General features: G+C 32.6%; 15 protein-coding genes, 1 long non-coding RNA gene and 1 other non-coding gene across 29 annotated transcripts; 5 read left to right on the top strand and 12 right to left on the bottom strand.

The window, feature by feature from the left end:
- Positions 1-3,889: 3,889 nt before the first annotated feature.
- LOC129872658 (ethylene-responsive transcription factor ERF095-like) lies at positions 3,890-4,462 on the bottom strand. Its single transcript, XM_055947587.1, has one exon. The coding sequence runs from the start codon at positions 4,460-4,462 to the stop codon at positions 3,890-3,892; it is 573 nt and encodes a 190-aa protein (XP_055803562.1).
- Positions 4,463-12,551: 8,089 nt separating this feature from the next.
- On the top strand, positions 12,552-22,936 carry LOC129873056 (MACPF domain-containing protein NSL1). The gene is made up of 7 exons (XM_055948053.1): positions 12,552-12,995; positions 14,223-14,461; positions 15,207-15,411; positions 19,686-19,769; positions 19,861-20,044; positions 21,341-21,507; positions 22,060-22,936. The coding sequence occupies exons 1-7, from the start codon at positions 12,723-12,725 to the stop codon at positions 22,747-22,749; spliced, it is 1,842 nt and encodes a 613-aa protein (XP_055804028.1). The 5' UTR covers positions 12,552-12,722; the 3' UTR covers positions 22,750-22,936.
- Positions 22,937-24,349: 1,413 nt separating this feature from the next.
- On the bottom strand, positions 24,350-25,143 carry LOC129873984 (uncharacterized). Its single transcript, XR_008762817.1, has 2 exons — positions 24,851-25,143; positions 24,350-24,605 (listed from the first exon to the last, which is right to left on the bottom strand). It is a non-coding gene; the product is annotated as an uncharacterized LOC129873984 (long non-coding RNA).
- Positions 25,144-26,951: 1,808 nt separating this feature from the next.
- LOC129874141 (protein DEHYDRATION-INDUCED 19-like) lies at positions 26,952-32,006 on the bottom strand. 2 transcript variants are annotated; one of them, XM_055949383.1, is made up of 5 exons: positions 31,840-32,006; positions 31,578-31,717; positions 28,084-28,161; positions 27,677-27,966; positions 26,952-27,410 (listed from the first exon to the last, which is right to left on the bottom strand). In XM_055949383.1, the coding sequence occupies exons 1-5, from the start codon at positions 31,934-31,936 to the stop codon at positions 27,302-27,304; spliced, it is 714 nt and encodes a 237-aa protein (XP_055805358.1). In that variant the 5' UTR covers positions 31,937-32,006; the 3' UTR covers positions 26,952-27,301. The 2 variants fall into 2 exon arrangements, with proteins under 2 accessions (XP_055805358.1, XP_055805357.1); XM_055949382.1 differs by having other exon boundaries at positions 31,578-31,720; positions 31,840-32,002.
- Positions 32,007-35,886: 3,880 nt separating this feature from the next.
- On the top strand, positions 35,887-38,802 carry LOC129874648 (uncharacterized protein At4g28440-like). Its single transcript, XM_055949969.1, has 2 exons — positions 35,887-36,411; positions 38,384-38,802. The coding sequence occupies exons 1-2, from the start codon at positions 36,120-36,122 to the stop codon at positions 38,569-38,571; spliced, it is 480 nt and encodes a 159-aa protein (XP_055805944.1). The 5' UTR covers positions 35,887-36,119; the 3' UTR covers positions 38,572-38,802.
- A 1,590-nt stretch (positions 38,803-40,392) lies between these two features.
- On the bottom strand, positions 40,393-43,245 carry LOC129874804 (protein NUCLEAR FUSION DEFECTIVE 6, mitochondrial-like). 5 transcript variants are annotated; one of them, XM_055950168.1, is made up of 4 exons: positions 42,979-43,244; positions 42,742-42,863; positions 41,446-41,465; positions 40,393-40,750 (listed from the first exon to the last, which is right to left on the bottom strand). In XM_055950168.1, the coding sequence occupies exons 1-3, from the start codon at positions 43,128-43,130 to the stop codon at positions 41,458-41,460; spliced, it is 282 nt and encodes a 93-aa protein (XP_055806143.1). In that variant the 5' UTR covers positions 43,131-43,244; the 3' UTR covers positions 40,393-40,750; positions 41,446-41,457. The 5 variants fall into 5 exon arrangements, with proteins under 5 accessions (XP_055806143.1, XP_055806139.1, XP_055806140.1 ...); XM_055950164.1 differs by lacking the exon at positions 41,446-41,465 and having other exon boundaries at positions 42,979-43,243; XM_055950165.1 differs by lacking the exons at positions 40,393-40,750; positions 41,446-41,465 and adding an exon at positions 40,846-41,292 and having other exon boundaries at positions 42,979-43,245.
- Positions 43,246-44,443: 1,198 nt separating this feature from the next.
- TRNAR-CCU (transfer RNA arginine (anticodon CCU)) lies at positions 44,444-44,516 on the top strand. The gene has a single exon. It is a non-coding gene; the product is annotated as a tRNA-Arg (tRNA).
- Positions 44,517-44,545: 29 nt separating this feature from the next.
- LOC129873784 (uncharacterized) lies at positions 44,546-46,148 on the bottom strand. Its single transcript, XM_055948959.1, has 3 exons — positions 46,041-46,148; positions 45,098-45,268; positions 44,546-44,977 (listed from the first exon to the last, which is right to left on the bottom strand). Exons 1-3 carry the CDS (start codon positions 46,053-46,055, stop codon positions 44,723-44,725), a joined length of 441 nt encoding a protein of 146 aa, XP_055804934.1. The 5' UTR covers positions 46,056-46,148; the 3' UTR covers positions 44,546-44,722.
- Positions 46,149-59,415: 13,267 nt separating this feature from the next.
- LOC129874303 (protein E6-like) lies at positions 59,416-60,750 on the bottom strand. Its single transcript, XM_055949562.1, has one exon. It carries the CDS (start codon positions 60,649-60,651, stop codon positions 59,572-59,574), a length of 1,080 nt encoding a protein of 359 aa, XP_055805537.1. The 5' UTR covers positions 60,652-60,750; the 3' UTR covers positions 59,416-59,571.
- Positions 60,751-69,624: 8,874 nt separating this feature from the next.
- On the bottom strand, positions 69,625-70,351 carry LOC129873424 (uncharacterized). Its single transcript, XM_055948519.1, has one exon. It carries the CDS (start codon positions 70,250-70,252, stop codon positions 69,788-69,790), a length of 465 nt encoding a protein of 154 aa, XP_055804494.1. The 5' UTR covers positions 70,253-70,351; the 3' UTR covers positions 69,625-69,787.
- A 573-nt stretch (positions 70,352-70,924) lies between these two features.
- On the bottom strand, positions 70,925-78,220 carry LOC129874711 (uncharacterized). The gene is made up of 9 exons (XM_055950040.1): positions 77,980-78,220; positions 74,483-74,610; positions 73,480-73,515; positions 73,290-73,403; positions 72,340-72,408; positions 72,194-72,250; positions 71,918-72,073; positions 71,367-71,447; positions 70,925-71,260 (listed from the first exon to the last, which is right to left on the bottom strand). Exons 1-9 carry the CDS (start codon positions 78,146-78,148, stop codon positions 71,195-71,197), a joined length of 876 nt encoding a protein of 291 aa, XP_055806015.1. The 5' UTR covers positions 78,149-78,220; the 3' UTR covers positions 70,925-71,194.
- A 225-nt stretch (positions 78,221-78,445) lies between these two features.
- On the bottom strand, positions 78,446-91,590 carry LOC129872315 (uncharacterized). 4 transcript variants are annotated; one of them, XM_055947256.1, is made up of 22 exons: positions 90,777-91,589; positions 90,581-90,695; positions 90,354-90,454; positions 89,813-89,904; positions 89,201-89,336; positions 88,959-89,027; positions 88,737-88,838; positions 88,252-88,350; positions 87,481-87,591; positions 86,361-86,567; positions 86,042-86,149; positions 85,285-85,380; positions 84,294-84,350; positions 83,807-83,953; positions 83,656-83,715; positions 83,461-83,565; positions 82,476-82,637; positions 81,825-81,898; positions 81,285-81,408; positions 80,791-80,882; positions 78,978-79,098; positions 78,446-78,901 (listed from the first exon to the last, which is right to left on the bottom strand). In XM_055947256.1, the coding sequence occupies exons 1-22, from the start codon at positions 91,473-91,475 to the stop codon at positions 78,749-78,751; spliced, it is 3,030 nt and encodes a 1,009-aa protein (XP_055803231.1). In that variant the 5' UTR covers positions 91,476-91,589; the 3' UTR covers positions 78,446-78,748. The 4 variants fall into 4 exon arrangements, with proteins under 4 accessions (XP_055803231.1, XP_055803232.1, XP_055803234.1 ...); XM_055947257.1 differs by lacking the exons at positions 78,446-78,901; positions 78,978-79,098 and adding an exon at positions 79,118-79,512 and having other exon boundaries at positions 90,777-91,590; XM_055947258.1 differs by lacking the exons at positions 78,446-78,901; positions 78,978-79,098; positions 80,791-80,882; positions 81,285-81,408 and adding an exon at positions 82,276-82,378 and having other exon boundaries at positions 90,777-91,590.
- Positions 91,591-93,423: 1,833 nt separating this feature from the next.
- LOC129874596 (uncharacterized) lies at positions 93,424-96,014 on the top strand. The gene is made up of 3 exons (XM_055949901.1): positions 93,424-93,828; positions 94,080-94,507; positions 95,397-96,014. Exons 1-3 carry the CDS (start codon positions 93,664-93,666, stop codon positions 95,833-95,835), a joined length of 1,032 nt encoding a protein of 343 aa, XP_055805876.1. The 5' UTR covers positions 93,424-93,663; the 3' UTR covers positions 95,836-96,014.
- Positions 96,015-96,459: 445 nt separating this feature from the next.
- LOC129874508 (homeobox-DDT domain protein RLT1) lies at positions 96,460-109,353 on the bottom strand. The gene is made up of 19 exons (XM_055949801.1): positions 108,865-109,353; positions 107,789-108,241; positions 106,935-107,038; positions 106,163-106,441; positions 105,963-106,052; positions 105,683-105,847; positions 105,354-105,576; positions 104,924-105,024; positions 103,889-103,975; positions 103,591-103,743; positions 103,346-103,498; positions 101,935-102,144; positions 101,418-101,829; positions 101,103-101,287; positions 100,502-101,023; positions 99,348-99,977; positions 99,031-99,135; positions 97,885-98,148; positions 96,460-97,601 (listed from the first exon to the last, which is right to left on the bottom strand). The coding sequence occupies exons 1-19, from the start codon at positions 108,989-108,991 to the stop codon at positions 96,834-96,836; spliced, it is 5,031 nt and encodes a 1,676-aa protein (XP_055805776.1). The 5' UTR covers positions 108,992-109,353; the 3' UTR covers positions 96,460-96,833.
- A 4,334-nt stretch (positions 109,354-113,687) lies between these two features.
- Positions 113,688-118,040, bottom strand: LOC129873061 (uncharacterized). 5 transcript variants are annotated; one of them, XR_008762642.1, is made up of 5 exons: positions 117,904-118,040; positions 116,965-117,777; positions 114,613-116,377; positions 114,262-114,543; positions 113,688-114,180 (listed from the first exon to the last, which is right to left on the bottom strand). XR_008762642.1 is itself a non-coding variant. In XM_055948059.1 (4 exons), the coding sequence occupies exons 1-2, from the start codon at positions 117,802-117,804 to the stop codon at positions 116,724-116,726; spliced, it is 735 nt and encodes a 244-aa protein (XP_055804034.1). In that variant the 5' UTR covers positions 117,805-118,040; the 3' UTR covers positions 113,688-114,180; positions 114,262-114,543; positions 114,613-116,723. The 5 variants fall into 5 exon arrangements, 2 of the variants coding, with proteins under 2 accessions (XP_055804034.1, XP_055804035.1); XR_008762644.1 differs by having other exon boundaries at positions 114,613-116,320; XR_008762643.1 differs by having other exon boundaries at positions 114,613-117,370; positions 117,717-117,777.
- A 1,842-nt stretch (positions 118,041-119,882) lies between these two features.
- On the top strand, positions 119,883-123,169 carry LOC129874827 (pentatricopeptide repeat-containing protein At5g46100). The gene is made up of 3 exons (XM_055950197.1): positions 119,883-120,136; positions 121,037-122,872; positions 123,080-123,169. The coding sequence occupies exon 2, from the start codon at positions 121,185-121,187 to the stop codon at positions 122,622-122,624; it is 1,440 nt and encodes a 479-aa protein (XP_055806172.1). The 5' UTR covers positions 119,883-120,136; positions 121,037-121,184; the 3' UTR covers positions 122,625-122,872; positions 123,080-123,169.
- A 21-nt stretch (positions 123,170-123,190) lies between these two features.
- On the bottom strand, positions 123,191-124,035 carry LOC129874828 (protein DMP6). Its single transcript, XM_055950198.1, has one exon. It carries the CDS (start codon positions 123,898-123,900, stop codon positions 123,271-123,273), a length of 630 nt encoding a protein of 209 aa, XP_055806173.1. The 5' UTR covers positions 123,901-124,035; the 3' UTR covers positions 123,191-123,270.
- Positions 124,036-141,834: the final 17,799 nt, after the last annotated feature.

Genomic DNA, 141,834 nt, shown 5'->3' with positions numbered 1-141,834 from the left:
AAAAAATTGCCCACCCCCCGTCCATCACCCTACCCCAACCCCACCCGGACTCCCCCTACCCTCACCCCACCCCCATTTTAAAAACAAATCAAAAAGAAAAACTTTTCTCGGCCCCCTCCCACCCACCCCTAACCTAGATCCCTTACCCCACCCCCCCGCCAAATATTTTTAAAATTTTTTCTTAAAATTTTCAAAAAAACAAACCACCCACCCTCCACCCTCCCACCCCAATTTTATTTTTTAAAAAAATATATATATAATTTTTTTTAGTGCAATTAGAAATTATTATTATAAGTGGGTGATCTAAGGGTTTACATGGATATTTATATTTTACCCACTTTATTCATATTAGTATGAGCTTTTGAAATAAGTCAATTCATATTTACCCATTTAAAAAATATAAGTGATCCATTTAAATAAATATGAGCTAAATGAATTTATTTTACTTAAACGGACTGAAATTGTCACCCTTACTTCTAACCCCTGGTAGTCCTTTTTAACCATCCACATGATTGAGTCTGGATCCTCAAATAAAACTTTCCATCATTTTAAATTCTCAATAATTCCAATTGAATCAGCCTCATTTAGCACTTCTAATTAAATAGGCCCGTATAAAGTTGGCTTGGTTCACAACACGAAATATTTATAATTAGTACAATTTTTAGGAATTTCATACTGTAAGGAGTAAATTTTCATTTGTTTCTATCGTTTTCAATTTTACAAAAATCCCTTAAAAAGTGTCCATTCGGGATATATAGGTAGGCACAACTTGATACATAAAAAAAGTTGTCAATTGAGTTTTAAAAAAAAATGGAAATCAATTATTCAATCCCAAAAATCACACAAATTAATTGTCATTCAAATTCTCTCCATGACAATGTAACGGATTCTTTTCAAAATCAGTTTCAAAATTTGAATTCGATTCCCATAAACATTCGTGAAGAAAAATTCAAAAAGTTTTCTTTGTATCAATTTAAACTATATACTTATATTCTCCAATTATCAAATTTGATTCTTTATATCAAAAAAAAATTTTGGAATAAAATTTAATTATATCAAGTTTCAAACATCTCAGATTTCCTTGTATCAAGTTCAACTATATACTTCTATTTTCCTGTGTATCAAGTTTGATTCTTTTTATGAAGTTTTTTTTTTTGAATCAAGTTTAATTGTATCAAGTTTCAAACTCTCAGTTTTCCTTGTATCAAGTTACATACATACTTCTATTCTCCTTGTATCAAATTTGATTCTTTATATCAATTTTTTTTTTAATCAAATTTAATTGTATCAACTTTCAAACATCTCAGACTTCCTTGTATTAAGTAAAACTTATACTTCAAATTTCCTTGTATCAAGTTCAACTACATACTTCTATTTTCCTTTGTATCAAGTTTGATTCTTTGTATGCAGTTTTTATTTTTTTGAATCAAGTTTAATTGTATCAAGTTTTCAACATCTCAGATTTCAAATTTCCTAGTATCAAATTTGATTATTTGTATCAGGTTTCTTCGATTTCTGTTGTTGATGGATCATGAATTTTTTTAGCGCTATGATTTTTTTTAGATCTTTTTCACGAAACCCTACCTCAACGAAGAAAAACCACGCCTCTGAGGGAGAACTTGATGAACTTCTTCAACTTGAGAAAGTTCTTTATTTTGGGAAACTTCCTCTGTTTGTACAAGATTTTTCGACTAAAAAAGAACACCAATTTCATGAACAACTTCGCATTTATCAGAGACTTGAGAAGGATCACCTATTTGTGTAAGACCGACACTAAATAATGGATTAGAGTCCATATTAGCACCGAAATGAACGAAGAAGATAAAGAACTTCAACAACAACCAAAGAAATTGAAAAGGAGGAATGAAGATGAAAATGACAATTTTCTTCAATTTTCTTATGTTTCGATCATAATGAATAAAATTTGAAAAGGAAGTTGTAAAACAGACGTGGGAATATAGCCTCTAGTTTAGGAGTAAATTTAGCATGTCAGATATTTTAGAGGAACATGAAGGGTCGTGTATCAAGAGGTTGGTGAGAGAAATATAAAATAAGAGATTATTGAAATATTATGAAATGGTATGAATTTTTAGAAAATATGATTTTATATGTCGTGTATTTCTGTAAAAAATTCCTTATAACTATGGTATTAAAAAAAACGAGCTTAGGGAATATTGACATCAAAGACGATAAGGGAAATAGATGAAACAAATTTGTATTAAATGTGTATGCATCGAGTAATATTCAGTTCTTTCTTTTATGAATATAATAACTAGTAATTAGGTATGTTTATCGGGCAGATCGGATGAATAATTTCACTTAACGGTTTAGCTAATCGGATATCGATTTTTTAAATTTACTAATCCGCTAGACAACCTATAAGATATCGATTGGTTCAGTAACATATTACCAATTATCAAACGGTTATCGGGCGATGTATCGGATAATCCATAAGAAGTTCGTAGACTATTTGACAACGAGAAAGAAATTCAGTTGACATTGAAAATGTGGAGCTGAAGTAAATGTCAAGGATACATTAGCTTCAACTTGGTGACTCATATTTTTACAGAATTGCACACAACCAGAGCAAAAGACTCATGTCAATTGGCTACAGATTGAAAAAGAAGTGTAAGTATATGGTAATTCTTAACAGGTTAACGGTTTATCTGATAAGAAAATTTAATAATTTGCCACCACACCAATAAATCGTTAATTATAAAATTTTAATCCGTTCACCAATCGTTTATTCGATAATCCAATACCAATAAGCCAATTTTGCGACTTGCTTATCAATTACGATTCGGTTTTGAACACCACGATAATCCAATACCAATAAGCCAATTTTGCGACTTACTTATCAATTACGATTCGGTTTTGAACACCCCTACTAGTAATTGACCTATAACTAACACTTAAATTTCGGAGAACTAAGAAGTACGATCTGATCAATTTTTGCATAGAAACATGCTTCCAGTTAATACCAATGGTAGTGTAACTGTACTAATGTTTGTAATCAAGCTAAGTCATAAGATTAAAAAAGAAAAATTGAAATTCGTTTCAATTCACTTACGTTTATAACAATATAAAAAGACTTGTGACATTAATTCATCAAATAAATAGTTGTGTTAAAGTCCAATTACTAATCTCATCTGTGCACACCATAAAAACTACTCCCTTTTTCATTTTATGTGAGTTAGGTGTTATTATTTAGGGCCAACTAAATTGTTTTTCTTTTTTCTGTATACAATTTTCTCGACCATTTTGAAAAATATTACGAATCATTTACGATGATTATTTATAGTATTTTTCATGTAGTTTTTAAAAATATATAAATTTTATTTTAAAAACTATTGAAGAATCTATATCCCAACTTAATCAAAATTAAGTATATTTTGACCTCATACTCCTGATACCTTCACATAAATTAAAACGCAGAGTTGTTTGCTTAGGTTTTGTCACATTATTCATTCATATAAACAAATTCTTCATGAGAAGTCAAAAAAATACTAGAGCATGACAAATTAAAGCCCCTGTTCTATACGTGTTAATTTGCTACTTTAGCTGAAACTGAAGGACAAAACAACCTCCCTCAGTCCACAGGGTTCCAATTCAGTTTTTCCTCATGTCTTTTCCGTTTCCGATCGAACAAACAAATACAAATTCATCCAACAGAAACTGAACACCCCCCCCCCCCCCTCCAAAAAAAAAAAGGGTAATACAATGAAGAAAGTAAAGAAATTTCTAAATTAATATTTCAGGAGATACATATATAAGAAATGATTACAACATGCCACATTCCTGTTTACAAAAACATAAAAATAACCACAAAAAAAAAAGAGCTCTAGCTTTTTCATTGATATTCAGATCGAGCAACAAAAAGTAGATTGTTTTACATGCTCCCTGGCGGTGCAAGGGTGAGTTCAAGATTGAGAGGCTGAGTATTGTTGCCATCGTTAGCGCCGCCGACCCCCATGATCTCCGGGTCCGGAAGTATCACTCCTTCTTTCATCAAAGCCTCTAATAAGTTGTTATCTCGCACCATCGACATCACAACAGAAGCTCCGGTGATAGTTGTGAAACGACGAAAATCATGATTTGGCATCGGAAACCTCACTGCACCTCCGCCTGATCTAGAAGACGATCCGATAGCGTTGTTAGAATAATTCATAATGACATCCTTACGATTAAGCTTGTGGAGATAATTTCTGGTTCTTTCGAGGCCATCCTTATCAGTTAACGGAGGAAAATTAATTATGGTTCTGGGGTCGAGATACCGCCTGGCTGCCGTATCATAAGCCCTAGCAGCTTCTTCAGCGGTATCAAAGGTTCCCAGCCAGACAAATCTTCTCTGGCTGGAATCTTTCATCTCAGCTGCATAGCCCCCACATGGAAGCTTCCTCACACCCTTATATCGCATCTCCATTGAGGGAATTGCTGTGTTGCTAATTTTCCTTGGTGTCATCTGAAAAATGAAAGGAAACTTTTTTCTTTTGGGTGAAGAGAAGAATGAGCAAACAAAAAAAAAATAGAAAAAGTGGTTTATACAGATATCTTTCAAGAAATTGATTTTGTAAAAAGAAGAATGAGCAAACAAAGAAGGAAGAGGGAGAGTGATTTATATAGAGGTTTGTCAAGAAACTTCTTTTTTTTTTGTTGGTAAAAAAAAGAATGAGCGAATAAAGAAGGAAGAAGGAGAGTGATTTGTATAGAAGTCTATCAAGATTTTTTTTTTTGTATTTGAAGAGAAGAATGAGTGAGCAAAGAACGAAGAGGAAAAATAATTTATATAAACGCTTCCCAAGAAGTTTTTTTGTGTGTGTGAAAAGAAGAATGAGCGAATAGAGAAGGAAGACTGAGAGTGATTTATATAAATAACTCTCAAGAATTATTTTATTTTGTGCAAAAAGTAGAATGAGTGAGCAAAGAAGAAAAAAGAAATAAGGTTTATATAAATGCCTCAAAGATTATTTTTTTGTGAAAAGAAGAATGTGTAAACAGAAAAGGAAGAAGGAGAGTGGTTTATACAGATGACTCTTAGGAATTATTTTATTTTGCGTGAAAAGAAGAATGGGTAAATAGATAGAAGGAAAATGGAAAGTGATTTTAAATGACTCTCATTAATTAGTTTATTTTGTGTGAAAAGAAGAAAGAGTGAGCAAAGAAGAAAGAGTGAGCAAAGAAGAAAGAGGAAAATGGTTTATATAAACACAACAACAACAACCCAGTAAAATCTCACACGTGGGATTTGGGGAGGATAAAGTGTACGCAGACCTGACTCCTACCACAGGAATTATTTTTTTTGTGAAAAGAAGAATGAGTGAATGGAGAAGGAAAAGGGAGAGTGGTTTATATGTAGATGTCTCCCGAGGAATTTATGAGTTGTTTTGAAAAACATCTAAATTGTTTTAAAACAGGCGGCATTTTCATCTTACGTGGAGAGTGGTACATACACATTCGTATGTTTCTACTCTTGTGAAACTGCGTGCCCAATTGTCTTCATCTATTTTACAACGAGCCACATCCCACCCCCTCACAAAAAACGAAGCTAAAATCCTTTTCCTTTGGCTATTTAATTTGATCTTTTTATTCTTCAAAAAATAATTTAAAATGTCCTTAATAAATAATGGAATAACAATGTTTTTCTTTAATATTTTGATCCAAAAATATTTTGCATTTTTATAGTTGATAGGTTAAAAGCAAAGATTTGTCGACTTAATATTTTTCAATAATAGAAAATTTGCCTATTTATAAGTAGATTGTGTATTATATGTACGACAAATATAACCCATAATTAAGTTGACGCCGTAAATTACATATTATATCTACTATAAATATAATCATTATATCAGTTTAATAAAAAGTAATTCTATTTTTTTGCGCCGTCGAACAACGTCTTCCTTTGATCCAAAAATATTTTATATTTTTATAGTTGATAGGTTAAAAGCAAAGATTTATCGACTTAATATTTCTCAATAATAGAATATTTTGTCTATTTATAAGTAGATTGTGTATTATATGTAAGACAAATATAACCAATAATTAAGTTGACGCCGTAAATTACAAATTATATCTACGATAATTATAATCATTATATCTATTTAAGTAATTCTATAGTTTTGCGCCTTCGTTATATAATCAATAAATCATATATTTCTTTTTAAGTGGACTGTGTATTATATGTAATTAAGACAAATAGATAACTACCGAAAAAAATAGTAAGACAAAATATAACGATTAATTAAGTTGACACCGTAAATTACATATTATATCTACGATAAATATAATCATTATATCAGTTTAATAAAAAGTAAACCTATCATTTTGCGTCGTCTTTGTATAATCAATAGATCATATATTTCTTTTGAAGTTATGCATGCACGTATCAGAAAATAGCTAACTAAACGATTAAAAAAATGAATATATATTATAATAAGCTAACATAAATTATTAATTGTGATTGCTATAGTTTAAATTTTTTTTAGGATTGATGCAATATCCAATAAATAGTTGATTTTTAAAAATAAAAATTCAAGGGTTAAATAAAATAAAATGCATTTAAAAAACTACAACATGCTAATAGGAAGGAAATCCATTACTTATATCAATTATAAACATGAAAATATAATCTTAATTTAGTCAAAATTCCTAAGATCGACAAAAAATAAAATTAAAGACTGCATAATTTTATAAATAGAAAGTTATACTTTACATTTAGCTACATTTTGGCATATTAATTACAATAATACATAGAAACCAAATATAATGATGCAAGAATGACGTGCTAATCTTTCAATAGTCATTTTAAATAGTTATCCGAAAAATTATTTTGCAAAAATAATTATTCAATAATGACTAATGGGTAGTTATTACTCTGACTAGTTACCTAAAAGCTAATATTATGTGAATTTTGGCTTGGGAATTCTCTTCAAGTCCGCTACGTTAACCAAAAAATATTTTAATTAATCATATAACCAAACAGCAATACTCAAAGATAAGTGAATCACTAAAAAAATGAAATTTATTAGTATAAGGAAGGTGACACCTAAAAATTCCTAAGCTAAAGTCGACAATAACTTATTTGAAACAGAATTTTTTTAGCGATCAAATGATAAAAAATTATATTTATAACTGATGTTGTATGACTGAATATCTTTTTGTCTTTTTTTATTTTTTCAACATGACAAGTGCCCTTATTACAAATTAAAGCAACCATTCTTTATATATATATATATATCACCTTAGAAGAAAATTGGATTTAACTTTAATAACATTAAACAAATATAACTATTGAACTATAAAGAGTTATATGGTGTACTATATATTAAATTAATGATCTAGAAATGGAGCATTTTTTAATTGATCGAACATTCCTCACATGTTTATTAGAAACACTTTGAAAGCAGACATGAAAGAAACTTCTTTTGTAAGACATAAGTCGTTATGTTATTTAGGTTGTACACATATTATTAAGCCGAAACAATCTTATGCTAGCAGCAATATAGCTACTTTTGTGTACTATGATGCATAATATTAAATAAATAAACATCTCCTTTTAATAAAAAAAAAATTTAAAAAAGAGCAAATCCAACTTCTTCTTTTTCTCTTGGAATACCCAGAAACAACATTTGCTATCTGCTTGTCCTCTACCTGAGGTTTGAGCTCACAAGGTAATCAATATTTCTCATAAATGAGAGGCATATAGTGACCCTTAATCTTAGACAACTAAGTATTAGTTTTCATTCAAGAATTTTCAAGATTCATTAAGAATTCAAGTTGGAATTTGATTTCAAATAGGTAATTTTTTTACCCCACACTCGAGTATAATTATGTAATACATATTTGAACATAGTGTGAAGTGGAAATAGCCATTTCATTTGAATTTTGTACTAGCTCTTGAAATGGGTTTTGATGAATTAGGGTTCTTGAAAAGAGAAAAAGATGAATAGTGAATTATTTTTGATAGAAGTGGAATTGTATAAAGTAGAAGGAAGCGTATAGTGAGTTTAATTTGTTTGAATATAGTTCTTTTTTAAGGTACAAATTGGAGGAAATAAATCTGAAGAAGTCTATTCCAATAGTTTCTTCTTTAATAAAACTATGTATACATTTCATGGACTGTTTTACTAATCATCAAATATAAAGAACTACTTTTGTCATTATTTCTCTGAAATATCTGAAAGAAACATATCAAATTCAAGAGATGCAAATGGACTTAATTCTAATTTCTAATATGTTGTGCGGTGAAAGCACAATAAAACTAATCAAAGATGGAGAAAGTTAATCAAAAGAATTAAAGAAAAATAAAATGGAAAACAAATCGTATTTAATAGCATCACTATTCTATCCAAAGTAGTAGTCACATCTCAGGAACGTCTGAAAGTTTGAATTTGTCCTTAATCAAATCGATCAAAGCATATAATACATTCCAGCATACCTGAGCCAGCCAAATACACAAACTGTTCAGAGAAATTTGAGATCCCCAGATAACAGTTAGACTAAAAAAATAAATTCAAAATTTAAAGTTAATGATTTTCATTCTTTATAATTATTTTATATTTATCTAACATATACACACATATAAGGTTTGAATTATTGGGAATTGAAGGTTCAGACCAATTCTCATAGTTGTTTAGTCATATAATATAGTTACATGTAATTTTGTATTTGTACTAGTTGATTGTCATCTATAAGCACTTCAAAGCACGATGTTGGTTCATATCGTGTCTCTGTGAATTATCTATTAACTGATTTTGTAATACATCAAGTCCATGATAGACCAATTTTATAGTATCTAAAGCATCATTGGAATGATTAAGGCCCATTCTTCTTAGTAGGCTGCTTATATAGGAACTTGGGTCAATGTTTACCCACTTGTGCCACTTAAATATTTGAGAGGGTATTTGGATGGACTTTTAAAAGAATTCATAAGGTAAAAGCTAAGAGTCCGATTAGATGGTATTCAATTTTAAAGCGGGAAAAATAATTAGAAAAAAAACAGTGTCATTTTCTAAAAATAATATATTAAGTTTTTAACTACTAATAATTATAAGATTGAAATTTTCCACGTATCTTTAATTTAAAATGTTAAGAATTATTCTTATAAAAAACAATAAAATGTAGCAATTTTGAAAAAAAGGAAATAAATTTAGTAAATAGTAAATAAATAAAAAACACTATTCTAACCTTCGAGTATACCAATAAAGAAAAACATACACAATTTTGTATATAACAAAAGAATTTAAACTAAGTACAATAACGACCAGTACAATTTAAAAACTATAAATATGTAAATGATATAGACTATTTGTATAATATCAATGTATTATATAACTATTTAGTATATAATATCGATACAATATATATAGCTGCGGTCATTTTTGTTTGAAAACTTTTTATCATTTATTGTAATTTCGTAAAAAGCCTGTAATATTTTATTTCGAGTTGCATATTTTTGAAAATTAACCAAATTCTATTGAAAATATTCTTAATATATATTTTGTAAGGTCTCTTGATTAATTTTAGTTTTCTTTACTCCAGTATTTAGTTATATAACCATATGTTACAGCGATATTTGACAACTCACTCATTAATTTTTTACGATCTTACAAGCTCAAATAAGTCTTTTAATACTGGATCGCTCAGAAAATAAAGAAAGACATAAAATAATTTTTCCAGAAACTTTTCTATTACTCAAAAACTTAGAAGATTTGCTTGATTCTTGCTTGGTGAATTATAAATGGATAATTCTCTAGTTATACTATTCATCTAGGGATTGAAGTGTAAATAATAATTTCTATGTAAGTTCTTAGATATTTATATTTAGGTTCCTTCTTCTCTAGAAATCTCTACATGTCTGTTTTAGAGATCTTTTATACAATTTTACAATTTTTATGAAAAATCACCATATTTTTCTAAAATCATTCATAATAATTAAAAAAAAAATCCTATGTGAATCCTTTATATGGATAATTTTATGTCATATGATACTTACATAGCGCTTATTCGTCACGCGTAGTTTTCATTTGTACAATTTAAGTGGACCAGTGTTTCTCCATTTCTCCAAACTTTTCTAAAGCTTCTTTCCTAGTGGTATCTCCTCTGTCCTTTTGTTTGGAAGTGCAAGAAGTCATTATTATTTTCAATTTGCTTATTTTCTATATTTTCAATACAAAATAAACAAATACTTGGTCAAAAGGTTCTTTTACCATAATGTTAACAAAAGCAAACGTTTCCCTTCGCATTTATTTTACATTTTTTTCGTCTTCAATATAAATATATATGAATCTTTCTACATTTAAGAACTTTTTATTTCTAACATTGCACTATACTATCACTTTCTTATGTCGTTTTTTTCTTTCTTCAATTTTCTCTTAAACCCAACGATTAATTGAATACCATCATAATTAGTTAAACTGAAAAAGCAAATAAAAGTACTACTTTCGTTTGGACAAACTAAATTTGTTTCAAAATATTTGGAATTTTAAAAAAATAAAATAATAAAATTGTTTATTTATTTTCATTTCAATGTTCACTATTGTAATCAGTAAACTATTAATTGAACAGGTATTCAGGGAAAGATGAAGTAATAATCAAATAAACTTATATTTAAAAGTTAATATTATTTTTAAAAGAGTTGTCTCAAGGGTTTTAAAATGTTCATTTCAGTATGAATAAAAGGGAATGTAGGTATATTCTTTTCGTCCCATTTTATAATATTAGATTGCTAAAATAGATGTGCTCCAACTTTACTTTTAACATCAAACTCCCCCCTCAATTTTGAATAATAACCAAATTCTCCTATTTGTCCTAATTAAAATTTTAAAATGCATATTATACCCTTTCATTATCAATTTTTTTTAACTTCTTTTAAAAATCATGATTTATTTATTTTTTATTTAATGTAATAAAATTTTCATAAAAGCATAAACATTATTTTTTGAACAAAAAAATGAAAAATACTAATTAAGTATATAAGTTAATGATGTTCTATAATGAAGTAAATTAGTATAATGAGAAAATTAATTTTATTAATAATAATCAAGTGAAAATAGCAAAGAATAATAACCATACAAATATATTTCAATGTAGAAAATACAAATAATTAATTTAATTAAGGACAAAATCTTAAAGATTGTATTATTTAGATTTTAAATTATTTTAGATTATAATTTATGTAATACTCCATCAAATGTCAATCAAAACTTATTTATTTATATATAAGAGAATACCCACCGCCAGATATATTACTTGACTCTCATTCCAAAAATAATTGTTTTAATTCACTTGTCTAATTTATGAATATATTTTTATTTCTACCATTAGTATTAAATAACAACATAAAGTAGTAGTAATCAAATTTAAGCTTTCAAAATATTATTAATAATGTTAGTTTAGTAAAATACACCTCTCATTAGCAGTGGCGGATCCACCTTATGCCGAGGGGGTTCGTTCGGCGAAAAATTGTACTATTTATACATGGTTAAAATAATTTTTTATGTATATAAAGTAGATGTCGAACCCCCTTCGACTAGCTCGTGTGTCTAGTTATTTAGATTTTGAACCCCCTTATTTAAAATCCTGGGTCCGCCACTGCTCATTAGATTTTTTAACCAGTGTCATATATATCAAGAAGAGTCAAGTATTATGAAACACATGGAGCAAAAGAGTGGAAAAAAGAAAAAATATGCGTATGCATACATATACACACACACTTAATACATATTATATTGAAATAACGGTCATAAGAATAATATTAAATTTTGTGATAAATTCTTAACAATATTATTCTACTTATAATGTTAAAGAACTTAAAGAAAAAGTTAAAATATCTATGTTAAAAAACAAATTATATATAATATAAAGAGATATTAAATAGATGTGATATAATAAGGATAAAATGGACAATGCATAAAATAAATGAGAGAGTTTGATTATTGTTGAAAATTGAGGGGAGGGGGTTTGATTTTAAAAATAAAGTTTGTGGGATGAAAATAATTTTTACCCCGCTTAATATTATATATATATATATTTTTTATTTTTTTTTTCAATCGAGATCATAAAGTAGCGTGACATCCTCTCCGTACAATATAAATCCGCCCCTGGTTAATGAATAAGCAATTATAAAGTAAAAAAATTGAACCATCACCATTATAATAGGCGTTTAAATAGTGAATCAACTATGCTACTGAAATTCTCTTTTACTTAATAATTTTTTTTTTAGGAGATGTTATGCAAAAGAGAAATACAATAAATAATTTTTTAACGAAATATTGTGCAAATAACCTAGTTATGCGTGTAAGTAGGGCCAGCCGCCGCTGATGAGATTAGTTCCGTTCACACTTGCCCACAAAAATCCAACTTTACCATCTTATGTCAGTCAAAGTCAAACACGCCATACAATTTTACCCAACACCACCAGAAAAAAATCTGGCTTTTTCGTAACTGACTCTCCTTTAATATTTAAAGTAATTGAAAGGACAAAAATATCCCCTCATTCAACAACCCACCCACTTCAACTTGGTCATTTTTTTTGTCATTTCAACAACAACAAAGGAATACAGACAAAAAAAAAGGAAGACTTGCTTTCTTCTTTATCCAGCTCAAATTCTGGAAATAGCAAAAAGGGCAAAGACTCATACGAAGAAGAGAATTACAGTGAAAAAAATTTCTAGATTCTGACACCCTTTTGGAAAATTCGAATCGGGTTTGGTTTTTCTTGGTAGATGGCGTTTAATCCTAGTAGTAGAATGGACCCACAAATGGCTGCAGAAAGAGCCGTCTCTGTGATCGGCTTAGGTTATGATTTGACCAGTGATATCCGGTTGACGGCGTGTAAACCCGGTCCGAACGGGTCGGGTTTGATAGAGGTTGATCAGAAGTCGACCAAGGACCTGGTGGTGCCTGGTGGGGTGGTGGTTTCTAATGTTTCCACCTCTATCAAGTGCGATAAAGGTGAGCGAACTAGGTTTCGCTCCGACGCTCTTTCTTTTAGTCAGGTAAAATTTCTTGTTTCAGTTTTTTCATTTCAAATTCTTTTACTAGTATTTATTTTTCCTCAAGTGTTTAATATGGGTATGCTTGGAAAATGGGAATTGGGCAATTGTGGGGTTTTTTTCTAAGGATTTTGTAGCTGCTGCTGTTCATTTGCTGAAAAAAAAAATGATAGAGAAGAGCTTGTAATAAGTTTTATTTGATGGTTTGACTGAAATTTCATTTCTAGAAAATGTAATTTGCTTCAAAATGGGACTGGAATTTTTTTTAAAGAAAAAGAATGAAACTTTTTTGTGTTTTTCTTCCTACTTGTTGAGCTTGAACAGTTAGATTAATTTTTATTTGTGATTAACTGATGTTCTTGACCCGAGGGTCTATTGGAAATAGCCTCTACCTTCACAAGGTAAGATAAAACTGCATACACACCACCCCCCTCATAACCTACAAGTGGGATTACACTAGGTATGTTGTTGTTGATTAACTGATGTGCACAAAGAGAGAAAAAGTTATTAGTGTTGCTAAATCAAGTCTCATACTTGAAGAAAAAGTAATGTAGCTAAACTCTGGTGAATTCAGGACAATTCGCATAGAGGCATTAAGCTATCTAGACTCGGATAAAGTTTTGCCCGGTTCGCGTAGTTGCATGTGAAAGTTTCTGGCACTGTTTGTCCATGAAATAGGTCTTCTTGAAGTATGGATTATTGGATAGAGTTGTCTGGTTTGCGTAGTCACGTAGTTGCATGTGAAAGTTTCTGGTATCGTTTGGCCATTAAATAGGTCCTCCAGAAGTATTGCATATTGTATGACAACTAAGTACATCAATCTCTTTGGCTTCTGGAACTTTTTCACAGTTTGAATTCAACATTGATAAATGAATATGGAGATTGGAGCTGTTAAATGAGATATGTTTTTACCTATTCTGGGGGTGAAGTGAATCTCCCTTTTGTTTCTTTTTAAAGAAAAATAATAATTTAAGAGGTCATTTCCCTTTTCCTCTGGGGATTGTTAGTTCTTTTGTGCATTTATGAGCTATCATGATGCTTTCCATTTGATAATTGCTTGGGAAAGATGACTTTTTGGTGCCTGTTAGATTAAGTGTTGAAACTTGTTTTGCGAAACTCCAATAATTATGGGTGTTTTGATAATTCATTTCAGCCTAATGTTTCCTACTGCGATATGCATATCTGACTAATCTTACCTTCTCTTCCTTATCATCTGCTCATTGCATTCAGATGTCTGAGCAATTGAATCAGGAGTTGTCTCTGTCTGGTAAGATACCTTCTGGTTTGTTTAATGCGATGTTCGGTCATAAGGGATGCTGGCAAAAAGATGCAGCTTCGACAAAGCTTCTCGCTTTTGATGGTTGGTTCATTACCTTGTACAATATTGAGTTAGTGAGATCCCATCTAACACTATCTGAGCAAGTGAAACAAGACGTGCCTTCTTCTTGGGATCCTCTTGCACTTGCAGAGTAAGAATTTCTCATCCATAATTATTTGAAAAACTGTTTTTTTCATGGGCCATGATATTATAGATAAAGGTCGTGTATGTTCAAAATCTCAAAGGATATATCTGGTACATGCTCCTTTATGAAATAGAACATAAGATGAATTTGATTCGCAGAAGGTCTGAATTAGGGGGCTGCAAATTTTAGTACAGAAGCATCTTTTCCCCATACTATGCTTTGTGTTTGGAACCTAAGGAAAGGAAAGGGAAGGAAAGAAGACAAACTGACAAGGATGGATATCATGGAGAAAGATAGAGATCTGAGATTGTTTCTTTGGCTGGGTAAATTACATTAGGATATTCTTTAAAGATCTGTTTCTTCCTTTGATTTTCTTGTCCCTCCTCCTAAGTCGAACGACAAGGTATTCTCTCCTAAGCTGCCTCTATCCAAAAACATTGTCAATGCTTTCGGCTTTTTCTATCATGAAGTAGTAAAAAAATTAATAGTGGAAAAAGAAATGACTGTTGAAGTCTAGAGAGTTGCTATGGCCCTGAAATTTGGACATGGGAAAAGAAGGTTCCTTATCTTAAGACAGTTTGCTGAAATCTTTGAATGTTACCGCTTCTGATTTTGATTTTATGTCCTTCATGATTTTCTGTGCCTTCTTTTGACTTACGAAGGTTGACATAACTTTCTATCGATTATATCTTATATAATGTGGAAAATGGTAACAAAAATTAACTATGAAGGCAATTGTACGATTTTACAGGTTTATTGAAAAATATGGCACCCATATTGTTGTTGGGGTAAAGATGGGAGGTAAAGATGTAATTCACATAAAGCAGCTGCAAAATTCCATTCTACAGCCAATGGAGGTGCAGAAATTACTTAAGCAATTAGCTGATGGAAAATTTTCAGAAGATTTAAATGGATGCCAGATAGCAAACCCTGTTAGATCCTCTGAGAAATCAAAGGTATCTCACATCTTATTTCATTCTGTAGTGCAACTGCCTTTTCTTTTAATGTATAGATTGTTATATTAGTGCACCTTCTAGATGGTTAAAGGGCGGGGGGGGGGGGGAGTGAATAGTGGCTTGACTAATGTTCGTCCTGTAATATTTTGCCCAACTTCATAGTAAATAGTTGAACTTGAGTACAAGGAACATGATCGTTGTGTGGTTTCAGCCAACTTCAATATCAACAATTGTGGAAACAAATAAGTTAGAATATTTTACGTGGAAAACGTTCCTGTTGAAGAGAAGTAAAAAACCAGGCCCACATAGGTAAGAGTTCTTTCAAAACTTCACTTAAACAAATGAGCAGTTTTTGGTTATAATTCTATAACCTAAGAGAACAACTCTAGCCATTAACAACCTACAATTACTTTAACCGTAGTTACACCTTCAAGCTAACTCTAGCTTGAAAGTACAATGTTTGCTCTCTGAAAATCACCTAAGAACAATGCTTCTATAATAAGCAAATTAGGTTAAAAATCAAAACACTTGCTACAAGAACTAGAAAAACTGTTGAAGTTGATGGAACTTCAACATTAGTTTTGGTTCTTCAGCTTTATCTCTTCTTGCTCAAATGAACTTGCTTTTTTGCTTTTGCTCTCAATGTAAGTGCATAAATCTGCAAGAAAGCAATTTCTACAATATATAGCACACACGTTAGCAACAAGGGTTAAGTGGTAGACATGAATCGAATAAAATCTGCTAAGCCTAGAGTGTAAAGGGAGTATTAAAGAAAACACATAAATTTCCTTAAAATAACTCCTACTTTGACTCTACTTCCTTGTAAACGTATACTTCACATTACCATGCAAGATCTTCCAAGATCCTCAATTATTTTGGCGACTAGGTGAAATCTGTCTGATAATAGAACATATTACGCGTGAAAGTGACTCCTTCCTAACTCCACTGGGTTCTTCAGCTTGTGACACCCAATCCAAAATAGCTTTGTTGTCGTTCATCATCAAAATGAAATTTCAAACATAGATTCTTAATGTTTCTTTTTGTTTTACCATCTAAATGCGGGGGAAAAAAATTAAGGCATGACAATGAATACACACTCAACCTTTAGATTTTCGGAAATGCTTGTTGACTTGAGGATTTATTTAGTTTCTGAGAAGGTAACAAGTTGTATGTATTAAAACCAAAGCAGTACACGGGTTGTACTGAGACTATATTTACAAGGGAGCGAAAAGAAAAAAGAAAATAGCAAAATCAATCTACTATCCAAACAAGAATCTAGAATGTCTAGGATAGATATAGTATCTTCTGGGAAAATCTGATTGCACCAAAAGCGAAAAAATTGAATAAGTTTGATCTTCTGCACTGTATTGCTACTATCCTCAAAAGTCAACATCTGGAGTTCCTTTCTCTCCCTATTGTCCACCAAATATTAGCGTAGGCAATCCTCCATCTAGCTGTGTCTCATGCTCCAGCTATTTCCCAACTAAAAAGAGCTGCAGTAATCTTTCTAGCCTGCTTGGAATTGTCCAAGCTATTGGCTCTGAGATTAATAAAGATCTTCCATAACTGGTCAGTTATCCTGCAGTATAAAAATAGATAGCTAACTGTCTCTATCTCCTTCTCACATAAGTAGCATCTTGTTTCAGCATCTTGAGCAAAATAACATCTTTCTCTTAATTAGGTTAATCTGAGGTTCAAGTTGATTAATCATTTTGTAAGTTGCATAAAGTCTGAACACTCCACTGCTATGTCCCTGCCATCTTAAAGTGCCATCTCCATTTTGTAGTCGTGAATGTTTCCGTATGCTTGTAGAACTCAGTCATTCTACTCATTTTTCAATCATTCAAACCTCTTCTAAGTATCAGCTCCCAGATTTCAGCTATATACTTCTGTTCATGTTGGGATAAAGTATAGATATCAGAAAATGATTCCTTCGGAGCTCCATTCCCCAACTAGTTATCATTCCAGAAGAAGGTCCGAATGCGACTTTGCACCCTGATGGAAACTTTTTTTCTCTAGAGCAGGCCATACTCCATTGTACCCTGATAGAACTCCAAAGGGTAACACCATAGGTTGTGTCAACTTGTTTTGTCATCCAATTGTCTTCCTCCTCATTTAGCTCTGATCACATTGCTCCATAAATTTTGAGGGTCTAAAGAGTGCTTCCATAACCATTTCAACTTGAGAGCTTTGCCTTGATTCCTCAGGTTTCTAATTCCCAATCCACCTTCAGCCTTGCTGAGAATAAAAGATTTCCACTTGACCAGGTGAAACCCTTTTTTTCCTTGTTACCTTGCCACAAAAAAGTTCCTTCTTATGCCGTCCAGCCTTTAGGTAACTCTCACAGGGATAGAAAAAAGAGTCATCATATAAGTTATCAAAGTGAGCCTTCCTCTCAGTTATAGGTATTGACATTTCCACCTTGAGAGCACATTTTTTCAGGACATTGTTCCAAATCTCCTTTGATTTTGATTTTGAATTGTCCCCCAATGGCGTGCCAAGATAAAGTAGGAAGAGCTCTCACTTCACGTGAGGCCTCTTTGAGAGCAAAGAATACCCATTCCATAGTCTTTTTGCTCATCGTCGAGTGTCTCATTATGTTACGATTCCTTTCAACCCAATTGAATCATGTTTCATTGTTGGAAGTCCACCTTGTGATATCAATGGATTTGAAAGCGGCATTGAAGTAAATTCGGCCTTTCTCCCATGTGAGAATTCTGGAAGTTTGGGCTGAAGTTCTATAATGGTAGTTCACAGTGGGTGAACTCCGGGTTTAGAAAAAAGAAAAGGGGGTTTCCTGCACTGATGCACCGAAAAATGTTGATCTACTGTCCTAGGAAGTAGGAGATGAGGGATCTCGGTAGCCATGCTCAGGGAGAGTGCTTGCAGGCGCTGATAGAGTAAGTATTAGAGGGAAAGTCGGAGGTTACAAGAAAAATGTCGGAGAAAGTTTCTGAGAAGAGAGAGAGTCGGAGGGAGGTGCTGGGTCGCGTCAGAAAATGGGGTTGTGCCGATCAGAGATGAGGTTTGAAGAGAGAGAATGTCGGGAAAGGGTTTTGTGACTTACCTCGGGATCTGGGTATGGGAGCAGTTTTTCTCCTTTCAACTATCACCCTCACACTTGAGGATGTATTTTGCTTGCTAAACTAATTCTGTCACCTCCAAAATATTTCGGAGGATAGTTATCCCAGTTTACTGATGAGACTGGATGATTGTTGTGTGCTTTGTCCATTCAAGCATGTAGAAACCATGTACTGGGGTACTACATAAGCTGCAATTCAGAATAAACTTCTATAGATTCGTATATATTGAGAATGATGCTGGCTCTGAAGCAATAAAATTTTGCATAATATTAGTTATGGTGTTTGTTAGTTCTCTTCGATAAAGGACATTCAGAGTGTTCCACTGCCTTCCATCCAATTATTTAAGTTAGTCTGCTCTCTTCTAAGATTGAGACTGATTTAACTAGGCTATTACAATCAAAAAGATTTCAATATGATTTTAGAATTTCTTGAAATGGTAAAAAGAGCTACTGTAAAATTTAATTGTAAAATCATACTCCCTCCATTCCGATTTACACGCATAGTTTGGATGTACACAAAGTTTAAGAAAGAAAGGAAGACATTTGAAACTTGTGGTTTTAAATATACCATTACATTTGTGTGGACACAAGATTTTTAAAATTTGCTAATTACTTGTGTGGCTATGAATGAGTTGTTATTGAGGATAAAATGGGAAGTTCAGTTAAACTTTTTCCAACTTCAGCCCGATCAAGACAGCAGTCTGCCCTCTAATAGAAGGTTCTGTGGAAGAAATTAGGCACTGAACTAAGACGAATTTAGAAAAGTGCCACTCTTTTTGGATCGGGCTAATAAGGAAATAGTGTCGTGGTAGAAGTCATGTCAACTAATACAATGTAATGCTTCATCAGATTCTTGTAGAAACATTTATTTGCTAGTGATCAATCTTTTCAAGAGAACGTAATACTAAAATCCGGACAACCAAAATGGGGTTGGGGCATCAAAATGTATTGTTTGTTTATATAACTGAGCCACTAAATCTTCAAGCCCCAAGTCATAGTTGTGATGGAACAAAGTTATGTATGGGTTAGTCGAGCAGACTTAGGGTAAATAATGGCATGCTCCTGTATTTCCAGGAAATGTAAGCAAAATGGATAACACAATGTTCATTGTAAAACTTCATTTCAAGTATTTTTACACAGATCAAACAAAACAAATAGTCTGACAGGAGTTCCAATTTCTTTCACATGACAGGATGAAAAATCAATATTCTCAGATCCTCATCTACCATTTGCAAACTCAATGAGACCATCTATTATGTCTCACTCGAAAGCTGATGTAAGTTTGTTTGGTTCCCTCTGAAATGAATTGCTATGTGTCTGATGATAAGCTTTTTTGTAAAGTGTTTGGATTTGAATTCTTCATGCAGGATCTACTAAGTATTCATATCCGTCGAGGAGGTCTTGATTTTGGTCAAAGTCATAGCCAGTGGCTTCCTACTGTATCACAGTCTCCCAATGTCATATCTATGTCGTTTGTGCCAATCGCTTCACTTTTGAGTGGTGTAAGGGGCAGTGGATTTTTAAGCCATGCAATTAATCTTTACCTTCGATGTGAGTATATCTATTTCGTTGTGCTTTATTCTTCTAGTGGAAATAGTGCTCTTCACTGTGTATACCTGGGTTTTTGGCTATTCCTGTGAATATAACGAGTATCAAAATATCAACAACTAGCTTATTCTCTTCTCTCTACAAACTCCAGCACGATAGACGGAAGGAATGGAAAATGAGAAGGGAATAATATGCAGAGCATTACTATTGAAATATTATCTTTAGAGATCAGCTCTGAGCCTTAGTTTACCTGATGAAGGCAGATAGATAAATCACTCGCCAGTAATCTTTCTCTTTGAATTCTTCCCGCTTATCTATTTGGATTTTTGAGCAGCATTACAGCCTGATACAATGAACAGATTGTTGTAATCGATGCCCGCGTAAAACCATTCATTCTTTTTTCTATATGATGTAGATAGTCTTTGAAGATATATTAATGAGCCATTAGAGAACCCTAATTTGCCTAAACAAACTATTGAATATTGGAATGTGACGGTTCCAAATGAACCAAATGGCTATCGAGAATTCATATAACTTACACTAACTAGTTTGGGATTTTACCACAAAGGGATATGGTGGGATGGATGGATATGGATCCCTCCACCCTCAACCAGATTTCTCAAGTTCAAGCACCGGGAATGGAATAAATTCTAGTAGAGAGTGTTTCCCTCTTAAATACATGAATCAGGATTAGTCCGGTCAGATTTCTGGATACCAGATGGTTAAACAAAAAGTTTGGGATTGAGTTGTAGTTATTGCTGTTTTTCATGTGTTTTGTAAATATAAGAATGTATCGGAATACAATTAGGCTGTCTGCATTAGTTTATTGAACAGAGGAATCATCACTGAATTGATAATAGTAGAAAATCAGTTGAAGAGTCCTATATAGTGGACAATGAACAAAAATACATGCGCTCTCTTATAAAAAATTGGGTCAAGCATTTTTGGCAATGTATTAGATAGAAGGGTTGGAGAAGTTATCCTGCTTCGATGTGTGCTTTTCAGTTTCCATCACCGGCTTCTGTAGAATTGTTTGGGTTTCAAATTCTACCATTTTTTGCTTGATCTTTGCAAATGTCTTCAGTTTTATGAGAGCAGAGCATGTGACTATTACACTCCTATTCTGTGAAGCCCTCCCACAGTTTAAGCATATAGGACTTAATGAAAGAATATCTTCCTTGTATGTTTTAGGAAGATCAAATTTGTTTTCGTGTCAGCAGTTTTGAAGTTCTTTTTCATTTAGAGCTACATGACTATAAGCTGCTTCTTATCTCTGATATCAAAGATTCTTTTATGCAGATAAACCGCCAATCGAGGAAGTTGAACAATTTTTAGAATTTCAGTTACCTCGGCAGTGGGCTCCAGCATACAGTGATCTTCCTCTTGGTCATCGCCAAAGAAAACAAGCTTCTCCATCCTTGCAGTTCACTTTGATGGGTCCAAGGCTATATGTTAACACTGTAAAGGTATATCTTCATTTGTTAAGACTTAAGAGTGGTATAACATCAAGAAAGCTTTTTTTCTTATCAGGATTTTCAAGAGCAATTCTTTCCTGTGCCTTTTGAATGTGCATCGACTAGTGTTGTTGTACTAGTTTCAAAATTCAGAAAGACGGTGCACTTCTATTATGAGTTTGATCTGATGGCAAACCTTTACGTTATTTCTCCTTGATCTATTTTGGAGTAGTAGAGATGATCATTTTCTCGACTTGGTGATCTTGACCTATCAAACAATTTCTGGAGAGCCTGTTAAATTTCTACTCTCGTGTTTGGGGAATATGTAATCTACCCTTTTTACCTCCCCAGAGGACAACCTGTGCTTTAGCTTTCTTTTTGCTTTAAATAAGCATAAACTTTTCGCAAAAGGAGTGACTATTGTTGATTGTGTTCTATGATCAGCATTTCAAAGATCTGAGAGGGCTGAAGATTAACATAACTATAATCGGATAGTTTGTTATTTTGGGAAAGTCTTAGTTGAGGTGGGAGCTCTGAATGATCATTCTTTTTTTCCTCTTGCAGGTTGACTCTGGAAACAGGCCAGTAACTGGAATTCGGTTATACTTGGAAGGTAAAAGGAGTGATCACCTGGCTATCCATCTTCAACATCTATCAGCACTTCCTCAAAGTATCCAACTAACAGATGATCTTAGCTATGAGCCTGTCGATGAACCAGTTGAAAAAGCGTATTTTGAACCTGTCAAATGGAGCATATTTTCACATGTTTGCACTGCTCCAGTTGAATACCGTGGAACACGAATAGATGACTCTGCTTCTATTGTGACCAAGGCCTGGTTTGAGGTGAAGGTTATTGGAATGAAAAAGGTCCTCTTCCTGAGGTTGGGATTCTCGATGGTCGCCTCAGCAAAGATCCGTCGATCAGAGTGGGAAGGACCATCAACCACATGTCGAAAATCAGGTTTGATCTCAATGTTGATCACCACCCCGTTCAGTACAAAGCTAAACCAACCACAGAAGCCAGCAAAGGTGGACTTGAATTCTGCAGTTTATCCTGGTGGTCCACCTTCACCGGCAAGAGCACCAAAGATGTCTCACTTTGTTGATACAACAGAAATGGTAAGAGGTCCCGAAGAGTCACCTGGCTACTGGGTAGTCACTGGTGCAAAGCTGTGCGTGGAAGATAGTAGGATAAGAGTGAAAGTGAAGTACTCCCTCTTAACCATACTTACAGAGGACTCATTGTTGATATAAAGGATTGGAAGATTGCATTTCATGCTTTTATCTTTCTCTATAGGACATTGTACATGTATATTTTTTCATCTGATATTTGCGCAGATATGCAAAATGTGTTATAGCAGGGTCAAATTGGCCTAGTTAAAAGTTGTGTAATGAAACTTTGAACTTTTGCTGAAAGAAACGAAGAGAGTTTTTGGATGTACATTTAACGTTCGTAAATGCACTTATCAGTTCTCTGGTCATTGCTCGCCGGAGTATCTTTTTTCTCGTATTATACATCTGTGCTTGAAAATGTTTCGAAGCTGATAGACGTCAAGAAAACATCTTACTGTGTGTTTGTGGTTCTACCTCAAGTGACAAGTCTCATTAGATATTTTGCAATTGTCTAAAGTACAGAGTGTTCTTTTCCAGTCTGTACATCCTTGCATAGTTGCATACGCATATCATATTACAATGAGTTTTACCTATACTCATTAACATAATAAATATTTTTTCAAACAACATTCGAAGGAAAGATATATTTTTTCCAATAGATATCGGTAGTTTGCTTATTTTTGGGATGATTTTGCTCGAGCCGAGGGTTTTTTGTGATAGTAAATCGAAGCAAAATCGACAGATTGTGTACCTTTTATTTGCAGCAGAAGTGTTGAATTTGCTAAGACTAGAATTACCCCAAGTCCACTTCGCCTCTCTTGGAAACGGAGTACTGTATTTACAGAACTAAATGTCTGTTTTTGGATTTGAATCAGAAAAATTATGATTTTTTTCTTTTTTGTTGTTTTCACGTTGTTTCTCAAATAAAATCAGTCCCTTACTTAAAGAGATTGTAACTGTTCGCCCTTAATCTAAATCAAGGTTACTCCATTACCTTATCTTTTTATCAGAGAAACAAAATTGATCGGATCTGAGTTAGGTCGGGTTACACATGGGCGATCCATAATCCAAAATTCTTACATTTTGTAAACAGTTTTTCTACCTTTATGAAGTTGGGGTAAAATTGCGTACACACCACTTTTCCTAAACCCAACACCACCTCGATGGGTGGTCTTGATATCTCTATCATATTTAGGAAAAAAAATCAAAATTGCTAATATAGGAATTGCCATTGTAAGTTAGCAATGTATGAGCCGCACCAGTAGTGGCGTACACAAAAAAATTGCAACTCTTTTAGATTAGATTTGTCTAATTTAGTATGATTAAAACAAATACTCTATTTTAAATAATATTTGTATCAGCATGAATGTGACTGAGTCTGATACAATTATGAAAATAAGATTGAGGGCGTGACAATTGCATTCATTTGCAGGTTGCACTTGTATTTATGTTAAAATTTATAAATAAATTCATCAGGTACATATTTTATAAACCTTATTGTCAATCTACTAGTCTTTATTATATATTTTTTTGTTTTGAAAAAGTTGAAAGGTACAATAACAATATATTCAGTGTAGTTTTACAAGTTTTGTTTTTAAAAATTAAAATATACGTAAATCTTATTTTTATCTTTATTTGAGAGACTGTTTCTATAATTTTTCAACTAGAAAAATAAATAATTGATACAAAATTATAAGACAAGTTAAATAGTACGACATAAAACAAATGAACCAAAAGATAATAATCGAAAGGTCGTTGTATCACTTAAACTAAGGTAAACGCCTTTCAATGATTATACAATTATAGAGGATCTATTTTCTCATCATAGGTATTCTACTGGGACTTTTACAACAATATAATACTAACATCTTTCTTAGAAGGTAAAAAAAAAAAAAAACTGAAATATATTTACAAAACAACATTGCTGTTGGTGCAAGCTTTTCCTTTAGCTCGTGATCATCATCTTCATTCTTCACCAACCAACAAATCCTAAGAAGCTGCACCCAAGAAAAATTAAAACCATATATTAAAATTAAATAGCCAACATGAAATATTCAGCTAATTAATACATAAAAATATATTCCTCGGAAACTTTATTTATCGGTAATTAAGCGCCTTCAAATTTGTAAAGATCAAAACTAAGCTAATTAAAATCATATTATATAAATTTTGATGACTATTCATATCGCTACATTTAAACTCGTCGATCTGATTAAAAAAAAAGAAGAAGGTGTAGGTGTACCTGAGAGAACGAATGGCCATATGTTGAGACAGAGCATGGAAGAAGAAATTGGCTCCATGAAGGAACATCACAACACCAGTACACCCTAGCACAAATAATTCAAACATCCTTAATTTTGCTTTCCCAAAATATCATAAAACTAAAGAACAACTTGGGATTGTTTGTTTGTATGTGTGTGTTAATGTTGCAGATAGATATTTGATGAAAGAGAACATACATGTTTATAGAGGGGGGCGGCTTTTAAATAGAAAAGGGCCAAACAGGGAACAAGGGAAAATGTATTGTTTTTTTAATTTTTTAATTTAATGGGATAAATGATTGTTGGAAATGAGGTGGACATACAAATATTGATTCACAATCAATGAAATTTTAGGCTGGCCTGAGTGGGCTTATTTCATCCACGTGGTGGTTTGGGCCCAACAATGCTAGATTGTGACAATTGAGCTCACCAACTTAATAATATTTTACTTTGATGTTTTGTTTTTTAAAAAAAATAAAATTTGACGTTGCTCATTTTTGTTCTTTTACATTGGAAATAAGATGGAGAGAATTGAATTAACACTTATTACATTTATGCTTCGATTTCGATATAATAAATAACAAATATGCAATATAAAGTTCATAGTGTTTTTGATTAATTTTTATGATTAAATAATAATAATTAAATTTAATGTAAATTTTTAAGTAAACTTTTGCAGCTTAAAAGAAATTTTCGAGGAGGACGACAACAATAATATATCGAGTGAAATTCTAAAAGTAATAGAGAAGGTGATGTGTACACAGTCTTCTTCTTATCTTTGCGAGGTTAGGAAGGTTCATAAACTCTCGATTTAAATTAAAAAAATCATAACTAGAAAAGGAAATAAAAATGAATGTCAAACCTTGGTTTAATTTTGATGCGACACCTTTTCAACAAATTGCCCTTTTTTATATCTCAAACCATTATTTAAGCTACTTCTCTCCTTTATTTTTTTTCTTTTCTTGTCTCATATTTTGAGGCCTGATTAATTTGAATTGAGGGCGGGTAAGATCCACTAAAGAAGAAAACACTCCAAAAAAATTTTGTCCTTAAACTTGTACTTGAGATTTTTGATTAAGAGTGAAGGAATTTTATCCATCCACTACAAAGTTTAATCATTCTCTCCCCTACACGTGTGACTCAATTGTATATATAAATTATTGTTTTTCTAAAAAGAAAAGAGAAAAAAAGGTTAGCATCTTCTAAATTAGCATCCACACATCTGAATATGATATAAAATGGAAAGAAAAAAAAAGAGTAAATGGAACCAAGTTGAGTAATTTCTTGTTTTATTTTTTTCATCCAACAACCACATAATGCTTTTTTGTTAGGGATAGTCAGCATTCTATCTATCTATCTATCTAGTACAGCACCGACCTCTGGCCGCCTCATTGCTGGCTGAGCTGTCTCAACTTGCTGTTTGCCTTCTTTTGTTACTTGTTAGGTCAAACTATATATATATATATGGTCATATGATTTATTAATTAGGTCTTAATGATAGTTCGATCCTCTAATTATTATTATCATCATCATTATTGTAAACTTTAATCATCGGGAATGTATCTAGTTGTACCAACTACCAAGAGACAGCTCAAAACGAGAAGGCTAAAAGCAACTTGTTATAGTTTCTTCTTTTTCTTTTTAATTTGGCCACTACACATTCTTAAAATACCTGGATACAAATGGAATAAGTCATTGACATATCAAGAATGACCTGACTCTGTAATCTGTATATAGGGGTCCTTCGAAATTGGAACCCATAGTAGCATTCTTAAATTTATCATTATTGTCCATGTCGCTCTATTTAAGCCTTTCTCCATTGGTTAACCACATTTATGTCAGGCCCTAACCAATTTGAGTGTTAGACTTTGCCTGTGAGAACCTGAATAAAGATCTAAAGTAGAGGAGGGCATTAACTTTGTCATCCTCTCACATTTAATTTTGGATATTAATGGTCACAGACAGCTAGATCTACCATGACAGATAATTAATGATGTCCATGAAAATAATTATGGATCAAGTTTAACAAATATTAGAGAAATAAACTCTCTTTTTCTCCTGTATCACAAGAGAATAAAACAGTGAGGAGGAGAAAAACTTTAATGGATAAATAAATAAAACAAATAGTGCAACACGCTGGTACACATCTAGTGCTGCTGTCCTGATTAAAATCATTCTTGCCATGACAAACTACTTTTCTGCATTGCCTAGATTACAAATTACAATATCACAATATCATTAAAGCGAAAAACAAACTAGGTAGTAATCATTCTTAGGGACCAGATTAAGCATCACTATGCTGCATCAAGAAAACATCAAATTAGGCATACTGGATTGTCAACAATATGAACCGGTATACGCCACCCAAGATGCCCCTTATCTGACTTTTCAACTCGAATTATTATCTTGCGGTGCAATACTTACTCTTCCTATTAGTCAGCTAACAGAGAAGAGGCAAACAGATCTTGCACGAAAACAGCTCTTCCAGTAGCCTGTCTTATCCTCTTTTCTCGCTCTTCCACACTTAGTGAAGGGTCAAAACTGCAAGAAAACGAAGACAGTAAGATAAAAGACCTTGTCAAATCGACATTTAAGATTTTGATGTAGCATCGACAACCACAAGGATCATCAAAGGCAGCTAGTGTTTTCGTCTTGCATACAAGTAAAAACAAAGTGTAATTTGACTGCTTGCCCTGTCAGGATCCTTCTTTCAACCTCAACTACAGCTAGTTGAAAATATAAGGGTTAAAGAGGATGGGAGAATTTAGTAGATTTACATTACAAAGACAAATAACTAGCATCACTACCTTAACTTCCATATATGTTGTGATGTCACATTCTTTGTAGTAGAGTCCTCAACAGTGGATAAAACAGATTTTGAAATTTCCTCCGCTTCAAATGTGGGGTAGTTCAAAACTAGAGATGAGAGGAAGGGGTCATTGACTGCCGCTGCAGTGGTTGATGTTGCACTGCTTGATCGATGTCCACTGCCACCTAAAAGTACCTGCAAATGAGCTTCACGAAGATCTCTACCTAGTAGAGAGAGCGCCTGACTGCTAGGAATTGCAACTCTGCGTAATCTACGGCGCCGCTGCACGTGTTTCAGAGTTAAAGAAACTTCACCAGGATAGGAAATTATTACAGAGAGAATTTGCAGCATACTATTTCAACAAGAAGTTATCTTTATAAAGTAATGATAAATCAAAAAGGATATCCTGAGCAAGTGTCCATGTTGCACTGTAATATGACTTAGCATGTCCCTCGAAACTTTATGAGAACAAATGGGACAGACCTGCAATGGAAGGCGGACAGAATAGGTAAATGTTTATCCAGCAGGTTAGACTCACTACAAGATAAGATATGAGGAACAATTAGATGGTAAAAGCAATAACATTGCAAGCATTATATGCTGTAAGCCATCACTTTCGTCTGGAGAGACTGATTTGTAAAGGTAAGACAGAAACAACAACGACTCATCCAGTATAGTCCCACAAATGGAGTGTAAAGGTAAGAAAAGAAAGTGAAAAAAACTGAAAGCGACATATTCCTCAGGTACTAGAGCAGATGAAAAAAGGATTAATCTAGCCTTTAAGCAGACTAAAGAACTAAGAAAATGATTTAGTGAACTAAAATCCAAGACTCGGTCTTGATTAAGAGAGAAATTATGCTAGGTTGGAAAGGCAGTAGTCAATAAGGCATTAAGCAACTTTAAAAGAACAAAATATTGAGAATTGAACGAAGCATGCACAAAATGAGTGGAACAGTTATAAAGGATCTATATAGCCAACCACAATTAGTTTGGAATTCAGGTGCAGTCATTTTGTCGGGAAAGGCACTAGAGATGACAAAGGAGGCTAGTGTAATCCTCAGCCACGTATCAAGAAATGCACTTCAACAGTAATCTAGAAGCCAAAACTCTTATAATCTGATGTCTTGGCTCCTACACATTCACATCCCCTGCAACAGAAGAAATTACCATAAACTAGGATCTTTTTTCTATTATAGTTTCTTTGTTTGTCTCTACTTTCTGTTTATACACTCTTCAAGAGGCTGAATTGGAACTCCTTATCACATTGATTCTAAAATGACATACTCGTTGGAATATCCCAATTTTGCCACTAGGTGAAAGAGATACAAACAGAAATGGTTCCACATCAAAGAAAAGGACATTTTGTATGCTCTCTGTTCCACTTCAAGAAAAGGTATTCAAGGAACCGAAATTGTGCAAATGAAAGACAACTTGTTCTACTCTTCTAAATGTGCTTCTTAAGCGCATTACACAGAAGGGAATGACATCCAACTAATAACTTTAACACTGTAACTCAAATATCCTCTGATAGGAGATGTGAAATCAAAGACCGAGAGGCTATTTGATAAATTGCTTAGCTACAATCACAGGGATAATTTTGGTCATCCCAATATTATTGCAAGACAGAAACCTTAAATCCACTTTTAGAATTACGTCAGCAGTGTAAGGGTCCTATGACAATTGTGAAGGTTACAAAAGCATGCTGGACATACCATATCGATATAAAGGATTGAACATATTTGATATTAAATCCTGACCTTGGCTCAATTCCGACACGGCTGGCATCACCTACATGTATTTCAAATTAGGCAAAGTGCCTTCAAGAGGTTGAAGTATTATGCCTTATCAAGCTTTTCTATGTGCTATTAACGAGTTGCAAGATGCCTAGCAAAGGGAGATAGATTGCATTTGTTCCAATTATAAGAATAAGAAGATATTCAAACTAATACGAACTGCTAAGGGCCCCTTTTTGTGCAATTCATCGATGCTCGTAACGCTGTGTGACCTGGATGGTCGCACAATGCAAATTTGAGAAAGGATGGCAATGCTTAGCCTGAGAAGACATTACAATGATTACGTAGAATCAATTCGGATTTATGTATAGTAGATGCAAAAAGAAAAGCTTTAAGCTTTATTTTTGCTAAGAACATATATGTGTATGGAGAAAAAGCAGGATCTCTACATGATACTATTTTTTTATGACCGAGAAATTTGTCTGGAGCCAACTCTTTGGCCTAACTAGAACCTTCAAAAGTTGGGGATGATGGAAGCGGCCCTCTATCCTTCTCCACTTAAATATTGGACTTAGTTCGCTTGGCATAGACCAAAACTTGTGAGCTAACACAAGTTCCCTAACTTTTGCTAATTGAGCTAACCCCCAGGGTCTCTAGATGATATTCATTAACCTACAGAAAGCATATGGCAGTGTCAAATAAAGTCTTTTGTGTGTACCGGAGAACAAATGAAGTTATAAACAACATCTCTATGTAATCCTATAAGTGGGGCCTAGGGATGATAAGATGTATGCAGACCTTAACCCTATTTTTGTGGGGTAGAGAAGTTGTTTCCAATAGATCATCGGCTCAAAAAGTGAAGTTATTCGGAAAAGGGTTGCAAGAAGAAAAAGAAACAACAACAAAATGTCACGCTACAAAACAAAATGGAACAACAAATAGCAAAAAACAAAGAAGAAAAAGAAACTACGGGATTATTACTGACAGTATACGAGGCTAGCCCTTGCCTCTCCCACCTAATGAGTGACCACACTCAGCTACCTACTAACCTTCTACCATAATTCTTGACCTCCATACCTTCCTATCTAGGATCTCCTTCGTAAGCTAAAGTTATGCCATGTCCATTCTAATCACCTCCCTAGTTCTTTTTCGGTCTACCTCTTAACTTCTGCTACAGTCAATCTCTCACTTTCTAACTGACGCATCCGCTCACCTCCTCTTCACATGCGTGAACCAACTCAACCTTGCTTCCTCATCTTGTCCTCTAGAGATGCCACTCCCACCTTGCCCCGTAAAACTTCATTCCTAATCATGCCTCTCCTAGTGTGTCAACATATCCATCTGAATATCCACATCTCCACTACATTCATCTTCTGAATGTGGGCGTTCTTGACTTGCCAAAACTCTGACCATACAAAGATGTTGGTCTAACCACCACTCCGTAGAACCTACTCTTAAGCCTTAGCAACAATGTTGGTCTAACCACTCTGAAGAAATGAAGTTATGCCAAAGATATTCATGCAAAGCTATTACAAGTGTGAGAACACTAACTACTAAGTAGTTTTCTGTAACCATTAGTTTACACCAACATGTTTACCCTACAAATGATCAAACTTGGTCGATGACGTTGGATAATTTAGGCCTAGTCATGTACACAACTTGTACAAATTCTGACAGACTTGGTGTTTACTAATGAAAATTTCGACCTATCAACAAGAAAAGTAAGACCTTGCAGTTCCTTTGTCGTGAGTGCGAAGGTCTAACTCAAGCTCTGTTAATGATGCGCCGAGTAAAAAATATACCACCAATTCCTGCCAGCATCTCCGCTTAGATTATCTTGATTGAAAGTTAATCTGGTATGTATTTTAAGCAAACTGAAAACTTTTCTTCTGTCCAACCAATGGTTCAAATATCCTCTTATAGCTTATTGTACCATTAATCAGTGACCAAACAACCAAGATTGTACCTTTAATAGATTTTTACCCTGTATATGTCTTCTCTACATACAAGAGACTTATTATAGGTAAATGGAAAGAAGCTTCATATTCAAATTTGTATTTGCCCAAAATCAAATACACAAATTCAAACATATAAACAAAATGATATAGCATAAGAAAAAAAAAAAGGTACATCTAGTTAGATATAATGATTTGGAAAGAAACTCACAGTAACTCTGGACTCGCAAGAATGTTCCTCTTCGAGATGCGAACAAAGAGAGGCAATATCAAAATCCTCATAACAATACGGGCATGGAAAATCGGGTCGGACTTCTTCTTCAACCTCGAAATCATCGATGCTCAACCTATCTACTTCAACCCAAATCATACAAAAATAATTGTTTTTAAATAAACAGATGAAAAAAAAATCTCTTTTTTTTAACAGATCAATGAAAAAGAAGGAAGATCCAAAGGGAGGAAAAAAAACAAACCCAGTTGAGAAGTTTGATGATTGTAAGAATGGTTTTGCTGTAAATTTAACTGACGTTTTGCAGCTGCAAGACGAGAGGTCCAGAAATCGGAATCCATGGAGAAGAGAAAAGAGGAGAAAAGAGGGAGAGAAATGGATTTGAGCTGAAAATGAAGGATAAAAGCAAAAAAGGGAAAAAAGAAATTTTATTTTTCCTTCATATTGATGTGATTTTTTAAAATATTATTGATGGAATTAAATTAATCCATAATCTATTTTTCTATGGATGTTGAAAAAAGAGAACACTCTTTTGACTTCCTTCTTTTTTCTATTGCTAGTGATGCATTGTTTATATCTCACATAAATTTTATTTTAATTATTATTATTATTATTACTCCGTATTTAAGGAGGAAGTGATTCTGGTTATGGTTGAAAAGAGTAAATATTTGTGTGTAAGAGAAGTGAAGGGGACATGACAAGTGGCAGGAGTCTTACGTACCGACGAATCCTGTTATTATTGCAGCTCCCTGTTTATCCGAACTAGATTGGTTTCTCCGCTTCAAAATAACTATTACGTTTAAAAAAAATCAAAAATAAAAATTATTTTATAATTTTAAAAGAAAACATATTTTTTTCCAATCCTATTGTGACACTTTTTTTTTTAGTCTGTCTCAAATAGGATGTCACCTTATTATAATTCAAAATAATTTAAATTTAAAATTCTTTTTTTTTACTGTTAATGAAATAATTTTCAGTTACACAATTATCTAAGGATTGTTTTAGATTATGAATTTTAAAAGTATTTTTTTCTTTAAATATTGTGTTAAGTCAAAAGATATCACATAAAATAAGATAGAAAAAATAATAATTATTTTTAGTTATATTCTTATATTAAAGAATTTATTTTTCTAACAGCTTTTAATCCTCAAGAAATATGTACAAGAAACAAATATGGATAACTTTTAAATTATACTTGAAATTAGTTAAATTCATTTTTCAGCTTATTCAATTTGAAATTATATTATAATTTAAAGAATTCAATAATTTTGAAATATTACATTTTCCTATCATAATTAATGTAAATATATTTTTGTGAATATGAAGTTTAAAAAGAATTAGAAAAGTAAGTTAATAATTTTAAACACATCATAATATATGTATATGATTATATAACTTTTAAAGCTTATTATTTTAATTATGTCATGATATTATATGGTTATAAAAAATTGTTAGTAAAGATAAAATAAATAATTAAATTTTAAAAAATATATATTCTTTTAAAATATATTTATAAATTGATCCAATAGAATAACTTTTAGTCAGATAGTGAAAAGTTTAAAATATATTTTATAAAAAAAAAGCAATACATAAATTAAAATTGGGCAACACATAAATTAAAATTGGTAGAGTAACATTTAGCCAGGTAAGTGAAAAGTTTAAAAGTTAATTTTTTAATAAATTATTAATAAATTTTTTGATTCGATTAATTATTTCCCTGAAGCGAAGTTGAGTAGAAAGTATTACCTACTTCAGTACTTAGATGGTTGTCTAGTCTTAGAGCCCGTTTGGATGGGCTTAAAAAGTAACTTTTATGTATGAAGTGCTTTTAGAACTTTAAAGTGCTGAAAGTTATTTTTATAAATAAGCAGTTGAGTGTTTGGATAAAAGTGCTTAAATGAGAAAAATTATGTGAATGTTAGGGTTAAAAGAATAAAAAGGGTAGTTTGGAAATTTAGTTAAAATATAAGGGATATAAAAGTAATTTCCATGGTCAAAGAAAATGACTTTAAGCACTTGGAAAAAAAAAAGTTAGAAATCCTAACTTTTCATTTTTGACTGACTTTAAGAACTTTCTGGCTTAAAGTTAGCCTTAGACAAACACGTCTAAAAGCTGAAAAGGGGCTTTAAGTTGGCAAAACCAACTTAAAGCCAATCCAAACGGGCTCTTAATTGTAATGGCAATATGACTTGACTTTTGGGTCAATTATCATCTCTCCCAATACATATATATATATAGAGAGAGTATTTTGAATGTTTAAATTGCATTTATATATAAATTCACTAGAAAATAAATTGTTTTTCAAAATATTATAATACCTACCATATAAAGTTCAATATTTTCAAATAACGATGGCCAATTTTATTTTATTTTTATCTAATGTTTAGGACATGCTTTAGAATTCGATTAATTCATATTTATATTAAAAAGTCTATTTAGAATAAAACACTCTCTATCAAAGATGAGTTTATATCATGATTCAAACTCGAGACAATTAATTAAGAATGAAAAAATACTTACACCATAAATATCCAAAAAATTATTAGGAAATCCGAAGTTAAGTATTTGCAAATATCGTATTGTGTATGGCCAAGGCATTTATATGCTCTTAAACTGAGCTGAACTAAGTGAAACACGTCAGCTAGAAGTTAAGTACCTAAAATGCAAGAGGGGGTCTTTCACTTAATTATAATATGTTAAATTAACACACTCCTTTAGGTTCTGATTAGAAAGTCGCTTGCTAATTGAAATTAATGTAATTATTAGGATAGTAATTTTTAGTCTAGTAATTACATAACCTAATAATTATGATGTTCTTATTTGCCGTAGTGTAATTCCAATATAATTATAATTGTTCTGTTTAGTTGCACAAGTGACATTACAAGGTTATATTATTTTTTTAAAAAAAAAGTTAATTTTTTAAATTTAAAATCTATATTAGACAAATAAGGATCTTTATAAATGATATTAACTTAAATATTAATTAATAAACATAGGTTCTTAACTAATATTATAAAAAATAATTTATTTACATTTTAAAAATAATTTAATCAAACAAACTAAAAGTATAAGATTTTTATGAACATCATGAAATGTATGTTTGAAAAAAATGTTAATAGTATAAATATAATGTCATAAAATTATTAAAATATTTGACAAAAAAATAATCTATTAAGTTTAACTAAAAAATAAATGTTTTGCAATGTGAAAGTACTAAAACAAATGAAATTGAAAATATGACACAAATCCTAAATTCAATAAAAAAAATTAACATAATGCTCTTATATCAAATTTTAACACAACGTACATAAATATGATTTTAAAAATTAGAATGCGAACAAAATTATTTTTAAAAAGAAATAGAATAATAAATAAATAATATGAAAAATTGCATGGAATGAAAAAGTAAAGGTTGAGAATGAGAATGAAATGAAATATAAAAATATATATATATATATATATATATATATATATATTTAGAAAATATTAGAATAATAAAAATATATTTTTAAAAAATAATAGAAATAAAAAATAAATTAAAATGAAAAATATAAATATAAATAAAAGAAGAATTTTAAAAAGTTTCATATAATTATATGATGTAATTATACCAATTCGTTACCCTCCCTTAGGAATTGAAGAGTGTAATTACTTTCCTTCAATTACACCAATTTCTCTCTTACCAAGTAATTATTTGATCTATCAAACATACCAAAAAATATAATTACACTCAATTATATCAAATTTCAATTACGTTGTGGCTTTTCAAACATGTTCTTAGTGTATTCTGTATTTTTGTATGGACTAATTACGGAAAAGTTCTTTAATAAAAAGTAGTTATGGGAGGTAAATTCAGACATCATATTAAACTTAAGTGAGAATGGGACAATTTTATATGTTTGTTTTAGTTTTTTCCATGACATATCACGTAAGAGTAGAAAACAGTATTGCATTTAAGTCCTACAATTACTAATTGGCAAATTATATTCATGTATTTTGATGAAGAAAAAATAATCTTGTGCGTAAACTAGCATATTATATACTTGATACAACAACAAATTCACATTGAAATTCCACAAAGTGAAGTCTAAAGAGGATAAGAACGTACATAGACTTTATCTCTACTTTCTGGAAATATAGATGCAATTTCACAATGTATGATATAATAAAAATAGTAGGAGTTTAAATTGAGACCACTTGTTAATTTATACGTTATACCAACTAAATTTGCTCATAATGCATTAAAAAAGAGTTCATGGTGAAACATATGAAATAATTGCAATTAAAAAACCAAAAGGGTATCTTTCTTTAGAAGGAACTAAAAGGGCAGTTGCCTTATAAGCAGACCGAAACGCTGTCGCCCATTCGTAGCATCAACGCCACATACGGCAAACCATTCAAGAAATCCATTTCAAAAATTACTCCATTTTCCTCAATTCCTGAAATCACAATTAGGGTTAGGGTTAGAGAAACCGATCTTCCCCAAAAAATTAAGAATTTTGCTCAACCATTTTCAATCCAAAATGGCAAGCAGATCTGGCAACCGACAACAGGCTAATTCCGGCGGAGCAAACACGGCGGCGAAGCCAGCGATGAGAAAGCCAGTTTTCATCAAAGTGGATCAGTTGAAACCTGGAACAACCGGTCACAATCTTACTGTTAAGATTGTGAGTGCCAACACAGTACTCAGTAAGAAACCTAGGAATCCATCATCGTTACGTGTTCCAGCACGACCCCAACAGAACAATCGCATCGCTGAATGTCTTGTTGGGGATGAAACTGGATCCATCCTTCTCACTGCTCGTAATGAACAAGGTTTGCTCCCTTCTACGGATTTATGTTATCATCTTTTGATTGCAATTTCCGGTCCAAAAATTTGACATTTCCGTGATCTGTTTGATTTTATGTGGTCTGTAGATTATGGTCTTAGTGATTGACAATTCGGTTGGAGGAGAATGTATTGTGATTGAAAATAAGACTAGTTGTTAGGATGCAGTTAAATGTATGTTCTAAGGGGATTTAAAAGTGTGATTTTTAGCGTTGTTATATGTGAATCTGCAATTTAAATCATTTTGCTAATGTGAACCTGCAATTCTTATGTGCTAGCTTTCCAACAATCAAAAAGAGATTGTGTTTGCGTAGTTTGTTGAGTGGAACTGTATTAGCATTGGAAAAGAGAGGGATAATATAGTGTTAAAAGCCTCCAACCTCTAACTATAAGGTTGCAGTTCAAGTATTCAGGGGAGCAAAGTGGGAAATAGCTTATGGGCAGGGAGTTCGGGTGATGGATTTCACCATATTAAAAAGATAGTATTTGCATTTACACTTTGTTGAAGGAGTGGTGTATGGCTTTCTTAGATGAGCGTGTGTCTCCAGTGCAGTTAGTTTTGTCAGCTTGTCGAACCACATACAAAAGAACAAAACTTTTTGCCTGTTCCACACTCTTCACTTTGGAATTATAAGGCAGTGTTTGATATAGAAACATTTCAGTTCAGAAATCTCATTTCTGTTTTACTTTTTCAATTCATTTTTCCACGAAAAAAAAGGAAAAGAAAAAAAGAACTTGTCTAGATATACCTATCATTTTAGACTAGTTTCCAAAAGGAAAATCTTTAACCCTCCTTCCGCCTACCCTCACTTGCTAATGAACCTTAGCCCCTACTCATTCCAGTGTTCCTTTTCTCTTGCCGTAAGGCATTCATCTTTTGTATTGAGAAAGGATGCAAGAACACTTATGGAATAAACATTTTGTTCCTTTACTGGATTGTCTGATTTGGCTGGGTGATGTCTATGCGGCTGCTTAAATGTGATTTATGGTGGTGATGGTCGGAAAGAAGTAGAGAGGGTTGAAGGAGGGAAGTAAGGAGTTGATCTTTGAGAGCTTAGAGTAATCAGAGGGATTCTGACAACCTGATATTCACTGCACATGTGGGGAGTGAGAAATGTGGAAGAAGTTAGATAAGTACCGAAATTAGATGATTTGTAGGTATCAGCTTCAAAGGCGAGATGTGATTAAGTTAATTTGTTAAATAGCCACTACCTTCTTTTACAAGTGTAAATTTGCAAATAACCTCACCACTTGGGTGTTTTCTAGATGGGATAACCATTTAATGGTTTAAAATATTCATGGTTTAGGCTGCTAGTTTTAATCTGTTTGCCTATAAAGGAAATGGAGATTTACAAAAGACTCCTACTGAGATCACACCCTAATGTCCCATACATAAAACATTTTCGATTCTGTTCCTTGTTCAAGTTGAAATATTAGTTAACCTGTCTTGTAGAGTGAAGTTCACATTACTTGGTAAGGTATTCATGGCTGTGTGTGTTTTACATAGTAATCCAAGAGATATAAGCACGAATCAGCAGGCACTTCAGTATAAAATATTGTTTGATCCTGAAGCTCGTTAAGGTGGGACTAGATTTGCTGTTCATTTTTCGATGATTTTGTCTGAGGCAAATTAACATGATGTTAAGTCTAGAATTAAGTTTAATATGGTTTTGTGGATAAAGGGTGTGTTAACTTCAGTTTTTGCTTTTTCTGTGCAACTTTGTTTTTGTTTCTTTATGATCAAGTATGTATTATCAGATTTTTCCTCCCAGAAAAAAGAAATTTTAGTCATAGCTTTGACAAGTAATGTGGTGAGGATGCTTTCACCACGCTACTTTTTGTGATTGTAATGTACCCAAATGTTTAGGAAATTGTTGTATCTCCTTGGGATATTTTTTTCTCAAAGGATTCAGGATGAGGCTTCACTTCTTTGTTGTGACATCTTTGACTTCTTTGCAGTTGACTTGATGAAGCCAGATGCCACAATCATAATTCGGAATGCGAAGATAGACATGTTTAAGGGATCTATGAGGCTGGCTGTTGATAAATGGGGCCGTATTGAGGCTGCTGAGCCTGCAGCTTTCGTGGTCAATGAAGAAAACAATTTGTCCTTGGTTGAGTACGAGTTGGTGAATGTCGAAGAATAGAAGTGGGTTTACATAACTAAGGTGGGTGCTATAGGGTAAATTTGCTGTTGTGGGTATCTTTTTTTGATATACAAATCTCACTCAATAAATTAATTGTTGCGTTGAATATGCTTAACATGTGGTAGGACTAATCTAATGTCAGTTCCTTGTAAAAAGGATTCACCTTATCAAGAGTGTGTTAAGGTGGGTGTTACGTGTTATTAGTATTAATATATTATTAGTATTAATATATCTTGTTCCCCTGGTAATTTTCTATTATAACTTTTCCTTGTTCTACGGTGGGTAATGAATGGGTTTCACACTTTCACCTCAGAACCATTTATTTGCACTCTTCATGTATCGCAATACACCATCTCAGAAATTCAGAACTCCATTAAGATTTCAAAGTTGGGTACTTTTCACTTCTTTAACAACTGCCAACTTTCATTTTGGTGATATTGATATACTCTTTCAAAACCGTGTCAAATAACTGGCGGGACAGTTTTATCATCTCTGGGCTGTGTTTACATTAAACTGAACAATCACAAACTATAGAAGTGCATGTATAAGAGGCATATGTTTTCCATTCATAAATAAATGGTGTTACTTTCTTTTTTTCTTTTGTAATTCTTTCTATTTCATTTTTTATTGTACTTGTTCTATTAGTCATTTCCTCTGTTCTGTGCTCGCTACGCCCTTGTGCCTTTAGTTAATGATAAGTGTGAATGCTTCTCTCCAGTAAGCACACTGATACATACTCTCCAAGTGACGTTTTGAGGTCCATTTATTCCTATCTGTTTGCTTGTTTAATTGTCTTGAGAACCCGAACCATACGCCATTCAAGATGACTAAATGTGTGTGCATAATATTCAAATGGTAAAGGAGAAAGCATATTGTTTTGCCCTTATAGTCCTTCTAACTCTAGTCTCTACAACCCCACAATTGGATATTTTTTGTAGACCCCATATTTTGAACCCAAAGTTGGGGATAATTTTTCTACTTCTCCAAGATCCGTTAGTTTAATGGCTGAAAGTAACGCACTGGAAGATCTATTAATGAGTAATGACATCTCAATGAAAAGTTCGAGTTATCAGCAAAGGATATCGAATATGAAAGCCTCTTTAAACGGAAAAAGAAAAAGAGAGAAACTTCATTAGCATCACTGCAGATGCTTGAGTAGTTAAATATTCTAGCAAAACATCTATTTTATATAGAAAAAATATGTATCTCTTTCTGGTAATGAAACCCTACTGTGTGCCAAGGAAAACAAGGATAATCAATTCACTCCAAAATACATCTAGAATAAAAGACTCGGGCTCTAGGGTTACACATCGTCAATCTAGATCCATTGGACTATGAAGACATGCACTGCTGTCCCAAAACATTTTAACAATCATCCATATGCAATGCAAGAACAAAGGGAACATTTAAGGAAGGCAACTGAAATTACCCATAAAACAACAATCAGAAGTCAGTTTACAGAGAGACATGCAAAGGAGTCTAAGTTAACAGTCTTATTGGGAATTCACATCATAAATAGGAAAGACCCAAAATCTTCAAGCTAAGTTAACACTTGGAATTTAACCTCAACTACTGTGTTGTCACCATTCTAGATATTTAGTTTCTTGATTTGGACTTCAAATCAGACCTTAGGAACATTATGTATTCATCAAATTTGAAAGCAGAGGCAGATGCACATTATAAGGAATACCACCCAACTTCAAAGTTCAGCTCAGTCGAAGAACCCACATATTACATTCTTCAGATTTTGCATGTATCCAAGGATGTGTATGACTCCCCAGACAGAACTTTGAACTTACCACAGATTTGGCAATATATAACTAAATCAAAGATAAAAATTCAATTTATTTCATTTAAACTGGTAAAGATACTATAAATCTGATACCTTGAGTCTACTCATTTACTCATTTTTCTCGTATAGTCATAAGCACTAGAAGGTTCAAAGGGGTTTGTGAACAAATAAATACAACCAAATAAAAACACCAAAAGAAGCAAGAATTTACTGGAACAGGTCAAATGGGAAGATTAGAATGATAATTCAAACACAGTCACAGAAGAAAATATATATTTCTTCATCAGAGCTCATACAGTACTCTATTTTTAAGACACTCTCTCAGAGTGTGTGGACATTAAACTTCGCTTGAACCCTCCGACATTCATCATAGATCATCATTGCAATCTGATTAAATACCAAGTATTAGAATGACCCTAAGCATGATTAAACTAACAGTAAAATGAGAAAGGAAAAATTGTAAGCTAAGCAGGAAGCCTTCAGCCTATCCAATTCAGTTATCTGGAATTTTATTCAAGGCATTAGCTCAATCAAATGCTAGTATCTTCACATCAATCTATAATCAGGCAAGAATAGCAACTTGAAGCAAACATATAACTTCAGATGCTTCAAAGTTCAGAAGATACTCCCAAGAAACTAAAATATGGTCAATAAAACACCACAGGCTAAAGACAACACTATTAAGGCTTGTATAAAAGCATTTTTGAGACAAACTAAAGCTTAACCATCCCTCAATATCTAATAACAATGAGCTTCCACGGGACTTCAACGTGATACCAATGAAAATACAGTCTAACAGAAGCCAGAATTCACAGAAAGGAAAGAGTCCCAAGTTCTCATTCAGTACTCTACTTATCATTTGCTTAGACTGCATGGATATAAAACTTCGCTTGAACTCTCTGACATTCATCATACATCATCATTGCAATCTGATTAAACACCAAGTATTAGAATGATGCTGACAACTTAACAACTACAAATGGAAATTCAAAATTCATATCTAAGCAACTTTTGATCCCACAGACTATCTGATTCAGTTTTCTTGAAGCTTAATATGAAATAAACTCATCAACAATCAATACCAGCTGCATGATTCACAAATCTGCAAGAAATAGGTATTTTGATATCAATCTACAATCAGACAACACGAATCATTTAAATGCACATTTCAAGTCCTAACACTATGTCAAAGTACATTCATATCTTTTTTTAGGAATGCAAACTGAAGTCATAAAGACTAAAGAAACTTCAGTTGGGAGTTAGCTACCGCCGGAATTCCTTTCGAGATTAGAAAGGTAAAAAAGAAGGCAAAAAGACAATCACACTACAGTATCAGAAATTGCAACATAACATATATCAGAGGTCACTTCAATTTTCAATAAGTCACAGTAAAACAATGAACAGCGTTTCAGCAATATTTATGATTATGAAAAGCTGCATCATCACATCAACTTAATATCAAGCAACAACTTTGACCAGATGCTTGGAAGGAGAGTAATGATAGAGTCGTTCTTCAACACTGGAGAAAGAAAAAGAATGGTAGCGTAAACCAAGATGATCCTTTTTCTGCAGATACTAACATCTTCACCTAGGCAAATCCATAAGTTTTCAGCAAATTCAAGCTAAACTTTGTAAAATCTCAGATGGGAGGTTCCTCATCAACCCTAAGTGAAACAAAAAAAGGAAAATAGAAAAAAAAATGCTACAAGTTACTTAAAACTCCAGCATAAGAAGATATTCTATAACTTGAACTTCATTTCATGATCTTCATCTAGTCCTCTTTAGCCCTACAAGATCAAAGAATATGCATTGTTTACCTTTACCGGAGGAAAGAGGAAGTAACATATAGTAAAAATTATGGCTGATGCGTAAAACCTGAATTTTAAAAGTTAAAACAGTCGAATTTATCGATGAATAGTCTTTTGATGTTTTGAAGAAGAAGGTAAAATGAACATTCTTCTAGAATTTGATATTAACAGAACAATTCAATTAAATCTATTGCCCAATACACATCCTTTTTTTTCATCACCACTTATTCTCTCAGCGGAGGGTCAAAAAACTTCTTTTGAAGTTTAAAGCTACAACTAATGCACACATTTCACTACTGCTAAGCGCAACGTCATGTAAAAAATGCTGCCTATATATCATCTACCACTTGACCCAAGGGTTGAAACGGAGAAACAGAGAACATGTAAATCTACAAATTTTAGCCCACTGGCAAAGCAGTCGAATCTATACATAGTACAATCTCATTGTACCTATTTTAAGGCCAAACAACTACAATTCCACACATTCACAGACAACATACAAACAAAAACATATATAAAATAAGCATAGATCAATATAAGAAGTGGAAAAAGAAGGCCTATGAAATATACCTTCAAGAGTCCAACCATAACTCCGAGGAGTAGCAGAGAGCATTGAAGTCAGCAACGCAGAAGCAGTGGCCGTGTGATAAGGAAGCATAGTTTCCACTGCACAACTCATTTCAACAGGCGACCTTCACATAAATTGCCAAATTCAAGAAATTCAATATCATATCACAATATTTAGCAATAAATACTCAATTAATTGATGAAATATACAAAATATAACATTTTTTTTTACTGTGTGACCTGAAAATGCGAGCAGTGAGGGGTTTTTGAGTGGGGACGCGAAAGGGAGAAGGAGCGGCCTTGGGCTTGGCACCGGCGGCAAGTCTCGCGGCGGAGGTTCCGGCGGAGGTTCTGGCGGAGCGAAGGACAGACCTGGCGGCGAAAGTGGCCATTTTTCGGATCGGGAAAGCTCTGAGAGAGATGTGTTTCCACCGGCGAAATGCTAAAAGGGCTTTGTTGAGGTTTTAGGTTCTGAGATTTCGGGGGGCATTCCCGTCTTTTTGGTCTAATAGATAAAAAAGATCACAAAAGAAAGAGTAAATAGCACTAGAGGTCAATAATTTGTTTTGAAGAATATAACAATGAGATTTAACTTCTAGTTCTTTTTATCTTTGTTTTGAGAATATTTCATTTTTTACGATTATTTTTTTCAGAAAGAATTCATCTGTATTAATTGTTAATGACACTACATATCATCTAGTTCCTTGTTTAGCTCGCTTATTTTGTTAGGTGATTTAGTTTCCCTCCTTCAACTTGATTCTTTGTTGTTCTAATTCAAGCCTAGTAAACCTATATTATAGCAGTCTATAGTGTATTGCGCCATTGATAAATAATGGTAGAGTAAACTCGTGTTCTCGGATGGGGTGGAGGCCAAGGGTGGCGAGGGAACCGTTAGGCTAAGAGTTGGATCTTAAAATATAGAATGGTTGATAGAAAAATCTATAGAATTGGTAAAGATTCTCAAAAAGAAGAAAATTTACATGTGTCCAGAAAACTAGATGGATGAATATTAATGCTAGAGTTGTAGACGAGTTTAAATTGTGCATGGTACTTTGGATGTTCGATGAATAGAAATGGAGTAGACATTTTATTAGATAGTGAACTCGGAAAGCTAGTGGTAGAGGTTAGGAGGGAGAACGACAAAATGATGGTGATTAAGCTAGTCATTGGGGGATTTATCTTGAACATGATTAGTGCATGCGCACACATGCTAACTTAAATGAAGAGGATAAAAAATGATTTTTGAAAAGAATTGGACGAGGTTATAAGAGGTACTCCACACACCGATAAACCTTTTCTAGGAAGAGATTTCAATGGAGACTTTGGGACAAGTTTAAAGGGTTATGATGATGTTCATGGTGGTTCTGATTTTGGGACTAAACGAAGGACAATTTTAATTTTGGACTTCGCAAAAACTTTTAATTTAATGATAACTAATTGTAATCCTTCTAAAGTACGATGACTAAAATTTAAATAGATTACTTATTTCTTAAAAAGTGTGCTAGAAGTTTATATAAATACTGCAACATTATTCGCAATAAATATCCATCCCGAATGAATATCTTACAACCCAACATATATACATAAAAGAAAAATTAACAATTATATAGTGAAGTTCACTTTTTTGTGGGGTAGCGTTTAGTAAGCAAAAATCGAGGAGGAAATACTGACTTAATAAAACATAGAAAGGAACTATAAAAAGGAAGCGCCTGTAGCTCAGTGGATAGAGCGTCTGTTTCCTAAGCAGAAGGTCGTAGGTTCGACCCCTACCTGGCGCGCTTCATTTTTTGGTTAAAAATGGCACGAATTTAGTTAATCAATTTTTGTGTTTGTCTTTGTTGTTGAGAGCCTCATGGGCTGGTAATAGTTTTGTGTTATTTTTTCACTAAGTACAATTTTATTATCAAAATAAAAAGAAGAAATCGAAAGAAAAACAGAATTAACAAAGCAACATCACTGGTGTCACAATCAATTAGTGGAAAAATCAGTTTTTAGGTGTGTGTGAATTACTCTTACTACGACTCATCTTCTCTAACACATTATGTAGCAATGGAACACAAAGTTTCTGTGACATATTATCCCCTTCTTGTCCCTTGTAATCGTCTGACTCTGATTTTGTAGCAGAAACATTCTCATTATGAACTCTGTTTGAAAACTCCGGTCTTCCTCTGCTTCCTGGTTTGATACCGATAAGTCGGCCTAGAGAAACACTTTGATCTTGGAAAAAAGACATAGTAGACTGAAAACAAATCCCAGAAAGCAACATTAGTCTCTTTTGATGCATTCACTTTCTTCGAATCGAACTATATATTTTACATAATTAAAAGGTCCTATGAAATTATACAATTAGAGAAATTACCTGAGTGTCAAGGCTGGAGGATGAAAAAGATGAGAAACTAGGCGAAGATACGTATAAACGGTATGCTGCTTCTCCTGCTGCAGCTGTTGCAACCTGAGATCTCTCAGCTACTCTAAGCCTTATGTTCATGTTTTCGAGTCCAAGTGGCCATCCACTAGGTACCTCATGCTCCTAAAAACACCATATCAATTAATCAATTAACTCCGTCTCAATCTCAAATTAGTTGTGATCCGCTATATAATCATTTGTCTATATATTTATTCATGTCTATTTCATGATCTTGGAAAGATACATATTACTTCAAAATAGCGAAAAAATGCGAAAGCCCAACTTCTTAGGCCTGATTCCCACTCTCATACTACTCAACAACAACAACACACACCCAGTGTATTCCCCACCAGTAGAGTCTGGGGAGGGTGGTGTGTACACAACCCCTGCCCCTACAAACAAGAAATCTCAACTCTCCTATCTTTACTCATGATCATAGATGGATTTTTACAGGTTCAACATAATTGGCTGATTTAGGACAGGTTCTGCTGTTTCAACTACTCATTACTTTCAACTATAACTTTGTATACATTTAAAATTAAAGACTATACATGTAAAAAGAACACACTTTTTATATTTCCAATGAATCAAATTTTGAATTCGCCTCTAATCAACATTGGTGATCCATCACAGCAGAGCAGTGAATTAGTCTTGGCTGCAAGTTCACCAAGAACTACTCAATTTTCATTTGTTCCTTAATCATGTACAAACTAAGAGTTTCCAAGGCACAAATCTAATGTGATATTATAGAAAGCTATCAAGACTATAGACCAATGAAATAGTACTAGCAACTTTTAAACTTAGAATCCTAATTCCTAACACAAAGAAAGAAAGAAAGAATTGATTCAGGAAACTATGCAATGAACAAGAGTGGTGCAATATATATTATGTTTACCTGTGTTACAACCATGGCTGGTATGAAGATGATTAAAAAGGGACAGCCAAAAGAGTGTATTTGGAAGGAGTGTGGCACTGAAATCCAAGTTTAAAAGGAAGAAAAAAAGAGAGGGGAGATGTTTTATCACTTTATGGAGTCTTTATTACAAACTTCACATTCTTTCCTAAATCAATTGAGCAGTTGGATGGTCTTTCCCAGGCCCCACTCAGGAGTTGAGCTATTATATCTGAGTTACACGTTGGGTCCCCTTCATGTACTGCTCTGAAGAATAGCTGTAGATCTGATAGATTCATTAAAATTATTACTTTTCATCCGTCCATTTTTACTTATTTATTATATTAAATATAAATATTTAATAAAAATAATTATTTAATTTAAAAAATTAATAAATTATTTATTCATTTGCCTCCATTTTACATTTACCATTAGATTCTATTTGAAATATGGAAGAAGAGCTCCTCCATCGGGAACTTAAAAGGGTTCAGACTTCAGAGTAGGGGCCAATTCAAGATTTCAACAAAAAAAATAATCAAAGAGGTGAATTTATGATATAAATTTGAGGGATTGAAACTTATTCAATCCCAATACGATCAAAATTGATGATTTTCTGGAAGTACAATACATTTATTATAAGGTTATTCCAAAAGTCATTTTAAGAACATGTTTGGACTGATTTTTTTATTTTTGACTTAGAAGTCAATGATTTTTTTTATCTATTTTTAATATTTTAACTTAAGAGCTTATAAGTATTTTTTTTATTTATTTTTATTTATTCAAACACATCAATTAAAAGATAATTTAACTTTAAAATATTTAAAATAAGTCAATCTAAAAGAGCACTAAATCAACTGCTATATAATTTATCCAACAAGCTAATATGCTAAACGTGGTCCTTCTATCTGTTATTTATTAGGTCGATGTTATTAAATAAATGTTAGATGTGAGTTCTTAATTAATGGAGTAAGAAGTTAAGTTTTTTTGTTAAACAAGATAAAAGAATGGTCCACCTTGAGAGATGAGTTGAATTTGATAGGTTAGCAGTTCATGAAATTATATGTTACTTACTAATTACTGCGACAACTTGAAAACTATGGTGGTTGAATATAATTAATTATACAATACGGAAGGTTACGTTGCTGCTTCATTTTAAAACGTAAGCTCGATCGTTCCTGACTTCATTGGCAACAACTGATCTTAAATTGTAATCTAATATACAATTATAGTCTCAATCATCTCAGTCACTGTATTTGTAAATGTTTTTTCGATGGAAATTAGCATCTTGACAATAAGTACACTCAAAAATGTGATCTACTGATTAATGAATTAGGTCTCTCAAGTTTAAATTTTAACGAAATTCAATACTAAGTGATTTTTTTTTAACTTGACAGAACTTAAGTTTAAAAAAGAGACAGATGTGTTGTTGTTGAGACAAACAAGTGTGAATTGGTGAAATAGCCTACAAGTTATGTGGCTTCAAGACTCACTGTCTCTACCGACAATTTCACCACACCAACTGTTAATCCTAACTCCCAACTGATACGGCACTCCAACTCTTAATTTCACTTATTTATTACTCATGGTAACAGTTATGGGTTCGATAAAACTCAATAACTTTAAATAAAATTAAAGAAAATTATAATTTAAAATTTTTGAGTTCGTTACCGTGCTATAGTATAATCACATACATAGTTTGATAGCATTATACTCTCTCAATTCTAATTTATATTTTTTCGTAGAGTGAAGCAAAAAATCAATGAAAATTATTAGTCAATTTGAATTTTAAATAACCAAAGGGTGTATTTTTCAAGTAGAAGGAATTATTACTACTATCTTTTGTCTATGATCAGTAAAATTGACCAAGAAGAGTAAGGGGATGACTTAAAATTTATTTTTAGAAAAGTGCTCCATACTTTGTACACTAAGTGCATGTCATGGTCAGTAAAGAGTCCTATCCACCCACTTAATTAATGCATGGAAAATTGGGAGGAGCATGAATTGATGGGAAAATTGTGGGCTTCCATTTTCTAGTATTTGATTACCTAAAAGTCTATGAAAGAATGAAATTAGTATTCTTTTTTGCAATGAATGGTGTAGACTTTGTTGAAGAAAATACCAAAATCTGAATTCTCTTTTTTATTTAAAGACAAAATGTTTAATTCACTAACATAATATATGAATTTTTTCATGAAAAACATGGTTATGTTATACCCATCTACTTCAGTTTATGTTGTGGTGACTAAGCATGAAATTCAAATTGTTAATTTGACTATAACAACAATAAATTCAGTGTAATTTTATAAATGAGGTCTAGAAAAAATAATACGTACAAATACTTTATCCTTACCTTTTGAAGATAGAATGCATGTTTCCGATAGACGACCTCGTCTCAAATAAATATTTTAATAAGAAAGTATTAATTTAATTGAGATCTTATTTTATCGAAATATATTGTGGTACTATGTTAAGTTCTTTTATGCTATCATTGTAAAAATAAGTTGAACAATTTTTGACGAAGTCCTAATGTTGGACCAAGCAAACTGAAGTTATATTTTGGGAAACTTACATAAATCACATAGTGTAAAAAATTAATTACTATTTTTGTCTATCCTTTTTCAATTTACAAAAATCCTTTAAAAATATGATAATCCGGATACATTAATTAGGGTTTTATATATCAGTAGGTAACATTTAAAGCATGACACATATGATATATTGAACATAGAGATAATTTATGAAACATAATTAATGTATCCAGATTATTGAATTAATGTATTCGAATGAAAAGAAGAGATTTTTGAATTTTTTTGAAATGGATGAGAGTAATGAAAAATATAGTAAATAAAAGAGTGTAATTAGGTAATTTTTCCTATATTTCAACTGAGGATTTTGGAGCTAGGCCCATATTTAAGTGCGTTATAGCCTAGCCCATTCTCAACCATTTGGATCTGGGCCCATTTACTTGAACAGTCTTTCTGATAGATTTATTTAGAGAGAGAGAGAGAGAGGAAGAAATTAAAAAGAGACCTATTTTATGACAAAGTTATGGGCTAATTGCACAAATACTCGTTTTGGGTTGTTATTTAACTTGTACTCACTATTTTTTAAGATAAGTTTAGCCGTTTTAAACACAATTTAGATGTACTCGACTTAAGTTAAAAGTTCACATATGACTTCAGACATTTTTGACTGAAATGCACGTCAAAATTGACTAAAATTTTAGTCATGTGTGTCTAAATATTTTTTTTTAGTTCTTTGAATTTCAACAATCTAACACACTCAAATCTATTTCGAATAAACTCAAGATTGAAACAAAAGTTTCATATATCATAAAAACACAAACCACAATCACCAATTTATCAAAACAAAAATCTTACAAACTCATTTAGCATCTTATTAATTTTTTCAGGTATGCCTGCACTTCAGTGATTCATATGACAAAAATTGATGAAATTCTAGTCATATATGTCTGCATACAAAATCAGAAGAAGAAGCAGACACTTTTATATGAAATTACTTAATACTAAATATTCATAGAAAATAAAACGTAAAATGAGTACTGTTAAATAGAGTGACTAAAATAGGCCGCATGAAATATTTACCGAAGTTATTTGGTTGTGCTAATATGAGTTGTGCCCAAATGGATCCAACATACAAAGTACATAAATCTCAATAATTTAGGCGTTAATTAGATTTTCTCTCAAAAGTTTTTCAAATTATAATAATCTCTGATTTTTCAATCGCTCGATACATAGCAAAAAATACATAAGTTGTATGTATCAGATAGCAAAACATAATGAAAGTTGTCATAAATATGTATCAAATACATACGTATAAACTAGATACATTAGAAAGTGATTTATCCTAATGTTAAAAAAGAAACGAGGAAAAAGAGAATTTTTGTAATTAATTCAAATGATAAGAATTTTAGAAATTATATTATCTTAAGTCGTATAGTTACCTAATTTTCGAAGAAATAAATTGTTCCCAAACTCATCAATCCATCCAAATTAAGACGGGTTGTTCGGGTTACACTTACTTTAGCCAAATCTCGTAACTTTAATTGAGTTCATAGATAATTACCCACTAACAAAACACTAACAAAATGAATGGAAGAAAATATTTTTTTTCTAGATATTTTATATGTAAAAATAAAGATATCTTATAAAAGGACATAAATTAAAAAATAATAATTATAAATAACCCATAAAATTAAGAAAAAATTATCAGGGAGAACACTTTTTAATAAATAATTATTGATTTTAGCGATACTTTTTATTTATTATCATTTATAGCAATACATAGCAATATTATGATATATTTGTCATGTATTAAAAGTGAATTATACATTCAATAAATGTATTATAAGTGTTTTAAAATGTATTATACTTGTTGTTGACACCCAATTTTGACCCTTCACAAACGAAATTAATTTTTATATAGTAATTTTTTCTTATAAATCTAACCATTTTTTTTTTACTCCACTCTTAACCAAATTTCAAATCATTTTTTTTTTTTAAACTCAAAATTTGGGCCCAAATTCATCCTAATCCAATATTGTCATCCACTCTCTACAAGTCCAATAACAACAACAACCTACAATATTCTAACACCTATTCACCTAAAGCCCAATCCTTATAATAGTTTTGGCCCAACACCAACTTACTACAATACATATATTATACATATATTATACTTATACAATATTATACAATACATATATTATACTTATACAATACTAACCCCACCCCTTTTACTTTTTCCTTTTCCACCTCCCAATCCCACCTAAATCATCTTTTCTTAAAATCCCAAACATCATCATTCTCCTATCTTCATCTTTTTCCTTTTTCACCCCACCAAAACCATCATTATTCAAAACTTCATTATTACTCTCACCAACCCCATTCTTTTTAAAAGACTTCTTCATCTTCTTCATAAGAAAAAAAAGAAGATGAACAAAAAAGGGGGAGACACCATTTTTTCACCAAGAACACACACACAAAAAAAAAAAAAAATCAAGAACACACACAAAAAAAAGGAGAGAAAGGAAGAAGAACAAAAGGGAGAATTAATCTACAATCATCAATATTCATCAATATACAAGAGAAAAAAAAAAAAAAAAAAAAAAAAGCAAGAACATAATACTACAAAAAAGAAAATCATAAAAAAAAAAAGTTTAGTCTTGTATTTTTCATTTTTTTTTAGTTCTTTCTCTCATTTCTTGATAGGTTAAAGGAGTTCATCGCCCTCAAATTCGTCGTCTCAAGCGCTGCCCGAAAATAGATAAGAATCTTTTCTCGATTTTATTTACTTAATTAATAATTATTTCATGTCTTCTATGTAGTTGATTTGTAATTATTTTTTTAGTTAACATGTGTTAGAATCAATTAGATTAATGATAAAAAATGAAACTTTTTTTTTTGTCTTGCTTAAAGTGTAGAGACATCTTATAAAAAAAAAGAAAAATCTCAATTTCGTTCATGACTTTTTTAGTAGTTTTGTTTGACCATATAGATTCTCATATTTTTAATTTCTTCTTTATCATGATTTAAATAATAAATATATACTTAAGTTATCATTGAGTTAGAATTTTCATTTTTTCATGGCTTAATTGATGTAAATCTTGCTTTAAAATTTGAGTTAGTTTACTATATAGGTTAATTTCATGTTATTTAGTTATTTAAATATATATATTTTCTACATGTATGCATGTTGTTAGTCACTATATTGATGTAAATCTTGCTTTAAAATTTGAGTTAGTTTAATGTATAGGTTGATTTCATGTTCTTTAGTTATTTGAATATATTTCTCTCTCTCTCTCTCTCTCTATATATATATATATTATTATTATTTTCTACATGTATGCATGTTGTTAGTCACTATATTGATGTAAATTTTGCTTTAAAATTTGAGTTAGTTTAATGTATAGGTTGATTTCATGTTCTTTAGTTATTTGAATATATATATTATTTTCTACATGTATGCATGTTGTTAGTCACTATGTTACTTTATATGCACTTCTAGTTGCATTCTCCAAATTGACATAGAAAGATAATCTTCAATTTATTGTCTTAAAATATTATGTTATATTTGTTTGTTCAATTTAAAATGAGTAGTAGCTTATATGATTTTATTTTGGTGCATGTGACACCATCCGAGTCCATCTTTGGACTAAATCCTCGCATATCATTGAGTTTTGAGTCAACTTCACCCTTGTTTGAATTTTGAAAGCTGATACGCAGATGTAAAGGAGGTTTACTATAGGTTCCGAAGGAAGAAAATAGACTGATATACAATCTATATACAGGAGATACAGAAAAAAGGTGACTGTATATATTGATATATATTTATATATAATCATGATATACAGAAACGAAATGGGCCAAAGGTCCAAAATACAGGTGGCCCAATATCTTAGTCCAGGTGTACAGAAACTAAGTATTGGGCCGGATTTTGTTTTGTTTATATTGTTATTCTATTTATTTGGGTTGTAATAATTTAATTTATTTATGGTTGTGTATACTTGCTTAGATGTTAATTTTTAGTTTGGTTTGACTTAATCGAACTCCCCTTAAAAGAGAAACCATTTTTCTGTTAATTTGCTCTAAAAATGACTTTGTTCAAGTATTTTTCTTTTAGTTAGATATTTAAAAAAAAATAGAATTTTCTTTCAAATTATCTTAAAGTTTTTTTTTTTTTTATATATAAGTTGATGTTCTTTCAAATCAATTGAGTTTAAAGTGTCTTTCGGTAAAAGAAAAAATATTCTAAATAGCTCAAATAATTTTTCTTATGTAATCAAAGTCTTAATCATCTTTAATTTTGCTAAAATATATTAGATCTACCACTTCTCTTTAAATATATTCAAAATCCATTTACTCAGTCATTTAATAGAATATATTTTCTTAATAAATTATCTCAAATATCTCAAGTTGATTTACTATTCAAATAAATATATTTATCTTTACTACTTACAAGTAATTTTTTAAAGTTAGTCAAATACTTTTCAAATCGTCGGATAACCGCACGTTAGCGGCCATTTTGAGTGCTCACACCTTCTCAAAGTGGAAATAAGAACCTCGTACCTTTTTCTCTGAATTTTTAAGACTTAAATCTGTTAGGGTCTTTTAAATTAAGTTTTCTTAATTTCTTTAAAAAATTAAGTGGCGACTCCTTTTTTTTCTAAAATTGATTTTTTCTCTAAAAAGTTGAAATTAATTTTAAACCGTCTTTTTTCGATATAACACTTGTTTGGTAAGAGATTGACACAATATATTACAAGTGAATTAAAGTGTGTGATAAATATATTATCCATGAATAAAACTTGTATTAAATGAGTTTTATAAATTATTCTCACTAATATGTATTAAAATTGTATTAAAACTTTATTATAAATGTATTATAAGTGTCCCGTAAAAAAATTATTATTATTATAAATAATAAATATTTTTTTAATATAATATATTTATGTAGTTTTCTAAAGTCAATTATCCCGACGTTTTGTCCATCAAAGAAACTAAGAAAGTGACAAATTAAAAATAAGGAAAATAGGATTCGAATTATTATGGTCAAAGTAAAAATAGCAAACATTTCAGCTGGGTAGGATAAATATTTTCTTGTTTTAAAAAAGATTTGGTTGGTTAGTGAAATATTTGCGATGGAGCATTATTATAACTCGTCAGAAAGAGGTTAAAATGTAAATATCATGTTAGTCGATTTTCAGGACCAACATTTCACATGTTCCTGGATTATTATTGAATTATTATATTATAAATGGTTAACATTGTACCTTCATTCCCCTATATATCCAGAAAATAACAAAGTAATATATACAATTAATTTGCAATATTATTTGTAGTCTGATAAATCATTTTCTTTGGCCCACTAATTTTCTACTTCTTCAGTAAAGACGAAAAAAAAACTCTGCTGACAGCAAAAATATTCTATACTAAGCTTCGAGAAATTTTGAAGAAGAAAAAAATACTGAGATAATGTTAACTACTTTCTTTTCTGTCATGACCCCTCCCCCCTTACTATTTTGTTTTTCATTTTATATCATCCAAAAAAATGTTGTCTTTTCTTATGCATGTTGTCTTGTGTTCAATATCATGCTTAAAATTTTCTCTTTTAATTTGAGAAACAACATAATACACGTAAAAATATGATATTTGAGTATAACTAAACTCCAAAAATTAATTTATGAGAAGAGGATTGTCCAAGTTCATAAAGCAAATCATCAATCCATTTTCCATCAATGTAGGACTTTTACTCACTCTAACACTCCCCCTTCACGCCCAAGCCCAACTAGAGCATGGACTGGAAGTCCAAACGGGAATGAACCTGATTTACTTTGAAGAAATATGTCACCTGAGCCTAACTCGACCTCAAAAACTAGCTCATGAGGAGATAATTGCCTAAGTCCATATAAGCAGACCACCAATCCATTCCCACCAACGTGAAACTTTTAACCACTCTAACAATACCATTCAAGATTATAAGTTGACTCTATCAAATCAATTTTGTTTGGGGTGGGGGTGGGGTGGGGAGATGGGGATTGGCCCGTGAATATATATGGGAGGAAAACTATAGAAGAAGGCAGATTTTAATTTATTCTCTGATGAAATTGAGTGGATCAATGTGAACAATCTCATAAAAATTGCAAATTTCCCCTTGAAAATTATATTCTTTTTATTATTACTATTTTCTTACAATTTTTTTTAATTTTTGTCACATATAACACTTCATAAATTTGCTATATATTCAGCAATGAAACACTGAAAGATGGGGTTCAATGACGGAGCTAGAATATTTAGTAAGCGGGTTTAAAATCTGAAAAAGTAGACATGAATTAGTCAAAGGGGTTTGACATCTACTATATTTACATAAAAAATTATTTTAATCATGTATAAATAGTATAAATTTTTATCGAAGGGGGTTTGGATGAACCCCTCACTATAAAGTGGTTCCGGCCCTAATGGGACTGCGCCCATTCATGAATATAATTAAGAGCAATATATAGATTGTCGGTGTAAATAATTTTCTACCAGTCACCAAATGATATTATCCTCCTTAAATAGTGAGATTTGTAATCTTAAAAATAATATATAATAAGTAAAAGTGGATGTAATTATAATTTGAACTGACGATATATATAGCTCAGACTTGATGAGAATATTAACTAATGTTGGGAAGATATATAAATAGTGTCACATGAATTAATTAAGTCATAAAGCAGATATTTAGTAGATAAACTTTGTCAAGTTGGAGTTGGTAGCCATATATGGATGAGTTTCTGATAATTTGGCTGGTAGAAAAAGAAGATGGAACTGATGATTATAATGAAATTGATAATTTATGCATCAACCACACAGCACATGCAATTTTCCATCTTTTCAACATTTAATTTCCATACTCCTATAACATAATGAGTAGTGGCAATGAGTTCTGATGTTACATACCCAGTTTGGGCCAAACCCTACTTTTGTTAGGAATTTTATTATTTTCTCTCTTAATAGCGATCGAGTGGTTACACAAAATTAATAGATATATAATACTAATGTTTAAATATGCATATATAATTATCACTCACCAACGGTTATTTATGTATATTTTCAATTCATAATTCAATCAATTAATTATAATAAGTTGAATTAATTTGATATAAATATTCGATGCAAATAGCACGTATACCTAGGGGCAGATCTACCCGATGATGTTTATCAGGCATTCCTAGGAAAAAATTACACTATAAAGTATTTTGTTTTAAAATTTAATTATATAATATTAAATTCCTTATACATAAACATAAGAATAAAAGTTGACTTAATGATTTAGGAGTTAGAACTCATCTTGGAATTCCAAATTTAAATTTCAAAATGCTATATTTTTATTTTTTAAAATCTTAATAAAAATTCTAAATCTACCATTGAGTATACCTTATCTTTCTCTTCACAGCTAATTCAGAACTCACCTTGGCGTTCCAAATTTAAATTTCAAAACACTATATTTTTATTTTTCAAAACCCTTAATAAAAATTCTAAATCTACCATTGAGTATACCTTAGCTTTCTCTTCACAACTAATTAATCCCATGCTCCTATGTATATACTACTCCCTCCATTCACTTGTCATATTTAAACTTTGCACACCTATTAAAAAAATAAAGATTGACATAATTATTTTATCATACTATTCTTATTAATTGATGTTTAATATTATGTCTTAAAAAATGATTTGAGTAATAAGTAATTGATGCTAAAGATAAAACTACGATATTAAAAATAATAAATAAAAGTGAAAATCGATTTTTGAAAGAGTATATTCCATACAACTACTTTTAAGTTACATTAAATTTGTGCCAATCATCAATAAATGTGGTAGTTATTTATTTCCTCTCTCAAGAGAATCACCAAGTTCTCAAGTCTATTGTTGCGCTCATTTCATGCAAAGTACTGTGGCGAAATTAAAATTTTTAATTGATGAGTTTAGGATTTTAGAATAGGCAATTTGTTGAGTTTTGAATAAATACGTTTATTTTAAATTGATTTTAATTATAAATACATAATATAAATTAAAATTATTGAATTTTATCGAATTTGCGAGAGAAACTATAATTTCGGTCCCTGCGTATCTGTGTCCTTTCTTTTCCAATTTGAGAAAAAAGAAGAAAAAGAAGTTTGACAAATATGTGTCCTTTCTTAAAGCAAAGGGAAAACCAATACTCAATATCTAATTATGACGCATGACTTTAATTGTCACTTAGAATTGAGTATAGAAGCATCCTCATAATGAAATTCCCATTCTATTTTCCATATAACTTAAAACTTTGCTCCAAAACAAAGTGAGAAATGATAAATTAAAGCAAAAGAAAAAGTTAAAACAGAGAGAAAGGAACTCTAAAGGAGAATGACAAGTATAGTTTCCATTCAAAGAGATAAAAGAAAGTCAAAAAGTTCTTTAACAAGCTTGTAACACACATTGAAAGACCAACATCAAATATTTATTCTTTCTAAATAACTATTTTTTTTCAAAAATTAATAAAATCAAAGAAAGATTTCTAAGACGACCCGCCATTCACGGCAGGCAGACAAAAGTCCAATGAAATAGGTATTTGTTTCTGACTTTTCTTTATCTTTTTATTTTAAGTTTATATTACCGACTAAAACATATTTAAATACATTGATAGTTACTACCAAACTAGAGTTCTACTTATAGATTAGATATATACAACTCAATAACTTCCATCAAAACTCCATCTTTATATTAAGAAATTCACAAAATATGTACTTTTCTAGAATCCAAGGATTATAAACTCAAAATTTTGAATTCAACTCAAACAATATATATCTATATCTATATATAAATTATATTATTTTATTTTAGGTTTTGTTTCTATATCATTTATTGTAGCATATGAGTCTCGCCATCATCTCCAATGGTGCCATGCCCCTATGCTACTTTCACTTACATTACATGTTTGATATGTGGACAAATCAGCCCATTGGAGAGAAAGTTGTCTGGGAGGGGGGGGTCCCCTCCCAACATTTAATACTGTACCCATCCACCAAACTATGCTACATTGGCACTGATGAATTTAATTTCACTTCTCTATATCTATTTGCCTTATCCATAAAAAATGCTTGAAGAATCAAGTTTAATGATATTATTATTTTTTTTAAAAAGGAACTAATTAATGAGTTTTGTCTCATATTGTAATTAATTTGATTTGATTTTTTTTTAGTTTCTCATCTAGCGTACGTATATTTTGTATCATGAGCTATGACATGGTTAAATTCAGATTTGTGCTGATAAGTTTTACATAGGTAGTAAAGCGTTTTCTAAATTTTTATATTCAGAGCTCGAATCTCAAACATTTAATTAAGAAAGAAGGAATATTTATCACTTTATCACATTCCTTACTTTTTTTGTGAGGGATTAAATGTAGTATAAGGTCATTTGGTAGGTATGGTTAGGAGGCAGAGTTAGTGGGATGAAAGGGTTCATCGTTTGAAAATCATATTATATATTAAAGTTATAATGCGAGAATTAGAATTAACAGTGTACATAAACATGTTTAAAGCAAGAATACATAATTCATATCCATAAAAAGCAATATAAAATAAAACAAGGTAAAGAATACTAGGGATTTTATGCAGAATTTTCAAGCATTAAATGATTGAGAGTGAAATACTCATGGGAACTGGTGGAGGGAAACAATGGTTGTTGACAAATGTTGGTGGAAATAGTCACTATGTTGATATACGTCTCTGTCTTTAAAACAAATAGAGAAATAAATGAAATGAAAATAAATGATTTTTCTGATAATAATAAGATAAAATAAAATAAAAATATATGGTTCCAAAAGTGATGATCATCTTTATTTGAGTAAAAGAGGAAGTGCTGTGAAATAAAAGGATCATAAAGCAAACAGAAAATTGACACCACAAGAATTTAATATTTGTCTCTGGTCTCTCTTCTTTCTTTTTTTTTTTTTTTTTTTTTTTTTTTGATGGTAATCAGATTTGTAGGCACTTTAACTAATTCATTAAATAACATGTTCAATATACAGGTATATCTTGCCTACTACGAAGAGGGACTCACACAAAACATTGTAACTGAAATCTCCAAGTTGTTACTCTCATACTTTAATAGTATCGAAAACATGGGAATTCGCAGTTCAAATTTGAATGGAAGTAAAAATACTAGGTCATATATATCTAAGCTTTGATGATTAAAGTTATTTAATAAGCAGATACTTGTATTAACAGAGAAAGTATCATAGTATTCATAAAATAGTCAAAATGTACACAAACTAATTTAGATGCAATTACTGTTGAAAAAGAAGAAAACACCAAGTCATCAACAATCATTGTGGTATAGTAATAAATACTTCTTCATTCTTAATTAGAGGTCTCGAATTCAAATCTTCCCAAAATGGAACTTCTTGACACGAATCGAATAACAAAAAGAGAAAGAAAACACTTTAGGTCCCAAAGAAGAGTCTACAGTGCACCAGCAAAAAGCACATCTCAGTTATCTTTACAATTAATAATTCAATTTTGATAGGTACTGATAAGTCATAACTATGATGAATAATCATAATTAAGCTTACTACACAGAACTTGCGTGATAATTATTTATGTCAGGAATGAAATTTAGAAAAAGAAAATTGATCTGTGACTACTAGACTAATAATAGAATTACTCTGATCCGGTCAATATTATATAGGCGACATAATAATAGGTACAACATTTACTACACATAGACACCTAATTACTGGCATAAGCTTGTACATTTTATTGTTCATTTTAGAAAATACAAATAGAATCCCTTATATTCATAGGCATATATCATTAGACTTTCATCATAATTATACATAAAACACCCAAAAATAAAATCTGTAGTTTAATTAACATTTTTTTCTAATAAAATATAACTTAGACAAAAAAAAAGGAAGGAAAACAACATCAATGATAATTGGGACACATAACATTTCTTTTGGCTCACTATGGTTACAACTTTTTTGTTTTCAATCAATTCATGTTCTCTTCATCTTGGAACTGCTCTTCATTCTCAAAGTTATTGTTGTTGTACTCATTGTTCCCATAGGTGTTCCTGTTGTTATACTGTTGGTTCATTGCAGCAAATTCCTTTGCATTTTCATATGGATCCCTGGCATGTCTCCCAGCATTGATATCATAGTAGAATTTCCCATTTCCCAAGAACCTTGTGTCACTCATCCCCTGTTGTTGGTGCACTCTGTAATTAGCATTCCCAGTGTTGTAACTCTGTTCTTGATTATTGTTGTTTCCGTAATTTGTGGAGTAGCTTTGTTCCTGATAGTTATTGTTGTTGAAATTGTTTCCGTAATTTGTTGGGTTGGTGCTGTAGCTTTTGGCACTCAATCTTGAACTCAACCCCTGTTGCTGCTCATTATTGTTGTTGTAGTAAGTGTTAGCAGCGTTATAGTACTCCTCCTTCTCACTATCGTCATTGTTGTTGTTATTGTTGTTGTTGTACTGTTGGTTGTTGCTGTAAAAACTGTCACCGCTGTAGAACTGTTGCTGCTGGTTGTTGTTGTGGTGGCTTTTAGTACTAAAATCACTGACGCCGTGGTAGTACTGTTGCTGTTGGTCGTTGTTATTGTTGCTGCTGCGGTAATTGGTGGGACCACTGTAGAATTGGTTATTATTCAAGGTGGTGGCGGAGGTGTCAATAGTGTGCTTGGTTGAGAACTCATTGTTGTTGTTGTTGTTGTTGAAATTGTTTTCGTTGGTGTTGTCCTCAGCAACAGTCACATAAGAAACAGGGTTGTAATTTTTGGGAAGGTACTTGCTATTGGGAAAATTGTTGTTGACATTAGGATTATTGGTGTTAGTGGTAGTAGAAGGGGTGGAAACAGAGTCATGACCATAAAGGCCATAAGCACCATTTTCATTTTCAGGCGTGAAATTTGGCTCTTGCTCTTTGTTAGGAATGACTGTTTGTGTCTCTTTTTCACCATTGTTGCTAGGGACTTTGTTGAAAAATTGGCCATCCCTTGCATGAACTTGGAGTGAGGAGAAAAGAGCAAGAAGGAAAATGAGGGAGAAAGTTTTAGCAGTGGAAGCCATTTTGAATACAAGAGATGAGAATTTGTCTTGTGTTAGTTCTTCAATGCTTGTAAACTTACAATGGACTGTCTTTATATAGAGACCCTTTATCCTTCTTTTGTGTGTCTCTACCTTCTTTTTTTTTGAATTTTTTATAGTTACAATTTTTTTCAAACATTTATTTTATTTATTTGTTTATTTGAGTGAAGAGTGACTATCTCTACCTCCAATTTTCATGCTTATTAGGTGCAAATGGGGACAGGAAAAATAGAAGGAAGAAACTGGCCCCCATGCGTAATTATAGCACTTTAACAAAAGGGTACTTTAGATAGATGGATGTTCCTAATTTGTATTTTAATTAACCGAATTCATATATTATTATGTCACTTAAAAAGATAATTACAAATAATTTTTATAGTAAGTGGATCACTAATTGAAAATAAAATAAAATTATATATGATACTTGCAGAAAATAATAATTATATGGATTTAACTTTGTTCTTAAGATTCAGTCATGCGGCTTAAAAGCGTAATCCTTATGCTTTAGCTAAATAATCGATTATTTTTTTCCGTTTCCATATTATAAAACTCAATTAACTTTTTAAGAACACAACAAAATCAGTAATGATTCTTAGGAATATAACTTTAAGCTTATAGGGTTTACGCAACTTTTGATGCATATGGCAAAGGATCCCGAGGTGGTAGGTTCCAATTAAGTAAAATCCAGGCCAAAATTCCCACTACAATAATTCAATTGATAATCAAAATAAATGTGTAAAATAACTTGATACTACATTAAAACTAAATAATTTCAAAATGTTAGGTACAATTTTAAATTTCCTCCATTTAATTGTTAAGACTTGAATGATTAAATGAGACTAACAACATTTTTGAAATTCTATCCAAGTTACAATTTTTTTTATTTATAATCATTTGATATTTGAAATTCACTGATTAAATTTTTTAAAGAATATTATTGGATTTCAAGCTAAATTAGAAATAATTTGAGTTCGATTTAAATAAAAGGGAATTAGAAAGAGAGAGTAAAAAAAAGAAAAAGGAAAACGAGTGATGAGATTGAAGGGGAAATTGGAATTAGAAGGAGAAGAGGCGGGGATTGTGGAATGGCTGTGAAAGGAAAAGAGTGTGGGAGGGGGACATTCAAGGTTATGGGATTTCATTGGCACTACACACACACACACCATGTGCCTATTGTTTCAATAGATTAATGTCAATAGGGGTACCCTCATGCGAGTTTGGTCGAATCTAATATATTTTATTTAAATAGTGTATGAGTTAATAAATTCACTAAATATGTATTCATATTAAATTTTAAATTCAATTATTATCGCTTAAAATTGTCATTATAAAATTCAGAATCAATAAAATTGAAATCATAAATTCATCTTTGACTATCCTTTTAAAATTCTTGTGCTTAAATTTTCGAAAAATTTATATAAATCGCATAGTGTAAAAGGGCTAATTACCATTTTCCCTACCTTTTTCCAATTTATAGAAATCTCTTAAAAACATAGTAATTCGGATACATTAATTCAGCAATCCGGATACATTGATTAGAATTTTATGTATCAGCATGTAACATTTAAAACATGATAAATTGAACATGGAGATAATTTATGAATTAGAATTAATGTATCCGGATTACTGGATTAATGTATCCGGATGGAAAGAAGGAATTTTTGAATTTTTTTGAAATAGACAAGAGTAATGAAAAATATGATAAATTAAAAAAATGTAATTATATAATTTTCCCTAAATTTTCATACTACGCTCATCTCATTTGTGCATGCTTAGTATAGTATGTGAATGGAAAATACTTGTCAACGTGCATATCTACACTTTTTAAGTGAGTACAAAACTAAATTAGGACCACTTATAATTTTTATATGCTGCCATACAATACTATTTATATTATCATGTTATTTAAAATAATTTAAGTAACTGTTTATAATAAGTGAAACTAATCCATCAAAAAGTAAGATAGATAATTTACTACAATATATTAAATTACACTAATAATATAAACATAATTTGTATCTTGAGTGTGTATAAATAAGATATCCAAGCAAAAATACATATCACATAATCATATGCTTAAGTGATAAAAATATACATGCAAGACATATGCTTTATTTTTATTTATTTGATATAAACAACGAATAACTCATCATTTTGCTCTTGAGCTTTTTCCATTCCTCTTATTTTTCTTTCTTTTTTTCTTTTACACGGACAATCTATTAATGAAAACTTAATGTATGCACCAAACCGACAAATATGAAGTATGGCATGCTCTTTTTAGTTACAATTTTGTCACTTCATATTTAGTTTGTTTAGTTTCTTTTTTTTTGTTCAAAATATTATGTTATACAAAAATCTTGAAAAAAATAAAATTCATTTTCCCTCTATTAGTTGGTAATCAAGTTTTAACTCCAACAGCCCCTACCTAAAACAAAACGTTCGTACTTGAAACACCTGAAAACAATAAAGAAAGAAATTGGAGGAGTTAACAAAGATCAATAATTTGAAGAAGATGAGCTATTTAATTGCACTATTCAGTGCAATTAATCCCAAAATTAGGAGAGGACAGATGAAATGATAAAAATAGAATTGCTCAACTTTTAAATAATTAATCTCTTTTCCCATCTTAGTTGTCAACATTACTAAAAATGTCCGCACCCAAAATACTTGTCAATTTATAAAATAAATATAAAATTAATTACTTTTTTATTTTAACCTTAAAATTAGTTATTTTTTTAAAATAAACAGTATTAGTTAAGTACATTGAAAAGAATTAAGAATAAATTAGTAAACAAGAACACTTTTTATTTATAGTTTTTTAAAAGCCGCGTGAAAGAGAAAATGGACGAAGGGACTACAATTTATTTATTTTTTTGCCTGAGTTTGATCAGAGAAAACATATGGAATTAAATAAAAAGAAAATAACGGGGAATTCTTCTTGGATGGGGAGTAATTGACAGTTGATCAGTTGGTTGAAATTAATGGCACATTTTCCCCTCTTTTGGTTCATTTTCTGCTTTTTACTATTACGTATTTATTGATATTTATTTCAAAATGTATTGCTAGGTACATCCCTTCTTTTTCTTGGATTTATGATTAAGGCGACTACTCTTACAAATTGTTGGCTTGTACACTTATAGTTGTATTAGAAATAATTTATGAACCTCCTCTTAAAAGTTAGATGAAATATTGGAAGAATCATATTCAATGCCTTAAAATTATATCGACCCAAAAATTAAAAGAACTTAAATTTTGACCCAATTTTTCAAAGGAAGGACTATTAGAAAGTGTGCAGTTCAACCACCCAAATTAAGTTAGATTTATGAATTGGTGTAAGAAGTCCAATGGAGTTAGTTATATATTCATAATGTGATGCATGTATGAGAAATTAAGAGTCTAAAAGTCTAGCATGTTGTTATTGAGAGGGAACATTATGTTATAGGGGATAGACTAATCACCAAAAGAATGATCATTTTACTTGATATTTACTGCTTCCAATCAATATAAGTATAAGGTAATTTTGAACCATCAGAATTTAAATATATGAAAGAAAATCACTTGCAATGTTTAATGTCTCTATAATAACACAGCATTCTTATTCACTTTACTAATTAAAATATCTTGCTCTTTGACGGCAAATTACAATTCGGATCATAGAATATATCTTGACGATCGGTATAGTTTGATTTATATTTTCACATTTCTTTTTTATTGAAAATATGATTCACACAATTCATTCAAGTATGTAGTTCAAATTGACTCATTAAAAACTTTGTTGAAATATTTTTAAAATTATTTGATATTTTATGAGCTATAATAGTGAAGGTTTTTCTTTTCTATTATTAAATAAATTATAAAATAAATAAACCAAACAAATAAAATTAGATAAGAAGTAGGTAAGTTTGTTTTGACCTATTATTTTGTCTTGACTCAGTCCAACTAAGGTCTAGACAGGGTTGGTCAATGTAAATTTATTTGTTAAATTCACTTTAATCCGTTCAAATTTAATCAAATCCCCCATTTACCACCTCTAAATTTTGCAGAGGAAAAAAAGAAGAAGATTGGATTTATTGTTTGTCCTAGTTATGGGTGTAAAGTGTATGATGGTAGGGTTGGACCTTAGTTGCAAGCCAAGCTCAAGACCTAACCATAAATTATGGCTTGATTGACTGTACAGTACTCCACTAGAAATGTAGTGAGTGGGGGTACCAGTCCACCAAATATAAGACCTAGAGACATATGAGTTGTTTAAACTAATTACCTACCCCTCTTACTTTCTTTTTTAATCTTGTAAATACATACTATATATAACGTACAACGTAAATATTTTTTATCAAAAAATTATTAAAAGTGATGATAGAAATTTGATTTTCTTGGATTGTTTTCGAAAATAAACAGTTTGATACACGTTTATACAGGATTTAGGAAGCACTGCACCCCTAAAGTGCTCTCTAGCAACAAAATTTGATTTTATATATAAAATAATAAAATTAATTTTGATTGAGTACACTAACTGTAGAGACACGGAGTGAGTATGATTTGTAACAAAATGTTTTCATGTCAATAGAATTCACAAACAGGTTCTTACGGAATTTTTAAATGCATGTTTAGTTTAAATTATGCAACTTTTTCTGATTTTCAGATAAGCAATTCTTAAATAATTAATTTTACCCCTTCCCAAAAGTTCTTATTTGCTTTCTTGATGACTCGAGCCATAATTAAATAATTAACCCCCCCTCCCCTCTACCCCAAACAAAAAGAGAAAATAAAAAGAGACCTAAAATAAAATCATTACATTTGAAGTTTGTCTTCTTTAGTTCTATGGAAACTTCAATAAAGCCGTAAAGCTTCAAAAAAATGAAGGAAAAAAGCCCATTTAATAAATATGATTAATTAAGAAGTTTGGATTTCAAAATCCATAATTTTTGACTGATGAAAGGGAGGATTAATTAAAATCTTGCCCTAATCAAGCTCCATTCTATTAGACTAATAAGAAGAGAAGCACATTCACATGATTTGATAGTAGAAGTTAATTAAGGAGTGATTAGGCCACATCTCTTGGGATACACAGCAGAAAGGGGACAATTAGTTCACTTAAACTAACTTTATTGTCAACCTTTCTAATACTATTTGAAACTAGCAAATCCATTCACAAGATAGAAAGAAAAAAAAAAACTAAAAAGAAAAAGCCAAACAAAAGTACCAAAGAGTTTGACCAATCAACTCTCTATCTTACCCTTTTTCTTGGGTTTAGTAATTAGTTGCGTGATTAGCGGACATGGAAATTGGTAAGTCCACTAGGTTTTTTAATTAGTAAAAAATAATAATATTTTATCTTTGCTAAAATTGAAAATGTTAGTATAATTATTTGGACAAAAGATCCACAGAATGTCTTAAGTCTTGTGGCCTTTATATAATTCTAGAAGGGTGAGTCAATCCAGGAGATAATATCGGAGAAATTAGAATGTTTTCATTTTCAAGTATTCATATAATAAAAGTATTGTAGCAAATTGATTTTCCATTTTCTTGAATATATGAAGCATTAACCATGTATAACAATTGCTGAGGGGGGTTTCTCAGAAATAACTTTTTTATTTTTATGAGATAGTAGTAAAGTCTGCATATACTTTACTCGTCTACTTATAAAATTTCACTAGATATATTATTATTGTAACTATATATAATATTCGAATCAAGTGTCTAATTATGTGTGCATTAATATGCAAATTAAAACTTTGGTTTATTTTATAAAATGTTATTTTTGGGTAGGGGACACTGCAGGACCCTATGAGAATCAAGTCTTGCAGCTCTAGGATTATAATAATACTCCAAACTACCAACTTAATTGTTTTACTTAACATGTACAATAAAGTTTTTCGCCTAATATTTTATTTCAAATTGTATAGAAGTGTTTTAAAAACGCTTTTTGTTGTTTTGTTCGATCAATTAAGACTACTTATTTTCATTTATTTATGAGAAAAATTATAACTTGAGAAAATAACTCACATTTGTCACTCGTTAATTTGAATATATGTCTGAATTGTTACTATTTTAGACCATACACGCTAACGGAATCCCACCTTGTCTAGTTAGTATCAGATTTTACCACGTGTCTCTTAGTAAACTGTATTGAAAAATATTAAACAGTAACAATAACTTATGAAAGTAATAAAAATAGAATCTGGAATGAATCTGAAAATAATAACAGTATATAAAAAATTATTATCAGAACAAAATCGAGCCCACTGAATACACAGTGTGTCCTTAAGAAAATTATTCTCCTCAAAGTACCCGAGGTTTTGGAATCTTTCCTCCCAGGATAGAATGATTTACTCACCAAAGTAGAGGTACTGCAAATCTTTGGTGACTGCGAACCACTTGAATGTTGTATATCACACGAGTTTTAGGAAGTGCAGAAAGAAGAAGAAGATGTTATTTCAGAAATTTCGTATGGAACATTCTGAGGATTAACAGATATATATAGACTGTTTACACCTTTTAAGAAAAGGCACCTGTTGGGAATAGATTTGCCTGTTGAGAAAAGGTTTGCAACTTTTCGGACAAGGTTGCAACCTTTCAAAAATCCGTTGGAAAAACGGAGGGAAATATTTTAAAATTAATCCGGGAAAGAAATGGGTCGCGGGTCACGGGTCAGTATTTTTTCACTTAATTAATTAAATAAATAAATAATATTAATTAATTAAAAATTAAAAGAAATTTGGTCCAAAAAGATTTCCAAAGCCAAATCCGTAGCCGTAGCCGTAGCCGAAGCCGAGCGATGACGACGACGGCGGCGCGAGGGGAGACCCTCTTCTTGACCCTTTAGCAACATAAAGGAGTGCTTCTACTTTTAAGTAGTAGACTTTTCCTTTTCACCACCTATATGAGATCAAAGCTTATTTAATAAAGCAAGAGAGAACATATCATTTTTCCCTCCGCTTCTTTTCCCCTCAATTTCCAATTCAAACTATCAATTAAACTCAACACTGTCATTATCCCAGCCCTTCATTACTTATCAACGGTCACACCCCTTTTAACGAATATCATAGAATGGATCATTTTATTAAGTTCAGTGACAAATAAATAAAATTCGAATTTGTTATAATATTAAAAGGATAAGACGAATTGAGAGGGCAATATAATGGAGGATTGGGTGAGGCAAGTTGCATAGCAGGAATGTCTTTTTCCACTATTTAAGAGCATGTGCAGCGCAGGTCGTCTTAATTGAACAGAAACTCACATGCAGGGTCACCATTAGAGGTTCACATTTCCTTAACTCAAATGGAAACTATCATATCCATACAAAATTAACACATATTTTGGGATACAAGTTGGATTTATTGGTTGCCTTCAACTAATGTTCACTTCTACCTGTCTACTTCAACACTATCAAGCCAGAAACCGTGTCTTCTTTTCTCTATTAATTGGATTCTTATTTAAAATCACAGCCTTCATTCACTATTTAGGTAACGTTTGGTAGCTAGTTAGAGTTATGCAAATATTAGTACTATAGGAATTAGTTATGAATGAATGGTATTAGTTACTCATGTATTAGTTATTCCATCTTCTATCCCGCATAAAATAATACATAGATTTTCTCATAACTTATACATATATTAGTTATGTAGGTTTCTAAATTGTCAACCAAACACCGTATTAATTTTATACATGAATAACTTATTTTCTATCTGTCTACCAAACGTTGTACAAGTTATACAAAAATTAATACATGAATAACATGTTTCTTATCCCACTAGTCCACTACCAAACGACCCCTTATTGTTTGATGTCTATCTTAAAGTATCTCTTACATTATGTATACAAGGACGAAAACAACAACACACTCAATATAATTTCAAAAAGTAAGGTCTGATGAAAAGAGTAGGTAACGCAGAGAGATTGTTTCCGATAGACCTTTATAAACATGTTGAGCTGATTAGATGATCAAATTATTTTACATGGGAATCTAAAAAAGTTTTTATAAAATTCTGAGTTATTTCTTGCATTGTTCTTAAAGTATTGAATCAAATGTTAAGATCCTTTCACACATACAATATAATCTTATTTTCTTGTGAGCATGGCCTTAATGTTATAGCCAACTTAAGCCACTATATGGCAGAAAGAAAAGAATCTACTTAAGCCACTTTAATTAAAACAGAGCTTGAAAACTTTACTGTTAAAACATTTTAATTCTTGTTCAAAATGATACCAGTAATCTCAGTCACTATAACTAAAACAAGTGTCAGAAACTCCACAATCCTTTGGCAATGACGATCTTATCAATTGTACATCTGCGAAATGGTAAACTTGGGAATAAAAGCATATGAATTAAAACAATGTCTTGAAAGTATATATGATTCTCAGATATAGAGTATGAGGAGGCAACATCTTACTACTCCTATGATCCTTTACTTGATGAAAGATGCCCTGTAAGATGCGCTATATATATATATGGAGCCAGGGCAGCATAAGGGGATTCATCCAAACCCTTACATAGAAAAATTACAATATATATATATATATTAGATGTTGAATCACCTTAATTTCTTCATGTGAGTACCTCTTTATATTTTGAAATATATCAGTAAAAATCCAGGCTCCTCCATTGATGATATCAAACAGGAATGATCATTATAAGGAACATAAATTTTTATAAGCAACTGGAATTTGAATGTAAAAAGGAACTCTTTTCCTCCTCTATTTTTTCATATGTTAATACACATACTTCTCTTTGCCAATTTGCCTGCTTTTCTTCAGCTTTTCAGCTCCCCCTTCTCTTAATTATGTATTTTTCATCTTCCAGTCTTAACTGTTGCTTATTCAGAATAAAACATACTCCAAACAGCTCAGTGAAAGGAACTGTTCCTTCTTATTAATGTGTTTTAAGTTTTTGGATCATTAAGGATGTTTCTTTTTATGTTAACCATTGTTGGGGAAAAAAAATACAACTTGAAATCAGGTCAATGAACAGATGATTATTCAATTAGGAGAAATATATTTCCTCTAACTCTGCCTTCACAAGGCTGCGTGAGTGGAATTACACCGACTATATTGTTATTATATTTTCTCTAATTTGGGATTAAAGAAAACCAGGAACATCACAAAAACAAGCTAAAATTCAAGAATCTACCCCCTCAATTGGAAAAGGGTTGCAATACAGAAGAGAGAACAACAAGATATTAGGCACAATAAATGGAATGAAAGGATTCACATCACTCCCAAAGTGTCTCCTTTTAAACCTTTTCCTTACATACTGTCTCCTCTCTTCATCTCCCCACTGAGCTTCCTCCACTCCCTTTGCCAGTATCAATGGAGGGGGTTGTTGATATGGGCATTTGGACCTCCAAGAAGTTTCAGGTGCAACAAATCTTGAAACCCTTTTGAGGTAAACTGAGAAAGCCCATTTCAGATACACAGAAGGGAAAGTGCTTTTGGTGCAAAGAATTGGGGGATAGTCCCAATTGAGGTAACAGGGGATTTGGTTAGAAATGAAGATTTGGGATTCAAAAGATGGTTTAGTTGTGGGATTAAGTATGATGTGTGTTAATGCTTGGATTCTTTGATTCCATATTGTGTCTTCCATATTTTTTTGTTATCATTGTTGAGAGCAGACTGGTTATCCTTTCTTTTAGCTTGGATAAGAATCAGAAAATGTGGATGTGGGGAAGAGCAAGTGGTGTTTTTGGAATAATTTCAGTTTGAACCTCGTATCTAATGAATATTGCAAAGTTGGCCCTCCTGAGTATTGAATATATAAAATTTGTTACATCAGATTTAAAATAACTCAGGGTTTCATTCTGAACTTTCAATCAAGATTAGATCTATCTAATCGTATTAATCTTTTGATTTCATAATATCAGGAAAATAAAGAAGAAAAAACATTAAAATGTGGTAAAAATTTATCCACACCGAGTATTTACACCAAACCAATACATGCATGTAAAAACAAAGCACAAATATACAATCAGCTCATTGTGTTGGAATCAACATTTCATTAGCATTATCATACAATCTTTACATGAAGAGCATATGAAAAAACTATATGAGCAAAACATTTTACTTTTTGAAGGATATGTTAAAAAAGAACTGTCCGATTTCCTAAAGCTCCCACTATGCGCAAGGCTTGAAGAAGGGTTTGACCACAAGGGCCTATTATATGTAGCATTCGCTTGCATTTCTGCCAAAGACTACGTTAAAAAGGCAAATGGTATAGGGGTTATTGGTGCCAAACAAATAGAGCTTGGAGACTCATGCATGGGGAACTACTATTACGCCCAGCAGTTACATTCACGGAACCTGGTAATTAGACCTTAGTTGCTGGCAATTAAGCTATGATACTTTCCACATCCATAGATTAACTATTACCAAGAGTAATCATAAGGTGAAGTGGAATTTCTAGAGGTGATTATTTACAAAATTTTACAAGAGATCCAATAATTTCACAAGGTGATGATTTGTTTCTTTCATGCATATTCCCGGCGGTCATGTGCTAATGATTTGGCAAATCAATAGTTGCTCCGCAGGCCTAGCTTAAGTGTGAGAAGAGAAACATGAATGCACTTAAAATTGGAAACACGATCAGAGCTGAGGCCTGCAAAAAACAGATTTCCATAAACGAGGACAGAAGTTAGAGAATTATATATCGACATGCAAAGATCAACAAAATTCACAAACTCGGAAATATCAAAGATTCTTACCACTAAGAACACCACTTCTTTATTTGCTAAAGCTGCAGGGAATTCGTTCCTTTCTATTTCCTGCTTTACAAACCTCTGCAACTGCATAGAACATAATTTGTCAGATCAATGTTCTGAGGATGTACATCGAACAACAACTAAATAGTCAGGGTGAAGTTTCCAATTTTCCAGTTGCTCACTTGAATATCATATCAATATACATGTGTGTGGTGGGTGGGGTGGGGGTGGGGGTGGGGAACACATAAACATTATAAAAAAATAGTATTTCATTAATAATAAACCAAGAAGCCAAGGTGTTAACTGTACAAAAGTGGTACCTCCATGTACACTAAGCTCCAGAAAGTCTAGGTCATCTATACAAATATGTATATCCATCTTACCCCAAAAGTACAGAAGAATTTAAATATTGTTGCGTACCCTAATTCGAACATACTCTAGTTACCAACTTATGTGAAACACAAATACTTATCCTGATATTGCTCATTCAAGTGATTAACCAGCAAAAGACCTCTAATTAATCCCCATCATCCTAATTATGGAAATTTGAGTACCTTGTAATGGTATTGTTTTGCAGATGAAAAAGCCCCCCGCAAGTGATGCAACGCTTGAGCCCAGTAGGAACTAGGATCAGCGGCACTGATTGATCCATATGGATGCAGAATTCCTTTCAACGTTTCAAGGTGGTGGCCGAAAAGGTTTTTGATGAACTGGAGATCACAAGAGTGTTAGTTCTCTTCAAAGAAAATGTCAAGAGTAATCATGGCCATCTGTATATACGATGTTCCAAAGGAATTGGCCAGCTAGGAATATTCAATGACTTCCAGTACCTTGACAAATGGACATTTACTGAACGTTAGTTGCCTTTTGACCTTCTGTGTTCTCATCTGAAATATAAAGTTCTGATTTAGCTTTGGCTGCAACTTTATTATAGTTGTAATGGTAAATTCAAGCCAAGGTGTAAACAAGAAGTTACCTCTGCCATTGGAACAGCTTGTTCAAGTCGTTGTATCTGAATCCATTTTTCAGATATAACTTCAGCCATCTGTCAACCAAGTTAAAAGTTCATTAACGAAAGATTGAGGAAATTATGATACTCAAACCAAAATATTTTGCCACATCTCTTGCCTAAAAATAAATGCATAGCAGGTCATTACCTTTTCATTTCTTCAGGAAAAAAACAAAGGTAAGTGAACGAAAACCTTTTAGAGGACAAAAGTACACTGCTCTTCTACCATTTCTTTTTCTTTGAATGCTATAAATTTTGTTTATAATCATATAGTGTATATTGATAGTCACAACAATACCAATTTTCCAAAACCAAGAAAGACATTTTTTGTTTGTTGATCAAAATGGAGAAAAACGCTATCGCTGTTGACATCTTGTTATCCGTTTAGTTCTATTCTTGTCTCCTATGCATGAAATAAGATCATTTGTTCGCCCAAGAGCTTTGGTCTAGTGGTAAGCGCGCAAGTTTAGTCCTATTCTTGTCTCCTATGCATGAAACAAGATCATTTGTTCACCCAAGAGCTTTGGTCTAGTGGTAAGAGCGCAACGCGTGATGTGTGGATTAGGCGTGCGTCATAGGTTTGAACCCAGCCCCTAACAAAAATCTAGTACTTATGTGGCAAAGAGTAGAGGAGCAGGCCCATTATCCACCGAGTTTTGAACTGTGCTTCATGGGTCTTCGAACATTTCTAGGTTATAATAATATAAAGAAGATGATTTCTTGAACTGAAGAGAAATCTTAAGTGTAGTGTTACCTAGTATACAATAAAGATGTTTCAAAACTCTTTTACAGAAATCTCATTCTCAGGATGATGAAAGAATACTCAACATTTTAAAATAATTTACTTTTTCCACTTGACCTGTACTAGAGAAATATAAATTACTGAAATTGTTTACTTATGGCTTTAGTAAACCTACCTTTCCGACTTGAGAGGTAAGAACTTCTAATCTTTTCTCCGCATCTTGCGCTTTGAACTCCAATTTATGAATTTCAAAGTTGTTTTTTCTTGCCGCATCCCAAAGCAGTTGTACCTACTCAATTCCTTCAATTTTATAAGATGAGAAACTGTATGGAGAAAAACAATCTGTGATAACGTGGTAATCATACCTCTTCTTCTAGAGCACTAATCCTTGATGAGTCATGCTGAAGAAAAGAGAAAAAGAGAGCATTTATGAGGAATGGATGTGTATCATTTATTTCCATTTTCTCATATTGATACGAATTCCACTTAGGTTGTTGTATCAAATTATAGACGTGCTAGTAATATTTTGCACAATTCCCATGAAGGCACAGCCATTTACCTCCTTAAGGCCAGACAATATTAGGTCACCAAATGAAGATCAAAACAAGAAATTAGAATCATTACAACTGAAAAGCTGTTTTTGGAATCATATTCAATAAAATGACAGAGAATTGAAGACCACCTTTATATGTATGAACATGTGAATCAATAACGGACCAGGCATTCACAAACTGATTACCAACAACAAAGTCACACAGCCTTAACAGTCCCAGAACTTGCCAATTTCAGTAATCAAATTATCAGAATCACACAAGAAAATGAAGGCAATACTGTTTAGGTTTTTGCATAAGAACATCAAAATATTTCTGGCATTATATATTAAGTTAATAAAAGGGAGATTACCTTGTGGTTTTTTAGCTATTTCAAGACAATGGTGCTCTTTTGAATGAACATGTTAAGAATAGAAAGATTCTGCTAACCTAACCAAATGAAACAAAACATTTGGCGAAGTAGGTTGGAGGTATAACTTTTCTTGTGGCATGCCATATCTGCATCCCGTACCAAATTTATTTGAAATATTTAGACCTTAGACCACAAGTTCCTGGTCAAACCCTTCCATTACTGTCACTAAATGTCAACCTATTGTACCTCAACAAATTTAGGTCCTACTCATAATAACCTAAGATAAGGAACTCTTCATTTTTTATGCCGCACCAGTGTCGGATTCTCCAAAAATACACTACTTTTGGAGAATCCGACATGCACCCGTTGACATTTTTGAAGAGTCCGAGCAACATAGATAATAACACAAGATCTAAGTCAGATATTAGAAGACATGAGAAACTGGAAACTTAGCCAAAAACCAACCTGCAATTTCGACAAAGCGGTTGTAAGATTGTCAATTTCTATACTAATGTCCTCGATTTTCTTCTCCGTTTCTCTGATGTATCGGATTTTAGCATTTAATTTTGGCATGCTTTCATCAAGGATGGATTCTGCACTTAAATGCACCAATGTTAACATTTACAGGACCTTGAAGAATATTAATAGCAGGCGATGACATAGTATACTTCTCATGAAAAATGCCACTGAATAAATATCTTTATCTAATGCATGAGAAGACCTAGAACTGCACGGTATAAAGGATACTCATTGTATTGATATCACAGAATTCTGAACAGCACATATTAAGAAGTGGATAGATACGATCATCAGGACACAAGCGTAAGAAAGAACACAGCCCCTGCAGCATTCATGCTGGAAACTACATTAAGGACCGCAAAATAAAAAAATATAGAAATATGACTTTGCAATGCAATGCAAATTTAACAGGAAAGGAGGAAAAAAAATACATTTTTCAATGCACATGTTCAATACAATGTCTCAATAAGGCTTCTTAGCACGCCACAAAGTTTTAAGGTAACAGGGCATACAATACTACCCTTGTTCAGTGATATGTGCCAATTAATAATTCCAAAATTCAGTTGGAATATAGCAGTTAGTTAGTTTAGTTAATTGGTATGTCAGTGGCACGTGATAGTTTGTTAGGTTGTTATATCACTGTAGCCCAGTTAGTTATAACTAACTATGGGATTCTGATTTTGTTTTACAGTTCTATTAATACGAGATTAACTCCCTTTGTAAAGGCAGGGAATTAGAAGGAATCAATAAAGTTTCTCTCCTCTTTCTCAGTTTCTCTCTAGGGCACAGCTGTTCAAGAACAATTCAGCTAACTTGTTCTTTAGGCTTAGCTCAATTTCTTTCTCAAATTGTTGGTACACATCATTGGTATCAGAGCAAGAGGTTCTCTGATCTATGGCAATGGGGGATCACAATACAAGAATGTCGGAGCTGCGCAAGGAGGTCGACAATCTCAAAAACTCCATGGAAGGAGTAACCACCTCTGTTGCTGAGATTCGACAATCTGTGAATGCTAGTGTGGCTCAGGCCATGGAAGAATTTCGAAGGTGGTGGCTGATGCACTTTCAAGGAAGGATGATATGGTTCAGCTTAATAGTATCTCTGGGGTACAGTCTCAACTATTAGAGGCAGTCAAGGCCTCTTGGTCACAGGATCCCTCCTTACAGAAGTTGATCCAGCAGATTCAGAAGGCAAGAGGTCACACGCCCTATTTTAGGTATCATGCTGGGATAGTAAGTAGGAAGGGAAAGATAATGGTAGGCTCTTTCCCTGCTACGAAGAAAGATCTGATGGATTTCTATCACACCAGCTCTTGGGGTGGTCATTCAGGCATGAGGTCAACTCTAAAAAGATTAAAACAGGACTTCTACTGGAAAGGAATGAAACCTGATGTTTATTCATTTGTTAGACATTGTGAGGTGTGTCAACAATGCAAGGGTGAGAATGTTGCATACCCTGGCCTATTACAGCCTTTACCTATTCCTGATAAGGTGTGGCAAGATATTTCCATGGACTTCATTGAGGGTCTTCCTAAGGCTGCAGGCAAGGAAGCTATTTTTGTGGTAGTAGATAGACTAAGTAAAGCTGCTCATTTCATGGCACTAAAGCACCCCTACACAGCTTTGGAGGTGGCTCAGTTGTTTATGGATGGAATTTTCAAACTCCATGCCCAAGACAATTGTGTCTGACAGAGATGCTGTGTTTACTAGCAGATTTTGGAAGGAGTTGTTTAAGTTGCAGAAGGTGTCTCTCCTAACTTCAACTACTTGCCATCCACAAACTGATGGGCAAACTGAGGTAGTCAACAGGTGTTTGGAAGGTTATTTGAGGTGTATGACTTTTAATAAACCTAAGGAGTCGCCACAATGGCTTTCACTGGCTGAATGGTGGTACAACACCACTTTCCACACCTCTATCAACCTAACCCCCTATGAAGTGGTGTATGGACAGAAACCACCCCCTTTTCTCCCTTACATGGCATTTGACTCTCAACTGGATTTAGTAGATAAAAGTCTGCAAGCCAGGGAGTCTACACTAAGGAGTCTCAAGTCTCACCTAGCAAGAGCTCAGAATCGGATGAAAACACAGGCTGATAACAGAAAGACTGAAAGGGAGTATGCAGTGGGTGATTGGGTGTATGTGAAGTTGCAGCCCTATAGACAAGTGTCCTTGAAGGCTCATAACTTCCAAAAATTGGCAGCAAAGTTCTTTGGACCTTTTCAGCTCTGTTGCTTACACCTTAGCCTTGCCTCCCAATGCTAAGATCCATCCTACTTTCCACATCTCTCAGCTCAAGAGAAAGTTGGGATCCCACACTGCTTCTGCTGTTCTGCCCTTGGTTCATTCAGATGATGGGCATGTGTTGCTGACTCCAGAGGCTATTCTTGACAGGCGATTAATCAAGCGACATGGCAAACCACTCACTCAATTGTTGATTAAATGGTTTAACACTGCTGAAGAAGACAGTACATGGGAGGATTACCAGCCATTCATTCAACAATTTCCTTCTTTTCATCCTTGAGGACAAGAATGGTATCAAGGGGGGAGTATTGATATGTGCCAATTAATAATTCCAAAATTCAGTTGGAATATAGCAATTAGTTAGTTTAGTTAATTGGTATGTGAGTGGCACGTGATAGTTTGTTAGGTTGTTATATCACTGTAGCCTAGTTAGTTATAACTAACTATGAGATTTTGATTCTGTTTTACGGTTCTATAAATAGGAGATTACTCTCTTTGTAAAGACAGGGAATTAGAAGGAATCAATAAAACTTCTCTCTTCTCTTTCTCAGTTTCTCTCTAGGGCATAGCTGTTCAAGAACAATTCAGCTAACTTGTTCTTTAGGATTAGCTCAATTTCCTTCTCAAATTGTTGGTACACATCATTCAGTTGAGATATGACTAAAGTTATTCAAGCTCTATACATGTTACCTTCATGCTGGTGTCTTATGTATTATTATGACAAGCTTATAATCACATATTCCAATCATACAAGATAACCCAGTCAAATCTTTCCCCACTGAACAATAGTTAAGAATAAGGAGGGAATAAAAGTGCCTGACTACGAAATCAAGCACTCACATCATCCAGTTTTTAATAAAACATTTATTGAAACCCTCATAATCCTTGAGTGGAATGATTATTTTGGACTATCCCTTCTTCTAACAATAACCCTATCATAGTAGTCACCTCAATCTAAACTCCAATCAAAACAACAGTAATAGCTAGAGTCAGATTCCGTTCTAAATATACATTTTTGTTGCCCTTCTAAGCTGCTCGCAGTTTAAACTGTCCTCTCCAAGTTATCCTTCTCACTATTATTATACTTGTATTTCTATGCAATTAAATAAACCGCAGGAAATGTAACCATTGACCATTGAGGTATGTCAAGTTCGAAAATGTCAATGGTTAAAACGATGACTGATGAGGAATAAGGAAATAACCTAATCGAGCAATTTTGATCTTCGCTTCTTGCAATTCGTAGATCAGCGAATTCTGATTCTGCTGACCAGACGACGGCGGAATCTGAGATTCGACCGGAGATACCAGCGCCGCCGTCGAAGCTATGAGAGCAGTAAATGTGGCGGCAAGCACAATTAAGAAGATTGTCATTTTTTTTCTACTGAATGCTCAAGAGCTGTTGCTAAAATACCAAACTAGCGATGTGAGTGTCAATGCTTTGATTCGGTGGTTAATTGTAACATATCAATTTTTCGTTATTTTCTGATGTATAATTTAAATTTAAAATTAAAATTACAATTAGATATTTTCAAATGTTTCTGTTTTTTTTTTCCGGTTTGATACGTTTGATTATTTTTTAATGGTCATCTATTTCTATTGCAATAGATAAATTTGATAGAATTAAATATCTAAAAGCAATTTAGTAAAATGGCTCATAGCTAAAAGTAATTTAGTATATGGTAGAATTAGTCGGATTTAAATTTCCAAAGCATAATTAGTAAAATGGCTTGCATGGCATAAAATAAAGTATCTAACTTCACGTTGCTACGAGCCATGTACATGATTCTATGTGATTTCAAGATCCTATAATTGTGGATTTTCCATACCACAAGTTAAAATTAAAATAAACTGACTAGCCCTTGGTAGAAAAAACTACAATGTTTCTTGCAGTCATTGATTCTTCATCGCCAAATTAGGATGCACGGTTAGTAATGCTATGTTAGTACAGCATGAAAGGTGATGTTTTGCAAATCAGAAGGGGCATTTGCAGGGTTCGATGCCCCAACTCTGCTGTGCATATTCTTCTATCGTTCTATCGCTGCTGAATTTCCCAGAACCTGCAGTAGAGAGTATGCTCATTTGGGTCCACTTTACTTGATCAACAAATGCTCTATCAGCAGCAGCCTGTCATCATCATATTCTGTCAGTTTAAAAATGAACATTTCTAACAGGAGTATTTGCATTTGCAATAACAGATTACCTGAGCCTCTAAATAACTAGCAAAATCATGTCCCAGGAGATAAAAGTCTCCACCATCCTCTACAGTGTCGCATAGTGACTTGAAGTAGTCTTTGAACCCAAAGTAACCATCCCGCACCATCCTACACATACAGTACAATGAAATCAGCTAAAACTCTTTAAGTTATTCTCAGGAATCTAACACAGTGCATTCCCTATTAACAGTGATCTTTCCGCAATAAGCTTCATGATATGAGTAATAGTCTGGTAAAGTGAGCTTATTAAGGTAATCACACACTAGCTGGCAATGGGAAGCCACTTTTATTTCCTTTTTTTCCTTTCTATTGTTTTTCATTTTTCACAAGTTTCTTTTGCAGTTTTGTAAAGAAAGCTTCAACCGCAGAACTGATATTACTATGATAACAGTACTTTCCTTCTGACATCTTTTTGTTGTTTGCATATATAAATTATCTGCGATAGTCGACATTTCCTCTGTAATAGGCAGGCATATGGAAAGTTGTGGCACTATATGTCCATTCAAAATCTGTTTACTATACCTGGCATTACCCAAAACATAGAGGAAAACTTTACTGCAAGCTTATCATACATTAACTTCATACGAAAGAGAAACAAGCACATTCCTTGTCTAAAATAAAGTGCCACATTGAAACAAAAAAAAAGGAAAAGAGAACATAGTACACGGTCATTTAATATGCAACATCATTCACATAGAAAGCTTTAACGAATTCTCACTAGATGTGTTTCTAACTAAGGTTGCATGTCAACAATGAACACTCATGCTTACAGAAGCGGGCAGCCACATAACTGCAAACTGCATTGCAATTGCAAATACGACAGGACATACTTCAGATGGAATACAAACTCTATTGTCAGGACAAATCTCCAAGAACCTTGAAGGCAAAGCAATGGCTTTAATGATCACCTGTTCTCCCAAGTACCAACCTAAGTTGCGCGGACTCTTCATTTTTGCTGCCGCACCCGTGTCGACATGAGACAGGTGAGGGTGCGAGATACGTGTGGGATTCGGTCAACCCACATCAGATACTTTCACCAAGAATCCATGGACAACTCAAATCAGATACATCAGACGAGTGCGGGAGCGGGATACGTGTGGGATTCGGTCAATCCACATTAGATACTTTGACCAAGATACTTTTCCTCTGGGTCAATATTCGTTGCTTCATGTTTCACGCCAAACAAAGAGATGCTAAATATTCAAGCGGTTGTGTTCCGACTTTTAATAGACATAGCAATGATCTATAAGGAGAGTTGGTGGAAGGTCTTGAATGATTTTCTTTTTCTTTTCTGAGGGGAAAAAATATATTTATCTTTATAACTATATTTTTAGCCAAATCCACACGCCGTTATCCATACTCGGATTCGTATCCCCGAATCTTAAAATTTAGATTTTAGCGAATCCTACTCTCGGATTGGCATCCGTCTCGGACACCCACACCCAAGTCCGAGCAACTTAGGTACCAACTCATTTATGTTAATGAAAAGTAGAGAAAGTATACGTGGGGATGAGTGATGCCACATCATAAAGACCAGTGGTAATGACAAAATGATACGGCCATCGGCTTTGACAGTCGCACAATCTTGGTGGTGAAAAAACAAAGAGTAATGTGACTGTCTGAAAGATAGAGAGATAGAAAAGACCATATCCAATGATTATCTAGACTACGGCCACATTCCTGTGGCACCCAACAGAAACGAAAAGGCTAACGGCAGATTGTTCATTGTGGACAATCTAACAGATACAGAGAATGGACTGTAAAGGTCAAGGGAAAGATTGCTCAACCTACACTGCATACCTTACAACTCGTGCAAATTGAAGTGAACCTTTGAGTTTAGTTCCTTTTTCTCGCAATGCTGGAACCTCATCCACCTTTGCACCAAAAAGAAACTGGAGAAGAAAAAGGCAAAAGAAAAGAACAAAATAAAGATATCAAACAAGGAAATGGAATCAATTAAGGCGATCATATCCTATGACACTTGTTCTCTCTTTTCTTCTGTTCTTTTTATCAGCATTTACATGCGTCTACTGTTACTACACTGTCAATTGCTCGATCATTTGAATGTATTTGAAAAGTAGAAACCTGGAAAAGAAGCCTAAGCCTATTTTAGATGGATTAACAAAATAAATAAATTAATTAACAAAACGAATATTTATCTAACATGTTATCTTTATAAATTTAGTCTCATTGCCGTTGCTAGATGTAGATTTTATCCTTCTAACCACACTGTGAACAAGTGCAGTTATCATCAGGTGAAATGGAGTCTGTAGAAGCATCCTAACACTACTTACCATGTTTGCTTCCCCTATTTCTTCAGCAATTTCAACTGCTGAGCCATCTGCGGTTGCTAATAATAAACAACCGTTCATCAAAAATTTCATACATCCAGTTCCAGATGCCTCATGTCCAGCAGTACTGCATCATATATACATGATTTCTAAGTGTTGTTAGCACACAATTGTACATGAAAAATTCCTGATACATCAAGTTTTGGAGCAACTGTGAATACTGGAGTTATAGATACCAGTTAAAGAAAGCATGACTGCCATAATGAAACAAAGAAGCAGTCAATTCGAAGTTTGACCATCTAAAGAGTAAACATATTGTGCGTACTGGAGTTATAGATACCAGTTAAGCACGTAGTGACATTGATAATGAAACAAAGATTCAGTCAATGGGAAGTTTGACCATCCAAAAAGGAAATATGTAATTTTATCCTATTTAGGGAAAAACAAAAGATGTTATCAGGTAGGACAGTGTGTTATAACTGTAAATTGTACCTATTAAAAGATTTAAAAAAATGAAAGAGAATGCACAGGATAGACATTGACCTTAGGTGCTGTGAAAGATCACTCCCTGGAATTACTAGTTCGGCAACAGAGACATTATAATCAGGGATGAAAACCTGAAATGACAGAAGACGAGTTCATTTCTGTTGAATCCTAGCTATCTATAATGACAGCAAAAAATGGAAGTATAATAATTCTGACTAACATTTATACCAACAGTCCAGGAACAGTGCACATGAACTGTCAATAAGGGATGGGGAAACGAAAGCAAGGATGACATATAAAGTAAACCCAGAGAATTTTTTAGATCAATGACATGACAAAGTGATGTGAAATTTTGTGAAACCTAACAATTTCAAAATTCTGCAGCCAAATAGTAGAAGTGTTTTCAATAACTTTATTTCCAATTAGGGCAGACTCTAGATGAACACATCATTTCAGGAGAAGAGTTTATGGGACAGGTTAATAGGCCTAAGAAAGTAATGCTTAGAACCTGCTTGCTATTCTCTTCCCTTCCGTTTTCTTTTATAATTTCCTTTCATCATCCCATGTTGTATTTTCAAAAGCAGATGAGTTTCTGAATGGACATTCTCCAACTTTCAAAGAGAAAAGAATGGACAATGGTTTCATATAAACATGATGAGAACATACATAAGTGAGGTTTCAAACAAATAAATCAAATCATTGTCCTACCACTTTCAGGAGATCCGCAACATCAGGATCGTTGTTAACTTTATCAGCCACAGCATGACAAAGTTTGATTATCTTCTTTGCAACATCATAACCAGGGGCAGCTTTCCCCCCAATTATACATACACGAGGTACAACTCTCCACTTGTCACTTTCATCCATATTCTTCAAAAAACAATGACAGTACAATGTATCAGGGAGATGATTTGTTGAGTACAGTTCAGTAGAAACTTTTTTGAGAAATAGTATAGTTCAACAGAAATTGTGAAGAAAAATATGGAACTAATGGAGCTTCTCCTAAAAATTAGATGATACTTAATAGGCATATCCATATTCTGAATAAGTAAGGTAAGTTCGATATTTTATGTGTTTCAGCAAAAGTGATTTTGGAGCACCCCTGATAATCTACTGAAGAAGAATGGAAAAAAAAAAGATAAACAATATCCGGGCAACTGGACAAAAACAAAGATTCAAAGGGAAAGAAGAAGAATTTTTTAGCTTAGACAGGTGTTTCTATTAGTCTTGATACTTTTTGCAGCTGGTGGTAAAATTATGTGTTCTGTTCTATTTGCAAAAATGACTTGGTTTCTAACCTGGTTTAACAACTAAACTTAGTTTCTGTGGCCTTGTATTTGTCCTTGCACATAAGCATATAAGTCAATGACAAATGCCCATGGCTTGATTCAATATAACATCTGAACCAGCGTCAGCAAAAATAAGTGTCTTTAGGCTTAAAGATCCAGAGTTTGAACTCCAAAAAGAAAACAAAATATTGGTGATACATATCGAGGTGGAAATGTTTTTCCCTGGCACCTTTTAAGCCACTTCATATTTACCAAAGCTGGCCTGCCTGAAATATCTCTGAACAAGGTGATACTTGCATTACAAACTAGCTTAGAAAGTACATAAGTGGGTGATTATATCTCCATCAGACAGACAGGTTGGCTCAGGAATATAATTCTAAGAAGAAAGGAGAAATAGAAGATACCTTAATGCAGTCATATCTGTGGATGATACCTAATATGTTGAGCAGTTGTCTTTTGTATTCATGGATTCGTTTTATCTGCACATCGAACATTGCATCCAAACTGACCTGTAATATAGGGTATATAGCTTGGTCAGGCGAAAACAGACATGCAGGTTGTCTTGCAAAGAAGGAAGTGAAATGGATATGTTCAGAAACCTTCACACTGGTAAGTGTTTCAATGTACTCAGCAAGCCTCATTTTGTTAATTCTCTTCATCTAAAAGTCATAAGTCAAAATGTCTTAGAGACTGCAAAGCAATAAGCAACTACTCTTCTCAAGATTGAGATTGCAAAGAAAGATCTCATACATTCTTCCATTCGGTGTGTAAATCAGGATCTTTTGCATATTCTCTTAAACCTGCTATGAGGTCAATATTACAGATCCATGCTTCCGTCCCAAGCCATTTTGAAATGATTGAACACAAGCTAGGATTGCTCACCACTATCCAACGGCGCTGACATATAACAAATTAAAATTGTGAAGAATGTAGCACAATGCTTCAAACTTAATTCATATCATCATTTTAGATGCCCATGATGAACTCCAATGGAAGATCCCCTACCCCAAATTAAAATTGTTTATGATGATAGAAGGAAGATACAGAATATTTTAGATTAGATATGAATCTTGTTATTATGCAAGTAGACACTGCCGATTAAAGGCAGTAATGGAAAAGCAGAAGCTTTCGATCATAAAGAATGCCAGATTTTTTTGGAGAATAGCTGTCAAGTCTAAACCTGAGGTAGAAATCTTGAAACTGATAAAAGTCATTAAACAAGAAGTCAATTATGCACCTGGGTTACTCCATTAGTCTTGCACTGAAATTTCTGAGGCCACAGCTCATAAAAGTCCTGCAAGAGGCAGCAATTACAAAATGCTCTCTTTTTGAAACATGTTTTCACTAGCTATTTCTTGCATTATGAGAAAAAAGTAAGATGAACAACAGACCTATAAAATATGACCTCCGGAGTTGTTTGATTTCATTAAAATGAGATATTATATAAACCCTACATTATTAATCGGACGTTCGGTCGCCAGTTTTGTGTCCTGTATATATAATCCCGCATACTAATGGTGCAATCTAAGTATCATTTTGTACCAAATATAATGTGGAAAAACACTACCTGCATTAACAATAACTGGCTAAAAATACCTAAAACGACCAAATTCTTTTTAAGTCTCTTTAGAGAATGAAAATAAAATCATGATAGTGTTATCTAAGAATTAATAATACCCACAACAACTTGTATATCTATAGTAAATATAAAACCAAATTTTGGCATTCGTGCTACAAAAGTTCAATCTTCAGTTCACCTCCATCTTCAAAATCTTAAGAAACATTCTTTTCATTTTCCCAAAAGAAAAAAGGAAAAAGAATCTTGCATATTTGTTTACTGTGTCATTCTTAGTTGAGCCAAACTTTTATCCAATCAAAGTTCTGAGAGATGGCAAAGAAGTGATGTCTGACTAAGAGTGTCATAAGAAACAACTTTTTATCTAGCTGATTAGTTAATTCATTATTTAGACAATTATGCTCTCTTCAATCTCTCAATTAACCCGAGTAAATAAGAACAAAAAGAAATCCCAAGGGGTTAATATTTATTTTGACATTATAAAGAATATATACATTGAATTGGATAGAAATTCTGGCAAAGCACACTCTGAAATAGGCCTTAGAGAGAGTGACATTCATTTAGAGAAGGTAAAAGGACATATTATTGCAGAATTAAAACCAAGTTCTCATGAAATATTGAGCAAAAGAGATAAGTGCAGAATCAAAATTACCTTAAACACTCTTGTTTTAAGGGTCTCTAGATGCACTCTGGAAACACCATTCACAGTGTGGCAACATGCAAGTGACAGGTTTGCCATCCGAATACTCTGTCCACATAGGGAGCAAAATCAAAATTGGCTATCGCAGAAAAACAAGGAACTAATACTCGGGCCTGTACCCACTTTATCGACTAGTGAAAATGGCATAAAGCAAATGCATCATGGATTGTCAGACGAATGTGGACCATATAAAATCAAGCTGAAAGTAAGAAGTAACAAGCATGAACATCATAACCTTCCTTGTTTTCATCAAATAACCTTTTTCTCTGTTTGTCCCCTCTTTCTCCCTCTCCCATCTCCCACCTGCCCACCCACTCTCCTCTTTGTTAAGTTCTATAAACATGAGTTATGTAACACAAGCATCACAGAGTTTAAAGAAAAACTACGGATCCTAATTTGTGGATGTGGAAATTTGCAGTATTAGTATATTCATAGGTACATAATATAGGAATGCCACGAGACAGAATGGAGCGACATTGTTGATGAGAATTCATATAGCCGACCCCAACTGATTGAGTAATTGTGGTTGGTATAATTGTACATTATTGGGACATCTAAATGTCACTATTACAGGTTGGTCCAGTTGAATAGCATCAGATTTATTTTTTTACTTTTACAAAATCTTAAACAGCAGGAAAACATCAAATTTGATCAGCCACTGAAAGCATTAATTAAAATAGAATCGGGATCAAAAGGTTGTCTTATATACCTTCACAGCACCTTCCTCAATAATTGACATTCGGGAAAGTTTATCATAGTCCTGACCCAAACTCTTTTTTAACTCTTCCATGAGATGATAGTTTATCTCATATATAATCTGGAACAAAAGGTGAATCATTAAATCAGATGAAGAGATTTTTAACAAACTAACTTGAAGACAATCACTCCCAAATTGATATATAAACACATAAAACAAACTAGCATTGTTGCAAAAAGGATGATACTCTTCATGGCTGAGAGAAAAACCAATTCAAGCACAGAATAAAAACTAATATGAGATAATACAAAATATTCTGTAAGAAACAAACCTCTAAATGACGAGGAAGAACGTTACCCAAAAGATCCACGGGGATTTTCTCAAGCCCTTCAGGTTGTACTGCATGAATGGTGACTGAGAAAATCCTGGAAGCAATATCCCATGCTTTACTCCAATCCAAGTGCTCTTCATCAACAAGAACTCTTATTACCTCAGCAATGGAAATTGATGGATTTGTATCATTTATCTGAAGAGCAACCTGAAAAGAAAAACTCAAAAGAATAAATAAGCAAATGCAGCCATGTGTGTTTCGCTGTAAAAGAAAAGGCTTACTTTTTCCTTTTCCTATTGAGATCCTAATCTCCTGTATGAATGAGACAAATATTGACATTTTCAAAATACATTTAGAGTAGGAAAGCTCAGATTAAGTGTGGCCGACCCAATGTAGAAATTCTTTTATGACATACCATAAGTAAAGTTATCACCACTCATACCTCCAAAAAGACAGGTGTACAACATGATTCTTAGGTATTAGACTTGCCAAAATATGTGCTACAAGGAACTGAATGGATATTAAGGAAGAGATTCAAACTTATGTGCACTATGAAAATAACTTTTCTACGCATCTGCATCGCAAATGCCACTGGCAGACCCCACACAGACGTAATAAGCAACTAGGTAAGCGGGAAGATCACTTCTTCCTAGAGCCTTTAAGTTCAATTAAAAGGAGAATTAACTTGAAACAGTGCAAAATAGAACCAAATATATTAATACTAAATAGAGTGATTACAATAGGTCTTGGCTACTATCTTTTGCACTGTATAGACTTTGTTTAGGATTAGAATGCGAAATATGCAACTACTTAGGAATTATGCTGTGATACTTGATGCCTACGCTTCATGCAATGCCTATTCATCTTAAAACAACAAAACCAAGTGAACTGACAAAATTTGCTAAAGTTTATGCCTTCAGGTCAAAATTCTCAGTAGCGCAATGAAGAAACAAGTATTTGTTTATCCATGATAAGCAAACTATAAGAGCATAGTTTTTGAGCATCCCGTAGCAACTAGCAAGGTTCACTGACTTGCGCCCATTGTTTTATGGATGGTATGACTTTATATGCTCATAAGGAACCCCACACATTACAGGCCCCAAAAAGGTCAGGTAAATACCTTCTCCGGAAACTCATCAAAGTTTCTATGTAAATCCTTGAACCTCCTTATTATGTCTTGTAGTGATGCTGAAACAAAGAAATACTGTTGCTTCAACCGCAGTTCCTTACCCTGAAGAAAGAACATCAAAGAAAGATTTTTTTGAGAATTGGTAAAGGTAAGGAATATTTTGCTCAAATTGGTTGGAGAATACATAAGAAAACCCAAATGTAGAATACATTCGCAAGCTTCAGTTGCACCCAAGGGTGTGACTCTAGGTCAATGAAGTGCGTTGAAAAGACATGAGCAGGTTTAAATTCCAGCGAAGGAAAAACACTAATGGTTTCTTTTCATCTATTCAAGCGTTGGTGGACAGAGTTCTCCGGTACCCGTGGATGTAAGAGGCAGCAGGTACCCCGTGAAACTAGTCGAGGAGCACGCAAACTGGCTCAGGCACCACGATTATCAAAAAAAGAAGTTTCTCAAGCTTCAAGTTTCAAAATTTTATTTTACCTTTTCTAACTGTAATTAGCTCTACCCAAAGCATTTAAAGACTTAAGCATTTAGAATTATTTTGACAGCGAGGTAGATTGGAAAAATGAATCTAGTCTTAATTCAGAAGTTTCACATTTTATTTTACCCTTGAAATGACAGGAAATCAAAAGATCAAGCACCAAAGCAATTCCAACATAGCATGGGGAAGGTTCATAACCCGAAGGCTAGCCTCCAGAGGAACTAAAGGAACTCTACATTTATCTACTTTCTCAAGACATTTATATAGAATGAAGATACCTGGTAAGAACGGTCATCAGGGTACAACACATTACTTATAGTTTCAGCCTTCTGTCTGTTAACAATAGCATTAATATAGTCCCCAGTGGTATAAGACTCCTGCAAGTGATAAAATGGGGACCACATAGAAGTTAAGAGGTCGAGAGATGTCAAACAACATAATAGGATTTATTCTCAAGAAACTAAAGGGGTTCTAATTTGTGCAGCGATAGGTAAGAAGTTCACATTTGACAAAAGAAGGAAGTGATTAATACCACAGGCCAGTAAGAAAAAGGACACAAGACTAAATTGATTCCGAGGTTCTTCTCTCCCTTTTACATACACCCCCATCCCAGAAAAACATGAAAAGGAAAAGTCACATGGTGGAAAAAAGACCACTCTGTAAATACAGAAGATGTGTCCCTTAAAAGTATACATAGATGTCTGCAGCATTCCCACTAGACATTTTCAAAAACAATTACTAGACAACATGGTAAAAAAATTACCATGTCATATTGATCACTTGGTTTAGCAGCCCACAGTCGAAGGTTGATGGCATTTCGCGTGCCATAACCAGGTATTGGATTATCATAAGCCACTGCTTCAACCTATAAGTAACAGACAAAAGAAAATGCTCAAGGAATAGTATTTCTCACTTGGCAATATGGCAGACAATAAGTCTAAATTTCTCAAAAAAAGAAAGACTTACAAAATACAGAAGCACTTACTGATTCTCCAGGTATCCAAATTTTACATTTCTTTCCATTTAAAACTTCCTCTTCAATAGTCCCATAGAACTTGCATAAAAAGCACATTGCCAGTTAGCAACAAATAAAAGTTTCAATCAAAAAGATTGAAGAAGATAATATCAAATACCCCACCGCCACTCAGGCAAGAGCTAAAACAAGGAAAAAAAATGTTTAATTTGGATAAATTACTGAAAGAGGCGGAAAAGTAAATACTTGCAAACCTTCACTGGATATGATACATGAACACGCTCTATCTCCCATGGATTCCCAAAGTTCAACCAAAAATCAGGTTGTTCGTGTTGAAAACCATCAACTATGATCTGACGAAATAATCCATATTGATAGCGTAAACCATAACTGAAGATGAAGAGATGTAGAGAATCCCAACTCAATCAATCTTTCTAAGAAACTTCAAAATGATAAAGGACAAATCCTTGAAGAAAAGCTAGACACCACTTGTTTAGACCCAAGAATTCCATTTTAGATAGGGACCTCCATAAAAGCAGCCCACCAAATTATGGAGGATCCCTAATAGATATTTTGGTTTCAGAACGTTACAGAAACTCTGCTTATAAAAAGGAAAAGAAAACAAAAGAACTAAACAAACACTCTGATCTTATCATCACAAAGGTGGCTATTATCTGGATATGAAAATGCAGCCATGAAACAGGATGTTATTCGAGAACGGCAGAGACCCATTTATTCTGACTGTTTCTGTTGCTAAGTATTTTTGGGAAAAGCGAGGAGATTCGAAAGCCAAGGCCATGATGAAGCAAACAACATCAGAACCAAAGTGACGTTTAGACAACAAGAAAAAGGAACCTATAACATACCCCCAAGCTGGATAGTCCAATGTCGCTAGGGAATCCATTTGGCAAGCTGCAAGGCGAGCTAGGCCACCATTACCAAGGGCAGCATCTCCTTCCTTGAAACGAATGAACGTTAGAAACAAAATCATCAGAGATAATTTATTTAGGAGAGCAATGGTATAACCAAATGTGAGTAAGATGAAGATGGAGAAGAAGCTTCTATCAATTGTAAATGCAAGCTACTTCAAAATCAGACTGATGACCAGAATAATTAACACTGCTTATGGATGAAGGATCAACTGATCTTCATTAATTGAACATAGCAAGGCCAGTCAATAATGTTGTCCTATGAATTTGAAGTTATTGCATTTTCATATACAATCATTATCCTATCATGTCCTTTAAATGTTACTCATAAATTTTCTAGATCACCTTAAATTCACAAAAAAGTTCATATAATCCAAAGTAACCACTAAACATACTCATTTACTTATTAATTTGTAACATGTTACAGACACAAAAAATTGCTAGAGTATCAGAGACAACAAATCGAGATTTCACCAACCTGCTCTGCCAAGACTTCAAAGTCAAATCCAAGCTGAGTTAAAGCATCAGCATATTGGTCCTGAATGCCAAGGTTTGTGATACTGTTAGTTAGAGAACGACCTGACAGATCAAATAAAGAAAAATCTTAATCAGACAAAAGCATAATTGAATTAGGAAAGGCCTAGCTGTGACCCAATGAGATGCAACAAAAGAAAGTGACTTTATGAGTATATGAATGTCAAGTACCCATAAGAAATTCAAGCGAAAGGAAGTAAATTCGCTTAGGATCTTTCTTCTTAAAATACTGGTGAGTATCATGCCATCGCTCAATAAGCCTATCCCTGACACTGTGAGCTAATGCCTGCATTGTCCATACTTCATCAGTAACAGCTACTACATAAGTAATTGAACCTTGATCAAAATTCCTTCAAGTAGGGAGTACCTGGTAAGCTTCAAAATCATCAAAATTGAATCTTGATCTAGCAACAGTAAATTCAACATGATCAAGAATATCCTTCTGTAAACTAATGGAATCATTCTTCAAGAACTCATCCATCAACCCAAACATCTTCTCAACTTTCGCCTTCCTGTATCCTAAGTCCATCTTCAACCCAGGTTTCCTCACAACCACCCCTCTCCCACTAACCGCCACCGACGACGGAGAATAAACTCCGGCACCGGCGTCACCATCATCGCCGTCGATTGCCTCCAACAATGCCTTGTGTATCTTCTCCAAACATTCCATTTTCTCAATCTTCTTACCGTTAGAATCATTGACGTAAAACTTCTTCACGAAAAACTCACCTTCGAATTCAATAATTGCCTTCTCAATTTTGAGGCCGAGAACTTTGAATACCCGGGTGATGATTTGAAGAAGCCCAATTCGATTCTTGGCCCGAACAACGAAGAGGGTGGTGTCTAAAGAGTCGTCGTTTTGGACATTGATGGTAGATGTAGAGGTAGAAGTTGTTTCAGTGACGGGTTGGTTAGAACTAGAAGTAGTGCTTGAGACTTTCAAATGGGTGAAGGCATTGGAGGAGAGTGAAGTAGAAAATGGGCGGTTGAGATTGAAGATTGAGGGGAATGGGAGGTAGTTTACAGGTGATCGGACGGCCAGGAGAGGAACTGAAATGGAAGCCATGGCTAAAAGACTGGTACTGAAACTCAAGTGCAGTGAAGTAGATGAGTCATCACGGGAAAAGGTTGACAACTTTCTACGCAAGGGACCGTAAACTTTTGACTCTGAAATTGGAACTCCGAATATAATTCACTTTTTTTCCCCAGTTAATTTAGGAAATATGTAAAATAATTTTTACATATAACTGAAATGTCGTGAAATTATTTGTTAGGTAAAATGATATAGATGAGCCAAACTTTTAATGGATAGCAAAAATTTTTTTAAAGTTTCATGGCATATTTGAATCTTTTTTATTTTAAATAATAATTTAATTAATGACGTAGCCAAATCATAATTGATCACGTGTACAAAATAGTTTTGTAAAACTAAAAATATTTTTACTTTACAAATAATGATATGAATCAGCCTTTTTCTCAAAGGAAAATGACATAAATAAATCAAATTTTTAATGAATAGCATAAATAAATCTTTTTCTCAAAGTTTAATGACATATTTAAGCTTTTTCTCAATATTTAATAATGATTTCAAGGACAAAATAAATATTTATGAATAGCATAAATTATTTTTCAAAAAATTCTTAAGCACTTTTTACCTTTTTAAATTAAAAAATAACCAAATTAATCAATCATGACATTCTATCACAGCAACCACATTATTTCTCAGTTCAAAATTAAAAGTCCAATCTTAAAATTTTATGTGACGATGAGAATTTAGCGATTAACTCATAACCGTAAATCATCTATCTAAAGGTCATTCTCATAAGTGAGGCCTATTTAGATCATGTTATAAATGTCCATAGTTAAATTTATTGATGGTAGAGGGAAATTTTGAACTTCTGAATTTTAATTAATTAAGTCATTTTCATGTATTGTGTGTATATATAGAGAGCGCAATTAAATTGCTTTTATCATTTAAAAATATATAAAAATACATAATTGACTAAAACATAAAACTTTCTCATTTAAATATAGTGTAGGTTGAATATATAAATTGATCAACATCTCGAAATACATGTTTTTAGATATCTTTTATCTCATACTTAACTAAATAATAAGAACTCTATTCTTGAAAATAACACATGTTGAATATATAAATAGATCGATGTATAAAAGTATATGTTATAATTTGATACTTGAATTGGTTATATTGTTTATCACCATTTTTTAATTTAATTAGTTTACATAATTTTACACCGATTATCTCTGTAAGTAGCTAACATAAAGACATTCCCTCCCCATGAACTCTCTTTATTTTCTTTATTCTATTATTTTATATTCTCATACAATTTTATACTTTAAAAAATTTATTTATTTTAAACTATAAAAAATATATTCAAAAATTCATTTATAAGTAAAAAGGAAGTATCTAAAAATAAATTTAAAAAATTCTCCCATAGTAGTCTGGACTTATGGACCATATCTCAAGAGTCGAGACTAGTTTTCTACAGAAAATCCTTAGTCAATTTTCCTAGAGATTTTTTCTTTAATGTCAATTTTTTTATTTTTTTATTTTCGATAAAAATGACAAGATATAAAAAGGAAGAAAAAACACATTCCTCCTTTTTGCTTTTGCAATTAATTTTTTTTTAATTTCATTTCTATTCTCCTTTCTTCCATAAATTCCTTGTTTTTTTACATCTAATTTTTAGGAATTTTGTTTAAAATTTCTATTGTCTATTATATTAGCCATTTTTCAATGGAAATGTTTCCGTTTATTTCATTTTAAGAAAAAAAATAGCATTTGGTTATATATTGGACTGAATATTTTTTTAATTTGAAAATGAGTTTCAAATTTTAAAAAATTATTTTACCCATTCACTCACAATTTTTTTCCCTTAGAATATAATTTTGATTTTTAAAAATATAATTTTTCAATTTTAACTTTAAATACAATTTTCTTAAAAGTTATCAATTATAAGTAGTATTTGATATGGATCACCAAATTTTTAAAAAATATGGTTAAAATGGTTTCTGGAAATAGCTAATTTGAATAACAACAGTGGGCAATAATACTCAACTGAAATCTGGAAAGTTCTACATTCTTCCCCTTTCTACTACTCTGTTTTCTAGACCCATCTTTCTCCTTCTCTTAATAACACTACCCACGCCCCACCAAATTCCAAAATTCCAAACACAAACTTCAATCATTCAATTTTGAGTACAACAAGTGGTGAACAAACTAAAAATAGGAGATGGGTGTAGATTACTACAAGATATTGCAAGTTGATAAGAATGCTAAAGATGATGATTTAAAGAAAGCTTATAGGAAATTGGCTATGAAATGGCACCCTGATAAGAACCCCAATAACAAGAAAGAAGCTGAGGCTAAATTTAAACAGATCTCTGAAGCCTATGAGGTACTTAATACACAATTCTTGTTTTTCTATTTTCTTCATTCTTGGTTATTGAATAAAGCTGCTACCTTTATGGTTTATTTTGTTAATCACTCCTATTTTTTTTCATTTGTTATGCTCTTTCTTGATTCCCAATACTTTGATTCTTGAAATTTGTTTAATTGGGTTTCCAATTACCTTTTCAAGATTCTATTTTTATTTTGAAATTGTGATTATGTGTTTAAATGGGTGTCAAACTTGAAATTGTGATGTAGGTTTTGAGTGATTCACAGAAAAGGGCAATTTATGATCAGTATGGGGAAGAAGGCCTTAAAGGTCAAGTGCCACCACCAGATGCTGCTGGTGGTGGACCTGGTGGGGCTACATTTTTCCAAACAGGAGATGGACCAAATGTGTTTAGATTCAATCCAAGAAATGCCAATGATATCTTTGCAGAATTTTTCGGGTTTTCGACCCCATTTGGTGGGGGTATGGGAGGTGGTGGTGGGATGAGAGGTTCAAGGTTTTCTAGTTCAATGTTTGGGGATGATATTTTTAGTTCATTTGGAGAAGGCAGACCAATGAGTTCAGGCCCACGGAAGGCGCCACCGATTGAACGAACATTGCCTTGTAGTCTAGAAGAACTTTATAAGGGGACAACCAAGAAGATGAAGATCTCTAGGGAGATTGCTGATGCAAGTGGGTAAGTAAACTAATCAGATTTTCAGATATGATATACTTGTTACCGGTTATTTGGCTTGTATTGTTATGTACTCATGTTTACCTTTTCTGTTACTTTATAATTATGGTCGCTGCTTGGTCTATTTATGAATTAGTATCTGTTGAATTCATTGAACTTCAGTGAATGGATCCTTTACTTGTTAGTTGTTACATTCCTGCTTTGCTGATCCCTCTTATATTTTATATAATTGTTCACTTTGGAGAGCAACCTGATTGCCACCAAACTTGTATTTGCTGCATAATTTATGTTGTGTTCTTTAAGTAATTGTGGTTAATTTGTGGCTAAGAAGAAGGCATCGGGTGGCTGCATAATTGTATGTGTATTACAAAGGAATGAGTATGATAGGAGGATTAATATCTTAAATGTATGATCTGGCTTTGCTGAACATTCGGGTGTTTCACAGGTCGAAATTGGCCTTGTGGCGATAATTCTTAGGTATTCACTGCTGTAGAAACATACAAAAGAACACAAAATGAAGTTGCCACTATTTCTTCAGTGTATGATTCTAAGTAAAGACTTTCTGTTGTCACAGCAGATCATTGATGTGCTGAGCATGCCCTTCATGGCACTTAGTTCATTTTAAAGTCAATGTTGCCAGTTATGTAGGTAAATGGTCCTTTTTTATCTGATTTACAACCATTCTGTATGTACTTGTCTTAAGTGAACTGAGTGTGTGAAAGTAAATGAACCTTTACAAGTTACACCAACCTGGTGTAGGAGATTATCCGTCTTATTTTTCAGGTCACTAGATCCGCTTCCACTGATTTTTCAGGTCACTAGATCCGCTTCCACTGATTAATAGGAACTAAAGTCATTACTTGATATTCTGACAACTAGTTTTTGTGTGCAGGAAGACTTTACCAGTAGAAGAAATTCTAACCATTGACATCAAACCAGGCTGGAAAAAGGGAACTAAGATTACATTCCTAGAGAAAGGAAACGAAGAGCCAAACGTTGTTCCTGCAGATCTCGTGTTCATAATTGATGAGAAACCACACAGTGTTTTCACAAGGGAAGGAAATGACCTTGTGATCAATCAGAAAATCTCACTTGCTGAAGCTTTAACAGGCTACACAGCCCATCTAACGACGCTCGATGGAAGAAAACTGACTATTCCTATGAACAATGTAATACAACCAAACCATGAAGAGGTTGTCCCAAGGGAAGGAATGCCAATACCCAAAGAACCTTCAAAGAGGGGGGATTTGAGGATCAAGTTCAATATCAAGTTCCCTACGAGGTTAACAGCAGACCAGAAAACTGGAATTAAGAAGTTGCTCTCTTCCTAGGCCACATTGTTTACAATCACTCGTAGTATCTTTATACAGTCTTATGTTCTGTTTAATCCTTTCTTTTTCATTTTCTTTGTATCTTGGGGTAATTGGTTCTCTTGTAGATTCTCTGTATTATAGCTAGAAATTGTGTGTAAGTCAATTAATATGTGATAGTAATAAAGGATTTTGACATTTTATAACTCTTCAATAATTCTCTTTTAAGCTGACGTTACGAGTCATGATAAATCCATTGTAGACTCCTCGTGTACTTTGCAGAGGTAGGTGGATTATTTGTGCGGTGCACAAACTTGTATTGTAAAAATAGTTCTTGCAGCTTTGTAGATAAGGCTAACTAGAGCAGGAGCGAAGAGAAAAGGCAAACAAAGGCAAATTCTGGACCTGGTATCCTTCTCTGCTCATTATCAATTTCATTGTTTTTATCCAAGCACACAAATTAATAAAATCTACTTCAATACTAAAAAGGTATTTTTCAATGCTTAGATACTTATTGGCTACATTGGATTAGTTAAGACAAACCGGCTACTGTATCAGGGAAGCCATTATTACTACATACAGCATTGAGATTTTGCCATATCGTAAGAGTCGAAGTGGTATAAAAAAGATAAAATCACAAAGATATTGGCTAACAAGCTATCTTTAAGATAAGCCACTAATCATTAACATTGAAGTAAATATGATCAGAAATGTGCAACTGTAAGATTTGACATAGATGCTTTTGATCACCAACAGCCCCATAATACACGAGTGCACGACGAGAACTCGGACTAACAATTTTTCATACTATTCTGACATATGCTATGACGATAAAATGTAACAAAAATCTGCTCCTTTAACACTATACACAGAGAGACAAGCCAACTCACGGGCTTCATCTCAAAAGAATACCAAAGTTCCATAAAAAGAAAAATGCATCACACCAGACCTCTGTGCTCTGGCGATCAACCATCAGAGCTATATTGCAGTTGTCAAGCCCCACGAAAATCTTGGCAACTTCAATCACTATAATCTTCAGACTCTGAAGAGTCCGACTCTTGATGCTCATCGACATCTCCATCCCTATCTGAGTTGTCATCATCCATATTAACGTATCCTTGCAGATTTTGACCATGGCTTCTGTAACTATTATCATTGTTGTCCTTATCAGGGTCATCATCTTCATCATCATCATTGTCGTCTTCAATGCCATCACCGGCAGAAAAAACCTGATCCTCATCTGACATATCCATTAAATCACTCCTGTTAAACTCGTATGTATTTTCGGGAGCACTATCATCAGATTCAGCAGCTTCCATACTATTATCATTTGTGGCTTCTATTCCTTCCATATTCATGTCAAACTCTTCCGTCACATGCTTTCTAGGTGATACTACAAGACTTAGTCGGCTGCTTCTGTCGCCCAAATAATCTGGTCGAGTCTCTTCAACAATTTTCTTCTCTATTCTCCTCTTCCTGACAGTTCGGCGACCGCGTACATGTCTCTGCCCATGCGTTTCTCCCTGCTTAATAAGAACTTGAGTTAACGTCTCACTAGGCCTTACAACAGCCCTGCCAGACTCTGGTGGTTTGCTAGTAGTTCCTTTCTGCAGCCTTCCACGCGGACGACCGCCTCCCCGCCCACGAACAACTTGTCTACTTCTTGAGCTGCTAGGCAAAATGCTGAGATAATCCCAGTTTTCCTCTCTCATTGGTCCATCATGATCCATTTCGGTTGGTTCTACCTTTTGCGGATCTTTCAAAGAAGCATACCCCAAAGATGGCTTCTGTATGCAAGAAAAAATTAAGTCAATCAAGATGATTCAGATGAAAGAGCATCATTAGCCAAAAATATGGCATTTATTATATAGTGACAGGTATTATCTGCAGTCCTAGAGGCGATTAGCCAGTGGATCATCAACACCGGACCATATACAAGTTGAAATTTTATCTTTCACCAAATAAATCCAGAAAGACAGTAGCATGCAGTGCAAATAAACATGGATAAACAGTAAAACTAAACGTAATTAATAATATCAATTACTTAAATAGAAGGGAAGACAACTCAACTGGAAGGCAATCTACTTTATTTTTCAACTCGGCCTCAGTTTTCTGCTGAGGATCATAGGATATGGAGGAATCAAGCTCCAAAAGTCTGAGAGCCACTGCAGAGGTGGTCTGAGGTATCCATGGGAGTTGTGGTACAGATTCAGGATAAGTAGATTCACAAGCACCTTTTCTTGACAAAGCACATAGACCCATCAATTCTTCTGCAGTCTCATAGTCGGCAGACAAGTAATCACGTTTGATGACACCCTCTAACTGAGTCAGAATCTGCAACAACAAAAAAACGACACAATCAAGAACCATTTCTTCTTGCAGCTTTCTGAATTTGGAAGGGATGTATAGGAACAGGTTCAGCAACAGCTATCAAATCAGGCGAACCATCTGAATTTGCCATGCTTACTGGCAAAGTACAGAAGTTCGATGATCCCAGTATCATTAATACAAATAACTGGTTTGAGGAACAACCGTGCAGGAGCGAAACCGATTCCCAAATGAGGGATAAACTTTGCTTTTCTGTTCTACTCTTTCCCCCTCTTTTATTGAATGAGTGTAAGAAAGACCCTCGTGTAAGAAAGAGGGTCTTTCAGAAACAACTTATATACCTCCACGAGGTAGTGGTAAGGTCTGCGTACACTCTACCCTCCACTCTACCCTCCCCAGACGCCACTTAGTGAGATTTCACTAGGTATGTTGTTGTTGTTGGAAGGAAGAAAACTCGCTAGGGAAGAATCCTGCCCGTTCCTTATCATACATAATAGTAGCATATATATTTATTTCACTTAATTCAACACCGTAAAATAAATTGTAGCTTGACAAAACACTTCAATCCATTAAGCCTAAATCAGACTGACTCAAGAAAATGAAATCGACAAAATATAATTACTGTCCAAATAACAATAACAATATGATTAATGACGGGGTACAGATGAGGCCCAAAGCATATTTTCGTAGTAAACTCGTACATGGATTCCTAAAATTTCTTTGCAGTTGTCAAGAAAAAAAGAATCTACGACATTCTTGGAAATTCTAGAAGTTATGCACTTCATAAATAACAACATACCCAGTGAACTTGCAATTAAAAAAACTTTTAAGTGCAGATAGACTCCTGAAAAATAATGCCATATAAATGAGTCGAAGGGAGTGAGATACCTGGAGAAGATCCTCAGGAGATGACGAATTTTGCAGCTTCATGCCCGATGTCTTTCTACAGTCTTCTGTCCAAGATGATTGAAGTGCCTCATATGGCACACAAACCTGTGAATTCCAGAGAAAAAAGCTAATACTAAACATCATGCTATAACAAAATAAAAGCTGTCAACAGGTTGTGCCTCATATGTACTTGATGTTCACGTCTGTTCAGACATAAAAAAGACAAATACATAAGGAGAAAAGTGAAGAAAGACAGCCTAACAGAAAAGCCTCACAGAAAACCAGATTCTTGGAGATATATCTCAAAAAAATCTCACCTCAGTGAAACTTAATATGGCCTTCATCAATCTGACTCTTAGAGGACAAGCATTTGAAACCACCAAATTATTGTAATCAATTTTCAGATTGTCCATAGAATCCATTGCCTGCTCAAGGAACTCGCCGTTCATGTCAACTTTGCAACTCATCTTGTTGCAAGAAGGGCAAATGCCCTCTTCAGAAAGGTAAGAATCTAAACAGTGGCCACAAATACCCAAAAGAGGCAAGCACCTTTTCTTCCCATATCGCATGGCACATAAGATTGATGAGCTGAGACATTCTTTCCACATCCAGATCTGAAAACCTTGGTATCTCTTGAAGGCATTCTTTTTCTCTTCCTCATTCCTCCCGAGCTCAAATTTAAAAGTCGAAGATGTTTCCCAGCTATCAGAACTCACGCCATATATAGTACTGCCAGGACTGTCTGCACTTGCACCAGAGGCTGGGGTTGAACTAGCTGCAGAAGATTCATTTCTACATTTGTTTCCATGTTGACCTATGTAATCACCATAAGACATATTTCGTCGCGCGCATCCCTTGAAAGGATCCTCAATCTTTTGTAACATAATATGCAAATGTGATTCCCTGACCCCTCGAGTATCCAAAGAAGCCAAAAGACAATCAAATGCCTACAGGTAAAATAAAGGATAAGTAGATAAACAGGTAATAGCTAGGTCTGGTATATTTAGGACAGACAAGACCTTGCTAACATCTAGATAACTACATATAGGGTTTCCCTGACCCCGATAACTTTCCTTGGTCCAGAAAAGCAACAATTTCCACAACACTTGTCGAGTATTACCAGAGATGTAATTTTTTCTTAACTACGGATTCATCCAGGTTCTTCATTTACCAGACATTGTCCACTGTATCTCTTCTTCAGTCATAACTTGTCATTTCTTACACCTAATATAGAAAAACCTCTTTAAAGAAATGCAAGGTAAGGCTGCATACAATAGAGCCATTTTTGTCAGACCCATCCTTGGACCCCACGCACAACAACGGGAGCTTTGGTGCACCGGGCTGGCCTTTTTTAAAACCAAAATAGTGCAAGCATTTTCCCTTGGGTAAAATATATATTCAGCCTGCTAAACCTACTTTCTCGATTTACTAACAGCAAAGTGCATTCTGAAAAACAATGAAAGGAGCATACCTCTTCAGTGTCAATAAGTCTCCAGCAGCCATGAGGTGATTCAACAAATATCCTACCAGAACCAGGATCTTCACTAGAACCAGAGGCAACGAATAGCCAGTAGCGATTGCGTCTGCGGTCTTGACCTAAAGGCAAGGACCTGTAGACATACATCTCTTCTGCTTTGTGGCCAATGAAAGACTTTAACTGCATGCGCGACCTTTCCGCCGTATTCCCACTTGGTACAGCAAATTGACCCACAAAGGTTTCTTGTGCGGCTAAACTCTTTTCAGAAGGAATGCTTTCAAAGTGGTTCTGAACATTGTCTACGATACCAGCAGATACATCCTTAACCAGCGTGGTTGGTGATGTCCCTTGATTTTTATTGTTTGGATATCCCAATGGGCTTTGGCTTCCCTCAACCACAACATTGAAGGAACTATCATTAAATTTATTGATCGTCTCCTCCCTCAACCGTCTTTTATCCAATTGGGATTCAGCCCACATCTGTTTTTTCAAAGCATTTGCTGCATCCAGACGATCCTGCAAAACCATCATAGTTAGATAGCTGAAAGAGTAATGGACTAATTGTCAATAATGATAAATTTACCAGATTTATTACCTCAAGAATTGCACGGATAGAATTCCCTTCATTTGCTATGCCAATCAAGGCAACAAGAGCACTCAGACGCTCCTCAACACATAGGTCAGAGTATTCGCCTTCACTGAGTCCTTGAACCCATGGCTCACCTGCTTTGCTCTCATCAATTTCTGAACATTCTTGACTAGGGTTACTTCCCTCAATACCTATAAGAGAGCATCAACAGATAATGAAAAATTAGTGTTTTCAAACAACTACTACGATGATGTGCTTTCACATTTTCAAAAAAGCAAATAAAGCACAAAAATACATCAGTGGTTAAAACCATGTCCTTACCAACAACATCAACTCTAATTTGTTGTCCAACCTCATCAGATGGCTTACTTTTTCCATTCACCAAGCAGGTGTCAAGTACACTGCTTTGCTCGCTATTCTTGTTTACACCATACGGAGTACCCAAGTCATCGACTTCTGGACCTTCAGCAACATCACCTTCAGCTTCAGAATCATCATCTCTTTCTTCATCTTCAGCATTTTGTCCAGAGAGAAATCCATTAGCATATCTTTGTATTTTCTCCTTGGCTGCTGAAATAATTGCATCAGCATCAGCAGGATCCTTCCTGAATGCAAGTCGGACATTGTACGTTGAAGGAGCAATTCTTTCAAAAAGTATTGGATCCCTTGACAAAGCAACAGATATAGAGGCTTCTGGCGTCTTGCTTGTTGAAAGGTCACGTAATCCAGATTTCTGGAGAACAAAGCATAGAATAGAAATTAACAAGAAAAATCTTCAAACACATCGAACCAGATTAAAATGAGAGACAGTGACAATGTGCATCAAGAGAATAATTACTTGAATCCTTTCTGCAATATCTAGAACATTCAAGCCCTTGTCTCCCTCAAGAGCGAGAACATGGTAAGCAGCAAATTTCACAGTCCCCGGTGTCAACCGATGCCTGGATTTGCGCTGCGACATAAACCCTTTTTCTTGCATAATTGATACAGCATTAAGAGCTGCCGAACCACTTCGCAGATTGGATACAATATCCTCGCAACCTTTAGTCTGCATAGTAGGGAAACATTACCATAATTAGACATAGTGCACCATCTATTTGACATAGAATGTCAAAGAATGGATACTAAGCATTCTAGGATAAGAGGGAGCTCTCTGATGATCATCTTAGAATTACCATTTAACCGCAAACCATTATCTCACAAAGCAACAACAATTAAGCCTCAATTCCAAGCAACTTAGGGTCGACTATGACCAAGAAGTTCCATTTTAAACACCACATCACATAGGTCCAAAAGGTAAAGCTTATAATCCATGCAGGAACTATGCAATATCAGCTAATTGAGATAGTTGGTAGAGTAATAACTTGGGATGATGAATTAAAAGGTGAAATAATTTATGGCTAAGAAACTAGTTTCGGTGATAATCCATCAGTAGCAGATTGACTTTCCCACTGTAACCAATTTTGTACTAGCATTTCTATAAGCAAACCTATGTAGCCCCATATAAACCAATATTTTTCTATTTGTAACAGTGGTGTCTGGGTCATCTTACACTCGCATTGACTATTCCACCTGCTACCTCCCACCAACAGAAACTCCAGATACCTCTGCTCACCCAACCTTGGACAAATGGGAAGAATCACCTAGTCTAGGTTGTCTATCCTGGAATTTAACCCTGGTCTCCCCTAGTTTTCACCCACTTTACTGACCGCTACGTCAAACCCTTTGCTGAGACACATATACACCAACATGCGTGCATCTACATGAAAGAAACAATGGTTGGATGACACAATTGGAAGAAGAAACAGGCTGAATCCTAGTGGTTCAAGATGAATTCAAGACCCGAGTCTTGACAAAAAAATATTGTGATAGCAACTGAATCTGCTATGATCAAGATTAGGCAAATTAGCTAATGGACCATGAGATATTATACCAGACCATATATATGGTAAAGCCATAGAAATAGCACCACTACCAGAATGAAACATAAAAAAATGACTTGAGACAGCTTGGAAGGCGGCATATATCCAAATTGCAACTACTATCCCAGCTCAAGTGAGTTTTTGCATTACACATCTCATCAAAATAACCAATTACTAAGAAGTTCACTATATCTCCCATCTGCAGCAAACCTCCATCAAAATATCCCATTGCTTAGATGACTACCGAGTATTAGATCTTAAGCCACAGGAAAAAATAGAAGTCACGGCATATCACTAAGATGAAAATGAGGACAGAAAATGTAGCACCTCTTCAGAATCATTCAAACAACTGCGTTCTCTCTTTTTCTTCAATGGAGGTCCAAATCCAGCAGAGAGCGCAAACTGGCGCAGTACTTCAGACCACGTCAAAGGATTTAAGTGCTTCTGCCAATTGCGTATGTCAAAACCCCAAAGATATGCCTGTCAATGAAGTTCACAAACTGGTAAGCTTTGAGCATCCCACAAGAGAGTAAATTATGTTCTAAAGAGGACGTGTGCACAGCAGTGATTACCCCTTCAACTATTTGAGGATGTCCGCCTTCAGGATTGACAGCACTGTACTGATTTGTCCCAGGCCCACCAGAAGGAGTTCGAGCAACATCTTCAATATCTTTTATAATCAGTTTCAAAAGAGCAATCTGTATCTCAGTCAACAATCTGGAATCCTGAACAGAGCGCAATTAAAACATGGCAATCAGATCCCTGTCCAGCCTTTTTAAGAAGATAGGTAAACCTGATAGTCCACAGGGCTATGCAGAAAAAGTAACTCAAACCGTGAGTTCACAATTAACTTTAGCCAAAGGTACTCACATAGTCATGGAAAGCTTGAAGAAATTCATCAAGAGTGAAAGGCCAAAGCCCCAGAATATCTGCAAAATTTAAGCAGAATCTCCAAGCCTGTAAAAGTCAAAAGGTTTGATGTTTAGATCAAAGGCACTAAGAGACCTGACTCAACACAAAAGAGCAAAATCAATATAGACTCATACAGAACTTGGTGTAGAGCACAAATATGTTCTTCACTGTTTTTCCTTGTTTTATCATCCTTCCTTAGTTTAGTAACTACTATTTTAGTTTTCAACAATTACCATCCATCCATGTAATGATGACCTATTTTCCGGTTTGGTCTTGTTGAAAATACAGTTAAATAAATAAAAGTGTGCGCTCTCTAATAGCATAAATTTTTAGATGAGATGGTCATACATTTCAACAGGTCTGTCAAAAAAATTCTGACCTGTTTCTTTAAATCCAAAATTCCACTCCCTCCAATAATTCAAACTTAATAAACCAAATACTACATTTCATCATTTTAAACTTAATGTATAACATCCTTAAGTGTCAACAGTTTCTCCACCACTCAATTTAATAATCAAATGAACTTTTTTTAAGCCACAGGTCAAAGTCATTTTCAATGAGAGGGGGCACATGACACTACCAGTTTGCTTGTAACATTTCAAAAGACCCTTAATATTGATGTTTAAGTAATACAATCTTAAAAAAACAAAGTACGTTAAACTTGCGAAAGATAGAAATTCCTATGCTAAATTGACTAAAACATTGACTTTTGACTCAAATAACCAGGAAGAAAACAGAAGCCTCTGTCCCATACTTTGGCTATTCTAATCTGAAATATAAATAAGTTTGTAATGATGAGTGGTTTAAAATCCTTTCACCAATCAACGATAAAGTACAGATAAGCAAATAGGAGTCGACATGTGGCTTAAAATCACCAAAATTAGTGATCATTGTTTTAATCTGTAAAAGCAGGAAATACTTGATAAATAGAAGAATAAGAGAAAGATCAGTCAACTAGTGATGTAGACAAATTTAAATGATCAAGCAGCATACCATAAGAAGATTCCCAACATTGTCATCTGAAGCAATCCAGGGTTGGATGGAGAATGGTTTTTTCAATTGAACAGACTTGGGAGGGAATTCACATAAAGATTCTGGATCACATAAGACAGATTTCAGCAACCATGACCTTTGCAGATAAGCAGCTTAAATAAGGCAGAGGCGAGAGAGAAAAATGAATATCATGTAAAGTTTCTACTTCATACTGGATTATAAATAACACTTGTACCAAATTGCAGGTAATCACTGGCTTTACTGGAAGCCCTACCATCTAGCATGCTCTTCGTAAGGAATACAAGGTAAAAATGCAATGAAAACGAGGTTTCAACATATGTTATTAACTAATCTGGGACTAAAGCATTAAAACTAAAAATTGCATGCAGAATTAATTTTCATAGTGACGGACAAGTTAACAAACTCCTACCTCTAAATGACTCAAGGTTCTGCAAAGTGTCATAATTAAGAGACGCAATTGATGGTAATCCTTTGCTAGAGGCAGCCAGATCCATAAGTTCCAAGCGCTCATCCTCGATCAGCTCCATCGATTCTTTAGCAATTCTGCGTGCCATTGCCTTCTCCATAGCGGCCTTCTGTTTTGCAGCTTCCCTCTCTTTTCGTAGCTCTTCTTTTTGCTTTTTCCTCTCCACCTAAAGATTACAAAACCAATAGTACCGGGAAGAATCCAATTAGCAGATTTTGAAAGGAAAAAAATGAAAGCATGGGGAAAACAAAATTCTCATTCTGAATACCTACCCTCACGAGCTCCTTCTGCAAAAACCTCTCTCTCCTCTCCATTTCACGTTTTTCCTCGCGCTGAAATCGCTCCTCCTGCCTTTGCTGTTCACGTATCAGCCTTTGTTCTTCCTTTTTTCTTTCACGATCCTGCTTCTCCATGTCCTTTTTCATTTGTTCTTCCCTCTTACAACCAAATATTGCAATATCAGTAGAAACAAAAAAAATATAGTTTTCCAATGTTTACACTTTTGAAATAAGATTCAGAAGCTACACATCCAGAAATGTAATCATTTCATACTTTCCGCTGTAGAAGATCATGTTTCTCAAGTTCTTTCCGAATCCGTTTTTCATTGGCTTGAACATCCCTTCCCATTCTAGCTTCTTCACTCTGCAAGAAACCAACAATAAAGCCTACTGTGAAAAGCAAACAGAAGAAAACAGTGTGGGGGAAGTGCTTCTACAACCGCAAGAAGATAGACTTCTGAAGCTTCAAGTTACCTTGCGCTTCCGATCCAAGATGTCCTCATTACCAGGGACAAATTCATTATCCCGCGAAGGTGATGGAAAGCGCCCCTGCCTGCTCTGTTGAGACACCATACTGATGCTTTGACCTTCAACACCAGATTCCCTAACAAAATGTCCATTCCCTTGCATGGTTGGCACATTTTTAGAAGGATCGTCACCGGGCAAATCATAAAGGTAAGCGGTTGCAATTTGTCCATATTTATCAGATACAATCTTGGGCTCAGCAGGTTCACGATGACCATTTGTCAGAACCTGAAGATAAAGTAGAGCTAAGCTTCACTATCAAATTGACCTGCTAATAAATCTCACTTTCAAGTTTTACCATTGACATGTTATTATCCAAAACTAGCCAATCACATGGTACCTTTTACACTACCCCCTAGATAACAACCATGAAAGCTAGCAGCAATAACACAAATTGATAGTGAAAAGACCAGCCCATTATGTAATGATTTCACTAACAGATATAGAACAATATCCTGTCAAAAACTTACACATCCTGGGGTTAAATCATGATGGTAAATAAGCCACACAATTATTTTAAGCTATGGGCATGAAAAGAAATAAATGATTGGCAAAGTGACCAAACAGAAGGTCTAAAAAAATCCAGTGGAGCATAGCAGAAGAGAGTAGCTCCTCAAGAAGGTAGAAAGTATAAGGATACAAAAAATTACACGTCCTACAAGGCTATAATTACTCAAAGGCGCAATGTGAAACAGCAAGAAACTGATCTCTTTATACATACCGGAGAAAGAGGGAGAGCTGACCCAACATTAACTTTAGCATCATATGGTCCATACAATTTGCTCTCATAAGATTGTCTGTAATGGTCAGGACGTTCTTCCAAATCTGTGCCATATATGACAAATAAAAGACAATAAATCAGAAAAGCAATCCAAAAGAATTGTTTTTTAATCCAAAATGAAAAGGTCCGACCAAAATATTGCAAGGCCACAGGTCGATAGCAGATGACACATGAGAATTAAGCCCAAATGATAAGAGGGTCCTAGGGAAACAAATATGAAAAGTTTACACTATTAAACAACCAGCAGTCTGTGTAGTAACACAACAGAAGGGGAAATGAGTAGAATCCCTTAGTCATGTTTCTCATATTAGTGAGGCATGGTTCAGAATAGCAACTCATGCAGCTGTATTTTGATAAATACAGAGGTCTTAATCTCATTTGATATTTGATATTCACATAACGCCAAGGATATTCATCACTTCTATCATTCATATCAAGTTATTACTGCTCTCCCTCCCAAAGGCAAATCAATAGGAGGCTACAAGCACTCCAAAGAGCCACTTACAAACATATATGATGATATAATCTCATAAAATTTGGGGAGGAAAGTAACAAACAATAACGTAAGGCATTCAATGATCCAATGTTTTATTCGAAAATAATCGCTCGCCTGAAAAGATACTCAAATCCCGTTTGGACTTATATGACACTGAACTTTATGCCACAGAAAATGCTCTGTTTCAAAACGAATTGTCAAATTCTTTCATTTCAATACTAATATCCAAATTTAGAAGATAGACATCACACAGCATTTATATTATAAGATCTCTAATAGCATGAGTAGGTTAATTTACCAATAGATGTCCCAAATGCACCAGGTGGCAGCTCATCAAACTCCACCCCAATAATAGGACCATCCTCGCGTAAAGGTTCGCCTAATTGTGCCTCTATACAAGCTATTACTTGACGCTCCATTGCCCTCCTAGGTGATTCATAATATCTTATGGATGGTGTTGGCATATCATCTCCATTATCAAACCGACTTGACCCTGACCCTGATCCTGACCTTGAAACTGATCCAGAGCCACGATCACTAGCAGCTTCAGCAACTACTAAATCCTCTCTAGGTGACTCCGGCAAATTTCTCTTACCGCCTGTCCCACCAGCACGTGGCTTCTTTTCTGTCCCCCCTGATGTGTTTTTGTCCTTTAACCTCCTGTGACAAAACCACATCTGCAACTGCCGGTCCGTTAGACCTAATTTTTCTGACAGATCAGCGCGAATGGCCTCGGATGGATACGTCTCCACTGCATAAACAACAAAGCAAAACAAAAGAGAGTTCATGTCAAATATCACAAGTACAAAAACACAAACACAGTAATAAATTTGATAACTAAATGTTAACATCAGTCCATGCATGGGGGAATAGCAGAACCTTGTATAATACCAAATTCTGGCCATCGGATCTCTGCCTATGACAACATTCGAACACATACAAGCAGAATAGAAAAATATTACACAACAATTGCATATCCCACAATAACATTAATCCCAAAAATTCCTTCTACACAAAGAGCACAATCAATAGGCAGAAGTACAAACAAAACATACACTAATATCAATGCACTACCAAAGAACCATAATGGTAGAATCCACAGAAAGACCCAAAATTTCACCCATCTCTTAAAAATTAGCATAGCATCCCCATCCCAGCTGTTTCCAACTACATAATATGCAAAGTAGATAGAATTACACATCTGACAGGACAAAATCATCTTCTAATCTCATTATACATAGTACATAAGACACCTATGAACAGCATAATACACCTAAATCTCCCAAATTTCCACATCTACAAGCGATTTAAACAAACCCCAGATCAAGAAACAAGAAAATATGAAGTCCACAAGTGAATATGAAGAAGACATACTAGCATAGACCCTTTCTAGGGTTTCCAGTTGAAAGGGAGTCTTCATCTGCCTCTTTGGCTTCTTGGGACCTTCAGATGAACTCTGAATAAGGTTCCTGTTGCCTTCTCCTTCCGACCCACCATCCATTTTTTCAGATCTTTCTTGAAGAAAACCCTAAAAATCCAATCTTTCTTGAAAGAAAAACAACCCCCGTTACAGATGGGTAACTATATATTCTTCCCGTGATAACCAAGAACACATGGAGAAAAAAAAATCTAAAAAAAGATGAGGTAAATAATAAGAATAAACGAAAAAGAGAAAAACAAAAATAAACCCAATACAGAAGGGAGGCGAAAGAAGAAGAAGAAATTGAATAAAAAGTAACAGTATAGTAGAACAAGTCCCTCTTGTTGGTTCCAAATTCCATGTTCTTTCGGTGTAATTCTATAATTTTTAATTTTTCCAAAAAAAATTTGTTTTTTAAAAAGGAATTTCCAAAACACGTTATTACATTTAACAAGTACATACATGTAATGTTGTAATACACTAGTTTCTTTTGTTGTTTAAAACAAAAACTCATTGAGGTTTTGAGTCTTTTTTTTTTCTTATTTTTGACAATGAAATCAAGTGGAAAATTTTTATGTGTTTGTTTCATTGATTGAGAAGGCACTTTTCTCTCTCCCTTTTTTTTTTTTCTTTTCTTTTTTTTTTTCTATTTTTCAATTTATTTCTATTTAAAAAAAGTTGGACTTTCTGGGTTTTTCGGTACTTTCAGGTTTATCTTCACTTGTAATCTTTTGTTTCACATCTTGCTCCAAGAATCTTCTCTTTTGGAGTGACTAATCCGATTTCTGAGCCTCACGAATTTGTTTAAGTGGGCTCCACTTCTTTTGGGCCTAGTACCTAATACATACTGTCTTCATCAAACAGAGTAATTTCAACAAAATTTCATTTAACTGTCTTATTTTTTACATAGAAAAGAAAGATATTTAGTAAAATTACTAGAGTACATTTGGATGTTAGAATTTGTATATAGCTAATTTCTATATACACTTCAGTCATACATGAAAAATTCAGATATACTTCCTTGAAAGTTTAATCGATGTACCTCTGAATTGCGATGTATCGGGACGTTGAGTGATGTATTCAAAATTTTTAAATTTTAAGAAATTTTGTAATTTATTAAAAATTAGCTCTTAATACGATGAAATTTGTGTAAAATTACCATTAAAAAAAATCATTGCATTCAATCAAATTTTTAATGCATAAAAAAGATGTATTTTCATCGTGTTTCAACTAAAATTTCTTTCACACTTTAAATTTATAAGTAATGTTTTACTAATTTTAACGTGCAAAATTCACAATTAAGTCTATTCACTAATTTATCAAATCAACATCAGCTTATCTTAAAAAGTATATTAAATTATGAGTGATTTTTTATCAAATTATTGGAGAAGTGTTCTCATTAGTATTTTATAATTGAACAATTTTATTTTAAAAAAAAATTGGTGTTAATTTGTAAAAAAAAAATTGCTAATTAATTTGGTAACTATGATTTATTGTATGAGTAATTTTGTCATAAAAAAATAAAACATACACATATTTTGTGAAGATTCTTTTTCATCTTTGGCTTAAAAGATAAAAAAAAAAAATTAAATTATTCATAAAAATACTTTCTCTTTATCAAAATCTGATTAAACACATTATTCTCTAAAAAAATTTATTTAAAAATACGTGTTTTTAACTTTCTAAGAACTTGGTCCAGTTTATTAGTATTTATCCAACCTCCTTGTTATTGTTGGAGAAGTATCAAGCAATTTTATATTGCTCATGATTTTTTATTGGCATAATACATAAATTGGCCTTTAAATTTGGTTTCAAATTTTAAGTTGCACCTCTAATTTTCATAGTGCATAAATAGGCATTTTAACTATCCCACTCTTTAATAAAAAAACACAGGAATCCACCCTCGCATAACGCGTGATCAGAACGCATTTCAAACGCGTCGGGTGTTATTTTCAAGGCCCACAACAGGTAAAAAAAAACAAAAATGACAAATTTACCTTTAATGAATACTTTTATATATATGTTTTTATTTTTTCATATCAAAACACCATTTTAAAACTACTAGTACAGAAGCTTTTTCTCTCTCTTTTTCACGATTTCTGGTCATATTTATGCAATGGCTTTAAATTGTTTTTTGTCATTATGAAAAAAGAGCCATAATGAAGATTTCTTGATCTGCAAATAATCCAAGTCATTGGTTTTTTGGATGTGAAGATGGTCGGATATGATTTCATTTTATATAACTATTTTTTGTTTAAATTCTAATATTCAAGATTTAATTTTTATGGTTATTTTGTTCTTCGTAAATAGACTAGATGTAAGCTTTTTAGGTGGTGTGAAATTGATTATACTGAACATGTTAGAATTGCGATTTCGAGATTATAAAAGAGGATAAAAAAGCATGATAAAGAAAAGAAAACGATCAAGAGGAATGTCACGACCCAAAATGGGTCGTGAGTGGCACCCACACTTAACCTCCTAGGTGGGAGAACCAATGATATAAACCCCAACTAATACTAATAATGCGGAAGCTCAAATAAATACGTTTTCCCCAAAACCTGAAAGTCATCACATGGAGGACATCTAAATTCTAAAACTAAGTCTCGAATTATCAAACACCAAATAAATAACATAACGTATCCAAAAACTAAGGACGTCATGCCATGACAAGAGATTCCATCGCCAGCTAGAAGGATAGCTCACCCTGAAATCTTATGAACTGGAGACTGACTAGAGCTGAGGTCGAGTCAAAACCGATGGAAGACTCGCTGCACTCCACAAATAAAACAAGAAAAGATACAAGTAGGGGTCAGTACAGGACAATATGTACTGAGTAGGTATCATCGGCCGACTCAAAATAGGAATCAATATGCAATAAGTAATAGCGGGAAATCAATCGTAACACTTAACAGGTGGCAACCAACAAGATCAAGATCAAGTGACAACACAATGAACCATTTCATAACCAATCAACAATATTAAGATCACACATGAGGACTCAAGCCTCCATATCACACCCTTTTGGAAAATGAGTTATTGGAGATTGGGTAGTATTAAGTCATTTTAATTTATTTTCCTTTAATATTACCGTGCCGAAACGTGACACCTGATCCAAATATACCGTGTCGGAACGTGACACCCGATCCAAATATACTGTGTCGGAACGTGACACCCGATCCAAATATACTATGTCAGAACGTGACACCCGATCCAAATATACCGTGTCGAAACGTGACACCCGATCCAAATATACTGTGTCGGAACGTGACACCCGATCCAAATATAATTAATTTATCATTCTTCATGATTACATTCCACTTCATTAACAATATTTCATCAAGCCTTCTTTAGTCAAGGCACCATTTTTGATAGGGCAAGTTCAAGATTATGGATTTCATGGCCTCGGGATTTCAGACCAATCACAACAACATATCAACCATCCAAACCACAACAATTAAATGCGTAGTAAATTTCACACATTACTCAATGAATATCAATCACTATTAAGAGTCTATCTATGATATAGAATAAAAACCATAACCTACTTCAACCGAAGAACCGAAGTAAAATAAGCTAATCCACCAATGTCTTTCCTTTCTTCAATGCCTCAGACCAATTTCAATCTATCAAATATATAATATTTATAAGTAAACTAATTCGTAAACACCAATATCATATATATGTTTAACCTAGACCCAATAACTCATCCAATTCTATAGTCACGTTCCTAATCTTGATGACACTTAACATGTCAACTCCCATATTTTATGAATTTCAAAACTAGGGTTAAACCTCAATTAAATTAAATAATCACTTTTAAACTTGAGCCTCTCGTAACGCTTCCGAATGATCAAAATATGTTCAAATACATAATTTTCATAAGAATACGAATCCAATGACACCCATATAGCTATATTTATTTTCGGATTAAAAATTGGGTCAAAAAGTCGCCTCGAGTCATTGAAGTCAAATCTGAATTTTCTTTCCGATTATGTTCACTCATGATAAAATAAATTCACATGTCAAATTTCAGCTAAAACGGATCGTTATTTGACCCCAAATCAAGATTTTATGTGAAGAACCCTAGGGTCATATTTCTTTATTTTAGCATTATTTCTCCACCAATATACCCTAAAAATATGTTCATAATCGCATAAAAATTTAGTGGAAAGGATGAGAATAATTACCTTGACGCTTTGGAATGAAAATTCCTATTTTTCTCTTCTCCTTTATTTTTCTTTTTCCCTTTCTTTTCTTTCTTCCTCCATATTTTTTTCCCCAGCTTTTGATTCTGTTCGTCGTATGCTTTCTCGTTGTTGTCGCCTGTTAGGGTTTGGCTCATTTTTCTTTTCTTAATTAATTGTGTATCAAAATTAATAAACCCCATCCTTTTTCTTTAATAATTGGTATAGAGTATTAATTAAATTAACACTTTAACTCACTAATTAAATAAGTTATTTAAATTCACCCCTCAACTAAATAATCATAGTTATTGAATATTCCAAAATACCCATTAAAAATTTACGGAATGAGTCTTTTATAAAATAAAAAGCCCTAGTATTCAAAACGACCTAAAGGGTCTTTACAGCAATATCGAATTTTGCTGATCATTGTGATACTATGTTGGATCTCTATAGAGTTCTTTATCTAGTAATTGTTATGTATGTAGATTTTAGGGATCATTTTGCCCACAATGTAGTTTTCTTTTGGGGTTGGTGGTTGTTTATATCTATTGTAATCAAGCAAATTACTTTAATTTGAAAACAATATCTTTAGCTTTAATTTGGAACATATGTTTCATCACTTCAATATAGGCACTAGCACCACAATTTGCACACAAAAAAGCCCATACGCACATGCTAAACTAGCTTTACAAAGCGTCAACTTAACATACATAAACTAGCTTTGCAAGAACCACAATGACATCTAAAGGCTTGTTTAAAGGCAAACATACATCAAAATAATTCAAAATGCATCATAATAATGAGTGATTGAAGTATGCCTTTACAAAATACGCAAAAATACGATCAACAGTGTTTTTCACCATGAAGCCACCGCTAACAACTGTTGAACTCTTAAGGAACCCACTTGGATTTGATTTGCAATTTTTTTTGCTGTGACATTAGTTGAAGTTGGTTTCCAGTCATAGTATTTTTTCCTTTCCATTTCAAATCAGATGGTTTGAACCCAAGGTCAACATTTGTTTATGATGCATTCTTTAATGCTGCTTGAGACCCACTTGAGATAACTCTTTCACTTGGTCTTTCAGGCTGCATTATTGTTTTATATTATTCATCACTATAGATAAATAAAGATATAAAAGAATCAGGCATGTAAAAGTATATACATACATTAACGACTTGTCTTCCAGATTGTGTATTTGTGTAAACACCAAATTTCACATTTCTTGTTCTTTTTCTTCCAACTGAAGAAGTTGTAGCCTTTGCAGTTGAAGAACTATTTGGTTGTTGCCTCTTATTTCCTATTACTCTTGAGGTTTCTGGACATAAAAAAGAGGAATGTTGAGTGTCTGGCTGATTCATTGATGGTTGTGAAGACTGCTGAGTGGACTGTAAAGGCAGTTGAGTGGGTTGTGAAAACTGTCGAATGGATTGTGAAGGTTGTTGAGTGGCCTGTTAATCAAGGAAGAAAATTAGAAATCTAAAATAATCATAAGACAATAGAAATGTCATAATTCTTACCACTGATTTACAGCTTCTTTTGTTATGCCCAACTTGATGGCATTTGGAACATGATATTTTCACTCCATTCTTTGATTCTTTCCCCCACTTCTTTTTTCTTGGTTCATCTTTATCTTTTCTTCTACATCTGATTGGCCTTTCAGGCATTGGCTTCACTTCAGGAGGCTCAATTGGTGGTTATTGATTTCAGGCCACATTGCCATATTAGACATAGGTTGTAAGAAGTACTTATAAGCACGTAGGAATATTTTTTTTTTGTACCAATGCTCCACATAATCTTCTGATTCTTACCCAATGTGATACAAAACAGAAACTAAATATTGGCAAGGAATACCTCTCAATTGCCACAACTTGCAGCTACATGTCTTGTTAACTATGTCAATTATGTGTGTATATTTTCCTTCTTGGATCTCAAATCCAATGTTATGATTCCAATTCACCTTTAGTTTCCTACCAATTTCTTTATTTTCTTCTAAAACTAGTCTTGCCATGGGTGAAATATCATTAATCCAAGTATCTGCAAACTTAATCATATCTCCATACCTATCCATCATTTTGTGCCTAATATCTTCAAGGATACTAATCACAGATTTGTGTCTAGGATCAGTAATTCATGAATTAAATATTTCACACTTGGATCTTTCACGAAATACAGCCTTATACCGATATTCTTTGTTATAAACAAGCAATGACGCACATATTTTCTCACCAAGTTTTCCTATATATGCCAACTCACCTTTCAATTTTACCTCAAAATTAGCTTTGGCACACCTCCAAAATGCTTTTCTCCCAAAACTTTAGTTAATTAAGTGTAACAAAAACTTCAGTCAAGTGTAATCAAAACTTCAGTTAAGTGTAACCAAAACCTTAGTTAAGTGTAACAATAGTTTCAGCAGTCAAGTGTAACAAAAACCTGCAACAGTTAAGAGACACTAACTTCAAAAGCTTCAGCAGTTAAGTATAAGAAATAAACTTCAGTCAAATGTTAGGACACAAAAATTTCAATGAAGTGTAAGAGACAAAACTTAGCAGTTAAGTGTAACTAAAACTTTAGTTAACCAAAACTTTAGTTAAGTGTAATCAAAACTTAAATTAAGTGTAACAATAGTTTCAGCAGTCAAGTGTAACAAAAACCTGCAACAGTTAAGAGAAAGAAACAAAAACTTCGGCAGCTAAGGAAGTAAGGTTAGAAATTGTGAAGTAAGGTGACCCAAAGCTGTCCATAAGTTGTCCCTGAAGCTGTCCAAATTTAGTGTAGTTTCTAATGTACAGACTTAGTTTAGTTTCTAATGTCCAGACTTACTTTAGTTTCTAATGTCCAGATTTAGTTTAGTTAAGAAAGTTTAGATTTACTGTAGTTTCTAGGTATAACTGAGACTAAGATTTACTAAACTAAAATGAGACAGAACTAATCCACAACTGAAATGAGATAAAACTAAAATGAGACTGAACTAAAAGAAAATCTTGAATAATTCAGTGAAAAGAGATAGAAAATTGAGATAAAATGAGAAAGAATAAATACCTTTTGCATGTCAGACATGATTGTTATGCTATTTCCATCACCAAGTTGCAAATCTTGAATAAGATAGCTTAAGAACTAACCGCAAGAGTGCTTAGTTTCTTGATCAACCATTGCTCAAGCTATTGGATAGATTTGTTGGTTTTCATTTTTTCCAACAGCCACTAATAATTCTCCTCTCCAAGCACCCTTCAGAAAACAGCCATCCAGCCCTATAATCTTCCTACAACCTTCTAACCAGCCATTCTTCAATGCAGCAAAGCATACATAGAAATATTTAAACAAGTGTTTGCCAGAAACTGTATCATTATCAGTTCTCAACCAACAAGAAGTTCCAAAATTTGAACTCTTGATCATATCAGCATAGTCTAACAACTTTGAAAACTCAAACTTTCAATCCCTCGTAAACTTGGAAATAACATTTTGTTTTGCTCTATAACATATTGATCTTCCCACTTTTAGTCCCCATTCTTTTTTTATTGTTGCCTGAAGCTTATGAACCCTAATGTCAGAATGAGATATTATTCTATTCCTCATCTTCATTTTCACATACTTTGCTGAGCACAATTTGTTCATGTTTTTTGTAAGACATCTATGAGCAGGATAGTATTTTTTTCACAAAAAAATTTCCTGTATCTTTATCCAAGCTTGCAAACAGTTCCAAATTACAATTTCCAATACATCTCACCCTTACTCCATGAGGTTCATTGGTTTTAATCTTTAATTGAACTTTATGTTGAATAGCATAATCAGCAACAACATTTATAAACTGATTTGCACTCTCAAATATCATACCCAATTCAAAGAAAGAAATGGAACAAGAAGAATCATACCTCAATTTGTTGCTTTTTCTTCTTGAAGGTAAATCCACACCTGGTTGTGCTAACACATCAAGTTCTTCACCACTATTTTCACTTGGTTCATCTGATGAATCAATAAACTCTTCATCACCTTCCAATCTACCATTGTATTTAGTTGCCTTGTTGTTGAAATTATTCTCAAATCCCTTATCTATACCAGCTTCTCCAAGCTCGATTTCTTGCTGTTTGGAAGTTCTTTTAGATCTCTTTTTTCCTTTTCCAGCTTCACTTCTTTTTTCTTCTCTAAGTTTTTCTCTAAAAACTCGCAATTCTTCATCAAGTTCACTATCATCCTCTTCTGGAACATCATTTAAGTCTTCCTCTTCAAAGTTAATAGAATCACTACTTTCTTCTTCTTCAGAAAGTTGTTCAACTCCACCTGCCTCATTTATATTTATATCATCCTCAAGATGTGAAACCTTAGATATTTCTTCATTATTTTTTTCACCAGAAAATGGTCCCAAAGAAGTTGTGGCCCCCCTCTTTAACAATCGCATGTTTCGGGAATATCTTAAAAGACGACCCACTCCACAAATCTTTAACAAAATTATATAGTTGTCTGTCACTTTCTAACTTGACAAATCTATGGGTAATAGGATCTTCGGTATAAAAATCTTCAATTTCATCATAGCCAATATCTTTTGCATAAGATTTCAGCTCGGTCAAAGAGAAGTGGTCCTTGTCTATGTAAAATAAACAATTTTTCAATTTCAAAATATACTGACCTTTATAAAAACGACCTCCATGGTGAAAAACAGCTATAAGATGACCCATATATGACTGAAGCTGTAAAAAAAGTGATGTTACATTCATGGTGACAAAAACCTTACACCTTCTATCAAAAATAAACTTTCAAAAGGGAAAAATCGAACTATCTGGACTAACTAGAGGAAGAACAACAAGAAGACATACAAAAGATGAGAGCTTCGACCACAAATCTTCACAATTTCACGTCGGAATTGCCAATAAATTAGGCTAGGGCTTTTCCGTCTGATTATAGTGAAAGAAGAGTAATGGGTCTAGGCTTCGATCCTACTCTTTTATTTCCTTTATTTTCTTTGTTATTTTAATTATAAAAATACAAGTAAAGTTTTTATTACGCGGCAACCACTTAGTGGATAAAATATCCACGTGGGAGCGTGTGTATGTAGTTGGATTCGCGTGTTTTTTTATTAATGAGTTGAATAGTTAAAATGTCTACTTGTACACTATTAAAATTGAAGGTTCAACCTAAAATTTGAAGCCAAATTTAAAAGCCAATTTATGTATTATGCCTTTTTTATTTTACTATAGAAATCAAATATATGATAGTCTCCAAGGTTGCCAACGAGGTTATGTGGCCCAAAAATTCTCTAGAAATAATTGGATGTAGTTTCGTTGATGCAAATGTCAATATAACACCCCCTAAAATGTTGTATGTGGTGTTTCAATTCTCGATGAAAATGATACTGTTTTTGTATTTTGGGCATAACTTCTTATAAAATAGTCCACATTAGGTGATTCAAATTTATGAATAACTCCAACGGCATTACCTACAATTTTCATGTACCATATCTTAATATTTGGAGGATACGTAGGTCAAATAAATTAATTTTTGCAAGACATGGTGATGTGATGAAATAGAGTGTTTGTAGAAAAAAAATTATATCTCACGATAGGATGCTCCAAATCAGTGATTCTTGAAGTACATTAAAGAATACGTCTAGATCTACAATTCATATGAAGACATCAAATCCTAATTATCTTACAAAAAAGGCATTCCGTTAAAGAAAGGTCCATCTTACCAACCATGAAAAGATCTAACACATGGACATGATTATTAGTCTAAGTGAAAATTTGTTCAAATATATTATAAATTATGCGTTTTGTTATAGTATTTTTTATGAAATAATTATTGTGTATCCTTTATTTATATAGTAGATAATTTAATATACACAAAACTTAATGTATACATGTAAAAATAATTCATCAATTTTTTAAGTATAAAGTTTATTTTCACAATCTAAGAAGAAAATTGGACGAAATCTTAGATAGAATTGTAGCATAAGATTAAATATTATTTATTTTAATTGTAAAACTATATAGTTCCAACTTCTTGTGTTAGTACATCTTGTATGCATTGAACAAACTAAATAGTGATAAGTATTTTATACTAAATTTCGTAAAAGAAATTCTGTAGTCCATTAAAATTGCTTATACTCTTAATCTTGATATAATTATTATTAATTGTATAAGTTTTTCATTATTTTGATCTATTAACTTGATTAATTGGACAATGACAATGTACATTGAAGAAATTATAATTAGTTGATAAAATTCATATCTTGATTTAGAAATTAATATAATAACCCTTTATGATATAAATTTTGATATGTAAATTTGACTCATCCTTCACATAAAATACGTCACAAAAATCTATTAAAAAGGAATTTTTTTGAATATAACCATTCAAAAATACCTTAATTATACTCCATAGCTATAATTTGCTAATTACAATTCATAGCTATAGATATAGTAGCGTTTGTATAATTCAATATACAATTCGCAGTTTTTGTATAACGTTTGTATATTTTACTATATAATTCATACACAACGTTTGTATAATTCACTATACTATTTGTAGTATTTGTATGTTTCGTTATACAATTTGATTCGTACACAACATTTGTATAAATCGCGCGAATTATACAAAACTCAACTGTATAATCGTGCGAAGTATACAAAACTCAAACTGTAATTACAACTAGATGTTTGTCGCAAACTATAATTAATTTAAACTATAGCTATGTTAGCTAATTAATTAGTGTATGTTTACTTATCTACCTAATTTTTCCTTAAAAAAAAGCTATAAATCAAATTGTCAATAATAAAAACCTAGCATATTTCCATCCTTGTCGATTAAATTTTTATATCTAGGAATTGCTAGTCGTTTATATTATGGAATTGATTCGCCAACATATACATGAAGCGGCACTAGCTTTCTGAATACTTTACCGTGGGAAGCTGAAGCCGCTCGACTCTCCGTCGCCGTCGCCGGAGACGGAATTTATTGGCAGCGAAGGCGAGACGAGAAGACCGAAATGGTGTGAAGCTGTTTTGATCAAAGAGAAGATAAACTAGTAAATGAACAAAACTGACAGAAGAGGTAATTCTTAACTCAACTGCCTGCTATTATTATATTACCTGAAATCACTGTGAATTCGAAAGCTGGTCGGATATTTATTTGTATGAGAATGTGGAACTTAGTGGAAGTAATAACTGAAACGAGGTGCGAAAATAATGCAGGTAAGGTGTTTGTCGAAATGCTTGATATACTGATTTCGAGGTGTTTGTTGCTTTATACTCAATTTCTTGTAGTGGATTAGGAATTGTATCTTCTCTTTTTAGATGTTCTCATTTCTATCTCAAATGGGCTCAAGTTGGGTAAGCAAGAATAAAAACAGAAAGTGGAAAAACTTTTAAACTCTAGTTTCTAAAATTTGACATTTCTTTCTTTTTTGGATGTCAACTGAATGCATTAATAATATTTTCTTAGCTTTACTTTCTTTGTTTCTTACACTATAATTTGGTTTGGTGTATGATGAAGTAAGTTTGCTGTTTTCACTCTTTTTCGACTCCTATAAGGCTATAACACTGAAAATTCTAAATTCTTTAGTCCTTTTCTCGAGCATTAGCAGTTTAGCACGAATACACTCATGCTCTCCTTTTTTGTTTTCACTATGGTATCTCTCTGGTTAGTGGCAGATCAACATTAAAGGCACTTGTGCACCCACTGCCTTAATCTTGATTCACCCCATTATGCTTTGTTTATCCATCTAAAGGTTAAAGCTTTGATCAAAATTTCTCTTTTTTGCTTTGAATATGAAAAATTCATTAGTTTGATATTCCTGTACCAGTGTATTTTGAGCTTAAATTTTAGTTTTGTAGATGACATAAACTCGTTTGATGCAATGCCTGCTAGAAAATCTTGTGATTTTAGCATTTCTGTAGCTGGTAACAGGGTTGAAAATATTAGACCCTAATGAATTTTCTATTGAAATTACAGTTTCTCAGATTCAGTATTATCGGCAAGAAGCATTGTTATTGTTACAAGTTACAACTTTAATCAGTGTAAAGCTAATGATATTAGCTAAAATTTGGGGCACATATTTCTGGAAAGGGGATTGCAGCATTTGAAGAGAAGTGTTGAGCTGATGGGTAGCAAGATACCAATCAAATGGCCAAGAGAAGTCACAGCGGCTTTTGTTGAACAGCTGATTCGAGCAGAAAAAGATTTACAAAAAGCGGTTCTTATATTTGATGCAGCAACAGCAGAGTACTCTAATGGCTTCCGGCACGATCATAGCACATTTGGTCTCATCATCTCGAGATTGCTTTCTGCAAATCATTTTAATTTAGCTGAGGAAATGCTTGTCAGAATGAAGGATGAAAGCTGTAAGATTACTGAGGATATATTCCTCTCAGTCTATCGAGCCTATGGGCGGGTTCACAAGCCACTTGAGGTGATCAGGGTTTTTCAAAAGATGAAGGAGTATGATTGTGAGCCAACCCAGAAATCGTATATTACAGTGTTCTCTGTACTTGTTGATGAAAACCGATTAAAAACTGCTTATAGGTTTTATCGTTACATGAGGGGGGTGGGCATTCCACCTTGTGTTGCTTCGCTTAATATTTTGATTAAAGCTCTCTGCAAGAACAGTGGAACAATGGATTCTGCTTTTCGTATTTTTCGTGAGATGCCCAAGCGCGGATTTACACCTGATTCCTATACATATGGGACTCTCATCAATGGGCTTTGCAGATTGGGCAAGGCCTCTGAAGCAAAAGAACTTCGGATGGAGATGGAAGCAAATGGTTGTTCGCCTACTGTAGTCACCTATACTTGTTTGATTCGTGGCTTTTGCCAGTCAAATAAGTTGGATGAAGCCATGACATTGCTTGAGGACATGAGGAGCAAAGGTATTGAGCCCAATGTGTTCACTTATAGTTCTTTGATGGACGGTCTTTGTAAGGGTGGACGTTCCTCTGAAGCAATGGAGTTATTACAGATAATGATTCATGAACATAAGATTCCAAATATGATAACTTACAGTACCTTAATTCACGGACTTTGTCGAGAAGGTAAAATTGGAGAAGCCTTAGAGATTTTTGACAGGATGAAACTTCAGGGATGTAAACCTGATGCAGGGTTATACTGGAAAGTCATCAATGGCTTTTGTGAGAATAACAAGTTTCATGAAGCAGCCAACTATCTTGATGAAATGATCCTTAGTGGAATATCTCCAAACAGATTAACTTGGAGCTTGCATGTGAAGATCCATAATGCAGTAGTCCGAGGCCTGTGTGCTGTGAATGATCCGAAGCGAGCTTTTCAATTATATTTAAGCATGCGCACCAGAGCCATCTCAGTTGAAGCCAAGTCTTTTGAGACTTTAGTCAACCATTTCTGCAAGAAAGGAGATGTGCACAAGATTGCTCGTATTGTCGAGGAAATGTTGACTGATGGATGCATTCCAGATGAACAAACATGGGCTGTTGTGGTGGGTGGATTTTGGGATAGAAGGAAAGTAAGGGAAGCAGCTGATTCGGTACAGGCTGATCTGATGTGTAAACATATGGATCTTGAGACTTGATGTCTTATTCAAGTTTCTGATTATGATCGCAATGCCTTTTTTAATCCATGTGAATGTCAAGCCAAAATAATCTGGTTTTATGCATTGCTTCACCTTCTAAGAAGATTTTTGGTAAATCATAACATAGTGGGTGTCTGTTGTATTTACTTTTTTTTTTTCATGAGTATTTGGTGCAAAGCTAAGATTATTCCATGGCAACCTGGAACTCAAAGGTTCAAGTTGCAGTTCAATCTTTGCAGTGCACAGTGGTAAGTGTTCAGATACTATATTCCTTAATACCCTAAAATATGGAGTTTCTTGGACTTAGTATTTTTAATGAAGTGCTTATGATATATTAACATTTATATGGTTAAGCACAATCTTTAATTCTAGCATGTTTCCTTCAGAATTTTGAATTATGACTCTTTTTGCATATTAAAAATGCACTTGTTGATCTCTGACTTTCTGGACTACAGATTATCTTCAAATTCCATGAAATTCGCTGGTTAATCATTTACAGCTTCATCTGGCAAGTTAAGTCAAAGGCCATAGAAATTGTTACATTTTTACATGAACGGAAAGACCAATAAAAAGCATGAATCTCAATTTGAATGTAAAAGAAGATGAGGATACACATGCAACAAGTCTCTGGGAACAAACATATTAGTTAGCAAGTGAGGGGGAAGCCAATGCCATGACGTTGCGTAGGAAACACAACAAACAACATACTGCAGATGACCCCAATTGCAACAGGCAGATCTGTAAGCAGTTCCTGTGTTTCATGTGAAGGTGTTGGGTAGAAACAATTTACCACATTCTGATCAAACAACGCAACAGCTGCAAAAACCAATATTGACATGATGGCATGCATGAAATCTATAAATTTCAGCTTGTACTTTGCTGCGACTTCCGATGGGAGAATTGCTGATCCATCAATTATCCACAAGCCACGCAATGTGGCAAACCCATAGCAAACATTTCCTTTTTGATCCTTGAAACTGTCAGTGAAGCTCAATAGGAAACATGACAGTCCACAAAGTGCTACAAGAGCAGCAGTCAAGGATCGGCCAACCACATCACACTCCCCTTGGTTTGTGAATATGGGTGATAAAAATTGAAAAGCAAGAACTGACCCAGTAGGCAGAAGATTGGCAAGATGGGCAGTGCTTTTGAATGTCTGGCTTATTGCCTGTTGTATCAGGTTTTTCTCCACTTCAGGCAGTTCTGATTTTTCAAGCAGGGGAGCTTTCTCTTCATCAAGATTCCGGGGTATCTCATTATCCACCTTAATCTCCATAGCCTTGAAGTCTTTAGTTGATAACTATAAATTTTATATCTTCTCAAATGTGTGTTAGAATGTTTATTGTTTGAGGATATATTTATACCTAAAGGGATATAAAATAGAGTGCACATTGGTTAATGATGCCTTGCAAGAAAGAAAAACAGAAGCAACTCTTCTCCGGTATTCCAGGTTTAGAGTTTCAGTTACCATTTGGTGCCAGATAGTTGCATAAAATATTTAAAAAGTTTCCTTTACGGTTATGGAACTAAAATTTTAGAAATTGAGTTGTTTCTGGATATCGATTTTTAACTGAATTATTTCCTTTTACTTGGTCTTCTGTTATAAAAAAGAAAATCACTTTACCAGAAATTTGTAACTTTAAAAGTTTATTGAGAAAAAAGAAAGTTTGAACGTGGTGTTGTTTTACTCACACGCAGCTTTTAGTTGCTTTCTTGGAGGTTTTTTTGGAAGTGACGATGACGCATGTTTCTCTTGCTTGTTTTTGAGGTGACAACTTAAGCATGATTTTCCTTAAAAGTCATTTTTTTGTTTAGGTAAATTGCAGTATCAGCATGACAAGTACACGTAAGATAGTTCAACAAATTTGTGTTTTTTTTTTTTGTTTCCTTTAGGTTTTATCGTTTATTCTGCTAGCTTAGCGTATAACTTGTTATTGGGACAGAAAACTTCATTGGCTATACCACCCCGGAGGTCCTTAGGCAGGAAAAACCCGTGTTAGTTTCAACGGATTCAATAAATATACTAAATCGTTTGTCTGAGATTCAATCTTTGAAAACAACTTTTCTATCTCCACAAGATAGGTATGAGATTTGCATACGTTCTGCATACAATTTTTTTTAAACTTTTTGCTTATTCTAGAGTCAATTTAACAATTTTTTTTTGATCTAAGTTAGACTAAACTTATTCAGTATAACTTGAATTCCTCCTATCAAAATGAAGAAGAAAATATTTTAAAATGTTAGTTAAAAAAACTTTTGGGTTGGAACTAACAGAGTGAGAAACATAAGGGTGTTATAGTGCATCACATATTTACCATCAGTATTTGACTCAAAATAAAGACACTTGATTACAACAGAATAGAGATGTAGAGCTAACCTGGTTGAGAGACTTTCTTGAACAACATAGTAGCATGCATTTCCTTAACTTTCCAGTCATAATTAATAAAAATTAATCCTCAATAATACTTTTGGTTGGTTGGTTGGGAATAAGTTATTCCCAGATTAATTATTCCGGAATAAGTTATTCTGGGGTAAATTATTCCCACTATGTATATGTGATAACTTATCCCTTCACTAATATATAAATGGTGGGATAAATAATTGGGAAAATTATGCGGTATGGCAAACCTTACTACTATATTACGCGGTATGGGTATAGTTTAAAATAATTATGACTCGCAACAAATATATTTACGCAGTATGGGCTGCCAAATATACAATATATAAGTATATCAGTTATCATTATACAATTTTTCTGACAAATATACATATACAATTCGCTTCTCTCCTCCTCTCTCTCGATCTCGCTCGCCTCTCTCGTCCTCTCTCTCAATCTCGCTTGCCAAATATACAAATAGATATGTATACTAGTTATATATATATAATTTTTTGACAGATATACATATACAATTCGCTACAACATTTATATAATGACAAAATTTATGTTTGTCATTATAAGTAATTAGGGAAATTACACCCATATGAAATAATTATGCTTAAAATGTTTGACATATCTGAAAATTTTCCTAAATAATTTCAGAATTGCCTAAAACCTCCAACCAAATGCAGGATAAATAGTCTTGCATTTTATCCTTTGAATTATTATATCTTATACCTCACACCAAAACGAAGCAATACGCAAGACCCCACATTATATTCCGCACACCAAAAAAAGATAACAATTTTGTTTGATCTAAAACTCCTCCTATTCAATTAGTGTATGCAATTACCTTAGCTTTTGCTTAATAATATGAATTTACCATCCAAATATGAAAAAGCTAAGAGAGAAGAAATGCTTGACATGATTAGTTCTAGTTTGTCCTTACAATAGCAAAATTGTCATTGCAAATGTCTATAAAAGTCAAGGCAAAAGTGATAAGAGTAAACCACAAAAATAAAAGTTATCCTCACGGAAATTCCATCAATGAAAACCTCCAAAAAGGATTAAAATAGAGACAAAAATAAAGAATGAAAGAGAGCTGAGCTTTGGATAACTTAGAGATGGCAAACCTGCACATCATTTTGGGCCACATTTTCATGATCTTACTCAGCATTGTACAATCCTACTTATCAAATACTAGTATGGCCCATATGGGATTTTAAGGATGGCCCAATTACTAGTATTTGGGCTTTAAGGGTGGCTTCTCTTGGTTTTCATGTCGGTCATTTGCATCTTTGTCCTATTATATCCCCATTTTTAATTTTTGTTCTTCATAATAAATACTCTCTCCATTTTAAAAAAATGATCTAGTTTGACTTAACATGGAGTGTAAGAAAATAAAAAAGACTTTTCAATCTTATGGTCCTAAATTAAAGTTATGTCAAATGGACCAAATGTCCTTTATTCATATGGCCTTAAATATACCACGTGGAAAGTTGAAATTAAAGTGTTACAAAAAAAAAATGAATCATTCTTTTTGAAATGGGGGTAGTAACATTTTTTCAGGACCAAAATTTATATTTTCAATTATAAAATTCCACAAATTATGTCCTGACATGACTTCATTTTCAAAAAAACTTATGCCTCATTAAATATAAGTTCAATTGCGGGGAAAAAATTAAAGGAGGGAAAAATTGAATCTAATCTATTAGCTCAACAACTTAACATTTTATTATTTTTCATGAAGATAAGCTCCCCTACCCACTCCCCACACTCCCCACAATAGATAATAAAACTATATACTTTATCCAATTAAATTAAGACATTTTTTTTTATAGATATATCCAACAAATCCTGGTCTAAATCTGGAGCATAGTCAAAAAGTATCAGTTCAAACATAGTGGTTATATGTCATGTTTGATAATTATAAGGGACTAGTTAATTCAATTTTGACCAGCAAATAAAAAATATTAAACAATTTAAAAGTGATAGTACACTGATTTTACAATAAGATAGCTACCTAAATATTTTAGAAAAAACACTCGTCATGTCCAAAGACCTTTAGAGGATTTTTAAAAATAAATCTTCAACATTATTTAGACATAATGGTAGACTTTTAATTTTAATATCATAAAATTTTGAAGTGATGCAACAACATGGACAAATTAAAGAAAGTGAAGAAAATGAGGTCCACTAGTAGATAAGGTCATTATGTTGTCTATTAAACACCATATATAATTGGAATAATTGGTGTTTAATTAATTCTGTGGATTATATATACAATGTATATATAACATATAGAAGAAGCTTGTCTATTAAACACCTTTTGGGTTAGGTATTTGTTCACTGGTTGGAGGCAGAGAATTTTGTGATTTAAAGTGAGGGAAAACATATATGAATAAAGTTACTAATTGGTTTACAAAAAGAAAACAAAAGCAAAATTCAGAGAAGGATGGGACATTTTTTATATAATAAACCATCAATATGCTTCATCACATGAAATACAAGAATAAAATCTATACTCTTCATGTCTCAATTTAGTTGTCTTTTCTTCTTCTTCTGATTTTCTGATTAATTTGATTGATTATAAGAGCGATTAGTTCAGTTTAAGTATGACATGACAGTCTTTGCCTCTTTGGTTATATATAATACTCCCTTTATTCCATATTAATTGAATTTTTAAGGTAATGCACACATATTAAGAAAAACATTCAAGAATAAAATTTGAACCATATTTTTTTCTATTACCCTTTTGTTAATTAGTCTCATAAAGATGATTAAATATGAAATCATAAATACAAATTATCCCTTATTGGAGTATAATTTTGTAAGTAGTGTAGTTTAACTCCTAGAAAATTATAAAACTTCATTAATGGAGAGAGTAAACATGAAAAAATTAAGATTCAAACATTTCTCTTGAACTTTGAACAATTCAATTATTTTGAATAATGAAATTTTTTAAAAAAATCAGTTAATACGGAATAGAGGGAGTATGGACCAAAAGGCAGCCAACTATCTTTGACTTTAACACTTTTATACACTAATAGTGTAAAAAATTTGTAAAGATTTATATTATCACGACATCTAAAATTATATGTTCATAATAAATGAAATTAATTCCCAGGAGGGAATGATAGCATTTTTTTTTGGTTTCTAAGTTATTGGTAAATTTTGCTTCTGGTTCTTGTAATATACGACTCTCGAACATATTTAATCTTTAACTAGTTAAAACATATGTTTTTTGGTCTTTCTTTATATAGAAAATTATATTATCGTCAAATATGGAGTAATAATATAAATTTAACATAATGCATAAATAATTAAATGGTGTATTTAATAATTAAGATAAAATTGTAACTATTCACAAGTAAATGTATAAGAGGTGTACAATTAAAATAATTGAAGGTTTAATGTGGTAATCACTAATCAGATACCAATAAGCGAGAGACCAAAAATATTATTATCCCTTACATCAAAGATAAAATTGATAACTAACTACCATTAGATTAATTAAATTATGTTCATACCATAAAACTTATTTTTACACTTTCAGTATATAAAAGTACTACATCCAACTTTTTTTAAGTTTGTTGTTTCTTACTTAAATGGACGTGGGGCAACATTTAGCATATGTTTCACTTGATGAAAATAGAAGCATAAATCATTAATTTTCTTGAATTTAGGAACTTTGTGGTCACAACTCACATCTAATAATGCAGTTGAGTTTGGTTCTACAGAGATTTTATTTGATTCAATTGATACCCCGTAGTTATTTTTCTCTTTAACTTGGCCCCAGTAATAAAGACAAGTGGTCATGCATGCACAGTGTGTAAATAAAAGGGAGCCATAGATAAAATAAATGACAAAAAAAGCATTGATAAAACATTCTAAGGTGAAATTGAAGGAAACATCATAGTTTCTATAATATAATCATTTTGTCTACTTAGCATTTCTTCTTTTATTTGCTTTAGGAAACAATTTAAACAGACAAAATAGTAACTTCTTATGTTAATTATCTAAGGCTTGTGATACTGACTCTAATACAGATTTTTACACTACATAGTAGTATAACAAAAGCCAGCAACAAAATTTAGCTAGTATAATCATTGTATACTCGGAGTATAATTAGTGTATATATATATAGTATATTGAGTGTATACTAGTGATGACTAATTTGTGTGTTTTGTACCTCTAAGCAAGACCATATCTGCACAAACAAGAATGATTTTTGGTGGAAAAAATGTGAATCTTTTTTAGCACTCAAATAGTGATAATTTATTTTTCCATGCTTCATAAGTATGTAGCATGAAAATTTGTAGTAATGTGTGTTTATTTTCTTCTTTTTCATTTTTTCCTATTTGTCTTGATTGCCTACTGACCTTTCATTGTTCAATTTCAATTGAGTAATATTTGAGGGCTGCTCTTGAAAGCTCAAAGGTGTCAAATCATGGCAATGTAATCATCATGCTTTTTATTATGGCTGGTTACAACAAAATACTCCTAGAACTTAATATTATCTAATGCACCTACCGACTACATGTTTTAAAAAGAAAAACAATTTTTCAATCTTGGATTTTATACAATAAATATGTCTAATGCATGTACTTCTTTAAATTTATGTTGTTGTTTTTTTTAAAATAAATAAATAAATTCTGAAACTTACTTCTTATTAATCATTTGGTGATCAAACTTGCTATTCTATTAGTTGAGTCACCTATAACATAATATTAAATTCGACTGATAGCATATTTTTTTATATTATCAATATATATAACTTGAATACTCTCACAAAATTTAGATTTGCTTGTTTGTTTTCTACAAAGTTGGGGGACAGTTGATGGTGGTGGATGTGTATCATTTTTCATTAGAAACACACGCATATACATAAGAAAAAACAAATTTTTCAACAAATATATATACTATATTTGTTATTATTCTCACATAAAAGTTGGGGGTTCAATGATATATAAGTTACACTGGCTAAGTTAAAATTTAAAGTGCCCGTTTGGGCATGGATAATTTCAAAAAAAATGTCTAGGTAATAGTTATATATTTTTGGATCACTCACAAAAGCTTATAATTAATTTTCACTCTAAATCACTCACAAAAATTCAAAAATTAATTTCGGTTTGGATTCATGTCGAAACACAACTCCAATTTCCAAATATCACTTTTCAATTTAAAAATAAAGACCGCTATTTTTTTTTTCTAATTTCACATTTTTTATGTCCAAACACCGATTTAAATGTGTCTGTAATGAATTGTTATATGAAAGTCTATGCATTAAACACTTTATTTCTAAAATCAAAAGCTAGAATAATTCCAAAGCCCTAGCTAGCTGATGGTCTAAAATATGGAATTTAGTAATTTGGTTAAATCCAAGCTGCATTATTAATTTATGATCCAAAAAAACCAAGACAAATATTGCATTCCTGTAAAGTTGAAAATCTAAAATTATCATGGATCATCAACATATATACTATTATTAAATTTCTTTTTTAATTTTGTCTATTTCCCGTTTTGTCTCCTTTTCTCTTTTGCCTGCCTATATCATTTTTAGATAAATGCCAAAAGCTGGGGAGTAGGCTTATCCTATATATGTTTAGTCATCACTTGCCTTTCTTTTTTTTTTTTTTTCTCCCTTCCCTTTTAACTCTTGTATTTTTTGCTGTAAAAAGTTCTAGATTCCATGATTCTCTAAAAGACCAAATTTTCCAGAAAGGATACAAGAAAATACAACCAGAAGCAAAAAAAAATAAAAAATCATCCCAGAATAATTCCATGAAATCACTATTCATTCCACCTTCTACAATTACTTGTTTATTTTCCTTGATATTATTTTCAAGAGAAAGTATAGAGTTTACTTGTTGGGCCTTGAATAAGAGACTAGCTTAGCCTCTTACCCAACATCAATCTTTTTCTTATAAGAAAAAAATCACTTAAATAGTTGCCTATCTAACTGCTTAAATTAAAAATAAATCAGTCAGGCCAAATGTATAGTATATATATAATCGTACATAATTAATGTATATCGGCTAAAAAAATAATGAATTCGACCAGTTATTTCTGTAAAGATCTCAAAAGGCGAGTTTAAACTGATAATGTTAAATTAATTAACATACAATAATAGATACATACATCGTTATAAGTCATTTGTGACTATCTTTTCCGTTAATTAATTCTCTGCATCTCCCTCTTAGTTGTTCCCTCATCTTAAGTCGTCATATACTGTGATATAATTTATCGATTGAGACAACTGTATTTGCTTTTGAAAACTAATTTGTAAGTACATGGAGTGACTCTCTTTCATCGCAATTTTGGATCTTTTGAAGATGATAGAATAATAATAATTTGTACTATTAATGTTGTAATGATGCCAATATAGTTTGGTTTGGATTTGATATGCAACCACATGAAAATTTCCACAATTTATATAATTTAAAACACATTAGGTTAAATCTAAAGGGTCCCAGAGTTAGTCACATCTTACCAATTTCACGTGATTGTGCAATTCATGAATATTATTAACTATATAGTAATTTGATGTGATTTATTTCTGGCTTCTCCAACTCAAAAGGGTAATATATATAGTAGTAAGTACTAGGTATATAATTTAAGTTTGCTTCATAATATTAAACACAAAGAATATTTATATTCTTACACTTAAAAGGCTTATTAAGTAGTGTACTTGTAGACACGTATTAAAGAGCAAATTTGAATAATTGAAAAAAGAAAAGAATTTTTTTGTTTGATTAAGATAATACTTAGGTCCCAAAAGGACACCACAAAGTAATCATTCACAAAGCATTGGTAGTAAGCAGGAAAGGGACTCTTTGTGTGACAAAAGAAGAGAAAGGCTATTCAAGATTGGGACAATACAAATATTATAAGTAAAAGGAACTAGCTGAGTTCCCACAACAAGTAGTGAAGTTCAACTTTTCTTACACTAAAAAGTGAGTGACGAAACGAAGAAGAAGAAAAGGGCACAGTACCTTTTCCCTCCTTTCGGTTTGGAATTACACTATTATGCTATCTATTCGAGTTGTATTTGATTGGATATGAAATTTATGAAAGAAAGAAAAATGTGTTCTTCGAACTAGTGATTTAAAAGAAGCACAAAACGTCCCATTAAGAATAATATGAAAAGTCTCAAGTTATACTCCATCTGTTTCAATTTGTTTGATCTATTTTTGTTTTAGTCCGTTTCAAAAAGATTGAGTCTTTCTCTTTTTAACAACTCTTTAATTTCAATTTTCTATATATATAGCATATCTAAAACAAGATTAAAAAATATTTTGATACATTTGACATATCTTTAATTGAAGACATAAGATTCAAAAATCTTTTTTATTTTCTTAAATTTCGTATCAAGTCAAAATAAATCAGATAAATTAAAACAAATGAAGTATTATTTTCAAATTTTAAAATATATTTTTGAGTTTAGACAAAAAAAAAAGTGTTGTGACAAAGAGGAAGTGAGTGTGAAAGATTGAAGTGAGATATTGGTGAAGGTGTGGGGTTGAAGCATAAGATGTGAATGATGAATATGGGGGGAAGAACAGACTCAAATGGGTTGTTGACACTACTATGCCTTTTTAGAATCTTTTCACTATTCAACTTCTCTACTTTTTTGTTTTCCCTTCAAAATATATACTTATTTATTATTGGAGTAGGGTTTTTGATCTTGCCTCAAAGTTTGTAAAAGGAAACATATATCATGGGGTCCCAAAGAGATCTCATTTAGTGATCTCTCCCAATCTTATAGAATTTTTTATGAGCTAGCATTCATTCTCGTTTTCTATTTTGCTTCTTTTTTGAGAGTTTAATAATCCCACAAAATATCACGTCATCATTTAATTGCTAAAAGTCTTATTATTTTTTTTGGTTTTTCATTTCATTTACGATATTTGTATTAGGACAACTTTGATTGAATATGCGTTGTGCAAGGTCTATTTTGAGAAAAAAAACTCCCTAACATAATTGAGATATCCAATTAAAATTATTAAAAAATTTATCCATCTCATCATAATCATTCTCGATCGGAAGGTTCTTATATACTTTAGTCATTTAATTTCAAGGATCTTGACCACGAACCTCTTATAATTTTCTCTAAACTCTTCTTTTAACTGTCAAAATCACACTTAAACTATTCCTCTTTTTTGAGTTTCATACCTAAACTATTGAGAGTGTGAGTTTCATATCTAAACTATCACTCTCAGTTTGAGAAACACACCTCAGTAGTGTGTGTAATATACTCTCTCTATTTTTTGATTTTTTTTTTTCACATGGCTAAAATATTCTATATTGACAAAAATTAAATAAACTATTAATATTAGTTAAAAGTTAAAACTAAAGTATTTCTATCCCCAAAAAGAAATTATTTTTAAAAAAACGAAATTATTTTTTTAAAAAAGTTATTTTTTTTAAAAAAGTTTAAAATATTTTTCTCACTCATGTGTACGTATCTAACACCAAACGAGAAAAAAATTGGAAGCGGAGGGTTAGATGTGTCGGGGTAAAAAAAATTAAAAAAAATATAAAAATAATATCTAAATTATTATTTGAAGGGGGGGGGAAGATGAAGTAATAATTTTTTAAAAAAACTTTTATAAAACAAATTTAGAAAATAAAAATAAAACAAAAAAAATTTGGGGGGGGGGGGGGAGTATGGTGAGAAAAAGTGGTGGAGTGGGGTAATAAAAATATTTTATATTTTTTTTAAGGTGGGATAGTAATACTTTAATATTTAATTTTAACTAATTCTAAGAATTTATTTAATTTTTGTCTAGGTGGAATATTTTGATGTGCCAAAATTTTTAAAATGAAAGAGATTGTAACACACATCATGGTGAGAGTTGAATAAAATAGAGAGGTATAGTTTATGTATGAAACTCAAAAAAATAGATAGTTTAGGTGTATTTTTCACACTTATCTCTTTTAAATGATTAACATAAACTAGTCACTGTCCAGTGGAATCCACGTCATTATCGACGTGTTAAAAACTTCTTCGACATTATAAGTCACACTTTAATTCTTTTTGTTTATCCGCGTTTGTCCGTAACAAAATATACCAGCATTTTTTATTTATCTTTGACTGGGAGTACTTTTAATTAATCTTTTACATTATTTCTTATGTATTTTCTGAATATGTAATTAATTTTCCAACATGTCTTATGGAAAATTAAATTGGAACAAGGGACAACTAAACGAAGTAAATATTTTCCGACATGCTTCATGAATATAGAGCAAAAGTAACTTTGTAAAGGAATTGAACCCACCTACAAATTAAAGAACATTGGAGGTTTAATTTGAGCACATGAACACGAAAGAAATAAAAAGCCTCCTTCCTAGTCAAAGTAAAAGAAAAACCTCCATCCAATGCACTTGCTATTTTGAGTGATAATAGGTGAAATTCTTTCTTGTACATTAAATAACTTTTACATAAACGCAGAAAGGTAACTGCAACAAGCTAGTGAGATACTTCGATTTATACTATATTACTAAAATTTTACGTATCATTCTTTTCGGAATTTAATTACCCTCCGGAAACTACTATGCATAGGAAATCTATAAATACATTAGCTCCCGTTTCATTATAAATTTTGCATTTGGAAATTGAATTTTAAAATTTTCAGTTTTCGCAAATTGTGTTTGACATGCATTTTACTTGATTTTTTTTAAATTTTTGTGATTAAAAATCCAAACAGATATTTGAAGATGAATTTTCAAAATAAACGTTAGTTTATTTATTGCGAGTTGTATTTGAAAAGTGCAATAAACTGGGAAACATTAATGAGGCTAAACATGAATTTAATTTTACTCTCTTGTATAAACTAAGTCGTGAGTCTTTTCGGTTTTGTTATACGTATGTGGTGATCTTAGATGTTTAACTTGATGAACAAAATCAGCAAGCAGAGATTTTGGTGGCGTTTGAACTAGAATTAATTTAAGAGAAATTGACAAAATAATCGTCCATTTAAATAATAATCAATGAATATATTTTTTGTATATTAATATATAACATATATAAAATATATATTTTGATGCAAAATAGTGCATATTAATTTTGTATATGGCTAGGAAATGTACTAGTTTTGGCCGATCGACCAAATATGTAACTTGCCCTTAAATTAATTAATTTAATATTTGAAATACAATAGTATAATTAGAGGATATACTTGTGTTAACCCCCCAAAAAAGAGAGAAGACATACTTGTGGGTATATTGGGTCGGGTTGGCCGGCCCATGAGCTCTAGAGTTACTACATAAAAAATGTCTTTTAGCGATAATTAATTAACGGTAATAGTTTAATTACCGTTAAATATATATTTTTGGTGGTAATTAGCACTTTTTGTAAATGTCCTTAAAACATATAACAACATTAGATTCGGTGACAATTAACTAATGCCGATAAAATTTTTAGCATTCTTTATTAATGTGCATATTTATTGCCACTAAAAGTTGTTTTTGTTGTAGTGAGTGTTATTCAAAAGTTATAAGAAGTAACTTTATTTTTTCTTTCAAAAAATGAAGTCATATATATTCTATAAGGTGTAATAATATTTTTAATGTGTGAAGTCTTTGGGAAAAATCATGTGAGTTTGACTAAAACGGATACTATTTCACTATATTAAGAGTATTTTTTTAGTTTAACTCAACAATTGGAATCAGAGTTAATGATTCGATAAGATAAGTATAAAAATGTCAAAGTGTAATAACGTGGATCCGACTTATTGTCTTTGCCGGTTTATAGATTGGTTTACCGTCTATATCCGTAATTTTAAGACGCACACACCAAGACGCATGTGTGCTATGGGATGCAACAAACCTTAATATCAATTTTCTTTAAACATTAAGAGTCTGATATGAATTTTGAAGTGTTGTGAAACTTAAATAAGACATAGGCTTTACAAGAATGGCTATTCGTCATAATTATAGCAAAGATTCATTAAATATACATGTTTAAAGTTGTGGTCCTTACAAAATGAGCACTTTTTATGTTTACATAGATTTCTAGTATTAGAGAGAAAATCTTTCATAAAAGTGGTAGTACTGTGACAACAGGGATAATTGCTTACGGTAGGTAATTAATTAGTCTTTTTGCTATTTGGTGTACTCTTTACAAGCCATGCGTGATTTTATGAGGTATCGTAATAATACATGCTGGTATGTAATAAAAGAAATTTTGTCACAGACATGATATTTCAGAAATTATAGTTGGTTCCATGACATTAAAGAAAATGATCATGACAGTTATAATGAGAACATTCCACGCATTATAATTAATCACCAATTTTCCCTTAGCTACCAAGCATAGTAAGAATTATTTTTAGCACTTTTACCCTATCACTTTCTTGCACCTATATTACCTCAATCATTTCTATATATTCGAGAATTCCCCTATCAAATATATCCTACCCCCAGCTCCCCTCACCACCCCAACTACCAAGGGTGGAAGTAGGGCTTAATAAATTCTACTGAATTCAATATGGATTGAACTCAAATTTTATATATATGGTTAAAAAAATCAATTTAATGTATAAAAATTAAATTTAAAGCTTAATTATTCATACTTGATCCGTTATTTTAAAATTCTAAAAATCATAAAATTTAAATTCTCAAATCGCACGTGCGTTAATTCGGACCATATCCATAAAAGGAAAAACGGAAGATAACACTTTTACCATGGCCTATGAGGAGTTGTAGTAGCCAGTATGAGTACTATTTGAAAAAGGAAAGTCAAAATTCTGCTATACTATTTACCAATGAAAAAAGTGATGGTACGTATGTAAAGAACTTTCATTATCAATTGATGTGGAAATCCACTACTTATTACTTGGAAATTAATCAAGATGATACAACGAATATTATATCATCTATGCGTTTGTACTTTTATATCACTATACTACACATCAACGGAAGAAAGTATTTAATTAAATAAAGTTATTGATCATTCTATTAATTTGGATTCATGCCACAAAGTCTCATTTAAATAATTCGTACTTAAATATGAAATCTCCAAAGGAGTTTGGCGTTTCTTTTGGCATGAAGACAGGAAGGTATATTGTGTGCTTTTAATTGAATAGATTTAAGCATTTGGGTATAATGTTTCTTGAGTGGTTTAATAAATGATTAACTTGGACCACATAGCTTTACCCTATCGATCACACGATTACATGAAGTTTGTGAAGATTAAGAGACATGGAAATAGTTTAGTATTAATGTTGGCATTGTTTTAAATAATAAAAACGCCCAAATGATGTAATGCCCCGTAAAATGTAAGTATTTAACACTGCAAATTCTCAGGTGCTTAGTATATCTTAATACATCATTAGTAAACAGCGCAACTACTGTCGGTATTTATGGACAAAAAACATTACAGTATGTATAAGTAATAATTAGTACAAACCTATTGCTATTATATGGAACTATTAATTTCAAGTTTCACTTAAAAAACAACAGCTTTTTTTATCCTCTTTTGAGGGGGATTGACTAATTGTGAGAGGTTTAGGGTGTGTTTGATACAAAGAAAAATGTTTTCTTGAAAAATAAAATAAGTGAATTTTTATTTTTTGTATTTGATATATAAGTAAAAAATATCATTCTAACAGCTAGCATATGTATATAGTTTAAAAAGCTGAAGAAAACATAATCTATTGGAACTTGTTTTCCATATAAAACTTGTTTTTTAAAAAAAGATATATTTTTTAAAAAATTAATTAATCAAACTTACAAAAATTGAAAAATATTTTCAATCGCACCAAATGACAGTACTTGCTGAATGTTGTTATGTAACATCAGTTATTTCCAAATGATTGAAAATCCTGTCCCACTTAGCTCATATTTTGTCCTCCTCAATCATTTGTTTTTTTCTATTTAGGTTTCACTGCCTTAATTACTTAACTAATTTCAGAAATTACGAATATATTTAGGAAGTGTTTAATTTAAACATAAAGAGTAGTCAATTGTGTTTAAATTACAAATAAAATTGTTTTTCTATGTTTCCACTTTTCAATTTTTGTCTAAGAAAAGTAAAAAGTATATTCATACATATGAGTTTTAGGTAATAATTTATGTATGAAGAAAACAAAAACAGTGTTGAATGTGCTGGGCAAAGTTTAAACAGCTTTGTGACAAAAGTGTTTACTGTAAAGTATTGCCTGGTTTATAACGAGAAGAAAAAACAGACAAAGAATACGCTCATAAATTAGGGCTTTGATTTTGGGTTAAAAGAGACAGTTTTTTTGGGTCGATAATTAAGAGATGTTAAAAGAATGAATTTAATAAAAATGTCATGTGGTAATTAAAGGGTTACGTGGCAATTCCAAATGTCATTTTAATAAAAAATAAATAGATTGATTATTTCCAACAAAGCAAATAACGTTTAGAGAAGTATACATATTCAAAAAGTTGGACGGCAAGCATATAGATAAGCCAAACTTCAAATAAAGGATATATCTAAACATTTTCGTAAAATTTCCGGACATATATGACCCTTTGCCCTTTTATTTTTGATTCTTTCAACCCAAAATATGAAGGTAGTGTTGGAAACAGGGTTGAGTGAGTAAAAAACACTGTATCCCAAAAGGCAATTTTTTTTTCTTTTTTGATTGCCACAAATTTTTTGTATGCCCCTCACTCAACAAAATAGAAAAAAAAAACATTACAAATTCCAATCTTGTTCACATGCAAGAATTGGCGAGCAAAAATGAATACGAAAAGATTGGTCGTCTCGTTAATGGCTCCGTCAATGCTTGGGAATCGTTACGTGTATACTCCCTCAGTTTCGATGAACACTTTTATTTTACATCGTAATTAAAAAATTATTAATAAATGAATTAATTTTTATTTTTTTGTTTATATTAATGTACATAAAAAAAAGTCACTTCCTCCGTTCAACAATACTTATCCATTATCGATTTTGTACAATTCTTAAAAAAATTATAAATAGAAAGAGAATTTTACCGTATCACCCTTTGAGTATAATAACTATAATGTCTTGAAAAAATATAATAGAGAAATGATTACTAATTAATGATAAGGGTAAATTAGAAACTAAGTTGAAATTATCTATTGATTTCATAAATTGGACAACTATTGTTGGACATCCATTTTTAGTATCGTGGACAAATAAAGATATACGGAGGGAGTAGAAAAATATATATAAAGTATAAAAATAGCTAGTATTGAAAATGGTTCACATTCAAATACTATATTAATTGTAAGAGTAAAATAGAAAAATTTAGTTAATTCTTTTCTGATTTAGTAAGATCAAGTAATATGAGATAACTATTTTTAGTAAGATGTCCATCTAATATGGAAGGAAGAGTAGTTCGCCACAAAATCTAAATAACATTTTCCATTAATTTAACTTGTTCTAATTTATATAAAAAAAAATACCTTCAACATTAATTACTTAATCCCTATACTATTTCGCAAGATCTAAGAATATACAACAAATAATATGAGTATTCTAGTCAAAATTCATAATTATTAGTTTTTAAAGGGTGTGCAAAATCCAAAGTAGAAGGAAAAGTGAATGAAGAGAGTACTCGTTGTCATTTTTATTAAGGTATCAATTAATGGTTAAAAAAAATATTACTTGTACAGTAAAATCTCTATAAATGTATATGTTTGAGATCAAAAAAATATTCATTTATCGAGATTATTAGTTTATCGAGAAATGCATAAAATATTTATTTATCGATAAATAAATATTTATTATTTTAGAGAGTATTTTGCAGTATGTGCCATAAGAAAGAAAAAAAAATATTTGAATTAAGAATTTCAAAAGTTTAAATCTAGGAAATAAAAAAGTGTAGTTTTTGCATATTTATTATTTAAATCTAGGAAAGCTAAACGAATTTAGTGAAGTTTAATGTTTTTAATTGTATTCATTAATATAAAATATGAAAAGATTTTATGTTAACTATAAAAGGAAAAAGATAGATGTTTAAAAATCATAATTCAAGTATAATGTCTTCTCATCATTTGAAAAACGTACAAAACTAATTTTTAACCAACAAAATAAGAAATTCAATATGTGAGTATAAGAAAGAGAATTCAACTATTAACCAAAAAGATTTGCAAGCATAGGTGAAACAAAAGTTTGATTTGACTATTAGTCAATCAACTATTAAATATATATATAAATTCTTGATGTATTCTAGTAATTATTATTTTATATTTTTGGGGGGCCTTTAATACTTTATTTTTAATTATTATCTAATGCATTTAGCGAGAATATTACTTTAATATAATTGATCTAAGTCGGGATCGAAGAAAAATATTCATTTAGCGAGATTATTACTTTATCGAGGTTTTACTGTACTTACTTTATAAGCTAGCTTTGGCCTAAATTTCCAAAAATTCTTGTCAAGTTATTTTTTGGTGAAGTTTCACCATGTATTTGATCACAAATTTTTTCAAGAATATTTGACTATTTTAAAAAATATAATTTATATCCATAAGTTCTAAAAATTATTAAAATATATCCGTAAGTTTGTATTATCATTTTATGATGATCATGTTACGTTAAAAAATAACCTTATAATAACAATAAAATAATAATATTGATTAGAGCAATACATTAATTGCATACTCAAATTTGTCTAAGTAAAATAGACAAAATAATAGTAATAAAATTGAAAGTTCAAAATTTATTAAAATTCATCAAACCAAAGTAATGTAAGTATTTGACAGTTTTACTTTGGTAACTATGAAGGATTGTGAATTCGAATCGAGGGGGTTTTAAAAAAAAAAGTATGAACACTTCTTTTACTGCTTCTTTTTTGTCTCCTTGTCTTTGTTAAATCCCAGGACGGTGAATCTTGGATTCTGCATTTTGATCGAACGGCTGTCGTTTATTCGGTGATGATGTAGTATTATTTTGTCTCTATATGGGCACGTCACCATCACTAATACAAAAAAACAACGAAAGAGTAACAACAAGTCCCAATCCATCCAAGTGAGGCAGCGTTATTCAAATCGAACCGTAATTACTATCCGTCAAAAAAAATTATTGATTTATTAATTTTGATAGTATCTTTTATTTTTATTGTTATTAGATTATTGATTTTAATAATTATAATTTTTTTAATGGATTAATTAATAGAGTTCAATTTCATACTTTTATTTCTGAATGTCTCAAATTCTCAGCTATTCTACAATGTGATGGTGTTTGTTTTTGAACAAGATCCAATTTGTTAATTCATGTGCAAGGTTCATTTGATTTATCACCTTATTTTTTAAAGTATTTTTCAATGTTATTTTTTTAATTAAAATTTAACGGTTAAATCAATAACATAATCGATCAATAATCGATAAGCCAATATGCTATTGGTTCTATAATGAATTAACATGTCTACAAATCGATAATCGATAAGTCGAACCGATAAATTTTAAAATCTAACCGAATTGACCGATATTCAACCTTAATATGAAGTGGTAAATATCTTTAATTAATTTCTTTTTGGATTTAAGGTTTAGCTGTAAAATTGTTTTAAAAAGGAATGTTTTATCCTATAGTGATTTTCATTTTATTTATGTAAATTCAAATTAATTGAATTTGAGAATAAATATTTGACGCTGAGCAAAATTGATGAAAAATAATAATCTCATGAAGCACTAGTAGAAAATGACATAAATTTCTAGTTCAAACTAATTAACTAAATTGATTCTAGAGTAGGTAATTACTCTCTTTAGACTTTAGTCCATATTATTAAATTTGCGAGGCAATTTCGCAATGCACACTTATTAAAATAAAAAAAACCAATATACATTGGTCACTATTTTTTTTAATTCTTATTTTTAAATAATTCTTGACAACAG

The sequence above is a fragment of the Solanum dulcamara genome, chromosome 11 (genome assembly GCF_947179165.1).
Source record: "Solanum dulcamara chromosome 11, daSolDulc1.2, whole genome shotgun sequence".
In the NCBI taxonomy this organism is placed as follows: domain Eukaryota; kingdom Viridiplantae; phylum Streptophyta; class Magnoliopsida; order Solanales; family Solanaceae; genus Solanum; species Solanum dulcamara.
This window is presented reverse-complemented; position numbering and strand designations above follow the sequence as displayed.

What these genes read in the sequence shown, in the direction of transcription:
- LOC129872658 (XM_055947587.1), bottom strand. Translation starts at nt 4,462, where the DNA reads ATGACACCAAGGAAAATTAGCAACACAGCAATTCCCTCAATGGAGATG.
- LOC129873056 (XM_055948053.1), top strand. Translation starts at nt 12,723, where the DNA reads ATGGCGTTTAATCCTAGTAGTAGAATGGACCCACAAATGGCTGCAGAA. An exon ending in ACGCTCTTTCTTTTAGTCAG is followed by an intron (nt 12,996 to 14,222) that starts GTAAAATTTCTT and finishes CATTGCATTCAG; the next exon opens with ATGTCTGAGCAATTGAATCA. An exon ending in TGTCTCACTCGAAAGCTGAT is followed by an intron (nt 19,770 to 19,860) that starts GTAAGTTTGTTT and finishes TTCTTCATGCAG; the next exon opens with GATCTACTAAGTATTCATAT.
- LOC129874141 (XM_055949382.1), bottom strand. Translation starts at nt 31,936, where the DNA reads ATGGATTCCGATTTCTGGACCTCTCGTCTTGCAGCTGCAAAACGTCAG. An exon ending in TCATCAAACTTCTCAACTGG is followed by an intron (nt 31,721 to 31,839) that starts GTTTGTTTTTTT and finishes TTTGGGTTGAAG; the next exon opens with TAGATAGGTTGAGCATCGAT. An exon ending in CAACATATATGGAAGTTAAG is followed by an intron (nt 27,411 to 27,676) that starts GTAGTGATGCTA and finishes GTTTTCTTGCAG; the next exon opens with TTTTGACCCTTCACTAAGTG.
- LOC129874648 (XM_055949969.1), top strand. Translation starts at nt 36,120, where the DNA reads ATGGCAAGCAGATCTGGCAACCGACAACAGGCTAATTCCGGCGGAGCA. An exon ending in CACTGCTCGTAATGAACAAG is followed by an intron (nt 36,412 to 38,383) that starts GTTTGCTCCCTT and finishes ACTTCTTTGCAG; the next exon opens with TTGACTTGATGAAGCCAGAT.
- LOC129874804 (XM_055950165.1), bottom strand. Translation starts at nt 43,130, where the DNA reads ATGGCCACTTTCGCCGCCAGGTCTGTCCTTCGCTCCGCCAGAACCTCC. An exon ending in CTCACTGCTCGCATTTTCAG is followed by an intron (nt 42,864 to 42,978) that starts GTCACACAGTAA and finishes ATTTATGTGAAG; the next exon opens with GTCGCCTGTTGAAATGAGTT. An exon ending in TTATGGTTGGACTCTTGAAG is followed by an intron (nt 41,293 to 42,741) that starts GTATATTTCATA and finishes GTGTTTAATCAG; the next exon opens with ATTGCAATGATGATGTATGA.
- LOC129873784 (XM_055948959.1), bottom strand. An exon ending in CCTCCAGCCTTGACACTCAG is followed by an intron (nt 44,978 to 45,097) that starts GTAATTTCTCTA and finishes ATTTGTTTTCAG; the next exon opens with TCTACTATGTCTTTTTTCCA.
- LOC129874303 (XM_055949562.1), bottom strand. Translation starts at nt 60,651, where the DNA reads ATGGCTTCCACTGCTAAAACTTTCTCCCTCATTTTCCTTCTTGCTCTT.
- LOC129873424 (XM_055948519.1), bottom strand. Translation starts at nt 70,252, where the DNA reads ATGGAAGACACAATATGGAATCAAAGAATCCAAGCATTAACACACATC.
- LOC129874711 (XM_055950040.1), bottom strand. Translation starts at nt 78,148, where the DNA reads ATGACAATCTTCTTAATTGTGCTTGCCGCCACATTTACTGCTCTCATA. An exon ending in GTAAATGTCCATTTGTCAAG is followed by an intron (nt 72,074 to 72,193) that starts GTACTGGAAGTC and finishes TGTGATCTCCAG; the next exon opens with TTCATCAAAAACCTTTTCGG. An exon ending in CAAAACAATACCATTACAAG is followed by an intron (nt 71,448 to 71,917) that starts GTACTCAAATTT and finishes TGTTCTATGCAG; the next exon opens with TTGCAGAGGTTTGTAAAGCA.
- LOC129872315 (XM_055947256.1), bottom strand. Translation starts at nt 91,475, where the DNA reads ATGGCTTCCATTTCAGTTCCTCTCCTGGCCGTCCGATCACCTGTAAAC. An exon ending in TTGAAGTCTTGGCAGAGCAG is followed by an intron (nt 89,905 to 90,353) that starts GTTGGTGAAATC and finishes ATTCGTTTCAAG; the next exon opens with GAAGGAGATGCTGCCCTTGG. An exon ending in CTGATGACCGTTCTTACCAG is followed by an intron (nt 87,592 to 88,251) that starts GTATCTTCATTC and finishes TTCTTTCTTCAG; the next exon opens with GGTAAGGAACTGCGGTTGAA.
- LOC129874596 (XM_055949901.1), top strand. Translation starts at nt 93,664, where the DNA reads ATGGGTGTAGATTACTACAAGATATTGCAAGTTGATAAGAATGCTAAA. An exon ending in AGATCTCTGAAGCCTATGAG is followed by an intron (nt 93,829 to 94,079) that starts GTACTTAATACA and finishes ATTGTGATGTAG; the next exon opens with GTTTTGAGTGATTCACAGAA. An exon ending in GAGATTGCTGATGCAAGTGG is followed by an intron (nt 94,508 to 95,396) that starts GTAAGTAAACTA and finishes TTTTGTGTGCAG; the next exon opens with GAAGACTTTACCAGTAGAAG.
- LOC129874508 (XM_055949801.1), bottom strand. Translation starts at nt 108,991, where the DNA reads ATGGATGGTGGGTCGGAAGGAGAAGGCAACAGGAACCTTATTCAGAGT. An exon ending in CAGCTCTCCCTCTTTCTCCG is followed by an intron (nt 106,442 to 106,934) that starts GTATGTATAAAG and finishes CTTTATCTTCAG; the next exon opens with GTTCTGACAAATGGTCATCG. An exon ending in TTCAAGCTTTCCATGACTAT is followed by an intron (nt 103,744 to 103,888) that starts GTGAGTACCTTT and finishes CGCTCTGTTCAG; the next exon opens with GATTCCAGATTGTTGACTGA.
- LOC129873061 (XM_055948059.1), bottom strand. Translation starts at nt 117,804, where the DNA reads ATGAATGTAACATCACTTTTTTTACAGCTTCAGTCATATATGGGTCAT. An exon ending in TGGAGGTCGTTTTTATAAAG is followed by an intron (nt 117,371 to 117,716) that starts GTCAGTATATTT and finishes TAAATGAGGCAG; the next exon opens with GTGGAGTTGAACAACTTTCT.
- LOC129874827 (XM_055950197.1), top strand. Translation starts at nt 121,185, where the DNA reads ATGGGTAGCAAGATACCAATCAAATGGCCAAGAGAAGTCACAGCGGCT.
- LOC129874828 (XM_055950198.1), bottom strand. Translation starts at nt 123,900, where the DNA reads ATGGAGATTAAGGTGGATAATGAGATACCCCGGAATCTTGATGAAGAG.